The 123508-nt window shown below is 40.0% G+C and overlaps 2 non-coding genes across 2 annotated transcripts; both read right to left on the bottom strand.

Moving 5' to 3' along the window:
- Positions 1-16716: 16716 nt before the first annotated feature.
- Positions 16717-16820, bottom strand: LOC112799078 (small nucleolar RNA R71). Its single transcript, XR_003200663.1, has one exon. It is a non-coding gene; the product is annotated as a small nucleolar RNA R71 (small nucleolar RNA).
- Positions 16821-39908: 23088 nt separating this feature from the next.
- LOC112798418 (small nucleolar RNA R71) lies at positions 39909-40012 on the bottom strand. The gene has a single exon (XR_003200030.1). It is a non-coding gene; the product is annotated as a small nucleolar RNA R71 (small nucleolar RNA).
- Positions 40013-123508: the final 83496 nt, after the last annotated feature.

Here is a 123508-nt window from a genome sequence, read left to right as displayed (position 1 = left end):
TTTAGGGCTAACCAGGGGAGGAAGTTCTGTACCCTGTATGATGAGTCTTTTCACGATTTTAAGAACTTTTATTTCAAGGTCCGGGCTGTTGGAGACGTCCGACCTTTCTTTCTAGATGAGAGTGGGGAGCCTTCTTTCCTCTTTGTTGGCAGGAGAATATAGTGTCTGTTAAGTATACTTTTGAGAGTTTAGATGAGGTGGAGCAGGCCTTTGTGGGTGTGGTGAGCAGTTTATGGGGTCGGGCACTCACTTGGACACGAAGAAAATGTTGGGAGATCCAAGCCTTCTCCGTTCCGAGTTAGGTAGTTCCCGACCTCTTTGAGATTTATCCTTCTTAGTATTTGGGTTTTGTTTTGGTGGAATTTCTGTTGTGGTGATCTTTTTCCTTTTTATTTCTGCAGAGATGTCTTCTCAGGCGGATTCTATGAAGTTTCTTCGTCGGACGAAGAAGTCGGTGGCTGCTCGAAATCTCGAGGCCGGGGATGCTTCTGCCCGATCTTCTCCGCAGAAGACTACTATAGGTGTTCAGACTCGGTCGAAGACTATTCCGACTCCCCAGTTCGAGCTTTAAGTCAGGATCCTCCGACCTCTGGCCTGCTACCTCTTCTCCTCCTCCGTTCTCGGTCCTCCTCCCAAGAAGCAGAAGACCTCTCAAGAGCTTGCCGGTTTCAATGATAAGGACTTTGACGCTCTTGGTTGGGTTGAGCAGCATATTCTCCCTCAGACCTTTATTTCCACTGATGATGTTTCTATGGAGCATCATTTTCAGTATATGGCGCGGAGCTGTGTCCGGATGGCTAGTCTTCATGCCGCTATTGCCCGGGAGTTCAAGAAATCCCCTCTTGGGGTGACCAGCTCCCGACTTGAGAAGGCTCAGTCCGAGCTCGATAAGATTAGTCAACTGAAGGCTGCCAGGATTACTGAGCTGGAGGCCTCCTTGGAGAAAGAGAAAACTAAAGCTACCGCGGCTGTGGCGGCAGCGAAGACATCTGAGGAGGTGGCGAAGGTGGCTACAGAGAATTATACCAAGCTATATGCTGAGCTTGTGGAGACGAAGGAGAAGTTGCAATCTGCTCGGGATGATTTTACGAGCTGGAGGGTCACGTGGCTAAGGGTATGGATGCTATGTTTGAGAACTTGAAGGCTCAGGTCCGGGTTCTTGCTCCCGACTGGATCTGAGCTTATTTAGTACGGATAATGTTGTCGTGGAGGGAAAGATTGTTCCTGCTCCTGCCGAGGATGAAGTTCCGATGTCCGACCCGGAGTTCCTGTTCAGAACCCGACTTCTCCCTTGGTCGGGGATGGATCTGGTGTGGGGGTTCGAATCGAGAGGACGTTGCCGTCGATGCTGTCCCGATTTCTATGTTTGCTCCGCAGCCTTCTGTTGATGTGGAGTCCGGGAAGGACTTTGATCCTCTGTAATCTTTTTATTCTGGTTTTGTGCCCGGCCTGTGGGCTCTTTGTCTTTTGGATGGTTTCTGTTGAACGCTTTGAACACCTTTTGCTTTTAGCTACTTTTTAGTAACTTTTTTAGCTTATTATGCGGTGTTTTTGTTCGCGTTTTGACCTTTTGTTTTCGCTTTTGTGCTTTTTAGTTGTTTTCAGATAACAACTTTTTAGCTAGCGTTTTGACTTTTTGTTTCCGCTTTTGTGCTTTTTAGTTGTTTTCGGATAACAACTTTTTAGCTAGCGTTTTGAAACTTCTTCTGATTTCGTTCTTTTCGCTTGTACTTTTTAGTTGCTTTTTAAAGCAAATTTTTAGTAAGCGTTTTTCGAAATCTTGGTTCTTGCCGTTTTGAGGCTTTCTTTCTTGGGTCCGAGCTTTTTCTCGGACATCGGGTGCTCGAGTACCTCCTTTTTGTTAGGTCCGATTTTGTCGTTGGTCGGCCCTTTTGAGTTATTTCTGCAATCTCTTTTATTTGGCTTTTTCGAGCCATTTCAGAGTTACTTTATAACTTTTCCTTTGTTGGGTCCGACTTCGTCGTTTGGTCGGCCTTTTTAAGTTATTTTTGTAACCTCTTTTTCATTTGGCTTTTTGAGCCATTTCAGAGTTACTTTATAACTTCTCACATTAATTTGAACCTCGTCGCTTCATCTTTGCCGACCTTGTATGGTCTCTTGGCAAATGATTTTTTGCGTTTTGCCGAGCATAAATTAATGCGCCTTGGTGGGGTACTTTCTAGGATTTGCTTCATCATGAGGAAGAGAAAATAGAGAAATTTGATTAGTATTAAAAAAGAAGGAATATTTACAAACTGTTTACCCTTTGACTAGGTCGGGTATCTTACTTAGCCGGGTGTCTCATTAAAAACCCTTGTGGGGAAAAAGAGTACACCTCGGGTTAGGTTTTTCTAGCTGTAGTACCGTCTTAGATTACAGGCGTGCCAGGCCCTGGGCAGCTCATTGCCTTCTAGATCGGATATTTTGTAGTAACCTGTCCCTAAGACTTCTGTTACCTTGTAGGGTCCTTTCCAATTTGCGGCTAGCTTTCCTTCTCCCGACTTTTGTGTTCCGATGTCATTTCGGATTAGAATCAGGTCGTGAATGGAGAAACTTCGCTTTATTACCTTTTGATTGTATCTGAGGGCCGTTCGCCGTTTTAAGGCTTCTTCTCGGATTCGGGCTCTTTCTCGGACCTCGGGGAGGAGGTCGAGTTCTTCCCTTTGTGCCTGTGGGTTGCCTCCTTCGTTGTAGAAGATGACTCTGGGCGACCCTTCATCTATTTCGATAGGAATCATTGCTTCCATCCCGTAGGCTAGTCGGAATGGGGATTCTCCCGTTGTAGAGTGCGGGGTTGTCCGATATGCCCATAGTACCTGGGGGAGTTCTTCGGCCCATGCCCCTTTGGCCTCTTGGAGTCTTCGTTTTAATCCGGCCAAGATGACTTTATTTGCAGCCTCTGCTTGTCCATTGGCTTGTGGGTGCTCGACCGATGTGAATTGCTGTTTGATTTTTAGTTCGGCCACCAAGTTCTGAAAACTTGTGTCCGTGAACTGTGTTCCATTGTCTGTTGTGATGGAGTAGGGGACTCCGAACCTCGTGACAATGTTTTTGTATAGGAATCTACGGCTTTTCTGAGCCGTAATAGTGGCTAAGGGTTCAGCTTCGATCCACTTTGTGAAGTAGTCGACCCCTACTATGAGGTATTTGACTTGCCCGGTCCTTGTGGAAACGGGCCGAGTAGGTCGAGTCCCATTTTGCGAAGGGCCATGGCGCAGTGATGCTGATAAGGTCTTCGGGCGGTGCCTTGTGAAAGTTGGCGTGTTTTTGGCAGGGGGGGCATATTTTCACAAACTCCGTTGCGTCTCTTTGCAAGGTCGGCCAGTAGAACCCGGCTCTGACTACTTTTTTGGATAGTGCCCGAGCTCCGAGATGGTTCCCACACATGCCTTCGTGGACTTCTTCGAGGACGCTTTTTGTTTCTGAGGTCGGAACGCACCTAAGGAGGGGATTTGAGAATCCTCTTCTGTATAATACGTCGTGAATTAATGTATAATTCTGGGCGTCCTTTGTAAGCCTTTTAGCTTCTTTTCTTTCGGCGGGGAGAGTTCCCGACTTCAGGTAGTTGAGTATGGGGGTCATCCATCCTTGTTGTTGGTTGGATATATTTAGTATTTCTTCCTCTCTTAATACGGAGGGAGATTGTAAGGTTTCTTGGAGGAGACTTCTGTTGTTGCCTCCAGGCTTGGTGCTAGCAAGTTTTGAGAGGGCGTCTGCCCGGGCATTTTGCTCCCGAGGTATGTGCTGGATTTGTATTTCTGGGAAGTGGCGTAACTGTGCCTGTGTTTGGTCCAGGTATTTTTTCATAGTTGGGTCTTTGGCCTGGTAACTTCCATTTACTTGCGATGTGATGACCTGGGAGTCGCTGAAGATTGTGATTCTCTGGGCTCCGACCTCTTCGGCTAGCTTTAGTCCTGCTAGTAGGGCCTCGTATTCGGCCTGGTTGTTCGAAGCCTGGAACTCGAACTTTAGGGATAGTTCTATCCGCGTTCCTTGGTCGCTTTCAAGTATAACCCCGGCTCCGCTTCCTGTTTTGTTTGAGGACCCGTCGACATACAGGTTCCATGAGAGTGGGGTTCCAGGGGTCTCAGCGTATTCTGCGATGAAGTCGGCTAGATACTGGGATTTTATGGCAGTCCGAGCTTCATAGTGAAGGTCGAACTCGGACAGCTCCACCGCCCATTGTAGGATTCGTCCTGCCATGTCTGCTTTTTGTAGGATGTGTCTCATGGGTTGATTTGTCCGGACCTTGATGGTGTGGGCTTGAAAGTAGGGACGGAGCCTCCGGGCTGTGAACACTAGGGCGTAGGCGAATTTTTCTATTTTCTGATAGTTTAACTCGGCCCCTTGTAGTGCTTTGCTTACAAAGTATATGGGGTGTTGTCCTTGGTCATTTTCTCGTATTAATGCTGAAGCGACTGCTCGATGTCCGACCGAGAGGTATAGTACGAGCTCTTCCCCTTTTAAAGGTCGGGTTAGGATTGGTGGCTGCCCGAGGAATTCCTTGAATTTTTGGAAGGCTTTTTCGCACTCCGGGGTCCACGCGAAGGGTTTCCCTTTCTTTAGGAGTGAGTAGAGAGGTAGTGATTTTATCGCTGATCCTGCCAAGAATCTTGATAGGGCGGCTAGCCTTCCATTCAGTTGTTGTACTTCTTTGACACACGTCGGGCTCTTCATATTGAGTATTGCTTGGCATTTATCCGGGTTTGCTTCGATGCCTCTTTGAGTCAGCATGAAGCCTAAGAACTTTCCGGCTTCTGCGGCGAAGGTGCACTTTGTCGGGTTAAGTCTCATGTTGTGTTTCCTGAGAGTGTCGAAGACACTGGTGAGGTCGGCCACCAAGTTTCTGTCTTCTCGTGTTTTTACCAGCATGTCGTCGACATACACCTCTAGCTGTAGTCCGATGTGCTCTGAGAACACTTTATTCATTAGCCTCTGGTAGGTTGCCCCTGCGTTCTTCAGCCCGAAGGGCATTACTACGTAGCAGTAGTTTGCCCTTGGGGTTATGAACGAGGTTTTTTCTTGGTCGGGTCCGTACATCGGGATTTGGTTGTATCCCGAGTATGCATCCATGAAGGAGAGATATCTGTAGCCTGAGGCTGCGTCGACTAAGGCGTCGATGTTTGGTAGTGGATATGGGTCTTTGGGGCAGGCTTTGTTGAGATCCGTGTAGTCGACGCACATCCTCCATTTTCCATTGGGCTTTTTTACCAGGACCACGTTTGCGAGCCATAGGGGGTATTTTACTTCCCTAATGAACCCTGCATCTAGTAGTGCTTGTACTTGTTTTTCTATTGCTTGCATGCGTTCGGGCCCGAGCTTCCTGTGTCGCTGTTGGACAGGTCGGGATCCCGGGTACACTGATAGCTTATGGCACATTAGGTCGGGGCTTATGCCTGGCATGTCGGAGGCTTTCCAGGCGAAGAGGTCGGAATTCTCCCTTAAGAGGGTTATGAGTTCCTCCTTTAGGCCTGTTTCGAGGTTTGCTCCTATGTTTGTTATCTTTTCAGGTGTGTTCCCGATCTGGATTCTTTCGGTTTCTCCCTCTGGTTGTGGCCGAAGGTCTTCTCGGACTTGAACTCGCCCGAGTTCTATTGTGTTGATCTCCTTTCCCTTTAAGCTCAGGCTTTCGTTATAGCATCGCCGCGCCAGTTTTTGGTCGCCTTTTAGGGTAGCAATTCCTTTTGCGGTAGGGAACTTCATACAGAGGTGTGGGGTCGAGACTACAGCTGCTAGTCTGTTTAGGGTTGGTCGCCCAATGAGGGCGTTGTACGCTGAGGTAACATCAACTATAATGTAGTCGATGCTTAATGTTTTAGATTGCTCGCCTCTTCCAAAGGTAGTGTGTAGCGAGATGTATCCTAAGGGATGGATCGGGGTGTCCCCTAGCCCAAATAGGTCGGTGGGATAGGCCTTTAGCTCTTTTTCTTCAAGTCCGAGCTTGTCGAAGGCCGCTTTGAACAGGATATCTGCTGAGCTTCCCTGGTCAATCAGGGTTCGATGTAAGTTGGCGTTTGCTAGGATAATGGTGACCACCATTGGATCGTCGTGCCCGGGTATTATCCCTTGAGCATCTTCTCGGGTAAATGAGATGGTAGGTAACTCGGGCAGGGGACTTTCTTCTCGGACATGGTAGACTTCTTTGAGTTGTCTCTTTCGTGAGGATCTGGATGTTCCTCCGCCTGCGAAACCTCCGTTTATCATGTGTATGTGCTTCTCCGGGGTTCGCGGGGTTTGTTCGGCCCGATCTTCGTTATCTCCCCGCCTTCTCTTCCTGGTCTCTTCTCCTTTCTCTGCTATGTATCTGTCGAGTTTTCCTTCTCTGGCCAGCTTTTCTATAACATTCTTTAGGTCGTGGCAGTCGTTGGTAGAGTGACCGTAGAGTTTGTGATATTCACAGTATTCGGACCGATCTCTTCCCGCTCTTTTGTGTTTTAGAGGTCGGGGTGGTGGGATCTTTTCGGTGTGGCATACTTCTCTGTAGACGTCTACCAGGGAGACTCGGAGGGGGGTGTAGCTGTGGTACTTCCGCGGCTTGTCCGAGTTGGATTCTTCTTTCTTTTTCTGTTCCCGATCTCGATCTCGGAGTGGGTAGGTTGGTTCCTTCCTAGAAGAGTCTCTTAGCTGGGAGGCTTCCTCCATGTTGATATATTTTTCTGCTCGCTCCTGCACCTCGTATAGGGAGGTCGGGTATCGTTTGGATAGGGATTGGCTAAATGGTCCTTCTTTTAGGCCGTTTGCTAGCCCCATGATGGCCGCTTCTGTGGGCAAGTGTTGTATGTCCAGGCAGGCTTTGTTGAATCGTTCCATGTACTCTCGGAGAGTTTCCTGGTTGCCTTGTTTGATCCCGAGTACACTGGGGGCATGTTTTGCTTTGTCCTTTTGAATGGAGAACCTTGTTAGGAATTTTTTGGTTAGGTCTTCGAAGCTGGTGATTGATCTTGGTGGCAGGTTGTCGAACCATTTCATGGCTGACTTGGTGAGAGTGGTGGGGAAGGCTTTGCACCGAATCGCGTCGGAGGCGTCGACTAGGTACATTCTGCTTCTAAAGTTGCTGAGGTGGTGACTTGGATCGGTGGTGCCGTCGTATAGATCCATATCGGGTGGCTTAAAGTTCCGCGATACCTTCTCCTTCATGATCTCTTGCGTGAAGGGATCATGGTTGCCTTCGGGGGTGGGACCGCGGTCCGTCCGATCTTTCAGGTTGGCCTCTATTTTCCGGAGTTTTTCTTCTAATTCTCTGCGCTTGCGAGCCTCCCTTCTCAAATCTTGTTCAGTTTCTTTCTGCTTCTTTATGTCCTCTTCGAGTTGTTTCAGCCGGTTTTGCTGTGCCCGAACTGCTTCTAGAATTTCTGAGCTCTTTTCTTTTTCGGGATTTTGTAGGTTTTTGTTTGGGAGTGATGTCTTTGGGTGATTCTGTTTGTTTCCTCCTGGAGTGCGCGGTGATAGAGGGCTGTCTGGTCGTTCTCCGGTGTCAACTTCCTCCTCTTGTTCTGATGTAGCGTGGTTATTGTTGGGAGGATCGTCCGCCATGGTAGAGGGATGACTTCCAGGGTCCCCGGCAACGGCGCCAATGCTCCGAGGGTTACCTGAAACGTGTAGCTCGGCCGTCTGGCAAGGCCCGAGGTGAGGGTTCCGTGACCCGAGCTTGATGTGCCGAGCAGCTGGTGGTTGTACCTGCAATGACACTCCGATGCTTAAGTTAGCATGGGTCCAAGCAGATATTGAGTAGAATTAGAGTATGAGTTATACCTGGGTGCTCTAGTGTATTTATAGTAGTTGGTCGTGATCCTCCCTGGATAAGATATTCTTATCTTATCTTATCTTTTGGGAGCTTTATCCCTATCTTTGTGGAACCGCCTTTCTTTAGGCCTTTTCGGCCTTTAGGTTTTGGGCTTCGTTCCTTCTGATGGGCCTTCTTAGCTTATTTGTCCGAGGTCCGACCTCAGGCGTGGGCCTTGGGACGAGGTCGGACCTTTCTATGAACTTCCGAGTTGGGGGAGCTCGGTCAGGGTATGAACACTACCCTTCCCCCACTCCTATATAAACCCTCCTTCACTACTTCATTTTCACACAACCTAAATACCACTTCTCCCCCCATTTGGCCGAACACAAAGCCATTCCCTTCTTCCTCATTTCTTCTTCTTCTACTCTCTTCTTTCTTCTTTTGCTCGAGGACGAGCAAACATTTTAAGTTTGGCGTGGTAAAAGCATTGCTTTTTGTTTTTCCATAACCATTTATGGCATCCAAGGCCGGAGAAACCTCTAGAAAGAGGAAAGGGAAGGCAAAAGCTTCCACCTCCGAGTCATGGGAGATGGAGAGATTCATCTCAAGGGTGCATCAAGACCACTTCTATGAAGTTGTGGCCTTAAAGAAGGTGATCCCCGAGGTCCCTTTTTCACTCAAAAAGAGTGAATATCCGGAGATCCGACATGAGATCCGAAGAAGAGGTTGGGAAATTCTTACCAACCCCATTCAACAAGTCATAATCTTAATGGTTCAAGAGTTCTATGCCAATGCATGGATCACCAAGAACCATGATCAAAGTGTGAACCCGGATCCAAAGAATTGGCTTACTATGGTTCGGGGGAAATACTTGGATTTTAGTCCAGAAAGTGTAAGGTTGGCATTCAATTTGCCCATGATGCAAGGAGATGAACATTCTTACACTAGAAGGGTCAACTTTGATCAAAGGTTGGACCAAGTCCTCACAGTCATATGTGAAGAGGGTGCCCAATGGAAGAGAGATTCAAGAGGGAAGCCGGTTCAATTGAGAAGGCATGACCTCAAACCCGTGGCTAGAGGATGGTTGGAGTTTATCCAACGCTCAATCATTCCCACTAGCAACCGGTCTGAAGTTACCATAGACCGGGCTATCATGATTCATAGCATCATGATTGGAGAAGAAATAGAAGTTCATGAGGTTATATCTCAAGAACTTTATAAGGTGGCGGACAAGTCCTCTACCTTGGCAAGGTTAGCCTTCCCTCATCTCATTTGTCACCTCTGTTATTCGGTTGGAGTTGACATAGAAGGATACATACCCATTGATGAGGACAAGCCCATCACTAAGAAGAGGATGGAGCACACAAGAGATCCCACTCATCATGAGATTCCTGAGATTCCTCAAGGGATGCACTTTCCTCCACAAAACTATTGGGAGCAACTAAACACCTCCCTAGGAGAATTGAGTTCCAACATGGGACAACTAAGGGTGGAGCACCAAGAACACTCCATCATCCTCCATGAGATTAGAGAAGATAAAAAAATCATGAGAGAGGAGCAACAAAGACAAGGAAGAGACATTGAGGAGCTCAAGCACTCCATAGGGTCTTCAAGAGGAAGAAGGAGCCGCCATCACTAAGGTGGACCCGTTCTTTAATCTCCTTGTTCTTTAATTTTCTGTTTTTCGAAAATTATGCTTATGTTTATCTATGTTTGTGTCTTGTGATCATTAGTGTCTTAGTGTCTATGCCTTAAAGTTATGAATGTCCTATGAATCCATCACCTTTCTTAAATGAAAAATGTTCTTAATTGAAAAAGAGAAGAATTGCATGAATTTTGAATTTTATAACAGTTTAATTATTTTGATGTGGTGGCAATACTTTTATTTTCTGAATGTATGCTTAAACAGTGCATATGTATCTTGAATTTGTGATTCATGAATGTTGGCTCTTGAAAGAATGATGAAAAAGGAGACATGTTACTGAGGATCTGAAAAATCATAAAAATGATTCTTGAAGCAAGAAAAAGCAGTGAATACAAAGAGTGTGCTTAAGAACCCTGGACACCTCTAATTAGGGACTCTAGCAAAGCTGAGTCACAATCTGAAAAGGTTCACCCAATTATGTGTCTGTGGCATGTATGTATCCGGTGGTAATACTGGAAGACAGAGTGCTTTGGGCCACGGCCAAGACTCAATAAATAGCTATGTTCAAGAATCATCATACTTAACTAGGAGAATCAATAACACTATCTGGATTCTAAGTTCCTAAAGAAGCCAACCATTCTGAATTTCAAAGGATAGAGTGAGATGCCAAAACTATTCAGAGGCAAAAAGGTAAAAGCCCCGCTCATCTAATTAATACTGATCTTCATAGATGTTTTTGGAATTCATTGCATATTCTCTTCTTTTTATCTTATTTGATTTTCAGTTGCTTGAGGACAAGCAACAATTTAAGTTTGGTGTTGCGATGAGCGGATAATTTGTACGCTTTTTGGCATTGTTTTTAGTATGTTTTTAGTATGATCTAGTTAGTTTTTAGTATATTTTCATTAGTTTTTAGTTAAAATTCACTTTTCTGGACTTTACTATGAGTTTGTGTGTTTTTCTGTGATTTCAGGTATTTTCTGGCTGAAATTGAGGGACCTGAGCAAAAATCTGATTCAGAGACTAAAAAGGACTGCAGATGCTGTTGGATTCTGACCTCCCTGCACTCGAAGTGGATTTTCGGGAGCTACAGAAGCCCAATTGGCGCGCTCTCAACGGCGTTGGAAAGTAGACATCCTTGGCTTTCCAGCAATATATGATAGTCCATACTTTGTCCAAGATTTGATGGCCCAAACTGGCGTTCAAATTCACCCTCAGAAATTCCAGCGTTAAACGCCGGAACTGGCACCAAAGTGGGAGTTAAACGCCCAAACTGGCATAAAAGCTGGCGTTTAACTCCAAGAGGAGTCTCTACACGAAAATGCTTCATTGCTCAGCCCAAGCACACACCAAGTGGGCCCGGAAGTGGATTTTTATGTCATTTACTCATCTCTGTACACCCTAGGCTACTAGTTCTCTATAAGTAGGACCTTTCACTATTGTATTTTCATCTTTGGACATCTAGTTCTTAGATCATATCTGGGTAGTTATCCTTGTTCTGATGCTATCTTAGATCATTGGGAGGCTGGCCATTCGGCCATGCCTAGACCTTGTTCTTATGTATTTTTCAACGGTGGAGTTTCTACACACCATAGATTAAGGTGTGGAGCTCTGCTGTACCTCGAGTATTAATGCAATTACTATTGTTCTTCTATTCAATTTCGCTTGTTCTTGTTCTAAGATATCACTTGTTCTTCAACTTGATGAATGTGATGATCCGTGACACTCATCATCATTCTCACCTATGAACGTGTGACTGACAACCACCTCCGTTCTACCTTCGATTGGGTGAATATCTCTTGGATTCCTGATACACGATGCATGGTTGATCTCCTGACAACCGAGTGCTCGCCTGACAACCGAGCCAGCCATTCCGTGAGATCAGAGTCTTCGTGGTATAGGCTAGAACTGATGGCGGCACTCAAGAGAATCCGGAAGGTCTAACCTTGTCTGTGGTATTCTGAGTAGGATTCAATGATTGAATGACTGTGACGTGCTTCAAACTCCTGAGGGCGGGGTGTTAGTGACAGACGCAAAAGAATCACTGGATTCTATTCCGGCCTGATCGAGAACTGACAGATGGATAGCCGTGCCGTGACAGGGTGCGTTGAACATTTTCACTGAGAGGATGGGAGGTAGCCACTGACAACGGTGAAACCCTTGCTTAAGCTTGCCATGGAAAGGAGTAAGAAGGATTGGATGAAGACAGTAGGAAAGCAGAGAGACGGAAGGGAAGGCATCTTCATACGCTTATCTGAAATTCCTACCAATGAATTACATAAGTATCTCTATCTTTATCTTTATGTTTTATTCGCATATCACCATACCCATTTGAGTTTGCCTGACTAAGATTTACAAGGTGACCATAGCTTGCTTCATACCAACAATCTCTGTGGGATCGACCCTTACTCGCGTAAGGTTTATTACTTGGACGACCCAGTACACTTGCTGGTTAGTTGTGCGAAGTTGTGTTTATGCCATGGTATTGAACACCAAGTTTTTGGATTCATTACCGGGGATTATTTGAGTTGTGAAAAGTATTGATCACAATTTCGTGCACCACAGTTCCATGTTCCATTCTGGCGGTAAATGCCAGAAACAGGTTACAAGTTGGAGTTAAATGCCCAAAACAGGTTACAACCTGGCGTTTAACTCCAAAAACAGCCCAGACACGTGAAAAGCTCAAGTCTCAGCCCCAGCACACACCAAGTGGGCCCCAAAAGTGGATTTCTGTACTATCTATCTAAGTTAACTAATTTTCTGTAAACCTAGGTTACTAGTTTAGTATTTAAACAACTTTTAGAGATTTATTTTGTACCTCATGACATTTTTAGATCTGAACTTTGTACTCTTTGACAGCATGAGTCTCTAACCTCCATTGTCGGGGATGAGGAGCTCTGCTGTGTCTCGATGAATTAATGCAATTATTTCTATTTTCTATTCAAACACGCTTGTTTCTATCTAAGATATTCATTCGCACTTCAACATGAAGAAGGTGATGATCTGTGACACTCATCACCATTCTCAACCTATGAACGCGTACCTGACACCCACCTCCGTTCTACCTTCGATTGAATGAGTATCTCTTGGATTCCTTAATCAGAATCTTCGTGGTATAAGCTAAAATCTATTGGCAGCATTCTTGAGAATTCAGAAAGTCTAAACCTTGTCTGTGGTATTCCGAGTAGGATTCAGGGATTGAATGACTGTGATGAGATTCAAACTCACAAGGGTTGGGCGTAGTGACAGACACAAAAGGATCAATGGATCCTATTCCAGCATGAGTGAGAACCGACAAATGATTAGCCGTGCGGTGACAGTGCACCTTGACCATTTTCACTGAGAGGACAGATGGTAGCCATTGACAACGGTGATTGATGAGCGGATAATTTATATGCTTTTTGGCATTGTTTTCATATAGTTTTTAGTAAGTTTGAGCTACTTTTAGGGATGTTTTCATTAGTTTTTATGTTAAATTCACATTTCTGGACTTTACTATGAGTTTGTGTGTTTTTCTGTGATTTCAGGTAAATTCTGACTGAAATTGAGGGATTTGAGCAAAACTCTGAAGAAGGCTAACAAAAGGACTGCTGATGCTGTTGGATTCTGACCTCCCTGCACTCGAAATGGATTTTCTGGAGCTACAGAACTCCAATTGGCGCGCTCTCAATGGCGTTGGAAAGTAGACATCCAGAGCTTTCCAGCAATATATAATAGTCCATACTTTATTCGAAGAATGACGACGTAACTTGGCGTTGAACGCCAAGTACACGCTGCTGTCTGGAGTAAAACGCCAGAAAAACGTCATGATCCGGAGTTGAACGCCCAAAACACGTCATAACCTGAAGTTTGACGCCAAGAAATGCCTCTACACGTGAATTCATCAAGCTCAGCCCAAGCACACACCAAGTGGGCCCCGGAAGTGGATTTATGCATCAATTACTTACTCATGTAAACCCTAGAAGCTAGTCTAGTATATATAGGACATTTATCTATTGTATTAGACATCTTTTGACCACTTTAAGTCTTTCATTATTCGGTCACTTGATCATGGAGAGGGCAGGCCATTCGGCCATGCCTGAACCTTTTGCTTATGTATTTTCAACGGTGGAGTTTCTGCACACCATAGATTAAGGGTGTGGAGCTCTGCTGTACCTCAAGTATTAATGAAATTCTATCTTCTTTTATTCAATTCTCTTTTATTCTTATTCCAAGATATTCATTCGTACCCAAGAACATGATGATTGTGATGAGTTAGATTACCCTCATTATCATTCTCAATTATGAACGCGAGTGATTGACAACCACTTACGTTCTACATGCAACAGAGCTTGAATGCGTATCTCTTAGATTCCCCAACAGAATCTTCGTGGTATAAGTTAGATAGCTGGCGGCATTCATCTGGATCCGGAAAGTCCAACCTTGTCTGTGGTGTTCCGAGTAGGATCCTGGGAGTCCGGAAAGTCCAACCTTGTCTGTGGTGTTCCGAGTAGGATTCCGATCATGAATGACCGTGACGTGCTTCAAACTTTAACCTGCTGGGCGTTGGTGACAGACGCAAAAGAGGGATTCTATTCCAGTAGGAGCGGGAACCAACCGGTGATTAGCCGTACTGTGACAGAGTGCGTTAGCATAGTTTTCACTGCGAGGATGGGATGTAGCCATCAGCCATGGGTGATGCCTCCAGACTGGTTAGCTGTGCGAGTGACAGCCGCACAGGTTATTTCCCCGTGAGGAATGAAAGTAGCCACAGTTGATGGTGAACCCCTATACAAAGCTTGCCATGGAAAGGAGTAAGAAGGATTGAATAGAAGCAGTAGGAGAGCAGGCGTCCAAGAGCTCTACAGCATCTCCATCCGCTTATCTGAAATTCCTACCAATGAATCTGCATAAGTGTTCTATCCCTTTTATTATTCCTATCCTCAAACCCATAAATAATGTTTAATTTGCCTGACTGAGATTTACAAGGTGACCATAGCTTGCTTCATACCAACAATCTTTGTGGATTCGACCCTTACTCACGTAAGGTTATTACTTGGACGACCCAGTACACTTGCTGGTTAGTTGAACGAGATTGTGAAGAAAATAAACAATGCCCTCAGAGTATACATCTTTTATAAATCCAATTACAAGAAAAAAGGGAATCACAATTTCGTCCACCAAGTTTTTGGCGCCGTTGCCGGGGAACAATCAATTTCGAACAAAAATTCAAACAATTGTTTCCAACCCACAATGGTGCCAAGTTTTTAATCCGGCAACAACACCAAGTTTTTGGCGCCGTTGCCGGGGATTGTTCGAGTATGGACAACTGACGGTTCATCTTGTTGCTCAGATTAGGTAATTTTCTTTTCAAAAATCTTTTTCAAAATTTTTCTTTTATTTTTCGCTTTTCCAAAAATGTTTTTCGAAAAAAAATCAATAAAAATACAAAAAAAAAAAATTAGAAAATCATAAAAATAAAAAATATTTTGTGTTTCTTGTTTGAGTCTTGTGTTAATTTTTAAGTTTGGTGTCAAGTGCATGCTTTTAAAATTTTTCTTGCATTGTTTTCGAAAATTCATGCATTCATAGTGTTCTTCATGATCTTCAAGTTATTTTTGACAAGTCCTCTTGTTTGATCTTGATGATTTCTTGTTTTGTGTCTTTTGTTGTTTTTCATGTGCATTTTTGCATTCATAATTTTCATGCATTAAAGATTTCTAAGTTTGGTGTCTTGCATGTTTTCTTTGCATCAAAAATTTTTCAAAATTATGTTCTTGATGTTCATCATGATCTTCATAGTGTTCTTGGTGTTCATCTTGACATTCATAGCATTCTTGCATGCATCTTGTGTCTTGATCCAAAATTTTCATGTTTTGGGTCATTTTTGTGTTTTTCATTCAATATCTAAAAATCAAAAATATCTTTTCCTTATTTTCCTCTAAAATTTCGAAATTTTGGGTTGACTTGGTCAAAAATTTTTAAAAAATTAGTTGTTTCTTACAAGTCAAGTCAAAATTTCAATTTTAAAAATCTTATCTTTTCAAAATCTTTTTCAAAAATCATATCTTTTTCATTTTTTAGCATTTTCGAAAATTTCAAAAATATTTTTCAAAATATTTTCAAAATCTTTTTCTTATCTTTTTATCAAATTTTCGAAAATTAGCTAACAATTAATGTGATTGGTTCAAAAATTTGAAGTTTGTTACTTTCTTGTTAAGAAAGGTTCAATCTTTAAATTCTAGAATCTTATCTTGTAGTTTCTTGTTAGTTAAGTAATTTTTAAAATTAAATCTTTTTTTTCAAATATCTTTTTTAAATATATCTTTTTATCTTTTATCTTATTTTTTTTCAAAAATTTTATCTTTTTCAAAATTTGATTTCAAAATATCTTATCTAACCTCCTATCTTCTTATCTTTATCAAAATTTGATTTCAAATCTTTTTCAATCAACTAACTAACTCCTTGTTTGTTTCTTATCTTTTTCAAAACCACCTAACTACTTTTCCCTCTCTAAATTTTCGAAAATTCTCCCCCTCTTTTTCAAAAATTCTTTTTAATTGTTTTAAATTCTAATTTTAATCTCATCTCATCTTTAATTTTCGAAAATCACTAACCATTTTTTCAAAATTATTTTCGAAAATTTCTTTCTCTTCTCTTATTCTATTTAATTAGTTAACTACTAACACTTCTCTTCACCTCTCTTCATCCGAATTCTTCTTCATCCTTCTTCATTCTTCTACCTCTTTCTTCTTCTACTAACCTGAGGGAATCTCTATACTGTGACATAGAGGATTCCTTTTTCTTTTCTTGTTTTCTTCTCTTTCTTATGAGCAGGAACAAGGAAAAGGGCACTCTTGTTGAAGTTGATCCAGAACCTGAAAGGACTCTGAAGAGAAAATTAAGAGAAGCTAAATTACAACAATCCAGAAGCAACCTTTCAGAAATTTTCGAACAAGAGAAGGAGATGGCCGAAAATAATAATAATAATAATGCAAGGAGAATGCTTGGTGACTTCACAAAGCCAACATCCAAATTTGATGGAAGAAGCATCTCCATTCCTGCCATTGGAGCCAATAACTTTGAGCTTAAGCCTCAACTAGTTGCTTTGATGCAACAAAATTGCAAGTTTTATGGACTTCCATCTGAAGATCCTTATCAGTTCTTAACTGAATTCTTGCAAGTCTGTGATACTGTAAAGACGAATGGAGTTGATCCTGAAGTCTACAGACTCATGCTTTTCCCTTTTGCTGTAAGAGACAGAGCTAGAATATGGTTGGATTCACAACCTAAGGATAGCCTGGACTCCTGGGATAAGCTGGTCACTGCCTTCTTAGATAAATTCTTTCCTCCTCAAAAGCTGAGCAAGCTGAGAGTGGATGTTCAAACTTTCAAACAAAAAGATGGTGAATCCCTCTATGAAGCTTGGGAAAGATACAAGCAGCTGACCAAGAGATGTCCATCTGACATGTTTTCAGAATGGACCCTATTAGATATATTCTATTATGGTCTCTCTGAATTTTCGAAAATGTCACTGGACCATTCTGCAGGTGGATCTATTCACCTGAAGAAAACGCCTGAAGAGGCTCAAGAACTCATTGACATGGTTGCAAACAACCAGTTCATGTATACCTCTGAGAGGAATTCCGTGAATAATGGGGTCCCTCAGAAGAAGGGAGTTCTTGAAATTGATGCTCTGAATGCCATACTGGCTCAGAACAAAGTGTTGACTCAACAGGTCAACATGATCTCTCAAAATCTGAATGGATTGCAACATGCATCCAACAGTACTAGAGAGGTAGCTTCTGAAGAAGCTTATGATCCTGAGAACCCTGCCATGGCAGAGGTTAATTATCTGGGTGAACCATATGGAAATACCTATAACCCATCATGGAGAAATCATCCAAATTTCTCCTGGAAAGATCAACAAAAACCTCAACAAGGTTTTAACAATGGTGGACGCAATAGGCTGAATAATAGTAAGCCATATCCATCATCTTCTCAGCAACAGACAGAGAACTCTGAACAAAATAATTCTAATTTAGCTAATATAGTCTCTGATCTGTCAAAGGCCACCTTCAGTTTCATGAATGAAACAAGATCCTCCATTAGAAATTTGGAGGCACAAGTAGGCCAGCTGAGTAAGAAAGTTATTGAAACTCCTCCCAGTATTCTCCCAAGTAATACAGAAGAGAATCCAAAAGGAGAGTGCAAAGCCATTGACTTAGTCAACATGGCCGAAAGCACAAAGGAGGAGGAGGACGAAAATCCTAGTGAGAAAGAACTCCTGGGACGTCCTCCAAGCAAGAAGGAGCTTCCTAATAAGGATCCTGAGGAATCTGAGGCTCACACAGAGACCATAGAGATTCCACTAAATCTCCTTCTGCCATTCATGAGCTCTGACTATTATTCATCCTCTGAGGAGGATGAAGATGTGACTAGTGAGCAAGTTGCTCAATATCTAGGAGCCATCATGAAACTGAATGCCAAGCTGTTTGGTAATGAGACTTTGGAAAGTAAACCTCCCTTGCTCATTAATGAATTAGAAACTTGGATTCAGGAAACTCTACCTCAAAAGAAACAAGATCCTGGCAAGTTCTTAATACCTTGCACCATTGGCACCATGAGCTTTGAAAAAGCTCTGTGTGATCTTGGGTCAGGGATAAACCTTATGCCACTCTCTGTAATGGAGAAGCTAAGAATCATTGAGGTACAACCTGCCTTGTTCTCATTACAATTGGCAGATAAATCCATAAGACAAGCTCATGGGATAGTAGAGGACGTGCTTATAAAAGTTGAAAACTTTTACATCCCTGCTGATTTCATAGTCCTAGATACTAGGAAGAAAGATGATGAATGCATCATCCTAGGAAGACCTTTCCTAGCCACAGCAGAAGCTGTGATAGATGTCAACAGAGGAGAGCTAGTCCTTCAATTAAATGGGGAATACCTTGTGTTTCAAGCACATGGCCATCCCTCTGTGACAAAAGAGAGTAAGCATGAAGAGCTTCTCTCAGTTCAAGGTCAAGAAGAGCCCACACAGTCAAACTCTAAGTTTGGTGTTGTGAAGCAACAACCAAACTCTAAGTTTGGTGTTCAAGCCCCATATCCAAACTCTAAGTTTGGTGTTGGGACTAGACAACATTGACTTGATTGCTCTGTGGCTCCATGAGAGCCACTGTCAAGCTATTGACATTAAAGAAGCGCTTGTTGGGAGGCAACCCAATTTTATTTATCTAATTTTATTTTATTTTGTTTCTTTGTTATTTTTGTTTTTAATTAGGTACATGATCATGAGGAGTCACGAAAAAATCAAAAAAATTAAAAACAGAGTCAAAAACAGAAGAAAAAAAATTTTTCACCCTGGAGGACGCACGGGCCGGCGTTCAGCGCCCAGAAGATGCATCTGGCGGGCGTTCAACGCCAGAACAGAGCATCTTCCTGGCGCTGAACGCCCAAAACAAGCAACATCCTGGCGTTTAACGCCAGGATGCGCACGCAGAGGACAATCTGGCACTGAACGCCAGAAACAAGCTTGAAGCTGGCGTTCAACGCCAGAATCAAGCATCACATGGGCGTTTAACGCCCAGAACATGCACCAATGGGCGTCTGAACGCCAGAATGGTGCATGAAGGCAATTTACATGCCTATAGGGTGAAGGAATGGTATTTCTTTTCACCTCGGGACCTGTGGACCCCACAGGATCCCCACCTCAGGACCTGTGGACCCCACAGGATCCCCACCTACCTTTTCTTTTAATCCTATTCACACTCTCCTAATCCAAATCTCATTCTCAATGTCACCCTTCCCAAAAACCTTCACCAATCACATCAATTCCTCTTCCCCATAAACCCCACCTACCCCCATTACATTCAAATTCAATTTCCCACCCATTCCCACCCAAAATGGCCGAAACCTAACCCTCCCCCCTCCCTATAAATACCTCCCTTTTCTTCTTCATTTTCACACAACATAACCCCTTCTTCTCTACATAGCCGAACCCCCCTTCTCCCTCTCTACTCACATTTTCTTCTTCTTCTTCTTCTACTCTTCTTTTCTTTTTGCTCGAGGACGAGCAAATTTTAAGTTTGGTGTGGTAAAAAGCCTAGCTTTTTATTTTTTTCACCATCAATGGCACCCAAGACCGGAGTTTCCTCAAGAAAAAGAAAAGGGAAGGTAAAAGCTTCCACTTCCGAATCATGGGAAAAGGAGAGATTCATCTCCAAGAGCCACCAAGACCACTTCTATGATGTTGTGGCAAAGAAGAGGGTGATTCCTGAGGTCCCCTTCAAGCTCAAAAAGAATGAGTATCCGGAAATCCGACATGAGATCCAAAGAAGAGGGTGGGAAGTCATAACCAACCCCATGCAACAAGTCGGATTATTGATGGTTCAAGAGTTCTATGCTAATGCATGGATCACTAGGAACCATGATCAAAAGATGAACCCGAATCCAAAGAACTATCTCACAATGGTTCGGGGGAAATACTTAGATTTCAGTCCGGAAAATGTGAGGTTGGCGTTTCATCTACCCATGATGCAAGGTGATGAACGCCCCTACACAAGGAGGGTCAACTTCAATCAAAGGTTGGACCAAGTCCTAATGGACATTTGTGTGGAAGGCGCCCAATGGAGAGTAGACTCCAAAGGCAAACCAGTCCAACTAAGAAGACTGGACCTCAAGCCTGTAGCTAGAGGATGGCTGGAGTTCATCCAAAGATCCATCATCCCTACAAGCAACCGATCTGAAGTTACTGTGGATCGGGCAATCATGATTCATAGCATCATGATTGGAGAGGAAGTAGAGGTTCATGAAGTCATAGCCAATGAACTCTACAAAATAGCTGACAAGCCTTCATACATGGCACGGCTAGCCTTCCCCCACCTCATATGCCATCTATGTTATTCAGCTGGAGTTATCATAGATGGAGATGTCTCCATTGAAGAAGACAAGCCCATCACCAAGAAAAGGATGGAGCAAACAAGGGAAGTCCCTCACGGCCCCCAAGGAGAACATGAGGAAGTTCATCAACAAATACCTCATGGAATGCACTTTCCTCCTAACAACTATTGGGAGCAACACAGTACCTCCTTAGAAGACTTGAGCCAAAACGTGGAACAACTAAGGGTGGAACACCATGAACACGCCCTCACTCTCCAAGAAATAAGAGAAGATCAAAGAGCTATGAGAGAGGAGCAACAAAGGCAAGGAAGGGACATAGAAGAGTTGAAGAACATCATTGGTCCTTCAAGAAGAAGACGCCACTAGAGGTGGATTCATTCCTTGTTCTTTATTTTCTTTCTGTTTTTGGTTTTTAAGTGTTATGTTTATCTATGTTTTTGTGTCTCTACTTCATGATCATTAGTGTGTAACCATGCCTTAAAGCTATGAATAAAATCCATTAGTCTTTCACCTCTCTTAAAAGAAAAATGTTTTAATTCAAAAGAACAAGAAGTACATAATTTTCGAAATTATTAGTGAATTTAATTTAATTATATTGATGTGGTGGCAATAATTTTTGTTTTCTGAATGAATGCTTGAACAGTGCATATTTTTTGATCTTGTTGTTTATGAGTGTTAAAATTGTTGGCTCTTGAAAGAATGATGAACAAAGAGAAATGTTATTGATGAACTGAAAAATTCATGAATTGATTCTTGAAGCAAGAAAAAGCAGTGAAAAAGAAAAAAGAAAAAAAAAAGTGGCGGAAAAAAAAATAAAATAGAAAGAAAAAGCAAGCAGAAAAAGCCAATAGCCCTTAAAACCAAAAGGCAAGGGTAGCAAGGATCCAAGGCTTTGAGCATCAATGGATAGGAGGGCCCAAGGAAATAAAATCCAGGCCTAAGCGGCTAAATCAAGCTGTCCCTAACCATGTGCTTGTGTCATGAAGGTCCAAGTGAAAAGCTTGAGACTGAGTGGTTAAAGTCGTGATCCAAAGCAAAAGAGTGTGCTTAAGAGCTCTGGACACCACTAACTGGGGACTTTAGCAAAGCTGAGTCACAATCTGAAAAGGTTCACCCAGTTATGTGTCTGTGGCATTTGTGTATCCGGTGGTAATACTGGAAGACAAAGTGCTTAGGGCCACAGCCAAGACTCATAAAGTAGCTGTGTTCAAGAATCAACATGCCTAACTAGGAAAGTCAATAACACTATCTGAAATTCTAAGTTCCTAGAGAAGCCAATCACTCTAAACTTCAAAGGAAAAAGTGAGATGCCAAAACTGTTCAGAAGCAAAAAGCTACAAGTCCCGCTCATCTAATTAAATTAATATTCATTGATATTTTGGACTTTATAGTATATTCTCTTCTTTTTATCCTATTTGATTTTCAGTTGCTTGGGGACAAGCAACAATTTAAGTTTGGTGTTGTGATGAGCGGATAATTTATACGCTTTTTGGCATTGTTTTCATATAGTTTTTAGTAAGTTTGAGCTACTTTTAGGGATGTTTTCATTAGTTTTTATGTTAAATTCACATTTCTGGACTTTACTATGAGTTTGTGTGTTTTTTTGTGATTTCAGGTAAATTCTGACTGAAATTGAGGGATTTGAGCAAAACTCTGAAGAAGGCTAACAAAAGGACTGCTGATGCTGTTGGATTCTGACCTCCCTGCACTCGAAATAGATTTTCTGGAGCTACAGAACTCCAATTGGCGCGCTCTCAACGGCGTTGGAAAGTAGACATCCAGAGCTTTCCAGCAATATATAATAGTCCATACTTTATTCGAAGAATGACGACGTAACTTGGCGTTGAACGCCAAGTACACGCTGCTGTCTGGAGTAAAACGCCAGAAAAACGTCATGATCCGGAGTTGAACGCCCAAAACACGTCATAACCTGAAGTTTGACGCCAAGAAATGCCTCTACACGTGAATTCATCAAGCTCAGCCCAAGCACACACCAAGTGGGCCCCGGAAGTGGATTTATGCATCAATTACTTACTCATGTAAACCCTAGAAGCTAGTCTAGTATATATAGGACATTTATCTATTGTATTAGACATCTTTTGACCACTTTAAGTCTTTCATTATTCGGTCACTTGATCATGGAGAGGGCTGGCCATTCGGCCATGCCTGAACCTTTTGCTTATGTATTTTCAACGGTGGAGTTTCTGCACACCATAGATTAAGGGTGTGGAGCTCTGCTGTACCTCAAGTATTAATGAAATTCTATCTTCTTTTATTCAATTCTCTTTTATTCTTATTCCAAGATATTCATTCGTACCCAAGAACATGATGATTGTGATGAGTCAGATTACCCTCATTATCATTCTCAATTATGAACGCGAGTGATTGACAACCACTTACGTTCTACATGCAACAGAGCTTGAATGCGTATCTCTTAGATTCCCCAACAGAATCTTCGTGGTATAAGTTAGATAGTTGGCGGCATTCATCTGGATCCGGAAAGTCCAACCTTGTCTGTGGTGTTCCGAGTAGGATCCTGGGAGTCCGGAAAGTCCAACCTTGTCTGTGGTGTTCCGAGTAGGATTCCGATCATGAATGACCGTGACGTGCTTCAAACTTTAACCTGCTGGGCGTTGGTGACAGACGCAAAAGAGGGATTCTATTCCAGTAGGAGCGGGAACCAACCGGTGATTAGCCGTACTGTGACAGAGTGCGTTAGCATAGTTTTCACTGCGAGGATGGGATGTAGCCATCAGCCATGGGTGATGCCTCCAGACTGGTTAGCTGTGCGAGTGACAGCCGCACAGGTTATTTCCCCGTGAGGAATGAAAGTAGCCACAGTTGATGGTGAACCCCTATACAAAGCTTGCCATGGAAAGGAGTAAGAAGGATTGAATAGAAGCAGTAGGAGAGCAGGCGTCCAAGAGCTCTACAGCATCTCCATCCGCTTATCTGAAATTCCTACCAATGAATCTGCATAAGTGTTCTATCCCTTTTATTATTCCTATCCTCAAACCCATAAATAATGTTTAATTTGCCTGACTGAGATTTACAAGGTGACCATAGCTTGCTTCATACCAACAATCTCTGTGGATTCGACCCTTACTCACGTAAGGTTATTACTTGGACGACCCAGTACACTTGCTGGTTAGTTGAACGAGATTGTGAAGAAAATAAACAATGCCCTCAGAGTATACATCTTTTATAAATCCAATTACAAGAAAAAAGGGAATCACAATTTCGTCCACCAGTGATCCACCAACACACAGCTTGCCATAGGAGGAACCTTGCGTGCGTGAAGAAGAAGACAGGAGGAAAGCAAAGATTCAGAAGATAAAGCATCTCCAAAACTCCAATATATTCTCCATTAATGCATAACAAGTATTATTTAATTCATGCTCTCTTGTTCATTTGCAAGTCAACTGATAATTATAATTGATATCCTGACTAAGAATTACAAGATAACCATAGCTTGCTTCAAGCCAACAATCTCCGTGGGATCGACCCTTACTCACGTAAGGTATTGCTTGGACGACCCAGTGCACTTGCTGGTTGGTGGTACGAGTTGTGAAAAGTGTGATTTACAATTTCGTGCACCAAGTTTTTGGCGCCATTTCCGAGGATTGTTTGAGTTTGAACAACTGACGGTTTATCTTGTTACTTAGATTAGGAAAAAATTGTCTTTTTGGTTTAGAGTCACTAGGATTGCATCTTTTATTATTCCTTTTTAAAAAAAATCTTTCAAAAATATTATTTTTCTTTATTAGTTTTTAATTTTTCTTAGAGTCTTTTGTTTGAGTTTAGTTTCATATCTTAAGTTTGGTGTCAATTGCATGTTTTTGTTTTCCTTTAAAAATACCTTTTTAAAACACGTTAAATGTATATCTCAGTTGGTTAGAGCATTGTGCTTGTGTTCTTGGTAATTGGGTATCTTCCTTTTAAAACTTTCAAAAATAATTTTTCTTTGATTAGATCTTGTGCCAAACTTTAAGTTTGGTGTTCTTTCTTTTGTTCTTGTTGTTCTTGTGAGTCTTCAAGGTGTTCTTGAGTCTTCTTTGTGTTTTGATCTTAAAATTTTTAAGTTTGGTGTGCATTGGTGTTTTCCCTCCAAAATTTTCGAGAACAAGGAGCATTAGATCTAAAAATTTTAAGTCTTATGTCTTTTGTGTGTTTTTCTCTTTCATCATAAAATTCAAAAATCAAAAAAATATCTTTTCTAACTATTATTAAGCAAATATTTCGAAATTTTTCATAAAAATTCATATTTCAATTTCAAAATTTTATCTTATCATATCTTAGTTGTCAAATTTTAAAAAAAATCATATCTTTTTCAAAACTTCCTAACCACTTTTTCTCTCACTTCATTCTTTGAAAATCCTCACCCATTTTTCATTTTATTTTATTTTATTTTTATTTTTATTTTTTTTAATATCTGTTTTCCAAAAAAATAAAATATTTTAATACTATTTGAATCTCCAATTCACAACATCTCCCTTTCTCCATCATGGACCTAAGTAGAAATGAACAGTTTAGAAGGACTTTGGGGAATACCACAGACAAGGTTTAGACTTTCCGGATTCTCATGAATGCCGCCATCTATCTAGCTTATACCACGAAGATTCTGTTGGGGAATCTAAGAGATATTCATTCAGTCTGATGTAGAACGGAGGTGGTTGTCAGGCACACGTTCATGGATTGAGGAAGGTGATGAGTGTCACGGATCATCACCTTCTTCACGATTAAGCGCGAATAAACATCTTAGATAAGAACAAGCGTGTTTGAATGGAAAACAAAGGAATTGTATTAAATCATCGAGACGCTGCAGAGCTCCTCACCCCCAACAATGGAGTTTAGAGACTCATGCCGTCACAAAGTATATAATTCAGATCTGAAAATGTCATGAGGTACAAGAAATGTCTGTAAAAGTTGTTTAAATAGTAAACTAGTAACCTAGGTTTACAGAAAATGAATAAACTAAGATAATTGGTGCAGAAATCCACTTCTGGGGCCCACTTGGTGTGTGCTGGGGCTGAGACTAAAGCTTTCCACGTGTAGAGGCCTTTCTTGGCGTCAAACTTCAGGTTATGACGTGTTTTGGGCGTTCAACTCCGGATAATGACGTTTTTCTGGCGTTTAACTCCAGACAGCAGCATGAACTTGGCGTTTAACGCCAAGTTACGTCGTCTATCCTTGCGCAAAGTATGGACTATTATATATTGCTGGAAAGCCCTGGATGTCTACTTTCCAACGCCGTTGAGAGCGCGCCAATTGGACTCCTGTAGCTCCAGAAAATCCATTTCGAGTGCAGGGAGGTCAGGATCCAACAGCATCAGCAGTCCTTTTTCAGCCTAAGTTAGATTTTTGCTCAGCTCCCTCAATTTCAGCCAAAATATACCTGAAATCACAGAAAAACACACAAACTCATAGTAAAGTCCAGAAATATGATTTTTGCCTAAAAACTAATATTATTTTACTAAAAACTAACCGAAACATGCTAAAATCTACCTGAAATTACCCCCAAAAAGCGTATAAAATATCCGCTCATCACAACACCAAACTCAAACTGTTGCTTGTCCTCAAGCAACTAGATGAATAAAATAGGATCTACAGAAATAAAGAAGTAATAATATTCTCGAGTTTTAAATGAGGCTCAGATTCTTATTAGATGAGCAGGGCTTATAGCTTTTTGTCTCTGAACAGTTTTGGCATCTCCCTGTATCTTTAAATTTTCAGAATGATTGGCATCCTTAGGAACTCAGAATTCAGATAGTATTATTGACTCTCCTAGTGTAGTATGTTGATTCTTGAACACAGTTATTTTTATGAGTCTTGGCTGTGGCCCTAAGCACTTTGTCTTCCAGTATTACCACCGGATACATAAATGCCACAGACACATAACTGGGTGAACCTTTTCAGATTATGACTCAGCTTTGCTAGAGTCCCCAGTCAGTGGTGTCCAGAGCTCTTAAGCACACTCTTTTGCTTTGGATCATGACTTTAACCACTCAGTCTCAAGCTTTTCACTTGGACCTTCATGACACAAGCACATGGTTAGGGACAGCTTGGTTTTAGCCGCTTAGGCCTGGATTTTTATTTCCTTGGGCCCTCCTATCCATTGATGCTCAAAGCCTTGGATCCTTTTTATTCTTGGCTAGTGCCCATGGCTTGTGAATATTGTGTTTTTTTTTTTTGACTGCTTTTTCTTGCTTCAAGAATCAATTTCATGATCTTTCAGATCATCAACAATATTTTTCGTGTTCCTCATTCTTTCAGGAGCCAATATTCATCAAATTCAAAGTACATATTATGCACTGTTCAAGCATTTATTCAGAGAACAAAAAGTATTGCCACCACATATAATTAATTATAAATTTTATTATTAAGAACTCGAAAAATATAAATTACTTCTGTATTCTAAAAGAAAATCTACTACTTTATTCATGCCTAATGATGATGAGAAAAATAAATTATAGCTTAATTGGAAATAAAATCAAAATAGACCTCCTAATTACTACTAAATATCTTCTAAGGTCAACTTCTAAAAGGAATAATTATCACTAAGTTAAAACAGAAAAATTGGAACTCAGCAACCTGTTGTTTTGAGGAGTGGATGCTCCTCAAATTCTTTGGGGTGTGGTTCAAGGATTAATTTTTGGCGCTTCAGCTCCCTTAGATCATGCCCTTGCTCCTCCTGTTCCTTGAGCAGTTTGCAAATCATGCTACCTTGATTATTCTGTTCTTCCTTTATTTGATCCATAGCTTCTTGCAATCTGGAAATAGAAGCCTCAAGCTGTTCCCAATATTCGAATTGGGGCAGTTCTGGGAGGGCTTCTTGTGCTCTCCTTCTGGCAGAATCCTCTTGTTGCTGTTGCCTGACCATTGATGTTCCAGTAATGGGCTTTTCAATTAGGATATATTCAGTTATTCCCATCTTTACTCCAGCATCTTTGCAAAGCATAGAAACTAGGCTTGGATAAGCCAATTTAGCGTCCTTAGAATTCCTGTTTGCTATTTTATATAGCTCACAGGAGATCAGCTGATGGACTTCCACTTCTTTTCCCAACATGATGCAGTGAATCATGACAGCTCTTTTGATGGTAACTTCAGAATGGTTGCTGGTGGGCAATATGGAACGACAAATAAAATCCAGCCAGCCTCTGGCTACTGGTTTTAGATCTTCTCTTTTGAGTTGAACTGGGATGCCAGTTGTACTGGTAGTCCACTTGGCTCCAGGGATGCATATATCCTCCAGAACCTTGTCCAACCCTTTATTGACCCTCATCATTCTCCTATTGAAGGAGTCTGGATCATCTTTCAGTTGAGGAATCTTGAATATCTCCCTGATCTTGTCAGAATTGGTATGAATGATCTTTCCTCTGACTAAGGTCTTATGGTCAAAGAGAGCAGCTCCAATGATTCTTTGCCTTTCTGTCTGCCATAGATTAGCATAGAATTCCTGAACCATATTCTTCCCCACTTTCATTTCAGGATTGGCCAGAATTTCCCAATTCCTGTTTCGAATTTGCTCTTGGATCTCCGGATATTCATCTTCTTTCAGATCAAATCTGATTTCCGGGATCACTGATCTGTGACTCATTATCTTGTAGTAATGGTCTGAATGTTCTTTAGTTAAGAACTTCCCTTGATTCCAAAGTGGCTTTGGAGCGCTTTCTTTCTTCCCTCTTGGGGTGGTTTGCTTTCCTTTAGGGGCCATGATCTTAAGTGAGTATATTTTTGTGATCATGGATAAGCACACCAAACTTAGAGTTTTGCTTGTCCTCAAGCAAAGGAGAAGAAAGAAGAGGGATAGAAGGAGAGCAAGTGTTGGATAAAGAGGATGAGGAGGAGGCCGAATATAATATAAAGGGATGGGGGGTGGGAAATTTTCAAAAAATAAGATAGAGATAAGATAAAAGATATGATTTTAAAAATTATGATCAGAAAAAGATATAATTTTAAAAAGATATAATTTTAAAAAGGAAAAGATATGAATCATAATTTAGAAGATAATTTTGAAATTTAATTTTGAAGAGGATTTTCTTAAAGGAATTATTGATGTGTTGGAAACAAATTTGAAAAGATGATGGCTTGAATTGGAAAGCCATTTGGCTTTATGGATTAAGATATATTTAATATTTTTGAAAAAGGGATTTTAGAAATTAGGATAAAAACTTTTGGAATTGAAAGTGATAATTTAAAATATGTTTATGCAAGAAATCATGAATTGAAACATAAAAATTTTGAAAAAATGCAAAGAAAAACGAAATTGTACCTCCTCCCACCATCCTGGCGTTAAACGCCCACATGGTGCATGGTTTGGGCATTTAACGCCCACATGTTGCTTCTCCTGGGCGTTCAACGCCCATGTGATGCTTCTTTCTGGCGTTGAACGCCAGGAAGTCCTTCTTTACTGGGCGTTTTTCTAAACGCCCAGAATGCTGGCAGATTGGCGTTAAACGCCCAGAAGGTGCATCTTTCTGGCGTTTAACGCCCAGAAGATGCTCCTTTCTGGCGTTTAACGCCCAGAAGGCTACCCTTACTGGCGTTAAACGCCCAGTGGGTGCTTCTTTTGGGCGTTTAACGCCCATATGTTTCTTACTGGCTTTTTCATGCCAGTGAGCTTCCAAATTTCTCTGTAACTCTTGGGACTTCAGTAAATTTGCTATTTCACCTTTGAAGATACTTAGACCTAAACCTGTAAAGAAAGAAAATTTATTTAATTAGTAATTAAACTTTGTACATGGCTGGGTTGCCTCCCAGCAAGCGCTTCTTTAATGTCATTAGCTGGACTATCACTGATCTTCAATTAAGTCTCAGTCTTGAGCATTCTTGCTCGAGATTACCTTCAAGATAGTGTTTAACTCTTTGTCCATTAACAATGAACTTTTTGTTAGAGTCACTATCCTGAAGTTCTATGTATCCATATGGTGATACGCTTGTGATTACATATGGACCTCTCCACCGGGATTTTAATTTCCCAGGGAATAATTTGAGCCTTGAATTAAATAGCAGAACTTTCTGTCCTGGCTCAAAGACTCTGGATGACAATTTCTTATCATGCCATCTTTTTGCTTTCTCTTTGTAAATTTTTGCATTTTCGAAAGCATTGAGTCTAAATTCCTCTAGCTCATTTAACTGGAGCAATCGTTTTTCTCCAGCTAACTTGGCATCAAGGTTCAGGAATCTGGTTGCCCAGTAGGCCTTGTGTTCCAGTTCCACTGGCAAGTGACATGCCTTTCCATACACCAGCTGGTATGGAGAGGTCCCTATAGGGGTCTTAAATGCTGTTCTGTATGCCCATAGAGCATCATCCAAGCTTCTCGCCCAATCCTTTCTACGGTTAATTACAGTCCGTTCCAGGATTCTTTTAAGTTCTCTATTTGAGACTTCAGCCTGTCCATTAGTTTGTGGGTGATATGGAGTAGCCACCCTGTGGTTGACTCCATAACGTACTAAAGCAGAGTAGAGTTGTTTATTACAGAAATGAGTACCCCCATCACTGATTAACACTCTAGGGATACAAAATCTACTGAAGATATGTTTCTGGAGGAATTTTAACACTGTTTTAGTGTCATTAGTGGGTGTTGCAATAGCCTCCACCCATTTGGATACGTAATCCACTGCCACCAGAATATAGGTGTTTGAGTATGATGGTGGGAAAGGTCCCATGAAGTCAATGCCCCATACATCAAACAACTCAATCTCCAAGATTCCTTGTTGAGGCATGGCATAACTGTGAGGCAGGTTGCCTGATCTTTGGCAACTATCACAGTTAAGCACAAATGCTCGGGAGTCTTTATAGAGAGTAGGCCAGTAGAAGCCACTTTGGAGGACTCTTGTGGCTGTTCGTTCACTTCCAAAATGTCCTCCATACTGTGATCCATGGCAATGCCAAAGGATCTGCTGTGCTTCTTCTTTAGGCACACATCTACGGATTACTCCGTCTGCACATCTCTTAAAGAGATATGGTTCATCCCAAAGATAGTACTTTGCATCTGTGATTAATTTCTTTGATTGCATCTTACTGTACTCTTTGGGTATGAATCTTACTGCCTTGTAGTTTGCAATGTCTGCAAACCATGGCACTTCCTAGATGGCTAGTAGTTGCTCATCCGGAAAGGTTTCAGAAATTTCAGTGAGAGGGAGGGACGCCCCTTCCACTGGTTCTATTCGGGACAGGTGATCTGCTACTTGATTCTCTGTCCCTTTTCTGTCTCTTATTTCTATATCAAACTCTTGCAGAAGCAACACCCATCTGATGAGTCTGGGTTTTGAATCCTGCTTTGTGAGTAGATATTTAAGAGCAGCATGATCAGTGTACACAATCACTTTTGATCCTACTAAGTAGGATCTGAATTTGTCAATGGCGTAAACCACTGCAAGTAGCTCTTTTTCTGTGGTTGTGTAATTCTTCTGTGCATCATTTAGCACACGGCTGGCATAGTAAATGACATGCAGAAGCTTGTCATGCCTTTGTCCCAACACTGCACCAATGGCATGATCACTGGCATCACACATTAGTTCAAATGGTAATGTCCAGTCTGGTGCAGAGATGATTGGTGCTGTAACCAATTTAGCTTTCAGAGTCTCAAATGCCTGCAGACACTCTTTATCAAAGATAAATGGTGTGTCTGCAGCTAGCAGGTTGCTCAGAGGTTTGGCGATTTTTGAAAAATCCTTTATAAACCTCCTATAGAACCCTGCATGTCCCAGAAAGCTTCTGATTGCCTTAACATTAGCAGGTGGTGGTAATTTTTCAATTACTTCTACCTTAGCTTGGTCCACTTCTATCCCCTTGTTCGAAATTTTGTGCCCAAGGACAATTCCTTCAGTCACCATAAAGTGACATTTTTCCCAGTTTAAAACTAGGTTAGTCTCTTGGCATCTTTTCAGAACAAGTGCTAAATGGTTAAGGCAGGAGCTGAATGAGTCTCCAAATACTGAAAAGTCATCCATGAAGACTTCCAGAAATTTTTCCACCATATCAGAGAAAATTGAGAGCATGCACCTCTGAAAGGTTGCAGGTGCATTGCACAGCCCAAATGGCATCCTTCTGTATGCAAATACTCCAGATGGGCATGTGAATGCTGTTTTCTCTTGATCCTGGGATCTACTGCAATTTGATTATAACCTGAATATCCATCTAGGAAGCAGTAGTATTCATGACCTGCTAGTCTTTCTCGCATCTGGTCTATGAATGGTAAAGGGAAATGATCCTTTCTGGTGGCTGTATTGAGCCTTCTGTAATCAATGCACATACGCCACCCTGTAACTGTCCTTGTAGGAACCAGTTCATTTTTTTCATTATGAACCACTATCATGCCACCCTTCTTAGGGACAACTTGGACAGGGCTCACCAGGGGCTGTCAGAAATAGGATAAATAATCCCCGCCTCTAGTAATTTAGTGATCTCTTTTTGCACCACTTCTTTCATAGCTGGATTCAACCGCCGTTGTGGTTGAACCACTGGCTTGGCGTCATCTTCCAACAAGATTTTGTGCATGCACCTGGCTGGGCTAATGCCCTTAAGATCACTAATGGACCACCCAAGAGCTGTCTTGTGCGTCCTTAGCACTTGAATTAGTGCTTCCTCTTCCTGTGGCTCTAAGGTAGAGCTTATAATTACAGGAAAGGTTTCACCTTCTCCCAGAAATGCATATTTCAGGGATGGTGGTAATGGTTTGAGCTCAGGTTTTGGAGGTTTCTCCTCTTCTTGAGGGATTTTCAGAGGTTCTATTATCTTCTCTGATTCCTCCAAATCAGGCTGAACATCTTTAAAGATGTCCTCCAGCTCTGATTCGAGACTCTCAGCCATATTGACCTCTCTTACCAGAGAGTCAATAACATCAACACTCATGCAGTCATTTGGAGTGTCTGGATGTTGCATGGCTTTAACAACATTCAACTTGAACTCCTCCTCATTGACTCTCAAGGTCACTTCCCCTTTTTGGACATCAATGAGGGTTCGGCCAGTTGCTAGGAAAGGTCTTCCTAGAATGAGAGTTGCACTCTTGTGCTCCTCCATTTCCAGCACCACAAAGTCAGTAGGAAAGGCAAATGGCCCAACCTTGACAATCATGTCTTCAATCACGCCTGATGGGTATTTAATGGAGCCATCAGCAAGTTGAAGACATATCCTGGTTGGTTTAATTTCTTCAGTTAAACCAAGCTTTCTGATAGTAGATGCAGGTATTAGATTGATACTTGCCCCAAGATCACATAAAGCTTGCTTGGTACAAACACCTTCTAATGTGCATGGTATCATTAAGCTTCTCAGGTAAGCTTTTCAGAATGACTGCACTGCATTCTTCGGTGAGGTAAACTTTTTCAGTTTCCCTCCAATCCTTCTTATGGCTTAAGATCTCTTTCATGAACTTAGCATAAGAAGGTATTTGCTCAAGTGCTTCTGCAAACGGAATCTTTATTTCAAGAGTCCTGAGATAGTCTGCAAAGCGGGCAAATTGCTTATCCTGTTCCGCTTGGCGGAGTTTTTGAGGATAAGGCATTTTGGCTTTGTATTCCTCAACCTTAGTTACTGCAGGTTTATTACCTACAGAAGTGGGTTGGGAGCCTTTTTAGAAGGGTTGTTATCAGCACTTGTATGTGACTGATCACCCACTGGCATTTGAATGCCAGGTGTGGAAGCTGGAGTGGCGTTAAACGCCACCTCCTTGTTTGTTACTGGCGTTTGAACGCCAGAACCATGTTCCTTTTGGGCGTTCAACGCCAGATCCATGCTTGTTTCTGGCGTTGAACGCCAGGAATGAGCATGGTCTGGGCGTTCAGCGCCAGCTTTATCCCTTTCTGGGCTCTGCCTGTCCTCAGAGGGATTTTGAGTAGCCATTTGTTCATTTCCTATCTTCTTGCTGCTTTGAAGTGAGGTATTTAATGTTCTCCCACTTCTTAATTGAACTGCTTGGCATTCATCTGCTATTTGTTTTGACAGTTGCTTTTCTGCTGTTTTAATTGCACTTCCATGTTCCTGTTAGCCATTCTTGTTTCCTGTAACATTTCCTTGAATTCGGCTAGCTGCTGAGTTAGAAAGTCTAATTGCTGATTAAATTCATTAGCCTGATCCACCGGACTGAGTTCTGCAGTTACTGTTTTAGCTTCTTCTTTCATGGAAGATTCACTGTTTAGATACAGATGCTGATTTCTGGCAACTGTATCAATAAGCTCTTGAGCTTCTTCAATTGTTTTTCTCATATGTATAGATCCACCAGCTGAGTGGTCTAGAGAAATCTGAGCTTTTTCTGTAAGCCCATAGTAGAAGATGTCTAATTGTACCCATTTTGAAAACATTTCAGAGGGGCATTTTCTTAGCATCTCCCTGTATCTTTCCCAGGCATCATAAAGGGATTCATTATCTCCTTGTTTGAAGCCTTGGATGCTTAGCCTTAGCTGTGTCATCCGTTTGGGAGGGAAATAGTGATTCAGGAATTTTTCTGACAGCTGTTTCCATGTTTTTATGCTGTTTTTAGGCTGGTTATTTAACCACCTCTTAGCTTGATCTTTTACAGCAAATGGAAACAGTAGTAATCTGTAGACATCGTGATCCACTTCCTTATCATGTACTGTATCAGCAATTTGTAGAAATTGTGCCAGAAACTCTGTAGGTTCTTCATGTGGAAGACCAGAATACTGGCAGTTTTGCTGCACCATGATAATGAGCTGAGGATTCAGCTCAAAGCTACTAACTCCAATGGAGGGTATACAGATACTACTCCCATATGAAGCAGTAGTGGGGTTAGCGTATGACCCCAGAGTCCTCTTGCACTGTCCATTCATACTTACTTCCATAATGGAATACAAGTTGAGAATTTATATGTTGAGAATTATTTATTTTATAGTAATGGAATAAATAAAAATGGAATAAATAAAAAGAAGTTAAAAATATTTTTTTTTTCAGAAATATTTTTTCGAAAAAAAATGAAATTAAAATCTAAAAATTAAAAAGAATTTCGAAAAAGTAGTTGGAAAATATAAAATTTTTGAATTTTGAATTTTATGATGAAAGAGAAAAACACGCAAAAGACACAAGACTTAAAATTTTTAGATCTAATGCTCCTTATTTTCGAAAATTTTTGGAGGGAAAACACCAAGGAACACCAAACTTAAAAATTTTAAGATCAAGACACAAGAAAAACTCAAGAACAAAAGAAAGAACACCAAACTTAAAATTTTTAGAAAACTTTAAGAAAATTTTCGAAAATTATAAGAAAGATTAACAAGAAAACACCAAACTTAAAGTTTGGCACAAGATTCAATCCAAGAAAAAATTATTTTTGAAAAAGGTTCCAAAGGGTATAACCAATTATCAAGAACAACTTAAAGATCAAGGAAGAACCAAGAACACTAACACGAAATTTTCAAAGAACATATAAAACATGCAATTAACACCAAACTTAGAATAAGACACTAAACTCACGAAAAAAATTAACACTTAATTAAGAAAAATAATATTTTTGAAAAGAAATTTTTTGAAAATAAACTATCCTATCAGAATTTGATGACTCTATAACAACAAAAAGGAACTATTCCTAATCTAAGAAATAAAATAAGCCTTCAATTGTCCAAACTCAATAATCCCTGGCAACGGCGCCAAAAACTTGGTGGACGAAATTGTGATCCGTAATTAGAGTCTCCTTGGCATGTGCCAAAGAGAACTAATTTAACTAACTGATTACTTTCCTTTCACAACTCCGTTCAACTAACCAGCAAGTGTACTGGGTCGTCCAAGTAATACCTTACGTGAGTAAGGGTCGAATCCACAGAGATTATTGGTTTGAAGCAATCAATATTTATTTTATTAGTCTTAGTCAGGATGTCAATAGGATTATTTGGATTAAAAGTGAAATTACTAGATTTGATTATAAAAATAAAAGAGGGAACAATGTTACTTTGTTTTGCAGTACTGGAGAATATGTTGGAGTTTTGGAGATGCTTTGTCCTCTGACTTCAACTCTTCCTTGAAATCCTCTTCTCACACGCAGGTTCCTTCCATGGCAAGCTCTATGTAGGGTGTCACCGTTGTCAGTGGCTACTTCCCATCCTCTCAGTGAAAACGTTCCTATGCTCTGTCACAGCACGGCTAATCATCTGTCGGTTCTCAATCAGGTTGGAATAGAATCCATTGATTCTTTTGCATCTGTCACTAACGCCCAGCCCTCAGGAGTTTGAAGCACGTCACAATCATTCAATCCCGGAATCCTACTCGGAATACCACAGACAAGGTTTAGACTTTCCGGATTCTCATGAATGCCGCCATCTATCTAGCTTATACCACGAAGATTCTGTTGGGGAATCTAAGAGATATTCATTCAGTCTGATGTAGAACGGAGGTGGTTGTCAGGCACACGTTCATGGATTGAGGAAGGTGATGAGTGTCACGGATCATCACCTTCTTCACGATTAAGCGCGAATAAACATCTTAGATAAGAACAAGCGTGTTTGAATGGAAAACAAAGGAATTGTATTAAATCATCGAGACGCTGCAGAGCTCCTCACCCCCAACAATGGAGTTTAGAGACTCATGCCGTCACAAAGTATATAATTCAGATCTGAAAATGTCATGAGGTACAAGAAATGTCTGTAAAAGTTGTTTAAATAGTAAACTAGTAACCTAGGTTTACAGAAAATGAATAAACTAAGATAATTGGTGCAGAAATCCACTTCTGGGGCCCACTTGGTGTGTGCTGGGGCTGAGACTAAAGCTTTCCACGTGTAGAGGCCTTTCTTGGCGTCAAACTTCAGGTTATGACGTGTTTTGGGCGTTCAACTCCGGATAATGACGTTTTTCTGGCGTTTAACTCCAGACAGCAGCATGAACTTGGCGTTTAACGCCAAGTTACGTCGTCTATCCTTGCGCAAAGTATGGACTATTATATATTGCTGGAAAGCCCTGGATGTCTACTTTCCAAAGCCGTTGAGAGCGCGCCAATTGGACTCCTGTAGCTCCAGAAAATCCATTTCGAGTGCAGGGAGGTCAGGATCCAACAGCATCAGCAGTCCTTTTTCAGCCTAAGTCAGATTTTTGCTCAGCTCCCTCAATTTCAGCCAAAATATACCTGAAATCACAGAAAAACACACAAACTCATAGTAAAGTCCAGAAATATGATTTTTGCCTAAAAACTAATATTATTTTACTAAAAACTAACCGAAACATGCTAAAATCTACCTGAAATTACCCCCAAAAGCGTATAAAATATCCGCTCATCAACCATCCAAAACATTATGATTTTGATCCAAATTCCATGAGTTTTTAGTGATATTACTTGAATGCTACCAGGATGAATTCTCATGAAATTTTGCAAGACTTTGATGCAATTGTTTGGATGATTTCAGGGAAGAGAGGCTAGGCAAGGAAGAAACAAAATCAATGAAGGAAGGTTGAAATTCAAATGGGACGTTTAAGCTCCAGTTTAAGCCTAAACTGGAGCTTAAACGCCAAAATCATGAGAAGAGAGGAAATGCTGTAACTGGCGTTTAACCTCCAGTTTGACCTTAAACTGGAAGTTAAACGCCAGAATGAGAAAGGGCACTAAGAAGCATTCCACGTTTAACCTCCAGTTTGACCTCAAACTGGAGGGTAAACGCCAGAATGATGATTTGAACCAAGGGAGCATTCCACGTTTAACCTCTAGTTTAACCTTAAACTAGAGGTTAAACGTGTTCGACACTTTCTCCTCACCAAGAAGCATTTCCACGTTTAACCTCCAGTTTGACCTCAAACTGGAGGTTAAACGCCAGAAGTAAGAAAGGCACCAGGAGCATTTCCACGTTTAAGCTCCAGTTTAACCTTAAACTGGAGCTTAAACGTGTTATATGGAACAGCTTGACCATGCCTTCTTCAAACATAAATAACTTGAGCTACAAAACTCCAAATGAGGTGATTCAAAATGCATTGGAAAGAAGACATCTAGAGCTTTCCAAGCATATATGGCATGCATGGTGGATACTAAAAATTGAGGGAGAAAACAGCCCCGTAATGTGCATAGAAGAGCATAGTACCAACATGCAATCAGGCCAGCTGACCTCTTCACCTTCCATGGAGTATAACTCGAGTTGTAGAACTCCAAATGATGCGCTTCCAGTTGCATTGGAAAGTAGACATTCATAGATTTCCAACGAGGTATAATAGTCCATATTTGGCATCAAATTGGCAAGGTTGACAAGAGAACAATGTGACGACTCAAGAAAGGGAAGTGTTTCCACGTTTAACCTCCAGTTTGACCTCAAACTGGAGGTTAAACGTGTTCGATGGCTTTTCTCCTCCAGGGTGTTTTCTTCATTTCCAAGTTTAACCTCCAGTTTAACCTCAAACTGGAGGTTAAACGTGGTCGACCCAAATTGCCTCCAGGGTGTGCTTTCTTCATTTCCAAGTTTAACCTCCAGTTTAACCTTAAACTGGAGGTTAAACGTGCTCGACAATGAACACCCCTGGGTTGTTTTCTTCCAATTCCACGTTTAAGTTTTAGTTTGACCTTAAACTGAAACTTAAACTTCAACTTAAATACCACCATTTGAAAAGGTTTCTGGGCCAATTAGATTGAAGTTTAAGTTAGCAATTGAGCACAAATATTAACTTAAACTTATTATGGCATGAAACCCAATTGAATATCATGGTTTATGGGATTGGGCCTGAAGAATTGATGAGTCTGGAACTTCAAATTGTTGAGTCTTGTGTCATTGCTTGTTTATCACTAAGTTTGCTCAATGAATGTTACAGAATTGGATCACAGCCTCATCAGGATTATGGACCATAAGCCTAAAGCAAAAGGAAATCAAGGAAAGGCCTCAAAGCCCAAGAAACACAACAGAAGCTCAATTTAGAAAGTGTATAAATAGGATAGAATTGAAGTTAGTTAGTATCTTTTGGACACTTTAGAACTTTTCATATTGTGTAATTGAATTCTGAGCTATGACTAACTAAACCCCTTTCATTGGGTTAGGGAGCTCTATTGTAGTTCAATGAATCAATAATAGTTTATTCTTCTTCTTCAATCTTTTCTCTTGAATTTTGTTAGAAAGCTTCTCGATCTAATTCCATTGGGTAGTTGTCTTGGGAAAGAAACTACCCATAATTGGAATCCTTCGGAACCTTGGGAAAGGAATGATGGATTCATGCTAGAGAAGCTTTCTCACAGTGAATTGGATTGGGGTTTGGATGGATATTGTGACATGTAATCCTACCAAATTGTGGTCCATGAAATTGTGTGGTATAATCAGTGATCAAGCTTCATCTCTTCTTATGAACATTTAAACCAAGGGATTGGGAATTTGTTTGTTTTTAGAGAGAATTGGTGAGCCAAGGGATTGGGATCCAATCATATAAGATTGCCAAGCAAAATTCAATGAATTCATTGGTTGAGGAAGAGATGAAATGTTTTGATTCGGAGATCTCAATATCTCCTAACACCCAATGAATTCCCCATCTCTGATCTACATTTTCCATTTACATTATGCAATTTAATTTCATGCAATCACCCCCATCCCTTTTAATTTCAGCAATTTAACTTCTCGCACTTTAATTCTCGCAATTTAAGATTCAGTCATTTCAATTCCTTGTAATTTACATTTCCCGCCAATTTACTTTATGCAAATTCACACCCAATTCTTGATTCCGCTCAACTAATCAAACTTTTAATTCGAATTGCTCATTCAACCAATCCTTGTGGGATTCGACCTCACTCTATTGTGAGTTTTTACTTGACGATAACCGGTGCACTTGCCGGAAGGAATTTTGCCGTTTGTGCAATTTCCCTTAATCGTAGCTATACCCAGTTATAGCGCATCAAGTTTATGGCGCCGTTGCCGGGGATTGGTTTTCGATTGACAATTCTCAAATTGGAAGTTAACTAGATTGAGCAATTTTCTTGTTTTGTTAATTCAGTTACTTGTGGAATTTTAATTCTTGCACTCTGTTTTTTGCTTTTTCTTTCTTATGCCCTTCATTTCAAGCAACTAACTCACTGACCACTAACTATTTGAATTAATTCCTCAATTGCTCTAACCATACTCTTCCAGTAACCAAGAGTATTCCACTTGTTTGTGCTTGTGGTGTGTTCTTGTATGACAGGTAGGAGAGGAGAGACATCAACTCCCCCATATACCGAACCAGAGAGGACCTTTCATAGACTTAGAAGGGAAGCAAGAAGGAAGAGGGTACTGGGAGAAGAAGAATCTGAAGGAGAATCGGAGGACAACTTTGAGGAAGCTCTAGATCTCAACATGGATAGAGAAGTTCACAACCATGAGAGGGATGATGGAAACAATGCCATTCCTGGGAGGAGGGTTCTTGGTTCATACATAAACCCAACCTCTGGGAATTGTGGCAGCAGCATCCAGAAACCACCCATTCAGGCCAACAATTTTGAACTCAAACCACAGCTAATATCATTGGTGGAGAATCATTGTTCATTTGGTGGGAGTGCTAATGAAGATCCAAACCAACATCTCACCAAATTCTTGAGAATTTGCGACACTGTGAAGTCCAATGGAGTCCAGGATGATGCCTATAAACTGCTCTTGTTTCCATTTTCACTTAGGGACAAGGCAGCTAAGTGGCTAGAATCATTCCCAAGGGACAGCCTAACAACCTGGGATGAGGTGGAGAGCAAGTTCCTGGCACGTTTCTACCCACCACAAAGGGTCAATAGGCTTCGATCTGAGGTTCAAACTTTTAGACAAAAAGATGGTGAGACGCTCTACGAGGCATGGGAGAGGTTCAAAGAATTGACAAGGAAATGCCCACCTGACATGTTTCCTGATTGGGTGCAATTGCACATCTTCTATGATGGACTTTCTTATGAATCAAGGAAGGCTGTAGACCATTCATCAGGAGGCTCATTGAACAGGAAAAAGACTGTGGAAGAAGCCATTGAAGTGATTGAGACAGTGGCTGAGAATGAGTACTACTATGCTTCAGAAAGGCACAACACTAAAGGAGTCATGGAGCTGAACCATGTTGATGCAATCCTAGCCCAAAACAAGGTGTTTGCCAAGCAACTAGCAGAGCTTACCAGGAAGTTAGACACAAAGCAAGTGGCTGCAATACACACACAAGATCAAGAGGAAACAAGCATTGAAGGCGGTGATTGGGAAGAGGCCAATTATGTGGGAAACCAACAAAGGCAATCATATGATCCACATTCCAACACTTACAACCCAGGATGGAAAAACCACCCAAACTTTGGGTGGGGAAACCAGCAAAGCCAACCACAAAACCACAAACCTTACAACCACAACCAACATAACAATTCCACATACCAAAACTCCAACCAAAGATCATACCAAGCCACACAAAACACTTACTCCCAACCACCATATCATGGCCAAAATAACCAACCTGACCAACCTAATCCGAACCAACAATTTCAAGATCAATTAAATAGGATAGATGGAAGGTTAGTAAACATGGGTCAGGACATAAGTGAGTTGAAAAGTTTTAGGGACGATGTGAGATCGACCTTAAGGAACCATGGCGAAAAACTCAAGTGGATGGAGGCTCGAGTAGGAGAACTTTCTCAACAGGCCCCCAAGTCAACTGCAGTGTTCCCTAGTGACACAGAAAAGAATCCTAAAGGGGAACAAAAGGGAGTGAGATGGGAAGAATGCAAGGCCATCACCATGTTGAAGGAAGTCTCAGAAGAAGAAGGAATCAGATCCTCAGAAAAGGAGTCAGAAATCTTGAAAGAAGGTGTGGAAGAAGCTAAACAGGAAGGTGAAAATGAGCAAGCTAAGGATATGCAAAAGGAAGGCACACTGGAAACATACCAACCGAAGGCACCATTTCCTCAGAGGTTAGGAGGAGGTGAAAAAGGGAAAACATATTCAAGGTTCCTAGAGACATTTAAGTCTCTCCATATCAATATTCCCTTTCTTGATATCCTCCAGCAGATGCCTACACATATCAAGTATTTGAAAGAATTGCTGAGCAAGAAAAGAGTTTTGAAGGGAGGACAAACTGTAATCATGAACAAAGAATGCAGTGCACTCATCAAGAAGGATATGGTCTCTAAGAAAACAGACCCAGGAAGTTTTCATATCCCCTGCATCATAGGGGAAACAAAAATTGACAGAGGATTCTGTGATCTAGGAGCTAGCATAAATGTGATGCCTCTGACTCTTATGAAGAGGCTAAAACTGAATGAGGTGAGATCCACTGATGTAATCATACAACTGGCTGACAAAACTCAGAAGCAAGCTGAAGGGGTAGTTGAGAATGTGCTGGTGAAAGTGGGAAATTATTTCTTCCCCACAGACTTTGTCATTTTGGACATGGAGGAAAGCTACCTACACCCTATCATTCTGGGAAGGCCATTTCTAGCCACTGCTAGAGCGCTCATAGATATAGAACAAGGAGAGCTAATTTTGAGAGTACATGATGAACAGCTCATTTTCCATGTTTTTAAACCTGCATCTGAGCCTGAACCAGAACCTGAAAAGCCTAAGGATGATAGTAGCCATCTGAGTTTGGAGGAAAGTAATTCAGCAGCTGAAACTCTAAAACAATCCTTAGAAGGCAAACAAGAATTGCAAGAGTTAAAGCCACAAGAATCAAAAGAAACAAATAAGAAGAAGCCTCCTGGCATAAGGGTCAATGAAGAAATCCTCAAGAAAGAGGGAAGAATTGTAAAGAAATTGCCAAGAGGGTGGAGAAACAAGAAAATTCCCACTGAAGGTTTCTCTCCGGGAGATAAAGTGATATCAAGTCATTATCTGCCAATCCCACCTGGCCTCAAACCCATTCCTTCCCAGCTCCCTCAAGTGTTCACAATCAGGAAAGTTCTTTCTATGGAACATTTGGAAATCATGAAGGAATCAAATGGGGACGTTTTCATGGTGAGAGGAGAGGACATCAAGCACTACAATCCACCCTAACAAAGGACAACCGTCAAGCTAGTGACGTTAAAAGAGCGCTTGTTGGGAGGCAACCCAACCTGAGGTAACACTCTTTTGCTGTTTCTTTTATTTGTTTCAATAAAAAGGTGAAGTAGTTTCTGTGCATTGCAAAGAATTAAGTTTGGTGTTTCACACCAAACAATGAATTCGTGGATCAATAATTCAAAGGGGAATGTGTAACTCTAAGTTTGGTGTTCCACCATAAAGATCAACTGAACACAACAACCTTTGAATTATATGAAAGGAATAACCATTCTAAGCAATCACAGAAATGCTCAAAATCCTTAGCAGCAACTTCACTCCAAGGAGAATTCAAGAATTCGAAGAACAGAGGAGTAAATAGGAGACTAAGTTTGGTGTTCACACACCAACTTAAGACTCAGACACTTGCCCATACATCATTGAGCTGACCACTCAAGTGCTTGAGAAGCAAGCAACTTCATCACTATTTGCAGGAAAGGAAACAAGGATCTTAGAAAGAACATGAAGCAACAACTAGGAGAAGAAGGAAAAATCAAATTGTTTCCGGCAACAAGGAGAAAACAAGAAATTTCACAAGGTGGTGTTGTTCCTTGACTATTCTTTAAAAAGCAAACAAAAGCATGCTAGTTCTGGTTTAAACTGTAATTGTTGAATCTTTCTGGAATGTGAAGTTTTTAGTATGTTTGTTGATTTACTGCTTGAATAAAGTAAATTGCCTAGATTGTTTGGATATAACTTCACCTACTTAATCAAATGCTTGACATGCTTGTTCTGTTTTCAAAAATAAAAGAAAAGTTTGAACAAAGGTAACTTGGCTCAATTAGTGACAAATCAAGTAGAATTAAGTGGTGGTATGCATGCTTGATTGTTAGTCAGCTCACTGGAAATTGAGTGTAGAATTATCATTTTTGTGTAGAAGTTGAATAGTGTCTATGGATCTTGATGAATAAATGTCTTTGGCCATGAAAAAGAAAGAAAAAGAAGAAGAAAAAGCCACTGAAAAAGGGCAACCAAAAAGCAAAAAAAATTGAGAAAATAAGCTAGGCACCAATGGTTTGAACTTCTGAGACATATGCCTGTGGTGTTTATGTACTAGGATCTGCTTGGATGAATAGGTTCTGTGGAGTGTTTCAACACTTGGTAACTTGGGTTAACTAACCCGGGATTATCGACCAAAAGTCCATTATCAAGAGCAACCTAAATACAAAACATTTAGTCACACAAAGAGGTGCTGGGCACCAATGTCTCAAGAAGAAATGTGAACTAAAATGCCTGTAGTGGATATGTGTAATGCACTGATAAGAAAAAGAAAAATGCCAAAGGCTTGTGCTATACATGACACTGAGCAAACAAGGAGCAAAGAGCTCTAAGAAAAAGAAAAACAAAGAAATGAAAAAGTGCCAAGGACATAAGAATAACAAGAGGCCATAGCAGTGTTTGATGGAAGCAATGAAAAAGTGATAATCCTACTTGATAAGTATGAAAAAGTGATGCTGCAACTTTCTGCATAAAACCCTTCTGATGAGCTTCAAATGTTTGCTAATATAGCCAATGTAATTGCCTTTTGTTTCATACTTTCTTCTCAAATAACTCAGGACTTGCTTAGGGACAAGCAAGTATTAAGTTTGGTGTTGTGATGCCAAGGCATCTTAGGCTAGTTTCACTAGCATTTTCTGTTAGTTTTAGTTGTTTTATGCATTTTCTTGAGCTTAAAGTAACCAAGAATGGTTAAATGAACAACAAAGCAATGAACCATCCAAAACATTATGATTTTGATGCAAATTCCATGAGTTTTTAGTGATATTACTTGAATGCTACCAGGATGAATTCTCATGAAATTTTGCAAGACTTTGATGCAATTGTTTGGATGATTTCAGGGAAGAGAGGCTAGGCAAGGAAGAAACAAAATCAATGAAGGAAGGTTGAAATTCAAATGGGACGTTTAAGCTCCAGTTTAAGCCTAAACTGGAGCTTAAACGCCAAAATCATGAGAAGAGAGGAAATGCTGTAACTGGCGTTTAACCTCCAGTTTGACCTTAAACTGGAAGTTAAACGCCAGAATGAGAAAGGGCACTAAGAAGCATTCCACGTTTAACCTCCAGTTTGACCTCAAACTGGAGGGTAAACGCCAGAATGATGATTTGAACCAAGGGAGCATTCCACGTTTAACCTCTAGTTTAACCTTAAACTAGAGGTTAAACGTGTTCGACACTTTCTCCTCACCAAGAAGCATTTCCACGTTTAACCTCCAGTTTGACCTCAAACTGGAGGTTAAACGCCAGAAGTAAGAAAGGCACCAGGAGCATTTCCACGTTTAAGCTCCAGTTTAACCTTAAACTGGAGCTTAAACGTGTTATATGGAACAGCTTGACCATGCCTTCTTCAAACATAAATAACTTGAGCTACAAAACTCCAAATGAGGTGATTCAAAATGCATTGGAAAGAAGACATCTAGAGCTTTCCAAGCATATATGGCATGCATGGTGGATACTAAAAATTGAGGGAGAAAACAGCCCCGTAATGTGCATAGAAGAGCATAGTACCAACATGCAATCAGGCCAGCTGACCTCTTCACCTTCCATGGAGTATAACTCGAGTTGTAGAACTCCAAATGATGCGCTTCCAGTTGCATTGGAAAGTAGACATTCATAGATTTCCAACGAGGTATAATAGTCCATATTTGGCATCAAATTGGCAAGGTTGACAAGAGAACAATGTGACGACTCAAGAAAGGGAAGTGTTTCCACGTTTAACCTCCAGTTTGACCTCAAACTGGAGGTTAAACGTGTTCGATGGCTTTTCTCCTCCAGGGTGTTTTCTTCATTTCCAAGTTTAACCTCCAGTTTAACCTCAAACTGGAGGTTAAACGTGGTCGACCCAAATTGCCTCCAGGGTGTGCTTTCTTCATTTCCAAGTTTAACCTCCAGTTTAACCTTAAACTGGAGGTTAAACGTGCTCGACAATGAACACCCCTGGGTTGTTTTCTTCCAATTCCACGTTTAAGTTTTAGTTTGACCTTAAACTGAAACTTAAACTTCAACTTAAATACCACCATTTGAAAAGGTTTCTGGGCCAATTAGATTGAAGTTTAAGTTAGCAATTGAGCACAAATATTAACTTAAACTTATTATGGCATGAAACCCAATTGAATATCATGGTTTATGGGATTGGGCCTGAAGAATTGATGAGTCTGGAACTTCAAATTGTTGAGTCTTGTGTCATTGCTTGTTTATCACTAAGTTTGCTCAATGAATGTTACAGAATTGGATCACAGCCTCATCAGGATTATAGACCATAAGCCTAAAGCAAAAGGAAATCAAGGAAAGGCCTCAAAGCCCAAGAAACACAACAGAAGCTCAATTTAGAAAGTGTATAAATAGGATAGAATTGAAGTTAGTTAGTATCTTTTGGACACTTTAGAACTTTTCATATTGTGTAATTGAATTCTGAGCTATGACTAACTAAACCCCTTTCATTGGGTTAGGGAGCTCTATTGTAGTTCAATGAATCAATAATAGTTTATTCTTCTTCTTCAATCTTTTCTCTTGAATTTTGTTAGAAAGCTTCTCGATCTAATTCCATTGGGTAGTTGTCTTGGGAAAGAAACTACCCATAATTGGAATCCTTCGGAACCTTGGGAAAGGAATGATGGATTCATGCTAGAGAAGCTTTCTCACAGTGAATTGGATTGGGGTTTGGATGGATATTGTGACATGTAATCCTACCAAATTGTGGTCCATGAAATTGTGTGGTATAATCAGTGATCGAGCTTCATCTCTTCTTATGAACATTTAAACCAAGGGATTGGGAATTTGTTTGTTTTTAGAGAGAATTGGTGAGCCAAGGGATTGGGATCCAATCATATAAGATTGCCAAGCAAAATTCAATGAATGCATTGGTTGAGGAAGAGATGAAATGTTTTGATTCGGAGATCTCAATATCTCCTAACACCCAATGAATTCCCCATCTCTGATCTACATTTTCCATTTACATTATGCAATTTAATTTCATGCAATCACCCCCATCCCTTTTAATTTCAGCAATTTAACTTCTCGCACTTTAATTCTCGCAATTTAAGATTCAGTCATTTCAATTCCTTGTAATTTACATTTCCCGCCAATTTACTTTATGCAAATTCACACCCAATTCTTGATTCCGCTCAACTAATCAAACTTTTAATTCGAATTGCTCATTCAACCAATCCTTGTGGGATTCGACCTCACTCTATTGTGAGTTTTTACTTGACGATAACCAGTGCACTTGCCGGAAGGAATTTTGCCGTTTGTGCAATTTCCCTTAATCGTAGCTATACCCAGTTATAGCGCATCAGGCTTACAGAGAAAGCTCAAATGTCTTTAGACCACTCAGCTGGTGGATCTATACACATGAGAAAGACAATTAAAGAAGCTCAAAAGCTGATTGATATAGTTGCTAGAAATCAGCATCTATACTTAAGTAGTGAACATTCAATGAAAGAAGAGGCTAAAATAGTAACTACTGAACTCAGTCCGGCATAACAAGTTACTGAATTCAATCAGCAATTAGATTTTCTAACAAAATAGCTAGCCGAATTCAAGGAGAATGGCTAATATGAATATGGAAGTACAGTTGAAGCAAACAGAACAGCAGTTATCAAAATAAATAACAGAAGAGTGCCAAGCAGTTCAATTAAGAAGTGAGAAAACATTAAATACCTCACTTCAAGGCAGCAGGAAGCCAATAAATGAACAAACTGCTACCCAAAATTCCTCTGAGGACAGTAAGAGCCCAAAGAGGAATAATTCTAGCACTCAAACACCAGAAAAGGTGGAGAGATGGCATTAAACGCCCAACCCATGCTTAGTTCTGGCATTCAAACGCCACAAACAGGCAAGGAGTTGGCATTAAACGCCCAAGGGAAGCTCAGTTCTGGCATTCAAATGCCAGAAACAGGTAAGGAGTTGGCGTCCAACGCCAATCCAGCTTCCAACTTTGGCATTCAAACGCCAGTGAGGGATCAGACACATACAAGTGCTGATAGCAACCCCTCTAAAAAGACTTCTCCAACCACATCTGTAGAAAATAAACCTGCTGCAACTAAGGTTGAGGAATACAAAGCCAAAATGCCTTATCCTCAGAAACTCCGCCAAGCGAAACAGGATAAGAAATTTGCCCACTTTGCAGACTATCTCAGGACTCTTGAAATAAAGATTCCGTTTGCAGAGGCACTTGAGCAAATACCCTCTTATGCTAAGTTCAGGAAAGAGATCTTAAGTCATAAGAAGGATTGGAGAGAAACTGAAAAAGTTTACCTCACTGAAGAATGCAGTGCAGTCATTTTTAAAAGCTTACCAAAGAAGCTTAAAGATCCTGGAAGCTTCATGATACCATGCACATTAGAGGGTACTTGTACCAAGAAAGCTCTATGTGAACTTGGAGCAAGCATCAACCTAATACCTACATCAACTATCAAAAAGCTTGGTTTGACTGAAGAAGTCAAACCAACCCGGAAATGTCTCTAACTTGCTGATGGCTCCATTAAATATCCATCAGGCGTGATTGAAGACATGATTGTCAAGGTTGGGCCATTTGCCTTTCCCACTGACTTTGTAGTGCTGGAAATGGAGGAGCACAAGAGTGCAACTCTCATTCTAGGAAGACCTTTCCTAGCAACTGGAAGAACCCTTATTGACGTCCAAAAAGGGGAATTAACCCTGAGAGTCAATGAGGATGAGTTTAAGTTGAATGTTGTCAAAGCATTGCAGCATCCAGACACCCCAAACGACTACATGAGCATTGATATTATTGACTCTCTGGTGGAAGAGGTCAATATGAATGAGAGTCTCGAATCAGAGCTAGAAGATATCTTTAAAGATGTTCAGCCTGATCTGAAGGAACCAGAGAGAATAATACAACCTCTGAAAATCCCTCAGGAAGAGGAGAAACCTCCTAAACCCGAGCTCAAACCATTACCACCATCCCTGAAATATGCATTTCTGGGAGAAGGTGACACTTTTCCTGTAATTATAAGCTCTACCTTAGAGCCACAAGAAGAGGAAGCACTAATTCAAGTGCTGAGGACACATAAGACAGCTCTTGGGTGGTCCATCAGTGATCTTAAGGGCATTAGCCCAGCGAGATGTATGCACAAGATCCTATTGGAGGATGACGCTAAGCTAGTGGTTCAACCACAGAGGCGGCTGAATCCAGCCATGAAGGAAGTGGTGCAGAAGGAGGTTACTAAATTACTAGAGGTTGGGATTATTTATCCCATTTCTGATAGCCCCTGGGTGAGCCCTGTCCAAGTCGTCCCTAAGAAGGTTGGCATGACAGTGGTTCCTAATGAAAAAAATGAACTGGTCCCTACAAGAACAGTTATAGGGTGGCGTATGTGTATTGATTACAAAAGGCTCAATATAGCTACCAGAAAGGATCATTTTCCTTTACCATTCATAGACCAGATGCTAGAATGACTAGCAGGTCATGATTACTACTGCTTTCTAGATCGATATTCAGGTTATAACCAAATTTCAGTAGATCCCCAAGATCAAGAGAAAATAGCATTCACATGTCCATCTGGAGTATTTGCATACAGAAGGATGCCATTTGGTCTGTGCAATGCACCTGCAACCTTTCAAAGGTGCATGCTATCTATTTTCTCTGATATGGTGGAAAATTTTTTGGAAGTCTTCATGGATGACTTTTCAGTATTTGGAGACTCATTCAGCTCCTGTTTTGACCATCTAGCACTTGTTCTAAAGAGGTGCCAAGAGACTAACCTAGTTTTAAACTGGGAGAAATGTCACTTTATGGTGACTGAAGGAATTGTCCTTGGGCACAAAATTTTGAACAAGGGAATAGAGGTGGATCAAGCTAAGGTAGAGGTAATTGAAAAATTACCACCACCTGCCAATGTTAAGCAATCAGAAGCTTTTTTCGAAAATCGCAAAACCTTTAAGCAATCTGCTGGCTGCTGATACACCATTTATCTTTGATAAGGAGTGTCTGTAGGCATTTGAGACTCTAAAAGCTAAGCTGGTCACAGCACCAATCATCTCTGCACCAGACTGGACATTACCATTTGAATTAATATGTAATGCCAGTGATCATGCCATTGGTGTAGTGTTGGGACAGAGGCATGACAAGCTTCTACACATCATTTATTATGCCTGCCATGTTCTAAATGATGTGCAGAAGAACTACACAACCATAGAAAAGGAAATGCTTGTAGTGGTTTATGCCATTGACAAGTTTAGATCCTATTTAGTAGGATCAAAAGTGATTGTGTACACTGACCATGCTGCTCTTAAATATCTACTCACAAAGAAGGATTCAAAACCCCAGGCTCATAAGATGGGTGTTGCTTCTGTAAGAGTTTGATTTAGAAATAAGAGACAGAAAAGGGACAGAGAACCAAGTAGCAGATCACCTGTCCCGAATAGAACCAGTAGAAGGGACGTCCCTCCCTCTTACTGAGATCTCTGAAACCTTTCCGGATGAGCAACTTTTTGCCATTCAAGACTGAGACTGGATTAAAGCTCAGTAATAGTCCAGCTAAAGACGATAAAGATGCGCTTATTGGGAGGCAACCCAATTTTATCTATCTATGTTAAAATTCCAATGTTATTTTGTGTTTTCTTTAGGTTGAAGATCATGTGAAGTCACAAAAATAACTGCAAAAATTAAAAAAAATCAAAAACAGCATTAAAAATAGCACACCCTGGAGGATAAGCTTACTAGCGTTTAAACGCCAGTAAGAAGCATTAGACTGTCGTTTAACGCCAGAAAGGAGCATCAAGCTGGTGTTAAACGCCAGAAACAGGCTGCAAGCTGGCGTTTAACGCCAGAAACAAGCAGCAGTCTGGCATTAAACACCAGGATTGCACTAAGAGGGCGTTCTACACGCCTAAATAGTGCAGGGATGAGAAATCCTTGACCCCTAATGATCTGTAGACCCCACAAGATCCCCACCTACCTCACCATTCAAATTCAAACCATTCCCTTCCCAAACCCACCCATTCACACACCTCCATCTCCTCCATTTCTCCTTCTCTCCCTTCTTTCTTCTTTTGCTCGAAGACGAGCAAACCTTTTAAGTTTGGTGGTGAAAAAGCATTGCTTTTTGTTTCTCCATAACCATTTATGGCACCTAAGGCCGGAGAAACTTCTAGAAAGAGGAAAGGGAAGAGCAACAAAGGCAAGGAAGAGACATAGAGGAGCACCATTAGATCATCAAGAGGAAGATCAAGCCGCCATCACTAAGGTAGACTCATTCCTTAACTTCCTTGTTCTTATTTTTCTATTTTTTTCGATTTTCATACTTTATGTTTGTCTATATTTTGTGTCTTTACTACATGATCAATATTGTCTAGTGTCTATATCTTAAAGCTATGAATAACTCCATGAATCATTCACCTCTCTTAACTGAAAAATGTTCTAAAAACAAAAGAACAAGAAGTACATGAGTTTCGAATTCATCCTTGAAACTAGTTTAATTATATTGATGCGGTGACAATACTTTTTGTTTTCTAAATGAATGCTTGAACAGTGCATATTTTCTATATTGAATTTTATGAATGTTAAAATTGTTAGCTCTTGAAAGAATGATGAACAAGAGAAATGTTATTGATAATCTGAAAAATCATAAAATTGATTCTTGAAGCAAGAAAAAGCAGTGAATAACAAAAGCTTGCGAAAAAAATGGCAAAAAAAAATATAAAAGAAAAAGAAAAAGCAAGCAGAAAAAGCTAATAGCCCTTAAAACCAAAAGCAAGGGTGATGCATGAAAACTTGTCTCTCAACAAATTTCCCCTTCGGCAAGTATACCAAATTGTCGTCAAGTAAAACTCACAATAGAGTGAGGTCGAATCCCACAAGGATTGATTGGTTAAGCAATTTTTGTTAGAAGAATATGCTAGTTGAACTAAACAGAATTTAGATTGAGATGCAGAAATTTAAATGACTGGAATGTAAATAACAGAATTTAAAGTGCAGAATCTTAAATGGGGATTTGGGGTAATGAGCATGAAATTAAATGGCAGAAAGTAAAGATAATGGGTAAGATCAGAAATGGGGAAATCATTGGGTTCATGAGATGTTGCATTCTCCGGATCAAGTTCATTCTCATCTCTTCCTCAATCAATGCATTCATTGATCTCCTTGGCAATCTTAAGTGATTGGATCCCAATTCCTTGGCAACCCAATCTCTCTAAGCTTGAACAATTGCCCAATTCCTTGATTTAATTGCTCATAGGAAGAGATGAAGTGTGGTCACTGATTATACCACATGTATTTCCAAATCAAAGTGTTGGGAGGATTACATGTCACTATATCCGCCCAAACCCCAATTTTGTCCAACATGAGAAAGCATTTCTAGCATGATCTCCTAATTCCTTTTCCAAGGCTCAAAGGAGATCCAATTATGGAGAGTTTCTTTTCCAAGACAACTAACCAATTGAATTAAGATCAAAAGCTTTCTAGTAAGATCAAGAGAAAAGAATGAAGAAAAAGAATGAAAGCTATAATTGATCCATCAAATTACAACAGAGCTTGCTAACCCAATGAAAGGGGTTTAGTTGTTCATAGCTCTAGAAATGAAAAATGACAGAAAAGAAGAATCCATGCTTGAAAGTGCAGAAAAGTAAATCTATGGAGAGTAGTTCCCAAAAGTGCCAAGCTCCCCTATAGTTCAAAACTACTCCTATATATTCTACTCTTCTTGATCTTCTAGTGAGTTGTTCAAGTCTTGGTTGTGGGCTTTGGATCTTGAGTTGAAGTAGTTCTCATCTTTAGTTGGCCCAACTTGCAGAGAAATATGAATTAGGCCTTGGGTATTTAGTAAGATTTAACGTTGATTGCCATTGTGGGTTCGAGAACATTAGTGGCATTTACTTTTTCCACTAACGTTCTAACCTCATATATCCACGTTAAATCCAATGTTAGTGGTCTTAACGTGTCTCAAAACTTGGCTAACGTTATTGGGACTCACTTTTCCCAATAACCTTGGCTTATACCCCTTCGCAAATGTTAATGGGAATCACTTTTCCCATTAACGTTGCTTAATGCCCCTTTGTTCCTACGTTAGAGTCCACGTTAGTATAGCTAATGTGACTCTTAACATAGGCTTGATCCACCTTCGAGAGCGTTAGTGACACTCACCTTTGTCACTAACGCTCCAAATGCCATATTCTCTACGTTGGAACTCACGTTAACTAAGTTAACGTGGCTCTTAACGTAGTAGTGATGCCACCTTCCAACGTTAGTGACAAAAGTGAGTGTCACTAACGTTGGCTCTTTGATCTCAACTCCACGTTAACTTTTACGTTAATAGTCTTAACGTGAAAGTTAATGTAGGCAATGTTAGATGGTCCAACGTTAGTGACAAAAGTGAGTGTCACTAACGTTGGCTTTTGTTTCCTCTTCCACGTTAGAGTTCACGTTAACTAAGTTAACGTGACTCTTAACGTAGATCGTTGCCAAGTTCTCCAATGTTAGTGGTGTTCACTTTTACCATTAATGTTGGAGTTCCTTTTTCTTCTACGTTAACTACCACGTTAACTTATTTAACATGGCAAGTAACGTGAGCTTTTGATGGCTTCGCAGGCGTTATTGGTGATCACTTTTCTCATTAACGTTGCAAGCTTTACCATTCCATGTTAGTGTTCACGTTAACTAGGTTAACGTGAATACTAACGTGGTTTTTCCTTGTTTCCTTTGCCCTGAAATCAAGCAATTAAAGTGCATTAAATCTCTAGCCAAAGTCATGAGATTATGCATCATCAATTTATCATGCAATTCTAGCAAAATACTCATGAAATTATGCAAAGTTCACAAAAGTTGCTTGAATCAATGTGTAAGTGTAATTTCATCCAAAACTTACCTTATTCACTAAGAAAATGCATGAACTACCCTAAAACAATAAAGAAAAGGTCAGTGAAACTGGCCTAGATGCCCTGGCATCACAACACCAAACTTAAAGCTTGCTTGTCCCTAAGCAAGTATTGAAGCATAAGAAGAATGAAATGAAATAACAAGAAGATAAAATAGAAGTAGCATTCTTGGTTTATGGGGTTTCATGCATAGCAACTTAGGTTCTTTCCCTCTAGGTTTCAAGCCTTTATCAAATCCTTAGTCACCTTCTTGGTTGCATCCTTTGAGGCTTCTTTCTTATTGATCCTTCATTCTTTTTCAAGGTTATTTTTCTTTTTGCTAAGTGCTTTGTAAGAGGGTGACTCTTTATGATAAGCTTTCAGCCAACACTCCCAAACCAGTTGGTTTTAAGGTGCTAGGTGTTAAGACACCCCTAAGGACATACTCCCTCAAGTCTCTTTCCCTCATACATACACACCACAGGCATATGGTTTGTTATTTTTCCTTTCTTGAGACCTTGGTGTCCAGCACCTCTTTGGGTTACTAAGTGTTTTGTATCAAAGGTTACTCTTGATATTGGACTTTCAGCTGATAATCCCAGATTAGTTAATCCAAGTTACCAAGTGATAATGCACCCCTAAGAGCTTATTCATCCAAGTATATCCTTTGTACATAAACACCACAGACATATGCCTCAGTTTTGAAACCCTTGATGCCTAGCATTGTTTCTTATTGTGTTTCTTTCCTTTTCACTTTTATTGCTCTTCATCTTTTCTTATTGGGATCTTATTGTTTAGCTAGTCTCAAAGGGTGTGTTTCAAACAAAGGACTTAAGATAGATAGTTGCTTTCTTTCCTTCTTTGGTGAACCAACTTAGCTTACTAATCAACCTACCGCAAACATTCAGAATGCACTTCATAAAATAACTTCACTCTTGTTCTTTTCATAACATTTTCTTTTTGATTAACTTAACGAGACAAGCATACAAGTAAGAAAGGTGAAAGTGAACACTTAAGACATTAAGCTAGCACACTTAGTCTAAGCAATAAAACTTAAATGCATAATTGAAAGTCCTAAACTACCATGGAAGCATGTTCTATTTCATACATGTTCCATTCCCCTTGCGCTTCTCCATCAGCTTTTTCCAGAAACCGGCATCCTCCATCTTCTTCTTCAATGCTTCCTTTTGCTGTTTCACCTTCCCCTCTTCTTATTCTGTTAAGTTCTTGCGAACTTCCTCATAACTTGGGATGTCGGGGTGCAAGTGATGCATGTGCTCAGTCATATAGTTTAACCTTGCCTGAGTGTTGATGCTGAATTCTTCTCGATGCAGTTGCCTTTCTTCATTTAGCACGCTAAATTCATTGAATGCTTTCATTTGATTCATCTGGTGTTGATTGAGTTCCTGGAGGCGTTTATCTTGGCTTTCTTGCCTTTCAGACACTTGATTGATGGCTTGAGTAAGCTGGGAGTAGTGCTCTTGTTGCTGCTCCATTAGCTGTTTCTGCCATTTCCTTTATTGATTCATCTAATTTGTTAGTATTTCCTCTTGACGATTCATTCTCTAAGATTGAAATTGCAGTTGTTGTTCTTGTCCTTCCATGTATATTCTTGATAAATCATCAATGGCTCCTCGGATGTGACCCAAATTGATGTTGGTTGGGTCATAATACCCTTCTTGATGATGTTCTGTTGGTTGGGTTTCTTCTTGGATAGGTTCTTCCTTTTGTGCTTCCTCTGACGCCCTCTTCCTTAGATGGGGTCTTTTCTGTTGTTGAGATGGAGTCACATGGGTTATGCGTTGGAGTGTAAGTGATCTCCCAAGACCTACCCAAGTTGAATTGCTATCTTCAAAGACAACCTTAGCTTTCATGCATAATCTAAGGATGGTGCTGGGGTACCAAAGTCTAGCACCCGAGTCTTTCTTCTCGGCTGATTCTTGAATTCCTTCAGCTATAATTTCATGCACATTGATGCTTCCACCCCTTATTAGACAATGTACCATGGTGGCTCGAGCAATATTGACCTCAGAATTGTTTGTGGCTGGAAGGATAGATCATCTCACAAGCTCAAACCATCCCTTGGCTTCTGGGATGAGGTCTCCTCTCCTGATGAACCGGGGCCTCATATCCGAATATCTTTCCCAGTCAGATCCCACAATGCATATATCACCTACAATTTCTTCCAATTCATCATTGTCGGGGCCATTGTTCATTCTTTCTTGGTACCCGAGCTCAACAAATTGTGGTGATTTCAGATGAAGAGTTCTAATTATAGCATTTGGGCTGAAATCTACATCTGTTCCTCTTACATAGCTTTTGAAGGTGGATGTTATGGTCTTGTCCTTTCTAACTACATTTGCATAAAATTCCCTGAAGAGAGTTGTATTTACCCTTGCTTCCGGGTTAGTGAGCTTTTGCCAACCCCTTTTCTCAATCTTCTCCCGAATTTGTGCACATTCATCTTCATTGAACTGGAATGTTGATTCGGGCAGTATCTTCTTGTCTTTTATTCATTCGAACTAGAGCTCATGGAAGGCTGTTTTGAATTTCCCGGCGTCGAAGGAAGGCTGCTCCATGGGTTCCTTTCCTCTTCGCCTTTTGGAACTTGATGATGCCATGAGTGAGATTTGAATTGCGAAGATAGTAAAGATTAGGGGTTTGAAGATAGAATTCGGTTGGGTTGAGGCAGAATGTGTTTTGGAGAAATGTGTTTTGATGGGTTGGATGAATATTTGAGGGGGGACTAGATTGTTGAGGGTTCTTTATATATGCTGGTGGTGATAGTTGAATGGTTTAAATCAATGGCACGGCCTTGATAGTGAACGGTTGCGGTTTGGTGCAAGGTGAGCACAAGGATTACCTCCTTTATGGGGTCTTGGTTCGGTCTTCGAAATGATCTATTCCCAATGTTGCATGGCAACACTTCCAAGGACATTCCCCATGAAGACAAGCGTGAAATTCCCTTGGCCGAATCTCCCTTCTTCAATTGCCCCATCAAGTACCATCAATGTACTTTTTGATTCCTTATATACGAAAAGAAAACGTAATGGTTATTTGAAATTTTTGGTGGGAAAAATTTGTGAACTAACAAAATATTTATTTTTCTTTTGTTTTTACATGTCTAAATGCTTTCCATGAATGTAAATCAATCAACCATTAAGCTTCCCATGCATGCACGTTTGTACACCAAACTTGTTTGTGATCACATAGTGCAACAAGTTTAGGGAATAAATCTTCCTCATAGGGTGTGTTCAAACCTCACTTGATGTGCTTTGAACACCAAACTTATCATGTACTATACATTGCATGTAGAGGAGCTTTATATTAGTTGTCAAAATTGATTTGAAATTCCATGGAAATTGCCTTATTACTATCATTGGAGATTTAGGAAAAGAGGTATAGCACATTGGAGATTTAAAAATCATTAAAAATAAGTATACAAGTTTGGAGTAGAGAGAAATTATGATGGAATTTGCATTTTAGAACTATGGTTTTAAGAAAAAGTGTAACAAATTTGTTGCCTACCTGAGATTGCCGAATTTGTCATTGATAAGGCATCTGGCAGTGGAGGACTTCCATCTCTAAAGCATATGATCGGCAACATACTCTGTGGAGCTATTTCAATTCTTGAGACATACTGAAATAGTGTGCATACGAACAAATGAAAGAGGAAAAAAGTATTCCCAAGCCCACCAATCGCACAGTAAGATGATATCTTAGAGAGCTATGATAATCAGAGCACTATTTCATTTTATCTTTAACTAATACAATATGAGGCATCATAAGACAAGACATCAAAATAGAATAACATGAAACGAATTCAATTAACAATCATCATTCCTACCAACAAAGAAATATGAGGTGAATATACTTACAAGGTCTATATTTGAGTTCAATGCTATAGACAGCATAGAAAACCATGGCAGCAAGTCAACTACAACATGTATCACATACCAATTAAATTACCAAATCAAAAGGATTGAAGAAAAAATAAAGGTTACTCCTCACTCTCTAAACTCTCAAGAAATATTATCTAAAATGTACATTTCAATGCTCAACAAATTAGAGATCAAATGAGAAATACTGGTTCTTCCAAATCAGGTTGACAATTGAAGACGATCATAATCACACTACAATGAAAAAAACATTAGTTGATAACATAAAGTAAACTTTTAAATAACCAAAATAACCTCTCAAGAAGATCATAGTTATCACCTGGACAACCTGAGAATCAGGTTCCAATTCTGTCATAAAAGTATTGATAAGGGTAGAATTTAGTTGAAACATTTCATCAAGCAGGTTATGTGCTAGTAAAATAAAAATGAATTTTAAAGCAAAGAAAATTTAAAGCTTTCAACAAAACAATCCACCACATAGTAACATATAAAGCATGAGCTTTCATATTAAGAATCAATGAAAAATTGAAAATTACAAGAAACATTAGAAGTACCAAATTATATCAAATTAAATGAAAATACAAGAAAAGGGACATAATCATTATTAAAAGTGAAATGTTGAATAGCAAAACAGAACATTTATAATGTAAGAATGGAAACAAATCAATAATCATGATTCACTTTTTCTTTTCTTTTTTTAGAATAATTAAAGCAAATTTCAGATGGATAGTGTTCCGAGGATTACCTGAAACTGAAGGTCGATCTCGGACGAGATCTCCTGTGCGGGTCGGTGCTACTGTGTCCGACCTGGTAAAGCTGGAGATGCTGCTGATCCTTCCTCGTTGGAGGATGGTGGTACTTGCAAGAGACTCCGATGCTTAAGTTAGCTCGTGCTTTAGGCAGGTTTTTTGTGTAGAATCAGAGTATTGATGGGTAGAAATTAGATTTCCACACAAACTCACTGGCAAGTGTACCAGGTCGCATCAAGTAGTAATAACTCACAATAGTGAGGTCGATCCCACAGGGATTGATGGATCAAGCAACTTTAGTGAGTGATTAGTCTAGTCAAGCTAGCATTGATGATTTGAGTGAAAATTGAAGCAACAAAATGTAAATGACAAGAAATTTAAGGTTACAGAAAGTAAATGGGCAGAAATGTAAAGAGCAAGGAATGTAAATTGATAGAATCTTAAATGACAAGAAATGTAAACTGCATCAAATGTAAAGGGGGCTGGGTGCAGGGAATTTAAAGGAAGCAGTAAGCAGAAATTAGAACAATTGTAGAAGGAATTGGGTGCTGGGAATTAAAACAGAATTGAAGAATGTGAAGTGCAGCAAATTAAAGAGCTCTCATATGAAGAAATTCAGAAACAGATCAATTCAGTACCTAAACAGAAATGTAGAAGTGTAGAAGATTCAAAATGGAATGAAAACTTAAATCTCAATTGTTCTCTTAACAAAACAGAAAAGAAATTGCAGAGGAAAGAAAATGAAACAGAAAAGAAAAGAAAACCCAAATCTGATTTCCAATTCTCAAGTTCACAAAGGAAAATTTAAACAAAGAGCTCTCTATTCTACTCCTACTCCTACTGCTCACTAGCAGAGCCAGCCTAGCCTCCTTTCTAAAATGGAACAGATGCCTTTTTATAGGCTTTTACAGAAATGAAAATGAAATTGAAATTAAAAATAAATTACAAAATGAAATTCCTAATCTAACTTCTCTGTGTGCCTTTGAATCATGTTAATGGGCTTTGCTTGCTTTGGATTTGAATGAGAGTGGGTCAGGTTCCTGGTGGATTGGGTTAGGGTGCATGCTTGCTCCCTCCAGTGGAACGCTCAGTTCACTAATTCAGCGCTACGTTCATTAGCCTTTGGTGCACCAATTGTGATGCGCATGTAGCCTCCACTAGCGCTCTCTTTTTGAGCGCTAAGTTCACTCTTTGAGTGCTCTTTAGTACATAAGATGGCCTCCCAAGTGAGAAACCCACAAAAAAGGTGGAAAAGTGAGTGTGGCGCTCACTTTTTGAGCATTACTTGGTTCCCTTCTTCGAGCCTTGGTGTGAGCAATTGCTTGGTTGGTTTTCAGGCCTTAAAGATTCCTTTCACTTATGCTTCAATTTCATGCCAAATATGGATTGCTATATATCGTTGGAAAGCTCTGAATGTCAGCTTTCCAACGCAACTGAAAGCCCATCAATTGGACATCTGTAGCTCAAGTTATGGTCCTTTGAAGAAGACATGGTCGTTCTGTTTGGAGGCCGCAGGCGCTCAAAGCATAGCGCTCATTAAGAAAACGTAGCGCTCATAGAAAGAGCGTAGCATTCATTGGCAAAACGTAGCGCTATTGGCACTGTTTGGATGCCAAACTTAGCACCAGCTTCTGAGACCCATCCTTGAGGTTCACCCCATACTATTATATATCGTTGGAAAGCTCTAGATGTCTACTTTCTAATGCAATTCAAAGCGCATCATTCAAAGTTTTACGGCTCAAGTTATCCTCACTGGAAGGAGAAGAGGTCAGCTGGCCTTACTGCAGGTTGATACCATGTTCATCAATGGACATTCGGGGCAAGTTTTCTCCTCAGATTTAGTGTCCACCATGCAGTGCCATATATTCTTAGAAAGCTCTAGATGTCTACTTTCCAATGCCATTAAAAGCACCTCATTTGGAGTTTTGTAGCTCAAGTTATTTTTGTTGGAATGTGAAGAGGTCAGGGTTGCAAATCCTCTTTGCTTAACTCAGAAGCCTCTTTGAGCTTGTTTCCAACTCTCTTGCCACCATAGGAGTATGATTCTTCTTTTTGTTGCTTTTATTTCTTCTTCTTCTATTATTTCTTACAAAGTTTATAAAATCAAAAGATAAAAGAAATATACCATTTAGGCATAAAAGAATTCAATATTTAAGCACTAATTATCAATTTCTTGTATGAAAAAGCATAGAAAAACATGACATGATGACATGTCATCAAGTATGAGTTATACCTGGGTGCTCTAATGTATTTATAGCAGTGTGGAGTGACCTTTCTAGAAATAAGTTAGTTATCTTATCTTATCTTTGAGTGAAGTCACCTTATCTTTCAAGCCAACCGCCTTTGGAGTGGGTTGTGTCCCTTTGCTTACGCCTACTTGGGCCTCCATAGCGAGTTGGTCGAGCTCTTTTAAGGAGAGATCGGTGGCGATCCTTAAGGTTGCTCTTGTCTTCAGTCAACCCAAATCGTATAGCTTGACTTAGGTTATGAACAGATAGATAAGAATATTCACAGTTAGTGTTGCCATAAATGAACCAAAGAATAACAAATTAAGATGAAAATTGATGCTTCACTCACCAGGGCTTTCTCCCATAAATTTTCTGCCAACTTCATGAACAGATAGAACAAATTATCAAGAATTTAAAGAATGTACTTTACAATTTACATCTGAAAAGAATTTGATTGTTAACCTACTTTTTCAGGAGTATGATGCATTTGCTTCAGCATAGGATGCCATGTCATTGATTGCTGTATTCACCTTCTCTAGTAAAATAATGGAAAAGGAAAGGAATTTAAAACCTGCTGGATTCCTCCAAGAGATTTTCATTCAAAAACCAGAAGCAATGGAAAAAAATTGAGAGGATTAAAGCTAAAAAGGTGTATAACAATCAATGACAACTAAATTTTTTATTTTTCTTTCTCTGAGCATGTAATTTACACAGATGTTAATATGAACTCAAATTACTTACGATGATAAGGAATCTAGTTCATTTACAGTAACATGGAACATGATGGTGAACTCAATTATTCAAGGCAAGACCAAACACCAGAAATTGACATGACCAAGTGCACCAAAAGCTATGTAGGATTGATTTTCCATAAGATCTAATTATATTCTTGCAATTATATTATAGTACATACATGCATATAGAAAGCAAAATAGGCAAGTGTTTTGCAACCTATATATGAATGCAACTATATGCTAAAATGATTATGTCTACTTAGTTGAAAGTAAATGAGTTCTTCAAGACTAACATAAATCAGATATCAGTAATTAAAATCATACAGTAAAGACAGGTAAACTTGTAAGAAGACAGCTCATGAAAGTAGGGAACATAGAATTAAGCATTGAACCCTCACTGATGGTGTATATGCACTCTAGTCACTCAAGTGTATGGGGTAATTCACTCTAGTCTTCTCTAGTCATGCTTTCTAAACTTTGTTCTTCACCTAACCAATCAACAAATATTTAATGTACCAATGCAAACATCATGAGGTCTTTTCAAGGTTGTAATGTGGCTAAGGCAAAGGAGAGGATATATGTATGGCTAAGTGAGCTATAAATTAAATTGAATCCTTGACTAACCTAAGCTCTCACCGATACACACACACACTCTATATAACTTCTAAAATTATGCCTAGCTACCAAAAATTCCCACTTTTTCATCTCATACTCATGCATCAACTTTTCTTTTAATTTGTATCATATATGCATTGATCTTTTATTAACTTAATATTGGGGTAATTTTGTCCCCCTATTTATTTGTGTATTTATTTAATTGAATATTTTTGGATTTTTTTATTTTTTTTATAACTAAACATAACACATCAATGCACATGGAGTTTTTAATTTTTTCTATTCTCACATGAGTAGGTACCCAAATTTCTAATATTTTATCAAAGTAGAAACATAACACATTCCCTATTAACCCATGTTCCCACAGTTTCCCCACATTTGATTGACACACAATCTCTATCTTGAGCTAACCAAAAATTCAATTGGGGTAATTAATTTGTTTTTCTTTTCACTTAAGGCTAGTGATGTGGTAAAATATAGAATAAATGGGGATAAGAAGGCTCAAGGTGGCTAACAAAGGTGATTAAAAGGGTAGGCTATTTGGGATAAATGAGCTGATAACAAACGATGGCGTCAATCATATGCATACATATAAATACACTAAATATTGAACATATAGAGTATAACAAAATATAGATTACAATCATAGAGAAGAAACCACACAAGAATAAAAATTTATGGCTAAATAGTGTAACCATGTAATTAAGCTCAATTCTCACAGGTTGTGTGCTCTAGCTCTAAACCATGTTCCAAATTACAATCTTCAAAACTAGTTTTAACACAAAAATTTTAATTTAGATTAGTGAAATTTTCATAATAGAGTCTTGAAAAGAAACTTATTATTTTTCAACCAAATAGAACATGCATGCAAACACTTATCACTTATGCGATCTATACTAACAAAAGAAAAATAATCTATAGGTGTTAAGAAAAAGCAATTACCTCCGGAAGTCAGGTACTGACCGACCTCCCCACATTTAAAGCTTGGCATCGTCCTTGGTGCCATCAGTCAGGAATAAAGGGGGTTGGTAACAGCAACTCCACAATTGGAATTGTCATGGCTCCCGGTGCTGGTAGGTGTAGTGGAGTCCGGAGTGTCTGGGTCTTCTTCAGATGGGTGGTTGCTAACAATAAGCTCCTTAAGGTATGTAAATCGGCGCTTGTTACGGCGCTTCATTCGCTTTGCCTACTGGTCAAGCTGGTCCAACCTCTGAAGTATCTGAAGGAGTAACTAATTTGTTGAAGGTGCTTGTGATGTGGAAGGAGAAGGAATATCTCCGGCCGATTTTGTAGTCTGGCTGGTGGTGGCTGCTCGAGGTCTGATGTATTTCCCACTAGGGACATACTGATCATCTCGCGGAATTATGGTTCTGGTGTCTCTAGCTCTGTAGGAGACTCTGGCTGCTGAGACTAGATCTGAAACCAAGGCACGAAAGGGAAGGTTTCCCGCAATCTGTACGTGTCCCATGGCTTGCTGGATGTGTCTAGGTAAGTTGAGAGGCTAGTTTGTAAGGATACACCAGATGAGAACAGCCATGTCCGCAGTGAAGGAGGACTCGTGGGTGCTTGGAAAGACATAGTGGAACATGATTTGTGCCCACACTTGAGCTTCCAAGGTAAGTGCTAAAGACAAGATGCCCTTAGGTCAGGATCGATCGTATCCAAAGATCCAATGGCTGCCAGGTAGTGCTATAACTCTGAGGATGTCGTCCCAGTCAAATTGGTATGTTTGGCACTTGAAAGAGGCTTTTTTATATGCGTCCAATCCTTCTCGAGCAGGGGAGAGATCTAAAGCTCGCGGAATGGCCTCTTCAGATATAGGAACTTGCTTCTGACGGACATAGACAGACTACAAGGCTGGCATGTGAAAATTGGAATAGAATTCAATTACCCATGAAAGGTTGACCTACTGTGGCTGCCTTCGTAAGAATCCCTAGTGTCTGCGCTCAATGCGGGGCTCTACAAGATCAACAATGTTGTAAGGGAGGATGAGTAGGTGCTCATTGTTGTAGTTTTGCTTAGCCAGGATAGGGAACATCTGCTCACGATAGCAGTTAGTGAACCGCGCAGTGTCCCTTGTTGGAAAAGTCTTATCGGTTTCATTGACCTTGATGATCATCTTGACTCGCTTTGTTGATGGCTTGACTGATGTTGAGGATGGTTCCGAAGTGAGTTCTCTTTTTGTTCCTTTCCTTGTCGGTGGTTTGGAAGCAGCCTTCTCTTTGCCCTTTTTGGTGGCCATTCTGAAAAGGGAAAAAGAAAGTAACATGTAAAGCCCAGGGTTAAAGCAAGGAAGAGGACAGTACAAGTGATAATCAATGCCAAGGTGAAGAAGGATGTCGTTAACACATGGTCGCGACTTCATGTAATTAGGACATCAATGAAAATATAGCAAGTGCATATTATGGCAAGTAGATGCAAGATGTTTATTAGCATGCTGGCAAAGGCATGGGTAGCAAAGATCAAACATCAATAGCAAAAATGTATTATCGCACATAACAAACTAACAATCACGTTTGTATTGATAATTATATTCAATTAATAAATGTTGAAAGGGTTTTGTGAAAAACAGGCATTAGAGTAGAATGATAGAATACTTAAAATTGCACAATGCCATACGAGATTTTTCATAAATACGTAGCATGCATGGTAAATATGTTATTGAAAGTATTAAATTTGAACATGCAAGCAACCCAAAAATAATTAGTGATAATTGTCAAACAACTTCCTGAATAAACCACAAGCAATTATGGAAGAAAACAATCACCTAAGTCGATTTCTAACACCAAGCAAAAGAATGCAAAAAGAGAAAAAGCATAAATTAAAGTAATAATGGAAGAGTAAAAGGGGAAGAAGAAAAGAACCTTGATGAAGAAGATGATAAAGAGAAAGATGGTGAAGAATGTGAGATTGAGAAAAATAATGAAAAAGAAAAGAAGAAGAAAAAAGTAAGGAAAGAAGAAGAAGAAGAAGAATGGTGAAGAAAGAAGAAAGAGAAAGAAAGAAAGAAATTAAGATTAGAAAAGAAAAGATAAGAAAAGTGGGCTGTGCAGGGTTCTGGTGATGTTGCGCGAACGACGCGCACGCGTGCTGATTAGCGGATATTTTATAAGCTTTTTGGGGTAATTTCATGTAGATTTTAGTGTGTTGTAGTTAGTTTTTAATATACTTTTTATTATTTTTTAGGCAAAATTCATATTTCTGGACTTTACTATGAGTTTGTGTGTTTTTATGTGATTTCAGGTATTTTCTGGCTGAAATTGAGGGAGCTGAGCAAAAATCTGATTTAGACTAAAAAAGGACTGCTGATGCTATTGGATTCCCACCTCCCTGCACTCGGAATAGATTTTTTGGAGTTGCCGGAGTCCAATTGGTGCGATCTCAATTGGATTGGAAAGTAGACATCCAGGAATTTCCAGCAATATATAATAGTCCATACTTTGCGCGAAGATAAACGACGTAAACTGGCGTTTAACGCCAGTTCCATGTTGCATTTTGGCGTTCAGCGCCAGAAACAGGTTGCAAGTTGGAGTTCAGCGCCAGAAACAGGTTACAACCTGGCGTTCAACTCCAAAAACAACCCAGGCACGTGAGAAGCTTACGTCTCAGCCCCAGCACACACCATGTGGGCCCCATAAGTGGATTTCTGCACTATCCATCTTAGTTTACTCATTTTCTGTAAACCTAGGTTACTAGTTTAGTATTTAAACAACTTTTAGAGACTTATTTTGTATCTCATGATATTTTTAGATATGAACTTTGTACTTTTTGACTGCATGAGTCTCTAAACTCCATTGTTGGGGGTGAGGAGCTCTGCAGCGTCTCGATGAATTAATGCAATTATTTCTGTTTTCCCTTTAAACATGCTTGTTTTTATCTAAGATGTTCATTCGCACTTCAATACGAAGAAGGTGATGATTCGTGACACTCATCACCATTCTCAACCCATGGACGTGTGCCTGACAACCACCTCCGTCCTACATTAGATTGAATGAGTATCTCTTAGATTCCTTAATCAGAGTCTTCATGGTATAAGCTAGAATCCATTGGCAGCATCCTTGAGAATTCGGAAGGTCAAAACCTTGTCTGTGGTATTTCGAGTAGGATTCAGGGATTGGATGACTGTGATGACCTTCAAACTCACGAGTGTTGGGCGTAGTGACAGACGCAAAAGGATCAATGGATACTATTCCAACATGATCGAGAACCGACAGATGATTAGCCGTGCTGTGACAGAGCATTTGGACCATTTTCACTAAGAGGATGGGAAGTAGCCATTGACAACGGCGATGCCCTACATACAGCTTGCCATGGAAGGAGCCTTACATGTATGAAAGTGAGAAAGCATTATGTTGCAGGAACTCAGAAGACAAAGCATCTCCAAAACTCCAACATATTCTCCATTACTGCATAATAACCATAGCTTGCTTCAAGCCAACAATCTCCGTGGGATTCGACCCTTACTCACATAAGGTACTTGGACGAACCAGTGCACTTGCTGGTTAGTGGTACAAGTTGTGAAAAGTGTGATTTACAATTTCGTGCACCACGTGCTCCACGCTTTCTTGTGGATTGCACAGAGAGGGAGGCGACGCGTAAGCATCGGTCACGCATACGCGTGACCGTGTTTGTGCTACTCGCGTGAAGGTAGCCGTACGCACGCACAACTCTCTGTTCATTTTGGGGTGTGTGCCAAAATGGCCTACGACACATGCGCGTCAAGCACGCACAAGCGTGGAATGGCAGATTTTGAAAACAACGCTCACGCGTCAAGGATGCGTACGCGTGATACATTTTGTTCCTTGGGACAGTGCCAGCACCAAGCCAGTATAACTTTCGGCCAATACATCTTTGACATCGATTTTGCTGGGTCACGCATGTGCGTCATTGACGCGTACGTGTGATATGTCAAAATCCCAAGTGACGCGTACGTGTGGAGTATGCATACGCGTGACGATGCTTGTGCGATTGGCACACTTTCTACACTGCTCCCACGCAACTTTCTGCCATTTTATTTAATGCAATATGCAGCTAAGATTGTAGAAATTATTAATGGCCACTGAGAAAAGCAAAAGAAAATAAAACTAGGAATAAAAATGAAAGATCGTACCATGGTGGGTTGTCTCCCACCCAGCACTTTTCTTTAACGTCATTAAGTTGGATGGTCCACTAGCTCAGTCTTCTACTATTGGTGGATCCTCCAATAGGAAGATCTCTAGCTCCTCGTTGTCCTTCATCTTCTCACCATGATATAGCTTTATGCGATGTCCATTGACCTTGATGAAATTAGAACTGGAAGGATGACTCAGGTGGAAGACTCCATATGACTTTGCCTTCTCTACTCTGTAGGGTCCTTCCCACCTTGATCTCAGCTTGTCTGGCATGAGCCTCAATCTTGAGTTGTAAAGGAGAACTAGATCCCTAGGTCTAAACTCTCTCCTCTTGATATGCTTGTCATGCACAACTTTCACCTTCTCTTTGTATAGTCTGGAATTGTCATATGCTTTTGAGTCGAAGGGTCTCCAGTTCTGCCAGTTGTAGCTTCCTTTTAGCACCAGCCATCTTAAATCCGATGTTGCATTCCCTCACAGCCCAGAAATCTTTGTGTTCCACCTTCACTAGGAGGTGGCAAGCCTTTCCATACACTAAGCGGAAGGGGCTCATCCCAATGGGTGTCTTGTACGCTGTCTGATACGCCAAGAGTGCATCAACCAGTCTGGTGCTCCAGTCCTTCCTATGAGGCTTGACGATCTTCTCTAGAATGTGCTTTATTTCTCTATTAGACACCTCCGCTTGTCTATTGGTGTGGGGTGGTAAGTTGTTGCTACCTTGTGAATAATCCCATGCTTTTTCAGAAGTCCTGCTAATCTCCTATTACAAAAGTGAATGCCTTGATCACTCACGATTGCTCGTGGTGATCCAAAGCGACAGATAATATGATTTATAACAAAGGAGACAACAGTGTTAGCATCATCAGTACGGGTAGGAATTGCCTCCACCCATTTAGAAATATAATCTACAGCTAACAGTATATAGGTAACCACTAGAGTTTGGAAATGGACCCATGAAGTCAATGGCCCAAACATCAAAAATTTCACAGAGTATCATAATTTGTTGGTGAATTTCATCCCTCTTGGATATATTCCCAAACCTTTGGCATGGAGAATAAGATTTACAAAAGGCAGTAGCATCTTTAAAAAGAGTAGGCCCTCAGAATCCACAGTCTAAAATTTTTCTAGCTGTTCTTTGAGGGCCAAAATGTCTTCTACTCTCAGAGGAGTGGCAGGCCTCTAAAATGGACTAGAATTCTGATTGGGGCACACACTTTCTAATTACCTGGTCAGCACCACACCTCCACAAATATGGGTCATCCCATATATAATATTTGGACTTGCTTTTCAGCTTGTCCTTCTGATGCTTAGTGATATTGAGAGGGAAGGTATGACTAACTAGATAATTAGCTACAGGTGCATACCAAGGAACTACTTCAAATATTGCATGCAAGCTATCAAATGGAAAAGCATCATTAATAGGAGTGGAGTCATCCTTATTGTGCTCAAGGTGCTCAAGTGGTCCGCCACTAAATTATGGGAACCACTCCTATCCTTAATTTCTAAATCAAATTCTTGCAGCAGCCGTATCCAACGTATTAGCCTTGGTTTAGACTCCTTTTTAGCTAATAAATATTTTAGAGCTGCATGGTCTGGGTACACTACCACCTTAGTACCAAGTAAGTAGGCTCAAAATTTATCCAGAGCAAAAACAATAGCCAAAAGATCTTTCTCAGTAGTAGTGTAATTAGACTGAGCAGCGTCTAATGTCTTTGAAGCATATGAAATTACAAAAGGATCCTTACCTGCGCGCTGGGCCAGCACCGCTCGTACAGCATAGTTGGAGGCATCATATATAATCTCAAAGGGTTGGCTTCAGTCTGGTCCTCTCATAATTGGAGCTTGAGTCAAGGCGATCTTCAGCTTATCAAACGCTTTTATGCAGTCCTCACTCAGCTCGAACTCAACATCCTTTTGCAGCAGTTTAGATAAAGGTAAAGCTACCTTACTAAAGTCCTTGATGAATCTTCGGTAAAAACATGCATGGCCAAGGAACGAACAGACTTCCCTCACGGAGGAGGGGTAAGGTAAACTAGAAATGACATCTACCTTTGCTGGATCCACAGAAATACCAGTATCAGAGACAACATGTCCTAGAACAATACCTTGTTTAACCATAAAATGTCATTTTTCAAAATTCAATACAAGGTTTGAACAAACATACTTGTCTAATACTCTAGCTAAACTATCCAACCAAAGGCAAAAAGAATCATCATACACACTAAAGTCATCCATGAAAACTTCCATACAGTCTTTAAGGAGATTTGAGAAAATACTCATAATAGTTTCTTTGGAACGTTGCCGGTGCATTACATAAGCCAAAAGGCATCTTCTTATATGCATACGTTCCAAAGGGACATGTAAAAGTAGTTTCTTCTGATCTTCAGGAGCTATATGAATCTGAAAATAGCCAGTGTAACCATCTAGAAAATAGTAGTTTGATTTACCTGACAGGCGATCAAGCATCTAATCGATAAAGGGCAGGGGGTAGTGATCCTTGCAAGTAGCTTGATTGAGACGCTTGTAATCAATGTATATCCTCCAGGCGTTCTGCACCCTAGTCGCAATAAGCTCTCCATGCTCATTCTTTACTAGGCTGACCCATTCTCTATCTGAGATTGGGTAGATGATGTCTGCCTCCAATAGTCTGGTCACTTCCTGCTTGACAACCTCTAAGATGGTGGGATTCAGTCTTCTTTGGGGTTGACGGACAGGCCTTGCTCTGTCTTCTAAAAATATTCTGTGCTCACAAACTTGAGGGTTGATGCCTACTATATCCGCCAAGCTCCACCCAATTACTTTCTTGTGTCTTCTTAGCACACTAAGCAGTTGCTCCTCTTGTTGGGAAGTGAGTTCCCTTGCAATGATAACTAGGAGCTTCTGATTATCCTCAAGGTAAGCATACTTGAGGTGGGATGGAAGGGGCTTTAATTCCAATTTCTGCTCATGGCTAGGAACTTGATCATCTGGAGCTAGTGATGGTTGTAATGTGTCTTTGTCTAGTTCAGGGGCGTCTGATGTGTGGAAAACGATCCAACACAAAACTCACCGGCAAGTGTACTGGGTCACATCAAGTAGTAATTACTCACATGAGTGAGGTCGATCCCACAGGGATTGAAGGATTGAGAAATTTTAGTTAGGTAGTTGATTTAGTCAAGAAAACAAGTGTTAATTTGAGTGAATTGTGACCAACAGAAGCTAAATTGCATGAAACTAAAAGGGAGAGGGAGAATTAACAGTAAACTAAAGAGCTGAAGAAGTAAAATAGCTAAATCTTAAATTACAAGTAATGTAAATGGCTGAAGCTTAGAGTGCAAGAAATGTAAATTGCTTGAATAATAAAGGGGTGTGGGCTGCTAGGATTCAGAATTTAACAACAAAAAGTAAAAAAGATGAATTAAGTGCAGTAGATCTAAACAGAATTGGAAAATTGCAGTGAAGAACAAAACAAAAAGTAAATTCAACTCAATTGCAAGGGATAGGAAAGAAATTCAAGAGCTCAGAGGCTCAATGAGACTAGAAAATAAGTATAGATCTCAATTCCTTTCTTGATCCAACAGAGAACAATTTGTAGATGAAAAGAAAATGAATGCAGTAAAGGAAACTCATATTCAATTCTTTGAACAATTGAGAAGAGAGGTAAAGATGATTCTCAAACTTTGAATCAATGAAGCTTTTAAATCTCAATTCAAATTCCAAAACAGAAAGCAAAAGTAGTAGAAGAAATGAAAATGAAAAGAGAAAGCTAAATCCAATTCCCAAATCTTAGAATTATGCAGAAGAAAACAAAGATGAATTGTAGATCAATGATTGAAACAGAATTCCATCAATCTCAATCCAAAATTCATAAACAGTAAAAGTGAGCTCAAAATAAATCTAAAAAAAAAGAAGGTTCAAAAGTGAAAGTGAAAAGTCCTCTCTAAATCAAACTAAGTCCTATTTATACACTTTCTATTTTTGATCTTCAGAATTTGGAGTGGGCTTCTCAATTTGGTGAAGAATTGGATCCAAAGTGGCAATTGAATTAAAATTGAACCCATGGTGCACCTCCAGGGAATTGCTCGGTTAATTAAACCAACTAAGCGCTCAGTTTCTTCTCGTTTTGGGCTCATGTCAAGCTCCAGGGAAGCATTCAGTTAATTAATCTAACTGAGCGCTCCACCTTGCTTTTGGCCCTCCAATTTGTTGCGCACCAAGCCTTCCTTGTCTGTAGCCTCGATAGCACTCAGTTGGAGCACTTAACCGAGCACTCAATGTGTGCAATGTGAGGTCTCAATTCAAACCTTGCTTGCAACATTTGGTGCCAACATTTCATGATGAGTGTAGCGTTCAGTTAACAAAGTTAACTGAGTGCCTCTTGTGCGCTTGGGAGGGAGCCTCACTTCGAACCTTGGGTGCAGCATGTGTGGAGGAATTTTCTTTGTGAAATAGTGAAAGGTAGCGCTCAGTTGAATAAGGTAACTGAGCCCCCTTTGTTCCATTCTTCGTGTCTCTAATTTCGAATCGTGGTGATTGCAATTTTTGCTTATTTCCCTTGGAGTAGCGCTTCTTCCTTGCTCCCTAGGTGCTTGGTTCGAACCTTGGCTAGCACCTTTTGCCAATTTCTTTTGTGGAGTAGCGCTTCTCTTATCCATCAAGTGCTTGGTTCGAAACATGGTGAAGCCTCTACCAAATGTTGCTTGCTTCCTTGGGCGCTCGGTTGACTCTCTTAACTCAGCGCCACAGGCCTTTGCTTCATTTGGTGTGCCATGCTTTTGCTTCACACTTTTATATCCTTAGGCCATGCTTCAAAGGCCATGCTTTCCTTGTTTCTTTCTTTTCTTCACCTATAAGTAATCAAAACAACCAATCAAATTATTACCAATTTCACAAGGTTTATAAATCATTCAAAAACCAATTAATTCTAGCTTAAATCTCATGATTTAATGTCAAATAAAGGATGGTTGATTGATTCAACAATATCATGCAAATCCACCCCAAATTACTTACTTACAATGCAAGAAAGTGCATAAAACCTAATGAAACAAGTGAAAAATTGCTTGAAAAGCTAGCATAAGATGACTTGTCATCAGCGTCCCCACACATGCATTTTGCTCATGTGCATTTCTTCTACTTCCTCCTGGTGAACTGCAGCTACAGTCTCATCAATGATGTCGTATTAAAAGATGGAATGATCTTTAGGGGGATGCTTCATAGCTTCATCCAGATTGAAACTCAGGGCTCTGCCATCTACCTCAAAAGAGTAAGTTCTTGAGAAGGCATCCAGCTTGAACTTTGAAGTCTTCAAAATGGCCTTCCATGCAGGATGGATGATGATCTTCCTGAGTCATTAGGGGGCATCTCCAAAATATAGAAGTCAATAGGAAATGTGAGCCCCTTAATGCTCACCAACACGTCCTCAGCAATTCCAACCACAGAGATAATGCTTTTATCTACTAAAACAAAACGAGCTACTGACCTTTTTAAGGGAGGGAGCCTCAAAGCATCATATACAGGCAATGGCATTATACTAACACACACACCTAAATCACACATACAGTCAGAAAATTTCACACCATCTATAGTAATAGTAACCATGCATGGACCTGGGTCACTACATTTTTTAGGTATATCACCTACTAAAGCAGAAATGGAACTACCTAGAAGAATAGTTCCTAAATTCTATAATTTATCTTTATGCATGCACAAATCCTTTAGAAACTTAGCATATCTAGGTACTTGCTGAATGGCATCAAAAAGTGGAATGGTTACCTCAACCTTTTTAAATATTTCTACCATTTTAGGGTCTAGTTCTATCTGCTTTCTGGGCTTCCTAGCAAGGTGTGGAAATGGAATAAGAATGGAACCACTTGCAGCTTCTACGTCCCCTGGTGCTTCATTCCTTGGCTGAGCTGCTTCTTCTTCAATCCTGTCTTGTACTTCATCTTCCTCTTCAACCATGTCCTCAACTGGGGCATTTCCTTGCAAGCTTGGCTCCTCATGATTCCTCTCTTGTAGTGTGGTTCTGGACCTCAAAGTGATGACGTTGATTCCACCCTTGGGGTCGGGTATAGGTTGAGAAGGGATTTTACTGGAGCTTGAAGGCTGATTATTGGAAGTATTCATTGACCCAATCTGTGAGGCAAGAGCTTATATAGCAGAGGTCTGACCGTTTAAGGTAGAGCTAAGTGTGTTCTCCATGGCCTTTTGTCTTTGCTCAATAAACTAAAGCAATTCGTCATTAGAGGAAGAAGTGGGTAAGTGATTTGAGGGGCCTGCTATTGGTTGTTCTGAGGCGCTTGGGACTGCCTTTGGTGAGGTGCTCTGTAAGGCTAGTTTTGGTTCTACTGTCTGTTGTTGTTGTTGTTCCACCTCTGATTTTCATTGTTGTCTCTGCCTCCTTTGTTGTAGTTGTCTCTCCATCCCTGGTTGGAATTATCTCTCCATCCCTGGTTGGAATTATCTCTCCAACCCTGGTTGGAGTTGTCCTGCCAACCTTGATTGTAGTTTCCACTATGGTTGTAGTTGCCGCCTTGTTGATAGTATCCTTGATTTGGGCGGTCTTAGAAATTGTGAGTCACTGCCAAGGTGTTGTCCTCATGAAAGAGTTGTGGACACTCATCAGTGTAATGGTTATAACCAGCACATATTCCGCATACTCTCTGAGGAACCAGTTGTTGACTATGTGTGGTGAGGGAAGTTGAGACTGTTGCTAGCCCAGATGTATCATGCTTTAGTAGGTTAGTCATCTCACATAGTGATTGTGTGAGAGCAGTATTCTCACTACTAGAGGAAAGCCCTGCCACAGCCTTGGGATGGTTGTTCCTATGCCTGTGATTCTGAGCGGATTCAGCTAGGTCACTAATCAGTTGCCACGCTTCCTCTGCAGTCTTGTACTTTTTCAGAGAACCATTACTCGCACCATCCAATGTAGTCATGTCCTGAGGTTTCACGCCTTGTGTGAAGTAGCTTATCAACACCAACTTGTCAATCATGTGGTGGGGGCATGCGTCTAGGAGATTATTGAAGCACTCCCAATATTCGTAAAGAGTCTCGGATTTTCGTTGAATAATCATTGAAATTTCTTTCCTCAGTCTATCAGTAACTTCAGCCGGAAAGTATTTTTCTAAGAATTTTCTTCTAAGCGTATCCCAATTAGTAACAGCTGCTTCAGGTTGAGTGTAGTACCACTCCCTCGCATTTCCCTCAAGAGAAAACGGGAAGGCGATTAGCAGAATATAGGTCTCATCTACACCATTACGCCTAACAGTAGAACAAGCTGTCTGAAAATCCCTGAGGTGCTTGAGAGGCTTGATAAACCCATATTTTTTGATATAATTTGTGCTGAATTTAAGTGTTTTATTCAATCCGTCACCCGCTTATGCATGTGAAATTGCATGGTTTTACCTTCCCTTCCTTATTATGAGATGTATGTGAAAAACATGTTTTTAAGCTTTAAAAGTATTAATTTTAATTATCTTTTATTGCCATTCGATGCCATGATTCGTGTGTTGAGTAATTTCAGATCTTCTAGGGCAGAAATGACTTAAAGGATGAAAAGAAAACATGCGAAAATGGAAGGAAAGCATAAAACAGAGTTTTTGAAGAAACTGGCAGCGACGCGATCGCATGGGCGACGCGGCCGCATGCCAGCGCGAAATGGCAATGACGCGATCGCATGATTGACGCGATCGCGCGCCACAAGCAAAACGCATATGACGCGGACACATGACTGAAGCGACCGCGTGACAAGAAAAATTCCACATGACGCGACCGCGTGACCCACGCGGACGCGTGACAGAGGCCACGCACTAGAAATTACAGAAAGTGATCCCAGCGATTTCTGAAGCCCTTTTTGGCCCAAATCCAAGTCCAGAAAGCACAGACCAGAGGTTATGAAGTGGGGGAATGCATCCGAAAGGAGGGGAGCTAGCCAATTAGTTACTTTTCATAGTTTAGATGTAGTTTTAGTGAGAGAGTTTCTCTCCTCTCTCTTAGGATTTAGAAATTAGGATTTTTCAGAAATTAAGGATTTAATTTAACTCTTCATATCAGGTTCAATATTCCTTTATTTTGACCTCTCTTCTACTTTGAGATACTTTAATGCTTTTATTTATGTTTGATTTATGTTGCCCAATTGGCTTATGAATATTTTCCATGTTAGATTTGACTGCTTTGAATGAATGTTATTTGACGTATACAGATATTTATGATTTTAATTTAGCTTTCTACATTCCTGGCTTTGGTTAAAAATCAGTAACTCTTGAGTTATCAAACTCAATGTGATCGATGATCGCTGTATTTGCTAATTAGCTTGGACTTTTATAATCCCAATCTTTTTCTAGGAATTAACTAGGATTTGAAGATCAAACTAATTAGCCACTTGACCTTCCTTCGCACCAGCAAAGGTTAACTAAGTGGAATTAAGATTCAATTTTCATCATCATTGATAAGGATATCTAGGATAGGACTTCCAATTTCTCATACCTTGCCAAGAGTTTATTTTACAGTCATTTATATATTTTATTTGTCATTTATCATACTTGTTCCTCATTCTCAAAACCCCCAATTTACAAAACTCATAACCAAGAATAAGAACACACCCCCTGCAATTCCTTGAGAAGACGACCCGAGGTTTAAATACTTCGGTTATCAATTTATTTAGGGGTTTGTTACTTGTGACAACCGAAATGTTTGTACGAAGGGATTTCTGTTGGTTCAGAATCTATACTTACAATGCGACTTTATAAAATTCTTTACTAGCAAAAATCCCGAAGTCAAGGCTCTTGAGCAGGTAAGCCATGAAACATCGGCAGTAGATTGATTAGTGCAGTCTTCAGTTCAATATCTGCACCCAGATTTGGATGATCCCAAAAATTGACGTACAGAAAATTATCGATTTAGAGTTTATAGAGAAATCAGCGTTGCAAGTATAGCTCTTAATTAATGAAGATTCTGTGTATCAATTTAGAAAAGAGGTTGTCACAATTTTAGAATGAAAATACTGGGGGTATGAATCTCAGGTCGTCTCCCAACGAGTTGACTAAAGAGTGCTATTGTGTTGACAAGAGGTTTTCCAAGAAATTTTTTAAGAGTTGAATAACAGGAAATTAAAGGATTGTGAATTGAAGCAATGAAAAATAAAAGAGATTTGTATATTCAGAATAAAAAGCCTTGACCGGGGGTGTGATTAATTGGAAGTTCTATCCTTGTTGGATTTTTTCAAGTGTAGTATCAAAAGGTTGTTATTTTCAATTAGTTAACCCTTACTAAATAAAGGAAAGTCATGTGATTGAGCTAATTCTTATTCGCAAATCCTAGTTCTCTCCCTTGGGACGGACTAGCGTTAGTAAATAGAGAATTAGCCAACAACTTCCAATTTAACTAATCACTTGAGCATTCCAACTCAAGGGTCTCCTCGTAATCAACTCCCAAGTCAAGTTGGGAGTCTAATCCATTGACATGAAAATCACTTGCATAGAATTAAAAAGGGAATAAAAGGAAGACATGATAAACAGTAACTGGAAATTGATTAAATGTAAAATAATTTTATGCATTAATAAATTATAAAAACAATCCAATTGTAACTCTGAACGGGGATTAAGGATATGAAAGAGTAAGGGACAAGGGAAACAAACTAGAATTGTGGATGATGGTGTTTTTGTGGAAAAATGAATTTCCAACACACATATCCAACCGGCAAGTGTACCGGGTCGTATCAAGTAGTAATAACTCACTTAGAGTGAGGTCGATCCCACAGGGATTGATGGATCAAGCAATTTTAGTGGGTGATTAGTTTAGTCAAGCTAACATTGAGTGAATTGTGTGAAATTGTAGCTAACAGAAAGTAAATGACAATGAATTTAAAGTTGCAGAATGTAAATAGGCAGGAAACGTAAAGAGCAAGAAATGTAAATTGCAAGAATCTTAAATGACAAGAAATATAAATTGCATCAAATATAAAGGAGAGTGGATGCTGGAATTTCAGAAATTAAACAAGAGAAAGTAAATTGCAACAAACAGAAGAACTAAAGATGAATTGAATTGCAGTAGATCTTAAGCAAAAGAGTAAAATGCCTTGAAGAATTTAAAAACAGAAAAGCAATGCTTAATTTGCAGCAATTAAAAGGATGTTGAAGATCTCAGGAGTGGAAGAGACTAGAAAACAAGTCTAGATCTCAAGTCCTTCCTTGATCCAACAAGAGAGAAGTTGCAGAAAATTAAAAGAACAGATTGCAGAAGAAGAAGATTTAAAACAGCAAATGAAAATTGAGTTATGTAGTAAGAGAACAAGATGAATCTCAAATCAGGAATGAAACAGAATTCCTTCCTTCCCAATCCAAAATTCCAAAACAGCAATCAAAACTAAGAGAGAGAGCTCTCAAATCCTAATACTCCCTAGTGTGCTCGCCTCTTTCTAATGGAGCTCCCCTTTTGAAATGAGAGTGATGCCTTTATATAGGCTTTTTACAAAATGAAAATAAAATGAAATTGAAATTAAAAACAAATTCACAAAATGAAATTCCTAATCTAGCTTCTCTGTGTGCCTTTGAGTCATGTTGAGTGGGCTTTGCTTGCTTTGGATTTGAGGGAAAATGGGTCTTGGATGGCCTTGATTTAATTTGGTGAGGAATTGAATTTATATGAAAGTTGGCCCATATGTTGCTCCTAGGAGGCTGCCCTGCCCTTGTGGAGGGCAGGGCAGGATTTGGTGCGTGCAGCCATGGTGCGGGCGTGGCGTGCAAGCTTAGTGCGCAGGATGCTGCCCTGCCCTCGCGGAGGGCAGGGCAGAAAAATCTGGTGCGCCAATTTGGTGCTTGTGCGTGCTGCTGGTGCTGCCGAAGGATGCCTTGGTGCGCCAGTTTGGTGTGCTGGCCGTGCCACAACAAAATGCTGCCCTGCCCTCGCGGAGGGCAGGGCAGTGTTTCCAAAAATGAAGCTCCGTGTTCGAGACTTGGTGGATGCACACGCTACTTCTTTTCCTTGGTTTATTTTTGCTTATTTTTGGCCCTTAAAGATGCCTTCCGTTCCTGCCTCAATTGTACGTGAAATATGGATTGCTATATATCGTTGGAAAGCTCTGAATGTCAGCTTTCCAACGCAACTGGAAGCACATCAATTGGACGTCTGTAGCTCAAGTTATAGCCCTTTGAAGTAGGCATGGTCATGCTGTGTGCGGCCAGATTTTAACTTAGCGAAAATTTGCTCCAACCTCACTTTGTTTCATCATGATTCTGCCCTGCCCTTGGCAAGGGCAGGGCAGTGTGCGTGCTGGTTGTTTTCTCCTTTGATTTGGTCATGGGCCACGCTTTTAAAAGCGTGGCCTAAGGCTCCAAAGTGTGCTCCAACTTTAAAGTGTGTCCCAAAGCTCTTTTTTTCTCCTTTTTTTGTGCTTCTTTGCTTCTTTTTCTTCTTATTTCCTACAAGATTTATAAAATTAAAATATCAAGAAAATATATCATTTAAGTACAAAAGCATTCAATATTTAAGCACAAATTATCAATTTCTTGTATGAAAAGCATAGAAAAATAGGTATATGATGTCATGTCATCAGTGGAAACTTCAACGGAGGTAGCAACTCTTCTCAATATCCAAATCAATAGCAAAAACCAATAAAATTCTTAGAACTATGAATATGAAGAAAACCTAGAGGAAGAAGTGGAAATCTCTCTCTAGATTCAAAACTAAAACTAAAACTATCCGTAATGAGAATGTGTCTTGAGTCTCTGCTCGTTCCCTGGCTCTAGTTTGTGTTTCTGGGCCGGAAACTGGGTCCAAACTCGGCCCAAAATCGCTCCCAGCATTTTCTGCAATTTCTGCAGATCGCGCATGTCACGCGTATGCGTTACTCATGCGTGCGCATCGTTTGGCGATTTTCCTTGTCACGCACACGCATCAAGCACGTGCACGCATCATTGAGTGAACTCCAATTCAGGCGCACACGTGAGCCTGCGTGCGCGTCGCTCCTCGCTGATTGTCTCCTTTATTTCTTGTGCTCCTTCCATTTTTGCAAGCTTCCTCTCCATCCTCCAAGCCATTCCTGCCCTATAAAGCCTGAAATCATTGAACACACAGATCACGGCATCGAATGGTAGATAGGGGAATTAAAATACACAAATTAAAGGCTTAGGAAGCAAGTTTTCAACCATAGAATAAAACTAGAAAGGAATTGTAAAACCATGCAATTTGTACGAATAAGTGCGCAAAGACTTTAATGAAATCACTCAATTGAGCACAAGATAAACCATAAAATAGTGGTTTATCATGTTTCAACTTTGAATTACCAAATCAAATATCAAAACATAACATAAGATCTCATACTTCAGCAGACAAAAATACTCAAAAGGAATTATCCGCCTAATTTTATATTGAATAGATCTTCTATAATCACAAAATTTAATAATATTTTTAAAATGTTTTTAAGCTAATAAGGCATTCTGATTAGATTTTGGAGTGAATTTTTTTATCTAACTTGACTAAACTAAACAAGAATTGATATTAAATTAGGAATTTAAAAACCCTAAAATTTAGAAAAAAGTGAAAAGAAGAAATGAAGACCTAATGTGGTGCTGGCGGATCAGGACCTTGGCATGGTGGATTGATTTGGCCATGCCGGCCTTGAAGAGGAGAGTTTGGAGGTGGTGCTCGAGGAAGTTCTCGACGGTGAGAGCAAGGACATAATTACAAAAGTGAAGTGATGGCGGCACCAAATTGTAGAAGCTCACCAAAGGCAGCAACAATGTAGTTACGGCAGCGAGGTGATAAATGAAGCAGCAAGGGAGATGAGAGGCGATGGCTACCTTTAGAAGTGGTGAGGAGATGAAGGATGGCGGTGAACGGCGAGGAGATTCTAGTCAGAGAACGCCGCTGAGGAGATCCTTACTGGAGAAAGTTGTGGCTGGAGCAGATCGTGCACGGAGTAGATCCCAATGGTAACGTTGTTACCTTACAAAGACACAGTGCCTTAGTTTTACAATTAGGGATGGAATCAGATAGAGTGCGTGGATTTTTTTAAATCATGGACCCAGATAATGGTGGTTTTAAACCTCCAAAATCATCAAAAACCACTATTTTACGCAAACTAATTATGGCAACAACATAATACTCCATAGTATATGAATATTATGTCAGATCTATAAAACTGCTATATTATTAATGCCATTTTAAACCCTTTTTTGTAGTTTCTCTCTAGAATTTAGATTTTCTTAGTTTATTTTTCTTTAATTTCAGTCTTTAATTCTTGTTTTAGTGTAGTTTCTTTTATGTTTTCATACTCTTTTGTCTTGATCTTCTTCATTTCTCTTTTTATTTCCTTTATTTTGTCACTTTTATGTTATGAACACTATTGTTGACTTTAATTTTATTTAATGCACATTTATGTTTCAATGTTATTATTGTTTTCTTTAGTTGTTATTATTATTTTCTAGCATTTGGTAATTTAGATTTTATTATTATTGCAATTTAATATGCTTTTATTTTCATGTACACTGATACGTAAAAATGAGATTTCACGTACAACCGGCAAGTATACCGGGTCGTATCAAGTAATAAAACTCACTAAGAGTGAGGTCGATCCCACGGAGATTGGTAGATTAAGCAACTTTAGTTTAATGATGGATTTAGTCAAGCAAACATGGTTTTGATTTTATGAGCATTGTGATTTTTTTTAACATAATTGCAGGAATTTAAAGAAATCCGAGCTCGAAGAAGGAAGAGATAAGAGGGCCCTATGGAGAATGTGCTCAGAAATCCATAATAGAGTCCGACCACAAACGTCGATTCCATAAAAGATGAGAGCAGTAAGTAGAAATTTACTGAGAATCATCCTTGTTAGATCGTCAATATTGTACCCAGGGTGTCTTTCGAGTAAGCCCATTGGTCCAAACAGTTGTCCATGTACCAGTAGAAGATTCGGCAGCTACCGCGGCACCCGCTTCTTCCTGGAGTTTCTTTTTGTATATTATATGGATGATCCGATCAATGAATTTAAGAAATGGAATATAGAAATAAAATGAAAGTAAACAACTGAAACTTAAAATGCAAGAAACTTAAATGACATCAAAGATAAATTGCAAGGAATTAAAGGTTGCAGAAATTTAAAGAGCATAAGAGCAAAGAGCAAGAAATAAAGAGACAGAATGTACATAACAAGAATAATAAATTGCAAGAATGTAGAAGGGAAATGGGGTAATGGGTGTTCAAACAACTAAGAGCAAAAGTATTGAGAATTAATGATGGAAATAATCATTAGGGATCAGAGATGCAAATTCTCATGAATTGATGTTGATCAATTCCTTCTCAGTCATGGGTATAGATCCATGGCAAGTGGGTAATTGAATCCCAATCTCTTGGTGATCCAATTTCTCTCAACATAGCCAACTACCACTCTCGTGATCTAATTGTTCATGAGAAGAGATGAAGCTCAATTTCTAATCCAAGCCACACAATTTCCAGAATCTCAACTTAGGGAGGTTACATCTCACATACCAACCAAAGTGTATTGATTAAGGAGATTATGAAAGGATGAACTCTAAACTGAACTATGTGGTTCATTTCTCAAATTCACCACACAATTCATATAGATCAACCCCTCTCTCGATGGTGATTGAATCTTCGAAGAACAAGAGTTTCCTCTTGGATTAACCACTTGAATTGAGAAGGAGAAGATGATTTATCAATGCATTCAAACAAGCAGAGCTCTTCCCCCTAATGAAAGTGGGGTTTAGTGAATTATAGCTCCAATTTCAACAACAATTGTCATAAATGAAAATTAAACTAAGTGTCAAGAAGGATGAAGAAGAAGAAGAAAATGCTTAAAAACTCCCAAACATGAAAAGTTCCAAGAAGAACCAAAATAGCTTTTCGGTATCCTCCCGGAAAATGCAAGAGAGTTCTCTCCGTAAAAGTGCTAGTAAGTAAAAGTCCCTAAAAGTCTAGAAAAAGTGTCTAAAAAAGTCCCCTCCAAGTACAAACTCCTTCTCTATTTATATTAGTCCTAAAACTCCTTCAAAGATCTTCAATTGGGCTAGCAATGTGGGCTTCCTCTTTGTTGAATTCTTGGCTCAATAGAAGAAGTTTTGCTAGTCATGGAAGGAGGAGTTCATTCATGATGCTTCTGGCCCAATGGCTTAGCGTTTTTGCCAATAACGCTAGCCTTAATGCACGTTGCCAACGTGCATTGTGTTTTCCTGGGAGTGAGCTTTGAGACTTGGGCGTTGCTAGCCCAAGTTGTTGCTAACAACTTGATTTCCTTCTTCTTGACTTTACATTCATGCTTAATGTTGCCCAAAATTTGAGTATCAATCCTCTACTTCAATATAGACTATCATATATCATTGGAAAGCTCAGAGTGTCTTCTTTCTAATGCACTTGGAATCATCTTAATTGGAGCTTTGTAGCTCACGTTATGCTTCCTCAAAGAAGGTAAGGTCAGGCTACCAAGTTGTTGCCGAACACGCCCCTTTCTTCTCAAGTTGGCAACGTGCCAAGCCTCCCAAGGCTGAAACATGGGGCCGGCGTTGTCCTCAAACACGCCCCCTTGTTGGCACGTTGGCAACATGCTCGTGCTCCCCTCCAAGTCTGCTTTCTAGCCTTCAACTTTGCTTGTCACGTTGCCTTGGAACACGCCTCTAGAAGCTGGCGTTGGCAACGTGCTCGAGTGAAGGAATTGCTTCTCAAAATAGCTTGTCACGTTGCCTTGGGACACGCCTTTGGAAGTTGGCGTTGGCAACATGCATGCTTCTTCCCCTGGGCAAGCTTTCTTGCCTGGCGTTGGCATTGGACACGCCAATACATCCTCAAGTTGGCAACGTGCTCGAGTGAGCATCTCCAGGGCTGCTTGGCTTTGCTTGCTACGTTGCCCCCAAACACGCCTTTGGAAGCTGGCGTTGGCAACGTGCTCGAGCCTTCCTCAAGGCTCCATGCTTGTTGCTTGGCGTTGTCCTTGAGCACGCCTATGTTTCCTGGCGTTGGCAACGTAGGTGGAGATCCAAGGCTTGGTGCCTTCCAAGCTTTCCTCCCTGGCGTTGCCTCTAAACACTCCAATGAAGTAGCACGTTGGCAACGTCCTCGAAACTCCTTCCTGGCCCAACTTCTTCTAGCTCAGCGTTGCCTTGAACAATGCCTATACTTCCCACGTTGGCAACACCCTCAAAGCTCCTTCCTGGCCCAAGTTCTTCTAGCTCAGCGTTGCCTTGAACAACGCCTATACTTCCCACGTTGGCAATGCCCTCGAAGCTCCTTCCTGGCCCAAGTTGGCAACGCCCAAATGTGCACTCCAGGGTTGCTTGGCGTTGCCTTCAAACACTCACCCTTTCTCCAAGTTGGCAACGCCCAAATGTGCTCTCCAGGGCTGCTTGGCGTTGCCTAGAAGCACGCTCTTGTTCCTGGCGTTGGCAACGCCAACAACTCCTCTTCTTCTTGCCCAGTTTGCTTCTTGGCGTTGCTGCCAAGCACTCCAATGTAACTCCAAGTTAGCAACATGCGTAGTTCTCACAGGAGACCACTTTCTTGCAAGGTTGTTTGTTCTCTTCCTGAAGTAAGGTTTCAATGGCGTTGCCAACTTGAATCCCAAGTTAGCAACGTGCATATTGTTATTCTTGAAAGAGTTGTTAGCCACTTGCTTGCTTCACTCTTGCTTCAATACTTTCTTGTTTCATCACCTATCATTAACAAGGGAAATTGCTTCAAAGTCTTACCAATCCATGCAATCAATTTCATAAGATTCATCCATACTCATGCATTTATGTATTCCTTAGATCATTTGCATGAATTTGGCTACAATCGACATGGTCCTTAGTATTCTCATGCATGAAGACAAAAATCATAAAAATACTTGTTTATTTAGAGAAAATGAGTGAAACTAAACTAAAACCAACTAAACTAACTAGCTAATATAGCAAATATGCAAATGCATCACAACACCAAACTTAAAGTGTTGCTTGTCCTCAAGCAAAAGATAAAAGACTTTGTCACAAGAATCTAAGATGCAAGACTTGAATGTTTTACCAGAGAAGAATTCTTTCATTGAAAATGTCATCCTCATTTGTATAGCCATCAATTTATTGCAAACGAACACGGCTAATCAACTTTTTCAATTAAAATGCTTGCTTCAATAATAAATTGGTTAACTTCACTAGACTTATTTTTCTATACCTTAGCACATGATCCTTGAACCTTTCTTTTATTTGCTTCTCTTTTTTTCATATTTCTTTTATTTCAATTGAGCTCGAAATCTTGTCTTAAGACGGCTCTTTAGCATAAGCTTTCAATCAACATTCCCAAACCAGTTGGTTTAAGTTGTTAAGTGTTGAGACACTCCTAAAGATTTACTAACTCAAGCCTCTCTCCTTAACACATTCAATCACAGGCATATAACATTGAAATTTTATTTGGATAGTGGTGTCCAGCACCTCTTTGGGTTGCCAAATGTTCTGTTATAGAGCTACTCTTGATTGTGAGTTTTCAATCGATAATCCCGAGTTAGTTAACTCAAGTTATCAGGTGATGAAGCACCCCTCGGATTTACTAGCCCAAGTATGTCTCTTAACACCAATCACCACAGACATATATCCAAGTTTTGTCATTGATGCCTAGCCTTTCATTCTTTGTTCTTTGTTTTCTTTGCTGTCAAAGTTATTTGTGCTTTTAACTTCTAAAGTCTTGTAGCCCTTAACCGACTAGTCTTGTATAAGCAAGCATCCTTTTGAATTTCTTGAGCCCTGATTCGTTCACAATGGATGTATATATACTAGCACTTTTCTATGGGACAACATGATCCTTTTTAAGCTAGATTTCTCTCTGTTCTTGCTCAAACTACATCTTTTATTCCATTGACAAGTGAAAGTACTTAAGACAAGCAACTATTCCAAACCTGTGAGTGGTGATGCATGGAATAGGAAACAGAAAAGAAAATGCATACAAGAGAACGACTTAGAAGGTATATCATATTTCAGACATACATCTTCTTTATTTAATAAAGCATAAAAAAAAGAAACTTCACCACCTTTAGTCTTCATGTCCCCTTTTCTTTGCTAGATTCTCCTTGCTTTCCTTTGCCCTTTGGATCTTCTTTCTTTTTCTTTCTCAGTTCTCCTTGTTGTTTCGTTGTTGAGTCCCCTTTTGGATCTTTTTTCTTTTTCTTTCTCAATTCTCCTTGTTGTTTTGTTGTTGAGTCCCCTTCTTCTCTTTGCCATACTCCTGAGCTTATCATTGTTTCCTTTAGCCTCTGAGCATTGAATCTTACCCTTGCAAGTTCCTGCTCTTCAAATATCTTGCGAGCTTCATTAAAACTTTTGATTTGTGGGTTGAGTAATGGGGGTGCTCCACAAAGGTAACTGAGCTTTTCTTGGGTGCATATATCATAGTCGAGTCTGTCCTTATGCTTGGCTTCCCTGAACATTCTGCTTTCATTGAATTCTCTATGAAATGTATCATGTCTAGCATCCAACCTATGGAGAAGCTCCCTTTGCTAAGCTTTCTCTTTCCTTATTTAAGCTTGTTCTTGTATTACTTTCTCCATGGCTTTTTCATATTCAGCAGTTGAATTGTTGATGGCTTCATGCATCTTGGCATATTGTTCTTGTTGTAGTTCCATCATGTGTGTTTGGTATTCATTTTGTTGGCTCATCCATTGAACTTGAACCCCTCTTTGTTAATCCATCAACTGCCAAAGGTTCCTTTGTCGTTGAGCTTGTTCCTCTTGGCTTCTTTGAATTTGTGAATATTGCCCAGAGATTCCTTCCAAGGCGGCTTGGAGTTGATTCATGTTTAAGGAATGGGGTTCTTCCATTTCTTGAGGCTCCTCCTCCTGTCTTGCTTCTTTCCTTTTCTTTCTTCTTGCTAAAGGTTGCCTTTCCAATTGGGTTGTGGTGACAAATTCCAACCTTTCCCTGGTGAGAGGTTTTCCAATAGAGACCACGTCAGTTTCTTCAAATTCTTCCAGAGGCACTCTAGCTTCTTCACATAAGCGCAGAATAGTACCAGGATATCCTAGCCAGCTGTCCTGTTTGACCTTTTGAGCTATGTCAATGATGTTCTTGGCTATAATTTTCCAACATTGATCTCCCCTCCCTTCATTATGCAGTGGATCATTATTGCTCTATTCACTGTTACTTCGGAATTATTTAAAGTAGAGATCAATGATCTCCTCACTATGTCATGCCATCCTTTTGCTTGAGGTATGAGATCACCTCTCCGAAGTTTGAGTGGTTGTCCATGTGAATCCAACACCCAATCCGTGCCTACTCTGCATAAGTCACTTAACACATCCATATATCTTGGATCATTTTCAACCCTTTCCTCATAGCTAGCTTGTTTGAACCGTTTTGGTTTGACCTTTAGCACCCTGTTGATGGCGTTTGGACTAAAGTCAACAGTCAATCCTCTTACATAGCTCATGTACGGTTCTTCATCCTCAAATTCTCTTATCACATTAGTGTAAAACTCATGAATGAGAAGCATGCTCACTTCTTGAGGTTGGTTACAAAGAAGCTCCCATCCCCTCTTCCTGATTATCTTTTAAATAATGAAAATATCAGTCTAGGCTATATTTCTGAAAAGGTTCAACATACTCTTTATATATATTTCTACCACAGAGAAATAAAAAATGCAAGTATAAATTCTTTAATTAGACTTTTTTTTAACTTCAATATTATTGGTTTTGAGGGGTACGATTAGAATAGAAGTTAAAAATTGAAGGAAACCTTATTTTCTTCCATTAAAATGGATCCGAGATTAAGTTGAAGGAATGATAAATATGAAAATACGGGCCTCTGTTCGTAAAATTTGTGAAAAATGTAGATTGATCCGTAGACGAGGTAGAATTCTAGTAATTTGTTCCAATCCAAGACATAAACAAAGACAAGGATAAGGATAATATTTCCAGTATCTCAGAGTATTCCTCCTTTCTTAGCTTGAAAGGTAACTCCAGAACAACATCTTTGCCTGACATCCAACTAAATATGCGCTCATTGTGTTTGGATTTGAATCTTCTTCGATCAAAGGTGTTTTGTCCTTCATCTTCTATGGGTTGCTTGTCCCTCCTATCTCTTGATGATGAGGCCATTGAGATTCACTTGCAAGGGTCGAATCTCCCACACCAAACTTAGATGAATGCTTGCCTTCAAGCATAAAGAAAATGTTTATGAAGGGGGTGTAGAGAGATATGAGGACAATGTAAAGTATGCAAGCTAGAAAGTGATGGTGAGAGGGAAGGGGGTGGTTCAGGTAGGCTGGGAGAAGTAGTGCATCATGAGTTTTGTTGAGCAAAACATAGGTCCAAAGCTAAAATTTGTAAAGAAAGAATGATTTGGAAGTTGAGTGTGAATTCGGCTGAGGTGAATTGATGCAATGGGGTGATGGAGAGGTGTAAATATGAGTGAGGATAAAGTGAGATTTGATGAATATAGTTGAAGTATTTAAAGTGATGTTTGTGGTGGGGGCATGGTTTTGGTGGTTCGGTCATAGCATGGGGAGCATGCTTCTTCGTGCCCAATGCATGTTGAGTTGCTTTTTTCCAATGCCTAAAGTTCAAGACTCATGTGACTTCCTCTCGTTGTGTATCCGTGACTTCTCTTCTAAGATTTCCCATCACTTCTTTCTTTCACTTTCCTGCAACAAAATTCCAAAATCTTGAGATTCTTAAAGTGACCTTACTTGCTAGCAACTTATGATGATATTCTTATGTAAAGTTGACTAGGCAGAAATTAAAATTTATGAATTGATTCCCTATTCTATACCAACGACTACACTCTCTTACTTTTTCTAGCATTATTTATGTATGTGAAGACACCAAACATAGTTTATGACTAAGTGTTCTATGGAGTTAACATTTTCCATCTACTCCAAAGATGGCCACACTAAACTTAGTGTCTTACCTACATTATATGCTATTTCAATCTCTTTTTCTCTTTTTTTTTAAGTATAAAATGAAATCTCTTATTATTGACTACTAAAGCATGAAAATAAAAGAGAACTCATGTGCATGGGTTGCCTCCCATGAAGCGCTTGTTTATTGTCCTTAGCTTGACAATGCAACTTTTTTGCTCATGTTAGCATTTGCACACTCTCTTTCTTGCTCCAGGGGCCACCAAGATAATGCTTCACCCTATCTCCATTGGCTGTGAAGGTCTGTTTTAAAGCTTCATCAAATAATTCTACATAGCCATGAGGGGATACTTTGGTGATGGTGTATGGACCAGTCCATCTAGACCTCAGCTTCCCAGGAAAAACCTTCAATCTGGAGTTGAATAGCAACACCTTTTGGCCTGATTCGAATGTTCTTTGGGAGATCCTCTTGTCATGCCACTTTTTTGCTCTTTCTTTATATATTCTGGCATTTTCATATGCCTCCAATCTGAACTCCTCCAACTCATTGAGTTGTAGCAACCTCTTTTCCCCTGCTGCTTGAGCATCTAAATTCAGAAGCTTGGTAGCCCAAAAGGCCTTATGTTCAAGCTCTACAGGTAGGTGGCATGCCTTTCCATCTACTAGCTGAAATGGAGATTTTCCTATGGGTGTCTTGAAGGCTGTTCTGTATGCCCAAAGTGCATCATCCAGCTTCCTAACCCAATCCTTTCTTGTTGCCCCCACAGTTTTCTCCAAAATCCTCTTTAGCTCTTTGTTGGCAAGTTCAGCTTGTCCATTGGTTTGTGGAGTAGAGAATTTAGTTGCTTGTTGCAAAAGTGGCTTCCCCCATCACTTATAAGTCCTTTGGGCACTCCAAATCTTGTGAAGATGTTCTTCTTTAGGAATTGCAAGATCACGTTGGTATCACATGTGGTGGTGGCTATTGCTTCTACCCATTTTGAGACATACTCCACTGCTACCAAAATGTATTTGAATGTGTAGGACGGAGGGAAAGGTCCCATGAAGTCTATTCCCCACAGATCAAAGAGTTTCACTTCCAAAATGAACTTCTGAGGCATCTCATTTTTCTTTGACAAACCCCCTGTTCTTTGACATTCATTGCAATGGCTCACAAAATCTCTAGCATCCTTGAAGATTGAAGGCCAGTAGAAACCACTTTGAAGTACCTTTGCAGCCGTTCTTTCAGCCCCAAAATGACCACCATAACTTGAGTTGTGACAATGCTATAATATGTTCTTCATCTCACCCTCTGACACACATCTTCTTATCATTCCATCTGGGCATTTTTTGAACAGAAATGGTTCATCCCAGAAGAAGAACTTAGCCTCTTGCAGCAGCTTCTTAACTTGTTGTTTTGTGTACTCTTGTGGAATGATTCTTCCTGCCTTGTAGTTGGCCATGTCTGCAAACCAAGGGACGTGTTGAATTTGCAAGAGGTGCTCATCTGAAAATTCTTCATTTATTGATTGAAGGTTGTCTTGGCATGCATCTTGTGGTAGCCTTGATAAGTGGTCAGCAACTTGATTTTCATTGCCCTTCCTATCTTTTATCTCAATGTCAAACTCTTGTAGGAGTAGTACCCATATGATTAGCCTTGGTTTGGCATCCTGTTTTGACATAAGATACTTAAGAGCAGCATGGTCAGTATACACTAAAACTTTAGATCCAATCAAATATTGTCTAAACTTATCAAAAGCATATACCACAGCTAGTAGCTCTTTCTCTGTTGTGGTGTAGATTTTTTGACCTTCATTCAATACCTTACTTGCATAGTAGATAACATAAAGCTTCTTTTCCTTCCTCTGCCCCAACACAACACCAATTGCAAGGTTACTTGCATCACACATGAGTTCAAAAGGCAGTCCCCAACTTGGGGGTGTGATGATTGGTGCTGTGGTGAGCTTAGCCTTTAGAGTTTCAAAAGCATGTTTACATTCATCATCAAAGAGAAAAGGATTGTTTACCACCAGCAAATTGCTTAGTGGTTTTGCTATTTTGGAAAAATCTTTGATGAATCTCCTATAGAATCTGGCATGCCCTAAGAAGCTTCTAACGGCTTTCACACTAGTTGGCAAAGGAAGTTTTTCTATAATTTCTACTTTTGCCTTGTCAACTTCTATACCCTTTCTTGAAATTTTGTGACCAAGAACAATGCCTTTGGGTACCATGAAATGGCATTTCTCCCAATTTAAAACCAAATTGGTTTCTTGGCACCTTTTCAAGACTAGGGTAAGATGGTGCAAGCAAGCATTGAAAGAATCACCAAAGACAGAGAAATCATCCATAAAGACTTCAATAAATTTTTCTACCATGTCCGAGAAGATTGATAGCATGCATCTTTGAAAGGTAGCTGGGGCATTACACAGTCCAAATGGCATTTTCCTGTATGCAAAGACTCCAAAGGGACAGGTAAAGGAGGTCTTCTCTTGATCCATGGGGTCAACCACTATCTGGTTATACCCAGAATACCCATCAAGAAAACAGTAATAAGCATGGCCAGCCAACCTTTCAAGCATCTGGTCAATGAAAGGGAGAGGAAAGTGATCCTTTTGTGTGGCATCATTCAGCCTCCTATAATCTATGCACATCCTCCACCCTGTCACTGTTCGTGTTGGAATAAGCTCATTCTTCTCATTAACAATGACAGTCATTCCCCCTTTCTTAGGTACTACTTGCACTGGAATGACCCATGGGCTGTCAGATATAGGGAAGATGATCCCAGCTTTACACAACTTCAGGACTTCCTTTTGAACAACCTCCTTCATTGTGGGATTCAATCTTCTTTGAGGTTGTACCACTGGTTTGGAATTATCCTCCAAGAGTATCTTGTGCATGCATATGGCAGGGCTTATGCCTTTCAAGTCATCAATGGTCCATCCCAACGCCTCTTTGTGAGCTTTCAATACTACAAGGAGCTTTTCTTCTTCCTCTGCACTCAATGTAGAATTGATGATCACTGGGAAGCTGTTCTTTTCACCAAGGAATGCATACTTAAGATGAGGGGGTAGTGGTTTCAACTCTTGTCGTGGTGCCTTTTCTTTCTTAGCTTCACTTGGTTCCTCTGATGCTTCCAAGTTGTTCTCTTCTTGTTCTTGGATGTCTGATGAGCGGATAATTTATACGCTGTTTGGCATTATTTTCATATAGTTTTTAGTAAGTTTGAGCTACTTTTAGGGATGTTTTCATTAGTTTTTATGTTAAAATTCACATTTCTAGACTTTACTATGAGTTTGTGTGTTTTTCTGTGATTTCAGGTAAATTCTGACTGAAATTGAGGGATTTGAGCAAAACTCTGAAGAAGGCTAACAAAAGGACTGCTGATGCTGTTGGATTCTGACCTCCCTGCACTCGAAATGGATTTTCTGGAGCTACAGAACTCCAATTGGCGCGCTCTCAACGGCGTTGGAAAGTAGACATCCAGAGCTTTCCAGCAATATATAATAGTCCATACTTTATTCGAAGAATGACGACGTAACTTGGCGTTGAACGCCAAGTACACGCTGCTGTCTGGAGTAAAACGCCAGAAAAACGTCATGATCCGGAGTTGAACGCCCAAAACACGTCATAACCTGAAGTTTGACGCCAAGAAATGCCTCTACACGTGAATTCATCAAGCTCAGCCCAAGCACACACCAAGTGGGCCCCGGAAGTGGATTTATGCATCAATTACTTACTCATGTAAACCCTAGAAGCTAGTCTAGTATATATAGGACATTTATCTATTGTATTAGACATCTTTTGACCACTTTAAGTCTTTCATTATTCGGTCACTTGATCATGGAGAGGGCTGGCCATTCGGCCATGCCTGAACCTTTTGCTTATGTATTTTCAACGGTGGAGTTTCTGCACACCATAGATTAAGGGTGTGGAGCTCTGCTGTACCTCAAGTATTAATGAAATTCTACCTTCTTTTATTCAATTCTCTCTTATTCTTATTCCAAGATATTCATTCGTACCCAAGAACATGATGAATGTAATGAGTTCAATTACCCTCATTATTATTCTCACTTATGAACGCGAGTGATTGACAACCACTTACGTTCTACATGCAACAGAGCTTGAATGCGTATCTCTTAGATTCCCCAACAGAATCTTCGTGGTATAAGTTAGATAGTTGGCGGCATTCATCTGGATCCGGAAAGTCCAACCTTGTCTGTGGTGTTCTGAGTAGGATCCTGGGAGTCCGGAAAGTCCAACCTTGTCTGTGGTGTTCCGAGTAGGATTCCGATCATGAATGACCGTGACGTGCTTCAAACTTTAACCTGCTGGGCATTGGTGACAGACGCAAAAGAGGGATTCTATTCCAGTAGGAGCGGGAACCAACCGGTGATTAGTCGTACTGTGACAGAGTGCGTTAGCATAGTTTTCACTGCGAGGATGGGGTGTAGCCATCAGCCATGGGTGATGCCTCCAGACTGGTTAGCTGTGCGAGTGACAGCCGCACAGGTTATTTCCCCGTGAGGAATGAAAGTAGCCACAGTTGATGGTGAACCCCTATACAAAGCTTGCCATGGAAAGGAGTAAGAAGGATTGAGTAGAAGGAGTAGGAGAGCAGGCGTCCAAGAGCTCTACAGCATCTCCATCCGCTTATCTGAAATTCCCACCAATGAATCTGCATAAGTGTTCTATCCCTTTTATTATTTATTTCTTTTTATTATTCCTATCCTCAAACCCATAAATAATGTTTAATTTGCCTGACTGAGATTTACAAGGTGACCATAGCTTGCTTCATACCAACAATCTCTGTGGATTCGACCCTTACTCACGTAAGGTTATTACTTGGACGACCCAGTACACTTGCTGGTTAGTTGAACGAGATTGTGAAGAAAATAAACAATGCCCTCAGAGTATACATCTTTTATAAATCCAATTACAAGAAAAAAGGGAATCACAATTTCGTCCACCAATGTCCTGGACTTCCTCCTATTTCACTTGATGGTTTGTTTCAAGTACTTCTTCAACCAAAGATTCCACCACATCAATCCTCATGCAACTCTCTTTCTCAATGGGGTGTTGCATTGCCTTGAAGACATTTATGGTCATTTTCTCATCATGTACTCTGAAAATCATCTCTCCCTTCTCCACATCAATGATTGTTCTAGCTGTAGCCAAAAAGGGTCTACCAAGAATGACTGAGTTGTTCCCCTCTTCATCCATATCTAGGACTACAAAATCAGCTGGGAATATAAAGTTTCCCACTTTCACCAAGAGGTTCTTAACTACTCCATTTGGTATTTTGATGGATCTGTCAGCAAGTTGGAGTGACATCCTTGTGGGTTTAAGTTCTTCAATCATTATTTTCTTCATCATGGTAAGGGGCATTAAGTTAATGCTTGCTCCCAGGTCATAAAGTGATTTGTCAATTGCCATGCTCCCTATCGTGTAGGGTATGAGGAAGTTGCCAGGATCTTTGAGTTTTGGTGGTAGCCCTTTTTGAATGATGGCACTGCACTCTTGAGTGAGAATCACTGTTTCTTTTTCTTGCCAACTTCTCTTCTTGGTGATCAATTCCTTAAGGAACTTTGCATATAATGGCATTTGTTCCAAAGCTTCTGCCAATGGGATGTTGATTTCGAGTTTCTTGAAATTTCTAAGAACCTTGGGAATTGTTGGTCCTTTGCTCCTTTATGTATCCTAGTTGGGTATGGAATCTTGGGTACATAAGCTTTTACTCCTTCATTTTTGTTTTCTTGTTGTAGCTCCACATTCTCCTTGTTATCATGGTTGCTTTCTTGACTGGGTGGTTTGCCTTGTGGTTTGACAGCTTCTTTGCTTTTTTTAGATGTTGAAGCCTTTTCTTCATCTTGCCTTTCCACTTGTTTTTCCACTGTGTCTTGCTCTTTGGGTTTTATTGCTTCTTTATTCGAACTTTCTCCAACTACCTTGCCACTCCTCAACTGTAGAGCTTTACATTCCTCTCTCGGGTTGGGTATTGTATCACTTGGGAGAATATTGGTTTGTCATTCAGCTTGTTTGGCTAATTGTCCCACTTGTCGCTCAATACTCTTCATGGTGGCCTCATGTTCCTTTTGTCCCTTGATTAAGGCTTGAGTGGTTTGAGCAAGTGTTTGCAAGGTTGCTTCAAGATTTAAGATTCTGGTCTCATGATGGTCAATTGGGGATATGATGGGGGTTGATTGTTGTTGGAAGTTGTTGGGTGGATTAATGTGGTAATTTTGTGAGTTAGATGTTGGTGCAGGAAAGTTATTTTGGTGAGTTTGTGAATTATTATGAGGTGGTTGATATGTGTTTTGTGTTTTTCTATATTGGTTAGTGTTGGTGGCATGGTGATTTTGGTTATTTGTGTTACGATTGTGGTTGTGGTTGTTGTTCTTTTGTCAATGGTTTTCACCCCACTTTAGATTGGGGTGATTTTTCCAGGATGGGTTGTATGTATCACCATGAAATTCATCCTGAGAATTTGAAGTGTTCTGCATGCACTGAACTTGTTCTTGTGGCTGTTCAACAGTGGTCCCTTCACCTTGGCCCCATTCAAGTGATGATTGATTTGTTGTGTTCACTGATGCTAGTTGGAGACCATCCATTCTCTTTGTTATCATTTCCATTTGTTGTTGGATTTGTTGGTGCATTAACTTATTTTGTGCTAAGATAACGTCAACACCTTCAAGCTCCATTATGCCTTTCTTTGGGGCTGGGTTATGTTGCCTCTCTGATGAGTAATAATACTGATTGTTTGCCACAATCTCAATAAGGTCTTGAGCCTCCTCAGCAGTTTTCATCATGTTGAGTGATCCTCCTGATGAGTAGTCTAGTCCCTTCCTTGCTTCTAAGTTTAAGCCTTCATAGAAGTTTTGGAGTTTGACCCAATCACTAAACATGTCAGGTGGACATCTTCTCATCAGTGCCTTATATCTTTCCCAGGCTTCATACAATGATTCCCCTTCCATTTGCCTGAAAGTTTGAACCTTTGTCTTCAACTTGATGATTCTTTGAGGTGGGTAGAACTTTGCTAGAAATCTGCCCATCACGTCATTCCAATTGTTGAGGCTTTCCTGGGGGAATGACTCTAGCCATTGAGTGGCCTTGTCCCTCAAAGAGAATGGGAATAGTAGCAGTTTATAGACATCTGGATGCACTCCATTTGTCTTCACTGTATTGCATATCCTCAGAAAAACCGACAGATGTTAATTTGGGTCTTCAAGAGGTCCCCCTCCATAGGAGCAGTTATTTTGTACCAAGGTGATGAGCTGAGGTTTCAACTCAAAATTGTGGGCATGAACATTTGGAATGGCAATACTGCTCCCACAATGTCTTGGATTAGGGATGGTATAAGAAGATAACACCCTTCTAGGTGGTCCATCATTGTTGTTGACCCCTACAGGAGGATTGTGCATGTCGTCCTCCATGACTTGGTCTTCTCCCCCTGATTCCTCTTCACCAACTATCCCCTTTCCTCTTTCTGCTCTCCTTACCCTTCGAAGGGTTCTCTCGTCCTCAATATTAAGTCTATTAGCTCCTGACATACACAAACAAAACCAAAATCACAAGTGAAACACTCTAGAACTGGAGTGGAATTGGAGTTAGTGAAACAAAGTATCAAACAGTTAGTGGGCTTAACAAAAGCAATAATAATAAAAAAAATGCTTAATCTAAACTACCATTCACTTAATCATTGTCAATCTTTTCCAATCCCCGGCAATGGCGCCAAAAACTTGATACGTAAAAATGAGATTTCATGTACAACCGGCAAGTATACCGGGTTATATCAAGTAATAAAACTCACTAAGAGTGAGGTCGATCCCACGGAGATTGGTAGATTAAGCAAATTTAGTTAAATGGTAGATTTAGTCAAGCAAACATGGTTTTAATTTCATGAGATTTGAATGCTTAAAAGAAATTGCAAAGAATTAAATGACAAGAGAATTAAAGAACTAAAGTAAGGAAAGCAATTAAAATGACAGAACGTAAATGATGGAAACTTAAATTGCCAGAAACTTAAATGACATCAAAAGTAAATTGCAAGAAAGTAGAGTGCTGAATTCTAAAGAGCAAAGAGTAAATAGCAAGAAATAGATAAACATAATGTAAATGACAAGAATAATAGGTTACAAGAATGTAGAAGGGAATTGGGTAATTGGTATTCAAACAACTAAAGAGCAAAAGAAATGAGAATTGATGATGGAGAGGATCATTAGGGGTCGGAGATGCAAATTCTCATGAATTGATGGTGATCAATTCCTTCTCGATCATGGGTATGGATCCATGGCAATTTGTGGGTAATTGAGTCCCAATCTCTTGGTAACTCAATTTCTCTCAACACAACCAATTGCCACTCTCGTGATCTAATTGTTCATGAGAAGAGATGAAGTTCAATTCCTAATCCAAGCCACATAACTTCCAGAATCTCAACTAAGGGAGGTTACATCTCACATACCAACCAAAGTGTATTGATTAAGGAAATCATGAAAGGATAAACTCTAAACTGAATTATGTGGCTCCTTTCCCAAATTCACCACATAATTCATATAGATTAATCCCTCTCTCGATGGTGATTGAATCTTTGAAGAACAAGAATTTCCTCTTTGGATTAACCACTTGAATTGAGAAGGAGAAGAAGATTTATCAATTCATTCAAACAAGCAGAGCTCTTCCCCCTAATGAAAGTGGAGTTTAGTGAATCATAGCTCCAATTTCAACAACAATTCCCATAGATGAAAATTAAACTAAGTGTAGAGAAGAATGAAGAAGAAGAAGAAGTTCTGAAAATTCAAATTTAAAGTTGCAAGCTAAACCAAAATTGAAGACCGGGTGAGAAGGAACAAAGAGTAAAAATCCTAGAAAAATGTCTAAGTGTCTAAGCAAAAGTAAAATTTCTAAGTCCTAAGTAAAGAAAAAAAGTCCCCCAAAGTACCAAACTCTTCTCTATTTATACTACTCCTAAAACTCCTTCAGAGATCTTTAATTTGGGCTAGCAATGTGGGCTTTCTCTTTGTTGAATTCCTGGCTCAATGGAAGAAGTGTTGCTAAACAGGGAAGGAGGAGCTTGTTCATAATGTTCCTGGCCCAATGGTTTGGCGTGTTTGCCAATAACACTAGCCTTAATGCATGTTGGCAACGTGCAAAGTATTTTCCTGGAAGTGGGCATTGGTGTTTGGGCGTTGTTAGCCCATGTTGTTGCTAACAACTTGCTTTTCTTCTTCTTGACTCTACTTTCATGCTTAGTGTTGCCCAGAATTTGAGTGTCAATCCTCTGCTTCAATATGAACTATCATACATCATTGGAAAGCTCAGAGTGTCTTCTTTCTAATGCATTTGGAATTATCTCAATCTGATTTTTCTAGCTCAAGTTATGCTTCCTCAAAGAAGGTAAGGTCAGGCTGCCAAGTTTGTTGGAGTTGTTGCTGAACACGCCCCTTTCTTCCAAGTTGCCAACGTGCCAAACCTCCTAAGGCTGGGACATGGGGCTGGCGTTGTTGCTGAACACTCTCCCTTGTTAGCACGTTGCCAACGTGCCCGCTGCTTCCTCATGGGCTCATTCATGCTTCCTTGAATTTCAACCTCATTTCCTTATTTTTTGAGGCCTAAAGATGACTCTGATTAGAGCTTCCATTTCATGCTCCACTATAGACTATTATATATGGTTGGAAAGCTCTGCATGTCAGCTTTCCAAATCAACTTAAAACACTCAATTTGGATCTCTATAACTCAAGTTATGCTCGTTTGAAGAAGACAGGGTCAGGCTGCCAAAATCGCACACGTTTTTGGTGAAAACGCCCTTGTTTCCAGCGTTGCCAACGTGCTCAGATTCTGAAGCTCTAAATGAAGCCAGCTTTTGAAGCTTCAAATGAATGCCAATCCCATACTATGATATATGGTTGGAAAGCTCTGGATGTTTACGTTCAAATGCCGTTGGAATCACCTCATTTGGAGATTTGTAGCTCAAGATATACTCCATTGAAGGAGGTAAGGTCAGGCTGTCCAGCTCACCAGCGTTTTTGGCAAACACTCCTTTGTATTTCCAAGTTGCCAACGTGGGTTGCTTCATTCCAAGGTTGCCTAGCTGCTGGCGTTGTTGATGAACACGCCCTTATAACTCCAAGTTAGCAACGTGCTAACTTTATCCTCCTTGTCAAGCTTCCTAGCGTTGTCATTGAACACGCCTTCGGAACTCAATGTTGGCAACGTGCTCGAGCTATCATCCAGGGCTATCTCCTTCCTGAACCAAGCTTTCTTGCTGCGTTGCTTGCCTGCGTTGTCCTCAAACACGCCCCCTCATCTTTTAGGTTGGCAACGTGCTCGAAGCTTTGGAATTGCTCTCCAAGGTTGCTTGCTACATTGTCACTAAACACGCCTATAGAACTTGGCGTTGGCAACGTGCATGCCTCTTCCTATGAGTGCTCCTGGCGTTGTTATGGAACACGCTCTTGTTCTTGGAGTTGGCAACGTGCCACCCTTCCTCATGGCTCCATGCTTGCTGCCTTGAGTTGTTGCCAAACACGCCAGTAGTAACCCAAGTTAGCAACATGCAAGTCCTCTGCCTCCATACCAAGCTTGAAATGTTCTCAAGCCTTCTTGCTTCATCACCTAACATAAACCAAAGAAACTTCCTCAATGTATTGCTATTCTATGCACCCAATTTCAAGAGATTCATTCATACTAATGCATTTATAAGCTTCTTGAATTATTTGCATGAATTTGGCCAAATTTCACTTAGTTCTTGGTTCATGGATGCATGGAGAAAAACTCACAAAATTGCTTGTTTATTTTAGTAATAATGAACGAAATTGCACTAAAGCTAACTAAACTAACTAGTTAAAATAGCAAATATGCGAATGCATCACAACACCAAACTTACACCTTGATTGTCCTCAAGCAAGAAAAGAATCATGCAATAGAGATTGACAATCCAAGGTAAGAAGAATAGCAACTCAATGTTCATGGTAAGCTAGTTTTCTAAGCATGCTACAATCACAAAAGAAATGTAAATGATTGATGCTTCTATCTAGCTCAATTTATGAAATCTTTTTCTTATATTTCTTCCTTGAAACAAGCTTTTGATTTTCTTATTAGCTTCTCCTTTTGGGTGCTTTGCCCCATGAGTTGATAACAAAACTACGACTCTAAATGCTTTGTTTTCAAGTATTACCACTTGATACCTAAGCACTACAAGCATTTAATTAGAGGACTTCATTAAGCTCATTTATTTCTTTTATTGACTCTCTAAACATTGATGCTCAGAGCCTTGAGCTTTGAGGGAGTGCTTTTGCACTTGAGCCTAGCCTTGACTTCTAAGTGTTTTGTTTTCAAGCATTTTACTTGATACATAAACACCACAAGTACATAACAATGAAATTGTCATTGGTACTCAGAGCCTTCAGCTTTCTCATTCTTTCCCTTTTTCTCTTCTTGCCTTAATTGCATTTGCTTCTTCAAGGTTTTCAAAAGATTTCACAAAATGTCCTAGATGAAAACTTCAATTAAATAAAATCTAATGTACTTGAGCAACAATCAATCATACTAGCTTTCCAATACTTGTATGCACATACTAAATTCTTCTTTAACTCCTTGTTTGTTTAAGATCATGATACTTTATTGCTTTTGTATTCACAAAAATCAAGTTGGTAGTCATAATGTCACAGCAGCATGTTGCAATTTAGAAATCAAACTATGCCTATTCATACCACACATGTATATAAAGAAGGTAATAAGACAATCATGCAATTTAAAGTGCTTGAAACAAATGAGAGGAAAAAGAATTTTACAACCTTGTAATTTATCTTCTCTATTGTTGTCCTTTTCCTCCTTTTCTTTCCCTTCCCACACCAAACTTAGAATGATTGCTTGTCCTCAAGCAACAATTAGAACCGTGGCTATGGGGCTAAGATAGATCATGAATGTCTTACACAATGAAACATCAGTAGCACATGTGTTTCAAGTAAGCAAAATTAAAGATAACAATTAAGGCACAAGAGACAGAGACATTTTGATTGCAAACTTAAGAAGGTGAGCACAATACATTGCATAAAAGATAAGTGGCACACCAAACTTAGTGTGACACTTTCACTTGGAATTAATGCAAGTATCCAGTAAAGATTGGAAACAAATTTTGTTGCATAGCAACACCAAACTTAGAATGCAATCATATGTCAATTTATTTGAATTAAAACTAAGCAAATGAAACTGTTGTATGTTAAATATAATCACCAAGCTAAGAATCTGTCATGAATAAGGATCTCTTGGTAATGTATTAACAAAAACAGTTAATAAGCAAACTAAATGAAAGCATTTAAAGATAGAAAAATAACTAAAGCAAGTAGAATGCAAAAGTGTCAAATCAAAAGAGAAAACTAAAACTGCAGAGGCATTATGATTATGCAGACAAGTAGTGTTGCTTGAATAAATTGCATAGAAAATAAATGGCACACCAAACTTAGAATCTTGGTGTGTCACTTTCATTTTTGATTTGATGCAATCATCCAAAAATATTGAAAACAATTTGTTGCAAGGCAACACCAAACTTAAAATGTAACCATATGCCAATTTATTGAATTTAAATAAAACAAAGAACGAAAACAAAGCAGAGAAGAGAAATTATACCTATGGTTGACATGTTGTTCACTTTCTTCCTCTTCTTCCAGTTTGTTAATAGGAATGACCTTAAAGGGGAAGAAGATTCAGCTAGTGTCCCCTGTCTTGGCCTCTCCTCAGCAAGCTTTCTTTTGTTAATGGCTTGATTGAGCTTGCTTACTGGATCAGGGGGAGGATTGCTTGTGGTTGACCCTTTTTTCTTCATGAATATTGTCCTTGGTAGCTTGGTCACAATCCTCTTCTTGGTGCTTTTGTTAATTGTCTTCACTTCCTTGAATCCAAGTCTTGGTGGTTGTGTGATTGTTGGAGTCTTCTTTTCATCAAGAATTCCTTGTAATAGTGGTTCAATGAGCTCTTCCTCTGTGTACTTCTCTGCTTCACTTGAGTGTGACTTCTCTTGAGTGTCTTCCTCACTTTCTTGTTCTTCCACTTCTTTTTTTATACTCAACATTTGTTTTAATAGCTCTTTCATGGAGGAGGTTTGTTGATCTTCCCAATATTTCTTCATCTCCTCTTCATATCTTTCAATCATGGATTCAATTGTTGAGCCGTTTTGTTCCGGAGAAGTTTGAGAGAGTTGTGAGTTTTCATGTTTTCTTGTCATGTCAAGTGGCTTTTGTGAATATGAAGCCACAGGTTCAAACACCTCCACAACCTCCTTTTCCATTGAACTTTCACATGATACAAAGGTTTCCTCATTTTGCTTTTCCACTTCCTCACCCACAATTTGGTCTTCATCCTCGCTGTTTGATAGTTCTAAGTGTCCATCCATCTTCTCAAGAAGGCTCTCTCGTTCTTTCCAATATTGTTCTTGATTTTCCAAGTATTTTCTATTTCTCTCTTCAATTTCCATGGTACCTTTTTCTATTTGTAGCAAGAGAAGAGAAAGTTGGGGTGGATTTTGTGGACTTGTGGATGTTGTGGTGAAGTGTTGTTGAAGGATATGGAATGAATTGGAGTGTGGACTCCCTTGGTTGTTTTCCTCCCTTACAACCTCCTTCTTCATTGGGATTTCACTTGGCATAAGAGCCTCTTTTTCTTGCTCTTCCAATTCCTCCTTTACAAATTGGTTTTCATCCTCAATACTTGGCAATCCTAAGTGTTTCCTTATTTTCTCTAAGTGCCCATCCATCTTCTTGCAGAGGATTTCTTGTTCTTTCCAAGATTCTAATAATTCTCTAGACCATTGAAGGTGATCCTCAACTACTAGCTCTAAAGATGAAGGTTTAGAGTAATTTGGTGGATATGGATGTGTTGTGGTGAAGTCATTTTGAGGAGTATGAAAGGAGTTTTGTGAGTTGTTAAATGAATTTTGTGGATGATGAATTGAATTGTATGAATTTTGGAAGGAATTTTGTGTTGAGGCAAACTCAAGTGGTGAAGAATTTTGATATGAAAAATTTTGAGGTGAGGTTGGACAATTTTGCTTAAAATGCATCTAAGGATGATGGCTCTTGATGGATGGGATAGGAAACATTGAGTTCTCCTTGATTTTGTCCTTCCCAATCATAATTCGGATAGTTATCCCATTCATAGGAGTATGAATCATTTTGAGACATTGAGAAGTATCCCATTTGGTTTGATTGCTCAAACTCCATCATACCTTGTTCTTGATATCCCCAACCACAATTAGTATGGTAACTTGAATCATTTTGTGGTAGTGGAAAATACCCCATGTAACTTGCTTGATTATTATGTGACCTTGGGGCATATCCCATTTGGGTTGATTGCTTATGATCCATCATTTTTTGTTGATATTCCCATCCACCACGAGGATAATGATATGAATCATTTTGTGGTGGTGGTTGGTATTCCATATGTTTCTCTTGCTCATCTTGTGTCTCTGAAGCAAATCTCCATGAATTGGAGTGCTCAGAATTTGTATTTTCTTGGTGATATTTCCAGCCACCATTAGAAATTGGTGATGGTGGGCGATATCCCATAAAGTTTGTTTGATCAAAAGATGACATAAACTCCATTTAAGTTTTGTAAAACACAATCACCAAAGCAATTGAAATGCATGTCTCAGATGAGGATTTCTTAGTGTGGCAATAACACAAACACCTTAGTGTCAAAAAGAAAAAAAAAATTAAAAGAACTGTACAAAGCAAAAACAACGAAAATGCTTAATCTAAACTACCATTCACTTAATCATTGTCAATCTTTTCCAAACTTCCCCGGCAATGGCGCCAAAAACTTGTTTCTTGTTGAGTCTAGAGTCTCATTTTAAGTTTGGTGTCAATTGCATGTTTTTGTTCTTCTTGCATTCATTCATGTGTCTTCAGTGATCTTCAAGTTGTTCTTGATGATTTACTTGCTCTGATCTTTAAATTCTTTTGTATTGAGTGTTTTGTTGTTTCTCATATGCATTCTCAACTTGCTAGTGTCAATAGTATACAAACTTTTAAGTTTGGTGTCTTGCATGCACTGTTTATTTGATTTCAGTTGCATTTTAATTATTCCTCATTATTAAAAATCCAAAAAAAAATTTAATTTGTGTCTTTTCAAGTCAATAATACAGAGAATTGAAGATTCAGAACATACAACAAAGGAATTACACAGAAAAAGCTGGGCGTTCAAAACGCCCAGTGAAGAAGACAAACTGGCGTTTAACGCCAGCCAGGGTGCCTGGCTGGGCGTTTAACGCCCAAAAGGGTAGTGCTTTGGGCGTTAAATGCCAGAATGTGCACCATTCTAGGCGTTTAACGCCAGGATGGCACAAGAGGGAAGATTCTGTTTTCAATTCAAATTTTTTTCAAGTTTTCAACATTTTTCAAAATCAAATCTTTTTCAAATCAAATCTTTTCAATCAAATCATTTTCAAAATCAATTTCTTTCCATTTTCAAAAATACTTGCTATCAACTAATGATTTGATTCAACATTTCAAGTATGTTACCTTTTATGTTGAGAAAGGTTTAATGTTTGAATCATATCTTTTCTTGTTAGCCAAGTCATTAATTTTCAAAATCAAATCTTTTTAAATTATTTTTCAAATCATATCTTCTCAATCATGTATTTTTAAAACTATATCTTTTTCAATCATATCTTCTTAAATCACATCTTTTTCAAAATAATTTTCAATCATATCTTTTTAATTTCTTATTTCAAAATCTTTTTCAAAAATCAATTGATTTCTTTTCCACTCTTAGTTTTCGAAAATCAATTAATCTTTTTCAAAATGTTTTTAAAATCTTTTTAATTTATTTTCAAAAATTTCTTCCCCTCTTCTCACATCCTTCTATTTATGGACTAACACTACTCCTCAATGCACAATTCGAACTCCATATTTCCTTGATAAGTTCAAATTTTCTACCTCTTCCTTCTATTTTTCGTTTCCTCTGACACATCAAGGAATCTCTATACTGTGACATAGAGGATTCCATATTTTCTTGTTTTCTTCTCTTTCATATGAGTAGGAGCAAAGACAAAAGTATTCTTGTTGAGGCTGACCCTGAACCTGAAAGGACCTTGAAGCGAAAGCTAAGAGAAGCTAGAGCATAATTCTCTGTAGAGGACCTAACAGAAATCCTCAAAGAAGAAGACATGGCAGCCGAAAACAACAACAATGCCAACAATGCAAGGAAGGTGCTGGGTGACTTTACTACACCTACTCCCGACTTCTATGGGAGAAGCATCTCTATCCCTACCATTGGAGCAAACAACTTTGAGCTTCAGCCTCAATTAGTTTCTCTAATGCAACAGAATTGCAAGTTTCATGGACTTCCATTGGAAGATTCTCATCAGTTTCTAGCTGAGTTCTTGCAAATCTGTGACACTGTTAAGACCAATGGGGTTGACCCTGAGGTCTACAGACTTATGCTATTCCCTTTTGTTGTAAGAGACAGAGCTAGGACATGGTTGGACTCACAACCCAAAGAAAGCCTGAACTCTTGGCAAAAGCTAGTCAATGCCTTCTTGGCAAAGTTCTTTCCACCTCAAAAATTGAGTAAGCTTAGAGTGGAAGGCCAAACCTTCAGACATAAGAAAGGTGAATCCCTCTATGAAGCTTGGGAAAGATACAAACAATTGATCAGAAAATGTCCTTCTGACATGCTTTCTGAATGGAGCATCATAGGTATCTTCTATGATGGTCTATCTGAACTATCCAAGATGTCATTGGATAGTTCTACTGGAGGATCTCTTCATCTGAAGAAGACGCCTACAGAAGCTCAAGAACTCATTGAAATGGTTGCAAATAACCAATTCATGTACACTTCTGAAAGGAATCCTGTGAACAATGGGACGAATCAGAAGAAAGGAGTTCTTGAGATTGATACCCTGAATGCTATATTGGCTCAGAACAAAATATTGACTCAGCAAGTCAATATGATTTCTCAAAGTCTGTCTGGAATGCAAGCTGCACCAGGCAGTACTAAAGATGCTTCATTTGAAGAAGAAGCTTATGATCCTGAGAACCCTTCAATGGAAGAGGTGAATTACATGGGAGAACCCTATGGAAACACCTATAATCCTTCATGGAGAAATCATCCAAACCTCTCATGGAAGGATCAACAGAGACCTCAACAAGGTTTCAACAATAACAATGGTGGAAGAAACAGGTTTAGCAATGGCAAGCCTTTTCCATCATCTTCTCAACAACAGACAGAGAATTCTAAGCAGAACAACTCTGACTTAGCAACCATGGTCTCTGATCTAATCAAAACCACTCAAAGTTTCATGACTGAAACAAGGTCCTCCATTAGGAATTTGGAGGCACAAGTGGGACAGCTGAGCAAGAAAATTACTGAACTCCCTCCTAGTACTCTTCCAAGCAATACAGAAAAGAATCCAAAAGGAGAATGTAAGGCCATTAACATGGCCGAACAAGGAGACGAGGAAGAAGCAGTGAACGCCACTGAGGAAGACCTCAATGGACGTCCACTGGTCTCCAATGAGTTCCCCAATGAGGAACCATGGGAATCTGAGGCTCACACTGAGAGATTCCAATGGATTTACTTCTGCCATTCATGAGCTCTGATGAGTATTCTTTCTCTGAAGAGGATGAGTATGTCACTGAAGAGCAAGTTGCTAAATACCTTAGAGCAATCATGAAGCTAAATGACAAGTTATTTAGTAATGAGACTTGGGAGGATGAAACCCCTTTGCTCACCAAAGAACTGGATAACTTGACTAGGCAAAGATTACCTCAAAAGAGACAGGACCCTGGGAAGTTCTCAATACATTATACAGTAGGCACCATGACCTTCAAGAAGGATTCGTGTGACCTAGGGTCAAGCATAAATCTCATGCCTCTATCTGTAATGGAGAAGCTAGGGATCTTTGAGGTGCAAGCTACAAAAATCTCTTTAGAGATGGCAGACAATTCAAGAAAATAAGCTTATGGACTTGTAGAGGATGTTATGGTAAAAGTTGAAGACCATTACATCCCTGCTGATTTCATAGTTCCAGAGACTGGGAAGTGCATGGATGAATCTATCATCCTTGGCAGACCCTTCCTAGCCACAGCAAAGGCTGTGATTGATGTTGACAGAGGAGAATTGATCATTCAAGTGAATGAAGAATCCCTTGTGTTTAAGGCTCAAGGATATCCCTCTGTCACCATGGAGAGGAAGCATGAAGAGCTTCTCTCAAAACAGAGTCAAACAGAGCCCCCACAGTCAAACTCTAAGTTTGGTGTTAGGAGGCCACAACTAACTTCTAAGTTTGGTGTTGAACCCCCACATTCAAACTCTAAGTTTGGTGTTAGGACCCCACAACTAACTTCTAGATTCTGAGTTCCTATAGAAGCCAATCATTCTGAATTTCAAAGGATAGAGTGAGATGCCAAAACTATTCAGAGGCAAAAAGCTAAAAGCCCCGCTCATCTTATTAATACTGATCTTCATAGATGTTTTTGGAGTTCATTGCATATTCTCTTCTTTTTATCTTATTTGATTTTCAGTTGCTTGGGGACAAGCAACAATTTAAGTTTGGTGTTGTGATGAGCGGATAATTTATACGCTTTTTGGCATTATTTTTAGTATGTTTTTAGTATGTTTTAATTAGTTTTTATTATATTTTTATTAGTTTTTAGTTAAAATTCACTTTTCTGGACTTTAGTATGATTTTGTGTGTTTTTCTGTGATTTCAGGTATTTTCTGGCTGAAATTGAGAGTCCTGAGCAAAAATCTGATTCAGAGGCTGAAAAGGACTGCAGATGCTGTTGGATTCTGACCTCCCTGCACTCGAAGTGGATTTCCTGGAGCTACAGAATCCCAATTAGCGCGCTCTCAACGGCATTGGAAAGTAGTCATCCTGGGCTTTGCAGCAATATATAATAGTCCATACTTTGCCCGTGATTTGATGGCCCAAACTGGCGTTTGAAATCAGCTCAAAACTGCCCGGCGTTAAACGCCGGAACTGGCACAAGAATGGGAGTTAAACGCCCAAACTGGCACAAAAGCTGGCGTTTAACTCCAAGAGAAGTCTCTACACGAAAATTCTTCAATGCTCAGCCCAAGCACACACCAAGTGGGCCCGGAAGTGGATTTTTATGTAATTTACTCATCTTTGTAAACCCTAGGCTACTAGTTCTCTACAAATAGGACCTTTTGCTATTGTATTTTCATCTTTTGATCACTTTGGATCTCTAGATCATCTTGGTTCTTCTGGTTCCCTCTCTGGGTCCGAAGCCAATGATCACTTTTATTCTTATGTATTTTCAACGGTGGAGTTTCTACACACCATAGATTAGGGTGTGGAGCTCTGCTGTACCTCGAGTATTAATGCAATTACTATTGTTCTTCTATTCAATTCAGCTTATTCTTGTTCTAAGATATTCATTTGCACCCAATAACATGATGAATGTGATGATTATGTGACACTCATCATCATTCTCACTTATGAACGAGTGTCTGACAACCACTTCTGTTCTACAAGCAAACAAGGCTTGAATGTTTACCTCTTGGATCCCTTAATCGGAATCTTCGTGGTATAAGCTAGAATTGATGGCGGCTTTCAAGAGAATCCGGAAGGTCTAAACCTTGTCTGTGGTATTTTGAGTAGGATTCAATGATTGAATGACTGTGACGAGCTTCAAACTCGCGATTGTGGGGCGTTAGTGACAGACGCAAAAGAATCACTGGATTCTATTCCGACATGATCGAGAACCGACATCTGAATAGCCGTGCCGTGACAGGGTACGTTGAACATTTTTACTGAGAGGATGGGAGGTAGCCACTGACAACAGTGAAACTCTACATACAGCTTGCCATGGAAAGGAGTAAGAAGGATTGGATGAAGACAGTAGGAAAGTAGAGAGACGGAAGGGACAAAGCATCTCCATACGCTTATCTGAAATTCTCACCAATGAATTACATAAGTATCTCTATCTTTATCTTTATGTTTTATTCATACATCATCCATAACCATTTGAGTCTGCCTGACTGAGATTTACAAGGTGACCATAGCTTGCTTCATACCAATAATCTCCGTGGGATCGACCCTTACTCGCGTAAGGTTTATTACTTGGACGACCCAGTGCACTTGCTGGTTAGTTGTGCGAAGTTGTGATAAAGAGTTGGGATTACAATTGTGCGTACCATGTTGATGGCGCCATTGATGATCACAATTTCGTGCACCAAGTTTTTGTGAAAAGGTGTGTAGAAGACAAAGTGCACAAGGGGTGAGTTTTGGGCGTTTAACGCCGGGCAGTTTTGAGCTGATTTGGAACGCCAGTTTGGGCCATCAAATCTTGGGCAAAGTATGGACTATTAAATATTGCTGGAAAGCCCAGGATGTCTACTTTCCAACGCAGTTGAGAGCGCTCCAATTGGGCATCTGCATCTCCAGAAAATCCACTTCGAGTTCAGGGAGGTCAGAATCCAACAACATCTGCAGTCCTTTTCAGCCTCTAAATCAGATTTTTGCTCAGGTCCCTCAATTTCAGCCAGAAAATACCTGAAATCACAGAAAAACACACAAACTCATAGTAAAGTCCAAAAAAGTGAATTTTAACTAAAAACTAATAAAAATATACTAGAAACTAACTAAAACATACTAAAAACATACTAAAAACAATGCCAAAAAGCGTATGAATTATCCGCTCATCACAACACGAAACTTAAATTGTTGCTTGTCCCCAAGCAACTGAACATCAAATAAGATAAAAATAAGACAATATGCAATGAACTCCAAAAACATCTATGAAGATCAGTATTAATTAGATAAGCGGGGCTTTAGCTTTTTGCCTCTGAACAGTTTTGGCATCTCACTCTATCCTTTGAAATTCAGAATGATTGGCTTAAATAGGAACTCATAATCCAGATAGTGTTATTGATTCTCCTAGTTAAGTATGATGATTCTTGAACACAGCTACTTTATGAGTCTTGGCCGTGGCCCAAAGCACTTTATCTTCCAGTATTACCACCGGATACATACATGACACAGACACATAATTGGGAGAACCTTTTCAGATTGTGACTAAGCATTGCTAGAGTCCCCAATTAGAGGTGTCAAGGGTTCTTAAGCACACTCTTTTTGCCTTGGATCACACTTTTATTTCTTTCTTTTTCTTTCTTTTTCTCTTTCTCCTTTTTTTGTATTCACTGCTTTTTCTTGCTTCAAGAATCATTTTTATGATTTTTCAGATCTTCAGTAACATGTCTCTTTTTTCATCATTCTTTCAAGAGCCAACCATCATGAACAACAAATTCAAAAGACATATGCACTGTTTAAGCATACATTCAGAAAACAAAAGTATTGCCACCACATCAAAATAATTAATCTGTTATAAAATTTAAAATTCATGCAATTCTTCTCTTTTTCAATTAAGAACATTTTTCATTTAAGAAAGGTGATGGATTCATAGGACATTCATAACTTTAAGGCATAGACACTATGACACTAATGATCAAAAGACACAAACATAGATAAACATAAGCATGATTTTTCGAAAAACAGAAAAATAAAGAACAAGGAGATTAAAGAACGGGTCCACCTTAGTGATGGCGGCTTGTTCTTCCTCTTGAAGATCTTATGGAGTGCTTGAGCTCCTCAATGTCTCTTCCTTGCCTTTGTTGCTCCTCTCTCATGATTCTTTGATCTTCTCTAATTTCATGGAGGAGGATGGAATGTTCTTGGTGCTCCACCCTTAGTTGTCCCATGTTGGAACTCAATTCTCCTAGGGAGGTATTGATTTGCTCCCAATAGTTTTGTGGAGGAAAGTGCATCCCTTGAGGCATCTCCGGGATTTCATGATGAGAGGGGTCTCTTGTTTGCTCCATCCTTTTCTTAGTGATGGACTTGTCCTCATCAATGAGGGTGTCTCCCTCTATGTCAACTCCAACTGAATGACAGAGGTGACAAATGAGATGAGGAAAGGCTAACCTTGCCAAGGTAGATGACTTGTCCGCCACCTTATAAAGTTCTTGGGCTATAACCTCATGAACTTCTACTTCCTCTCCAATCATGATGCTATGAATCATGATGGCCCAGTCTATTGTAACTTCAGACCGGTTGCTAGTCGGAATGATTCAGCGTTGGATAAACTCCAACCATCCTCTAGCCACGGGCTTGAGGTCATGCCTTCTCAGTTGAACCGGCTTTCCTCTTGAATCTCTCTTCCATTGAGCGCCCTCTTCACAAATGACTGTGAGGACTTGGTCCAACCTTTGATCAAAGTTGACCCTTCTAGTGTATGGGTGTTCATTTCCTTGCATCATGGGCAAGTTGAATGCCAAACTTACATTTTCCGGACTAAAATCCAAGTATTTCCCCTGAACCATTGTAAGCCAATTCTTTGGGTCCGGGTTCACACTTTGATCATGGTTCTTGGTGATCCATGCATTGGCATAGAACTCTTGAACCATTAAGATTCCGACTTGTTGAATGGGGTTGGTAAAAACTTCCCAACCTCTTCTTCGAATCTCATGTCGAATCTCCGGATATTCACTCTTTTTGAGTTTAAAAGGGACCTCGAGGATCACCTTCTTCAAGGCCACAACTTCATAGAAGTGGTCTTGATGCACCCTTGAGATGAATCTCTCCATCTCCCATGACTCGGAGGTGGAAGCTTTTGCCTTCCCTTTCCTCTTTCTAGAGGTTTCTCCGGCCTTGGATGCCATAAATGGTTATGGAAAAACAAAAAGTAATGCTTTTACCACACCAAACTTAAAAGGTTTGCTCGTCCTCGAGCAAAAGAAGAAAGAAGAGAGTAGAAGAAGAAGAAATGAAAGAGATGTAGTGTTTAGGTTGTGTGAAAATGAAGGAGTGAAGATGGGTTTATATAGGAGTGGAGAGAGGGGTAGGGTTCGGCTATGGGAGGGTGGGTTTGGGATGGAAAGTGGTTTGAATTTGAATGGTGAGGTAGGTGGGGTTTTATGAAGGATGGATGTGAGTGGTGAACAGAAAGATGGGATTTGATAGGTGAAGGGTTTTTGGAGAAGAGGTGTTGAGGTGATTGGTGAATGGGTGAAGAAGAGAGAGAGTGGTGGGGTAGGTGGGGATCCTGTGGGGTCCACAAATCCTGAGCTGTCAAGGAAAATTCATCCCTGCACCAAGTGGCGAGCAAAAATGCTCTTTATGCTAATTCTGACGTTAAACGCCGGGCTGGTACCCATTTATGGCGTTTAACGCCAACTTCTTGCCCTTTCCTGGCGTTTAACACCAGTCTGGTGCCCCTTTCTGGCGTTAAACGCCCAGAATGGTGGCAGACTGGGCGTTAAACGCCCATTTGCTGCCCTTACTGGCGTTTAAACGCCAGCAAGATCTTCCTCCAGGGTTTGCTGTTTTTCTTTCTGTTTTTCATTCTGTTTTTGCTTTTTCAATTGATTTTGTGACTTCCCATGATCATCAACCTACAGAAAACATAAGATAACAAAGGAAAAATAGATAAATATAATATTGGGTTGCCTCCCAACAAGCGCTTCTTTAATGTCAGTAGCTTGATAGTGGGCTCTCATGGAGCCTCAAAGATACTCAGAGCAATGTTGGAACCTCCCAACACCAAACTTAGAGTTTGAATGTGGGGGTTCAACACCAAACTTAGAATTTGGTTGTGGCCTCCCAACACCAAACATAGAGTTTGACTGTGGGGGCTCTGTTTGACTCTGTTTTGAGAGAAGCTCTTCATGCTTCCTCTCCATGCTTACAGAGGGATATCCTTGAGCCTTAAACACAAGGGATTCTTCATTCACTTGAATGATCAATTCTCCTCTGTCAACATCAATCACAGCCTTTGCTGTGGCTAGGAAGGGTCTGCCAAGGATGATGGATTCATCCATGCACGTCCTAGTCTCTAGGACTATGAAATCAGCAAGGATGTAATGGTCTTCAATTTTTACTAGAACATCCTTTACAAGTCCATAAGCTTGTTTTCTTGAATTATCTGCCATCTCTAGTGAGATTCTTACAGCTTGCACCTCAAAGATCCCTAGCTTCTCCATTACGGAGAGAGGCATGAGGTTTACACTTGACCCTAGGTCACACAAGGCCTTCTTGAAGGTCATGGTGCCTCTGGCACAAGGTATTGAGAACTTTCCAGGATCTTGTCTCTTTTGTGGTAGTTTCTGCCTAGACAAGTCATCCAATTCTTTGGTGAGCAAAGGGGGTTTATCCTCCCAAGTCTCATTACCAAATAACTTGTCATTTAGCTTCATGATTGCTCCAAGGTATTTAGCAACTTGCTCTTCGGTGACATACTCATCCTATTCAGAGGAAGAATACTCATCAGAGCTCATGAATGGCAGAAGTAAGTCCAATGGAATCTCTATGGTCTCATTATAAGCCTCAGATTCCCATGGTTCCTCATTAGGGAACTCATTGGAGGCCAGTGGACGTCCATTGAGGTCTTCCTCAGTGGTGTTCATTGTCTCTCCCTCCTCTCCAAATTCGGCCATGTTGATGGCCTTGCACTCTCCTTTTGGATTTTCTTCTGCATTGCTTGGAAGAATACTAGGAGGGAGTTCAGTAATTTTCTTGCTCAGCTGCCCCACTTGTGCCTCCAAATTTCTAATGGAGGACCTTGTTTCAGTCATGAAACTTTGAGTGGTTTTGATTAGATCAGAGACCATGGTTGCTAAGTCAGAGTGATTCTGCTTAAGATTCTATGTCTGTTGCTGAGAAGATGATGGAAAAGGCTTGCCATTGCTAAACCTGTTCCTTCCACCATTATTATTGTTGAAACCTTGTTGATGTCTCTATTGATCCTTCCATGAAAGATTTGGATGATTTCTCCATGAAGGATTATAGGTGTTTCCATAGGGTTCTCCCATGCAATTCACCTCTTCCATTGAAGGGTTCTCAGGATCATAAGCTTCTTCTTCAAATGAAGCTTCCTTAGTACTGCCTGGTGCAGCTTACATTCCAGACAGACTTTGAGAAATCAAATTGACTTGCTGAGTCAATATCTTGTTCTGAGCCAATATGACATTCAGAGTATCAATCTCAAGAACTCCTTTCTTCTGATTTGTCCCATTGTTCACAGGATTCCTTTCAAAAGTGTACATGAATTGGTTATTTGCAACCATTTTAATTAGTTCTTGAGCTTCTGCAGGCGTCTTCTTCAGATGAAGAGAGCCTCCAGCAGAGCTATCCAATGACATCTTGGACAGTTCAGAGAGACCATCATAGAAAATACCTATGATGATCCATTCAGAAAGCATGTCAGAGGGACACTTTCTGATTAATTGTTTGCATCTTTCCTAAGCTTCAAAGAGGGATTCTTGATGAGCGGATAATTTATACGCTTTTTGGAATTGTTTTTAGTATGTTTTTGGTATGATTTAGTTAGTTTTTAGTATATTTTTATTAGTTTTTAGCTAAAATTCACTTTTCTGGACTTTACTATGAGTTTGTGTGTTTTTCTGTGATTTCAGGTATTTTCTGGCTGAAATTGAGGGTTCTGAGCAAAAATCTGATTCAGAGACTGAAAAGGACTGCAGATGCTGTTGGATTCTGACCTCATGACACTTTACACCTTTCTCTGTGTACTTTCCACGGCATGAGTCTCTAAACCCCATGGTTGGGGGTGAGGAGCTCTGCTGTGTCTTGATGGATTAATGCAATTACTACTGTTTCTCATTCAATCATGCTTGCTTCCATTCTAAGATAATACTTGTTCTTAACCCGGATGAATGTGATGATCCGTGACAATCATCATCATTCTCAACTATGAACGTGTGCCTGACAACCACCTCCGTTCTACCTTAGATTAAGTAGTTATCTCTTGGATTCTTTAATCGGAATCTTCGTGGTATAAGCTAGAACTGATGGCGGCATTCAAGAGAATCCGGAAGGTCTAAACCTTGTCTGTGGTATTCTGAGTAGGATTCAATGATTGAATGACTGTGATTCCGCGGGGCGTTAGTGACAGACGCAAAAGAATCACTGGATTCTATTCCGGCCTGACCGAGAACCAACAGATGAATTCCGCGTGCTGTGACAGAGCATATGCAATCGTTTTCACTGAGAGAATGGGAGGTAGCCATTAACAACGGTGAAACCCTACATACAGCTTGCCATGGAAGGAGACTTGCGTGTTTGAAGAAGAAGACAGTAGGAAAGCAGAGATTCAGAAGATGGAGCATCTCCAAAACCTCAACCTATTCTCCATTACTGCAAAACAAGTAATCATTTCATGTTCTTTTGCTTTTCACAATCAATCCTGATAATTTCTGATATCCTGACTAAGATTTACAAGATAACCATAACTTGCTTCAAGCCGACAATCTCTGTGGGATCGACCCTTGCTCACGCAAGGTATTACTTGGACGACCCAGTACACTTGCTGGTTAGTTGTGCGGAGTTGCAAAAGTGTGATTGCAATTTCGTGCACCAAGTTTTTGGCGCCGTTGCCGGGGATTGTTGAGTTTGGACAACTGACGGCTTATCTTGTTGCTTAGATTAGGACTGTTTTATTTTTGTGGTTTAGAGTCTTTTAGTTGAGTCTAGTTTCATATTTTAAGTTGGTGTCAATTGCATGCTTTTGCTTTTCTTTTAATTTTCGATTTTTTTGCATGTTCTTAGTCCCTTTTTAATTCATAAAAATTCTAAGTTTGGTGTCCTCTTTGTGTTTTTCTCTTAAAAATTTTTCGAAAAAATTAGTGTTTGATTTTCTAAAAATTTTAAGTTTGGTATCTTTTTGTGTTTTTCTCTTTCCTATTTTCAAAATCAAATCTTTTTCATAAAAATTTTTCAATCATATCTTTTTAATTGCTGTTTTCAAAATCTTTTTAATTAACTCATTGATTCAGTTTTCAATTTGCTTTGATCTTATTTTCTTTTTGATATTCGAATTTTCATTTTAATTTTATTTTGTTTTAATCTATTTTTTTTCTATTTTTTTTCGTAAATCCAAAAAAAAAACAACAAAATTTATTTCCTTGCAATCATTATCATTTCCCTTTTGTCCATTATGGACTTAAGTGGGATCAATCAGTCCAAAAGGACTCTGGGGTCATATGCTAACCCCATTACAGCTGCATATGGGAGTAGCATCTGTACACCTCCCATCAAAGCAAGCAGCTTTGAACTAAATCCTCAACTCATTATCATAGTGCAGCAAAATTGCCAGTATTCCGGTCTTCCACAGGAAGAACCTACTGAGTTTCTGGCACAGTTTTTACAAATTGCTGACACAGTACATGATAAAGAGGTAGATCAGGATGTCTACAGACTATTACTGTTTCCATTTGCTGTAAAAGATCAAGCAAAAAGGTGGTTGAATAACCAACCTACAACAAGCATAAAGACATGGAAATAGTTGTCAGACAAATTCCTGAATCATTTTTACCCTCCTAAGAGGATGACACAGCTAAGGCTGGACATCCAAGGCTTTAAACAAGAGGATAATGAATCCCTTTACAATGCCTGGGAGAGGTATAGAGGTATGCTAAGGAAATGTCCCTCTGAAATGTTTTCAGAGTGGGTACAGTTAGACATTTTCTACTATGGGCTTACAGAAAAAGCTCAGATGTCTTTAGACCACTCAGCTGGTGGATCTATACACATGAGGAAGACAATTGAAGAAGCTCAAGAGCTTATAGACACTATTGCTAGAAACCAACATTTGTACTCTAGCAATGAGTTCTCTCCAAAAGAGGAAGTCATGGCAGTAGTCACTGACCCTAGTCCTCAAGAACAGATAATTGAGCTTAATCAACAATTGCTCCTGATAACAGAACAGTTAGCAGACTTTAAAGAAATGCTCCATGAAACTAAAGTTGCTAACAAGAGCGTAGAACTGCAGTTGAAGCAAGCAAAACAGCAAATATCCAAACAGATAACAGAGGAATGTCAAGCAGTTCAACTGAGGAGTGGGAAGACACTGAATAACACTGCTCAGAAGAGCAAAAAGCCAAACAAGGAACAATTGACAGAGGACAACCAAACCACTGTGCAAAATCCCTCTGAGGACAGTAAGAGCCCAGAGAGGAATATTATTGGCGTTCAAACGCCAGAAAGGGAAGGAAACCTGGCATTAAACGCCCATTCCTTGCCCAGTTCTGGCGTTCAAACGCCAGAAAAGGGGGAAAAGTTGGCGTTAAACGCCCAATTTCCACCCAATCCTGGCGTTCAGACGCCTGGGGAGAATCAGACACCTGAGAGTGCTGACAGTAATCCCTCTAACAAGGCTTTTTCAACCACTTCTGTAAGGAATAAACCTGCAGCATCTAAGGTTGAAGAATATAAAGCCAAGATGCCTTATCCTCAAAAACTCCGCCAAGCGGAATAGGATAAGCAATTTTCCCGCTTTGCAGACTATCTAAGGACTCTTGAAATAAAGATTCCGTTTGCAGAGGCACTTGAGCAAATACCTTCTTATGCTAAATTCATGAAAGAAATCTTAAGTCATAAGAAGGATTGGAGAGAAACTGAAAAAGTGTTTCTCACTGAAGAATGCAGTGCAGTCATATTAAAGAGCTTACCAGAAAAGCTTCAAGATCCAGGGAGCTTTATGATACCATGCACATTAGAAGGTGCTTGCACCAAGACAGCTCTATGTGATCTTGGAGCAAGCATCAATCTAATACCTGCATCCACTATCAGAAAGCTTGGGTTGACTGGAGAAGTCAAACCAACCCGGATATGCCTCCAACTTGCTGATGGCTCCATTAAATACCCATCAGGCATAATTGAGGACATGATTGTCAAAGTTGGGCCATTTGCCTTTCCAACTGACTTTGTGGTGCTGGAAATGGAGGAGCACAAGAGTGCAACTCTCATTCTAGGAAGACCCTTCCTAGCAACTGGACGAACTCTCATTGATGTACAAAAAGGGGAAGTCACCTTGAGAGTCAATGAGGATGAGTTCAAGTTGAATGCTGTAAAAGCTATGCAGCATCCAGATACACCAAATGACTGCATGGGTGCTGACATTATTGACTCCTTGGTAGAAGAGATCAATATGGCTGAAAGCCTAGAATCAGAGCTTGAGGACATCTTCAAAGATGCTCAACCTGATCAAGAAGAACTAGAGGAGGCAAAGGAATTTTCGAAAATTCCTCAGGAGGAGGATAAGCCTCCCAAGCCTGAACTCAAACCACTACCACCATCCCTGAAATATGCATTTCTGGGAGAGGGTGACACTTTCCCAGTGATTATAAGCTCTGCTTTAAATTCACAGGAAGAAGAAGCACTGGTTCAAGTGCTAAGGACACACAAGACAGCTCTTGGGTGGTCCATAAGTGATCTTAAGGGCATTAGCCCAGCTAGATGCATGCACAAGATCCTATTGGAGGATAATGCCAAACCAGTGGTCCAACCACAGAGGAGGCTAAATCCTGCCATGAAGGAGGTGGTGCAGAAAGAGGTCACTAAATTACTAGAGGCTGGGATTATTTATCCTATTTCTGATAGCCCCTGGGTGAGCCCTGTCCAAGTTGTTCCCAAAAAGGGAGGCATGACAGTGGTTCATAATGAAAAAAATGAACTGGTTCCTACTAGGACAGTCACAGGGTGGCGCATGTGTATTGATTACAGAAGGCTCAATACAGCCACCAGAAAGGATCATTTCCCTCTACCATTCATAGACCAAATGCTAGAAAGACTAGCTGGCCATGATTATTACTGCTTTTTGGATGGCTATTCAGGCTACAACCAAATTGCAGTAGATCCTCAGGACCAAGAGAAAACAGCATTCACTTGCCCTTCTGGCGTGTTTGCCTACAGGAGAATGCCTTTTGGTCTGTGCAGTGCACCTGCAACCTTTCAGAGGTGCATGCTCTCTATCTTCTCAGATATGGTAGAGAAATTTCTGGAAGTCTTCATGGATGACTTTTCAGTATATGGAGACTCATTTAGCTCCTGTCTTAATCACCTAGCACTTGTCTTGAAAAGGTGCCAAGAGACTAACCTGGTTTTAAACTGGGAGAAATGTCACTTTATGGTGACTGAAGGAATTGTCCTTGGGCACAAAATTTCAAGCAAGGGAATAGAGGTGGATAAGGCAAAGGTAGAGGTAATTGAAAAATTACCACCACCTGCCAATGTTAAGGCAATCAGAAGCTTTCTGGGGCATGCAGGATTCTATAGAAGGTTTATAAAGGATTTTTCGAAAATTGCAAAACCTTTGAGTAACCTGTTAGCTGCTGACACACCATTTGTGTTTGACACACAGTGTCTGCAGGCATTTGAGACCCTGAAAGCTAAGCTGGTCACAGCACCAGTCATCTCTGCACCAGATTGGACGTTACCATTTGAACTAATGTGTGATGCCAGTGACCATTCCATTGGTGCAGTGTTGGGACAGAGGCATAACAAGCTTCTGCACGTCATTTATTATGCCAGCCGTGTTCTAAATGACGCACAGAAGAACTACACAACCACAGAAAAAGAGTTACTTGCAGTGGTCTATGCCATTTACAAGTTTAGATCCTATCTAGTGGGGTCCAAAGTGGTTGTGTACACTGACCATGCTGCTCTTAAATATCTACTCACAAAGCAGGATTCAAAACCCAGGCTTATAAGATGGGTGTTGCTTCTGCATGAATTTGATATAGAAATAAGAGACAGAAAAGGGACAGAGAACCAAGTAGCTGATCATCTGTCCCGAATAGAACCAGTAGCTGGGGCGTCCCTCCCTTCTACTGAGATCTCTGAGACTTTCCCAGATGAGCAACTCTTTGCCATTCAGGAAGCTCCATGGTTTGCAGATATTGCAAATTATAAAGCTGTGAGGTTCATACCCAAAGAGTACAGTTACGTACAGAGAAAGAAATTAATTTCAGATGCCAAGTACTACCTCTGGGATGAACCATATCTCTTTAAGAGATGTGCTGACGGAGTGATCCGCAGATGTATACCCAGAGAAGAAGCACAAAGGATCCTATGGCACTGCCATGGATCACAGTATGGAGGACATTTTGGAAGTGAGCGAACAGCCACTAAAGTCCTCCAATGTGGCTTCTACTGGCCTACTCTCTATAAAGATTCCCGAGAGTTTGTGCGTAACTGTGACAGTTGCCAAAGAGCTGGTAACCTGCCTCATGGATATGCCATGCCTCAACAAGGGATATTAGAGATAGAATTGTTTGATGTATGGGGAATTGACTTCATGGGGCCATTCCCACCATCATGCTCAAACACTTACATTCTGGTGGCAGTGGATTATGTATCTAAGTGGGTAGAAGCGATTGCTACACCCACTAATGATACCAAGACCGTACTGAAATTCCTCCAGAAAAATATTTTTAGCAGGTTTGGCGTTCCCAGAGTGCTAATCAGTGATGGGGGCACTCATTTCTACAACAAACAGCTATACTCTGCTATGGTTAGATATGGAATTAGTCACAAAGTGGCAACTCCGTATCATCCACAGACAAATGGGCAAGCTGAAGTCTCTAACAGAGAACTAAAGAGAATCCTGGAACGGACTGTGATAGCCCGAAGAAAGGATTGGGCAAAGAGCTTGGATAATGCTCTGTGGGCATACAGAACAGCATTCAAGACTCCTATAGGAACCTCTCCATACCAACTGGTGTATGGCAAGGCCTGTCATTTGCCTGTGGAACTGGAACATAAGGCCTACTGGGCAACCAGATTCCTAAACATGGATGCACAGTTAGCTGGTGAAAAAAGATTGCTCCAGCTAAATGAGCTAGAGGAGTTCAGACTCAATGCCTTTGAAAATGTAAAAATTTATAAGGAAAAGGCAAAGAAATGGCATGACAAGAAATTGTCAACCAGAGTCTTTGAGCCAGGACAAAAAGTTCTGCTCTTCAACTCTAGGCTCAGACTGTTTCCAGGAAAACTCAAATCCCGGTGGAGGGGTCCGTATGTGATTATAGGAGTGTCACCATATGGATATGTTGAGCTTCAGGATACTGATTCCGACAAAAGGTTCATTGTTAATGGACAGAGAATCAAGCATTATCTTGAAGGAAACTTTGAGCAGGAATGCTCAAAACTAAGACTTGAGTGATTCTCAGTGAAGGTCCAGCTAAAGACAGTAAAGAAGCGCTTGCTGGGAGGCAACCCAGTCATTAGTAGGTTGTATGATTTGTTCTTACAGAGGCAGGTATAAAAAATGAAGGAATTCACAGAGTTACAGAAGGATTCAGCTCAAAAAGTAGAGAAAAAGAGCTTACTGGTGAAAAAACGCCAGTAAGAGGCATTTTGGGCGTTAAACGCCAGAATGGGTACCATTCTGGGCGTTTAACGCCAGGAATGGTGCCATTTTGGGCGTTAAACGCCAGAATAGGCACCATTCTGGGCGTTTAACGCCAGGTGTGCAGCATCCTGGGCGTTCAGAAAAACGCCCAGTGCTAAAGGATTTCTGGCGTTTAACGCCAGCCAGGGCACTTGGCTGGGCGTTAAACGCCCAAAAGGGGTGCCAATTGGGCGTTTAACGCCAGAAAGGTGGGGGGAACCACAATTTTGTTTTCAAATCAGATTTTTTCAAACTTTCCTTTTCTCACCCATATTTTTTCACAAAAATACATTTCAATCTCTCATCATTCACTTTCAAATTTTCAAAAATTTAAAATCATTCTTCAAATCATTCCCAAATTTTGTCCAAAAACTCACCCTTCTTTCAATTTCTTTCCATATCTCCTCAAATCTCCTTTCAAATTTTTCTTTTTTTTCGAAAATCTCTCCCCCCCACTCTATAAATAAACGTTTGCCACCCCTCATTCCCCACACCATTCGAATTTCCTCTTCCTCTCTCTCTCTCTTCTCTTCTTTCTTTTCTTTTTGCTTGAGGACAAGCAAACCTCTAAGTTTGGTGTGCTTTTCCGTGATCACTAAGCCAAGATTCATCAAGATCATGGCTCCTAAGGGAAAACAAACCAATTTAAGAGGAAAGAAAGAGGCTAATCCAAAGAATCTTTGGAATCAAGAGAAGTTCTTAACCAAAGAACATGAAGACCATTATCACAAAATAATGGGTCTGAGGTCAGTGATCCCGGAAGTTAAATTTGATCTGAAAGAAGATGAATATCCGGGGATCCAAGAGCAAATTCGAAACAGAGGATGGGAAGTTCTGACCAATCCTGAAATAAAGGTTGGAAGGAACATGGTTCAGGAATTCTACTCTAATCTGTGGCTAACAGATAAGCAAAGAATGACTGGAACTGCTTACCATACCTACAGAACCATGGTCAGAGGGAAAGTTATGTACTTTCATCTGGACAAAATAAGAGAAATCTTCAAACTACCTCTACTGCAAGATGATCCTGATTCCTTCAATAGGAGGATGGTGAGAGTAGATAAAGGGTTGGATCAAGTTCTAGAGGACATATGCCTCCCTGTGACTAAGTGGATAACCAATTCAAAGGGTGTCCCAAACCAACTCAAGAGGGGAGACCTCAAACCAATTGCAAGAGGATGGCTAGACTTTATTGGGCGTTCCATATTGCCCACTAGCAACCGTTCTAAGGTCACCATCAAGAGAGCAGTGATGATTCATTGCATTATGCTTGGAAAAGAAGTGGAGGTCCATCATGTGATTGCTTGTGAGATCTACACAATTGCAAATAAGAATTCCACTGAAGCCAAATTAGCTTATCCAAGCCTGATTTCCTTGCTCTGTAAAGAGGCTGGGGTGAAGATGGGAGTAGATGAGTTCATACCCATTGAACACCCAATTACCAAGAAGTCAATGGAAGGCCAAATGCAAGACAACTCTATCAAGAGGAGGGCGCAGGAATTCCTCCCTGAATTCCCAAGAATTGACTACTGGACCAGCCTAGAAGCATCTATCACCAAGTTGCAAGAGACTATGGAGCAACTGAAGGAAGAACAGCAGAATCAGAACTGCATGCTCTGCAAATTGCTGAAGGAACAAGAGAAGCAGGGGCGTGAACTCCAAGAGTTGAAACGCCAAAAGCTCTCCTCTCAAGCTGAGGGAGCATCCACTTCTCAAAATCAAGGTTGTTGAGTCCTAACTCTGTGAAAATCTCTATCATTAGGAGCCTATGTTTTTGCGTCTTCTTTTTCTTTTGTCTTGTTTTCTATTTTTATTTTTTTTAGTCTTATATCTATTTTTGAGTCTTGTTCTTAATTCATAGTTAATAAAATTGAAATTTTATGCCTTAAAGTTATGAATGTCCTATGAATCCATCACCTCTCTTAAATGAAAAATGCTTTAATCACAAAAGAACAAGAAGTACAGGAATTCGAAATTTATCCTTGAAACTAGTTGAATTAGCTTGATGTGGTGACAATACTTTTTGTTTTCTGAATGAATGCTTGAACAGTGCATATGTCTCTTGAATTTGTTGTTTTGAGAATGTTAAAATTGTTGGCTCTTGAAAGAATGAGGAAAAAGAGAACTGTTATTGAGAATCTAAAAAAATCATTAGATTGATTCTTGAAGCAAGAAAAAGCAGTGGATACAAAAAAAAAATTTCGAAAAAAAAAAGAGAGAAGAAGAAAAGAAAAAGAAAAAGAAAGAAATAAAGTTGTGATCCAAGGCAAAAAGAGTGTGCTTAAGAACCCTGGACACCTCTAATTGGGGACTCTAGCAAAGCTGGGTCACAATCTGAAAAGGTTCACCCAATTATGTGTCTGTGGCATGTATATATCCGGTGGTAATACTGGAAGACAGAGTGCTTTGGGCCACAGCCAAGACTCATACACTAGCTGTGTTCAAGAATCATTATGCTCAACTAAGAGAATCAATAACACTATCTGAGTTCTGAGTTCTCATATATGCCAATCATTCTGAACTTCAAGGGATAGAGTGAGATGCCAAAACTGTTCGGAGGCAAAAAGCTACTAGTCCCGCTCATCTAATTGGAGCTAAGTTTCCTTGATATTTTGGAGTCTATAGTATATTCTCTTCTTTTTATCCTATTTTGATTTTCAGTTGCTTGGGGACAAGCAACAATTTAAGTTTGGTGTTGTGATGAGCGGATAATTTATACGCTTTTTGGCATTGTTTTTAGTATGTTTTTGGTATGATTTAGTTAGTTTTTAGTATATTTTTATTAGTTTTTAGCTAAAATTCACTTTTCTGGACTTTACTATGAGTTTGTGTGTTTTTCTGTGATTTCAGGTATTTTCTGGCTGAAATTGAGGGTTCTGAGCAAAAATCTGATTCAGAGACTGAAAAGGACTGCAGATGCTGTTGGATTCTGACCTCATGACACTTTACACCTTTCTCTGTGTACTTTCCACGGCATGAGTCTCTAAACCCCATGGTTGGGGGTGAGGAGCTCTGCTGTGTCTTGATGGATTAATGCAATTACTACTGTTTTTCATTCAATCATGCTTGCTTCCATTCTAAGATAATACTTGTTCTTAACCCGGATGAATGTGATGATCCGTGACAATCATCATCATTCTCAACTATGAACGTGTGCCTGACAACCACCTCCGTTCTACCTTAGATTAAGTACTTATCTCTTGGATTCTTTAATCGGAATCTTCGTGGTATAAGCTAGAACTGATGGCGGCATTCAAGAGAATCCGGAAGGTCTAAACCTTGTCTGTGGTATTCTGAGTAGGATTCAATGATTGAATGACTGTGACGTGCTTCAAACTCCTAGCAGGCGGGGCGTTAGTGACAGACGCAAAAGAATCACTGGATTCTATTCCGGCCTGACCGAGAACCGACAGATGAATTCCGCGTGCTGTGACAGAGCATATGCAATCGTTTTCACTGAGAGGATGGGAGGTAGCCATTGACAACGGTGAAACCCTACATACAGCTTGCCATGGAAGGAGACTTGCGTGTTTGAAGAAGAAGACAGTAGGAAAGCAGAGATTCAGAAGATGGAGCATCTCCAAATCCTCAACCTATTCTCCATTACTGCAAAACAAGTAATCATTTCATGTTCTTTTGCTTTTCACAATCAATCCTGATAATTTCTGATATCCTGACTAAGATTTACAAGATAACCATAGCTTGCTTCAAGCCGACAATCTCTGTGGGATCGACCCTTGCTCACGCAAGGTATTACTTGGACGACCCAGTACACTTGCTGGTTAGTTGTGCGGAGTTGCAAAAGTGTGATTGCAATTTCGTGCACCAATTCTCCTTCCTTCTGTCTGAAGGTTTGGATTTCCACTCTAAGCTTACTCAATTTTTGAGGAGGAAAGAACTTTGCCAAGAAGGCATTGACTAGTTTTTCCCAAGATTTCAGACTTTCTTTAGGTTGTGAGTCCAACCATGTCCTAGCTCTGTCTCTTACAGCAAAAGGGAATAGCATAAGTCTGTAGACCTCAGGGTCAACCCCATTAGTCTTGACAGTGTCACAGATTTGCAAGAACTCAGCTAAAAACTGATGAGGATCTTCCAATGGAAGTCCGTGGAACATGCAATTCTCTTGCATTAGAGAAACCAATTGAGGCTTAAGCTCAAAGTTGTTTGCTCCAATGGCAGGGATAGAGATGCTTCTCCCATAGA

The sequence above is a fragment of the Arachis hypogaea genome, chromosome 4, assembly GCF_003086295.3.
Source record: "Arachis hypogaea cultivar Tifrunner chromosome 4, arahy.Tifrunner.gnm2.J5K5, whole genome shotgun sequence".
Classification (NCBI taxonomy): Eukaryota; Viridiplantae; Streptophyta; class Magnoliopsida; order Fabales; family Fabaceae; genus Arachis; species Arachis hypogaea.
The sequence above is the reverse complement of the archived record's forward strand: the minus strand, read 5'-3'. Positions and strand labels throughout refer to the sequence as shown.